The 135,665-nt window shown below is 44.3% G+C and overlaps 5 protein-coding genes and 1 long non-coding RNA gene across 9 annotated transcripts; 3 read left to right on the top strand and 3 right to left on the bottom strand.

The window, feature by feature from the left end:
* Positions 1-17,277: 17,277 nt before the first annotated feature.
* On the bottom strand, positions 17,278-21,333 carry LOC148685256 (uncharacterized). Its single transcript, XR_015950442.1, has 2 exons — positions 21,291-21,333; positions 17,278-19,072 (listed from the first exon to the last, which is right to left on the bottom strand). It is a non-coding gene; the product is annotated as an uncharacterized LOC148685256 (long non-coding RNA).
* Positions 21,334-21,344: 11 nt separating this feature from the next.
* LZIC (leucine zipper and CTNNBIP1 domain containing) lies at positions 21,345-32,082 on the bottom strand. 2 transcript variants are annotated; one of them, XM_035120572.3, is made up of 7 exons: positions 31,963-32,082; positions 29,626-29,752; positions 27,409-27,544; positions 26,832-26,930; positions 25,625-25,720; positions 25,226-25,307; positions 21,345-21,730 (listed from the first exon to the last, which is right to left on the bottom strand). In XM_035120572.3, the coding sequence occupies exons 2-7, from the start codon at positions 29,724-29,726 to the stop codon at positions 21,672-21,674; spliced, it is 573 nt and encodes a 190-aa protein (XP_034976463.3). In that variant the 5' UTR covers positions 29,727-29,752; positions 31,963-32,082; the 3' UTR covers positions 21,345-21,671. The 2 variants fall into 2 exon arrangements, with proteins under 2 accessions (XP_034976463.3, XP_088527682.1); XM_088671556.1 differs by lacking the exon at positions 21,345-21,730 and having other exon boundaries at positions 25,044-25,307.
* A 53-nt stretch (positions 32,083-32,135) lies between these two features.
* Positions 32,136-56,721, top strand: NMNAT1 (nicotinamide nucleotide adenylyltransferase 1). Of its 2 annotated transcripts, XM_088671555.1 has the most exons (6): positions 32,160-32,284; positions 44,736-44,909; positions 45,254-45,437; positions 46,523-46,662; positions 47,178-47,608; positions 56,589-56,721. In XM_088671555.1, the coding sequence occupies exons 2-5, from the start codon at positions 44,792-44,794 to the stop codon at positions 47,582-47,584; spliced, it is 849 nt and encodes a 282-aa protein (XP_088527681.1). In that variant the 5' UTR covers positions 32,160-32,284; positions 44,736-44,791; the 3' UTR covers positions 47,585-47,608; positions 56,589-56,721. The 2 variants fall into 2 exon arrangements, with proteins under 2 accessions (XP_034976111.1, XP_088527681.1); XM_035120220.3 differs by lacking the exon at positions 56,589-56,721 and having other exon boundaries at positions 32,136-32,284; positions 47,178-50,024.
* LOC148685255 (uncharacterized) lies at positions 36,169-42,759 on the bottom strand. The gene is made up of 7 exons (XM_088671557.1): positions 42,466-42,759; positions 41,528-41,619; positions 40,693-40,755; positions 39,635-39,714; positions 38,475-38,605; positions 37,524-37,590; positions 36,169-36,613 (listed from the first exon to the last, which is right to left on the bottom strand). The coding sequence occupies exons 2-7, from the start codon at positions 41,599-41,601 to the stop codon at positions 36,483-36,485; spliced, it is 546 nt and encodes a 181-aa protein (XP_088527683.1). The 5' UTR covers positions 41,602-41,619; positions 42,466-42,759; the 3' UTR covers positions 36,169-36,482.
* On the top strand, positions 53,312-58,812 carry RBP7 (retinol binding protein 7). Its single transcript, XM_035119048.3, has 4 exons — positions 53,312-53,573; positions 56,589-56,767; positions 57,808-57,909; positions 58,510-58,812. The coding sequence occupies exons 1-4, from the start codon at positions 53,501-53,503 to the stop codon at positions 58,558-58,560; spliced, it is 405 nt and encodes a 134-aa protein (XP_034974939.1). The 5' UTR covers positions 53,312-53,500; the 3' UTR covers positions 58,561-58,812.
* A 3,179-nt stretch (positions 58,813-61,991) lies between these two features.
* Positions 61,992-134,932, top strand: UBE4B (ubiquitination factor E4B). Of its 2 annotated transcripts, XM_035117447.3 has the most exons (29): positions 62,087-63,362; positions 83,806-83,992; positions 90,419-90,554; positions 93,650-93,737; positions 94,898-95,042; positions 96,942-97,170; positions 98,771-99,175; positions 102,225-102,338; positions 107,295-107,436; positions 108,416-108,516; positions 108,613-108,727; positions 110,884-110,967; positions 114,650-114,706; positions 114,872-114,988; positions 115,642-115,740; positions 117,877-117,990; positions 120,005-120,203; positions 121,242-121,380; positions 122,708-122,807; positions 123,815-123,942; positions 124,726-124,824; positions 125,349-125,584; positions 125,909-126,035; positions 126,680-126,824; positions 127,563-127,697; positions 129,014-129,205; positions 131,554-131,728; positions 132,176-132,322; positions 133,512-134,932. In XM_035117447.3, exons 1-29 carry the CDS (start codon positions 63,339-63,341, stop codon positions 133,571-133,573), a joined length of 4,041 nt encoding a protein of 1,346 aa, XP_034973338.2. In that variant the 5' UTR covers positions 62,087-63,338; the 3' UTR covers positions 133,574-134,932. The 2 variants fall into 2 exon arrangements, with proteins under 2 accessions (XP_034973339.1, XP_034973338.2); XM_035117448.3 differs by lacking the exons at positions 98,771-99,175; positions 102,225-102,338 and having other exon boundaries at positions 61,992-63,362.
* The last annotated feature ends 733 nt before the right edge of the window (positions 134,933-135,665 follow it).

Below are 135,665 nucleotides of genomic sequence, written 5' to 3'. Positions count from 1 at the left end.
CAGGAATCAGTGTGTTTTTACTTGAGTAGAATGTGTCCAATTCGTTCATTTTTTTCTTCAAAATATAGTCCGGCCCACCACATGGTCTGAGGGACGGTAGACCGGCCCACGGCTGAAAAAGGTTGCTGACCCCTGGGCTAGAACTACAGAAAACATCCATTCCAGCTGTATCCATTTTATTAATAGACAATACTTCGTTATTATTTCTCACTACTGCAGCAGGATGTTCTCAAACCATTGCTGTGAAAATGAGTATAGATCAGGCATCCCCAAACTTCGGCCCTCCAGATGTTTTGGACTACAGTTCCCATCTTCCCCGACCACTGGTCCTGTTAGCTAGGGATCATGGGAGTTGTAGCCTAAAACATCTGGAGGGCCGCAGTTTGGGGATGCCTGGTATAGATACACCAAAGCACCCTTCTCTAAGTTGAAGCCCTCCAGATATTTTGGACTACAACTCTCATCAGCTCCCAAAAGCACAACTGTCCTAGCTGGGGCTGATGGGAGTTGTAGCCCAAAACAATCCACAGACTGAAAAAAGCAAATATCTCCTTGATACCAGGAGATACCAGGAAAGGATCTCAGATACAAACCGCAAGCTGAGATCTAGCCTAAATGTATCACCACAACAATCCACCAATTAAAGCAACTTATACATAAACATTGAAAGTCAGGTTCCAACACTTCTGGCTAAGGACACCTATGAAAACAGTAAAATATGAGCAACCTCCCCTCTTCACTATACATAAGTTAACCCAGAGATTGTTATAATGCTGGACACAGTTTTCTGTTTCTTCATATACAGTGGGTTGGATCTGGGCTACATTAATCACACTTAAGTTTCATTGTTTTAAAAGTGACTAAAGGGTGATCCACTTAAGTCTGGATCTAACTCACTGCCTACATGTTCTTGCACTCAACATAAATATATACAGGCGGCAACCATTTCGCACATGTTCAATTGACGCACGACCACCGACATGTGGGTAATTTTGAACCCGGAAGGGGGCATAATGGGGCAGGCTTATGTGTGCTCTGCCAACACGTGCGAATTCCTGGAACGCAACCCCCACGCAAACAGGGAGTTGCCTGTATTACAAGTGAGCAACGTGAAGCCCAGAGTTCCAATGAATGCATTCAAAGGCTCAAAGAAAGTAAGTGACAGAGCTAAGTGCAGTATCTGATGACCTTGATTCCAAGGACTACACGGCCATGTATAAGGATTTTCATTTCAACTAAAAATCAACATGGACTTTCAAGAAATAGGATCCCCAAATACTCTGTAACAGGATATTTTGGGGGAGATGTGGGGTGTGTATGTGTGGAGATGACTAAGGTCCCAAAAGCAAGCAATGCTTAGCAAGACAGCTGTACGACAGCTGACCCATCACCACCAAGGCCTGCATAGTATTGCTCATTATGCAGTTTATGGAGAGCCACAGTGGTTTCAGGGGGCACGGCCAAATTCCACAGGTACCTCAGCCATAGATTTAATGCCAGCCCCAGTTACCCTTTTGTGGAACCTGCTATTACTTGCAGTCATGTATACAATTGAAAGTATGCTAGGGGACTAACATATCTACCATTAATATCATGAAGGAAGCCACAATAATCTTCTTCCAAAGCACCATTTTCAGCAGAGGAGCACCATATGCACACAACCAACTCTCACAACTTCTATACCAGGGCTACTGAGCTGACACTCATGGGAGCAAGTAAAGTGATTTAGATTCTTGACACAAGCCCTGACCAGAGGTTTTCCAACCTTTCTACCTTCAGAGAACCCTTTCTACTCCATGAAAGCCTGAGTTTAAGCTGTTCCCTTAAATCAGGCACCCCCAAACTGCGGCCCTCCAGATGTTTTGGCCTACAACTCCCGTGATCCCTAGCTAAGAGGACCAGTGGTCAGGGATGGTGGGAATTGTAGTCCAAAACATCTGGAGGGCTGAAGTTTGGGGATGCCTGCCTTAAATGGACACTGCTACCGTATTCTCCAGTTTAATCTCTGTCGCTACGCAGGACACTTTTAATGGTTACAATATGATCCCAACAGGCAAAAGGATGTGACATCTTCAAGACTTGTTCATTTATAGTGAGATCTTCCAACAAACACCAAATAATTGAAATCCAAAAACCCATTCCACACTTCTGATTATTTTGTACTCACTCAATCTGATTCATGGCCTTCAACCGCAGGCAGCTGGAGACTGCATTAATTCACTTCTCCAAAGGGATGTCAGCAACACAGAATTCATAACACTTATCCATTTATAATTGAACAGCAAGATGGAGAATACTTGATGTCTTGTCTTTTTTAGGTTTTTTTGGAACACACCAAGCTTCTAAGGGACACTCAGGCCCCTTGGTATACAATTTCAGCTACATTTGACTTCAAACTGAATTCTCCAATGGTAGTTTCCATCCAAATGGCTAATACTGTATAGCTTTTAGACAAAGCTTTTACAGTCCTTCCCATGAAAATAATAATAATAAAAAATAAGCTGCAGTCACCTATACATTAATTTCTAAACCCAAATTGGGGGGAAATGTTCCTTCCCTGGTCATGATCTTTGAATTTCTATAGCTTCTTTCATGAACAGATTTCAAAACACATTGAGAGCATTAATGAAGTCAAATTCAAGAACTCCCCTAGGTAATTTTGCCTGACCACATGGAGTCAAGTTAACTGTGAATTATTGTAGAACTTGTTACTCTCTTCTGTCCTTAAGCTGTAAGCAACTTATTGCATTTTTTGCAAATATCACTTTGTCAGCAGAGAAAGACAGCTTCTGTTGAACTTCAAGCCAGCCAGCCAGCCAGCCAACATATCTAGCCTTATTAAAGTCAGTGTTCATTCTAGAGAAAAGCTACAACTTCATTCTGCCTTCAGGCAACTGCAGTATTTGGATACATAAAACAGAAGTGTGTTTTAATCAACCTCTTCAACTTGATGCTGTCACAGATGTTTTTGGACTACAACTCTCACTGGGTGCAGCTGATGGGAGTTGTAATCCAAAACATCTGGAGGGCAACAGGTCGGGGAAAGTTGGCCTAGGCCTTGCTGCACCATACCCTAGAATGGCATGTCAAACAGTTGTGTAATATTTAGGTCTCTCCATGGCTGGATGAAAGCCAAACATTTTTGTTAACGTGGGAGGGGGTATCTTGTTACAAATTATGGACAACTACACCTCCTTAAAGAGAAGCCTGTTCCATCTTTCAGAAAAACTACAAAAATGGGACCGAATACAATACTGTATTTGTAAACCAAGTTATCCTTAGCCATGAGGCCCATCTTTATAGTTGTTAACACATTGCTATGCCTGCTATTTGAAGACCTGCAATCTCCCTAGAAGTCTCATATAATTGGTAACAAAAAACAAAACAAAAAAGAGAAATTGTTATGTTTTGTGGATAGTCAACTTTTCCTCTATTTTAAACCCCACTTCATTTTCAAAAGCAGCTTGCTATGTAGCATGGAGGGTTGATGTTAAAGATTCATAAACCCAAAATTGTGTCGGTTATGCAGAAAACTAGGGCTGACAGGCTTGCTTGTGATGATCCATTCCCAAGGAATGTAAATCTATGGGGAGAGTCAGACTAGAAAAGCGAATCAATAAAAAAATTCAAAAATGTAGAGAGCTATTTAGTCGGTCTTATAAACAAAAACAAACATTTACTAGCCCATAAGCTTACTCACATTTATCTGTGTCTCTCAATGCAGTTTGAGTAATCTCTGAAAGGAGCTGGATCCTCAGATATGAAGCAGAGTGCAATAATACTTTACAGATATATAGGTCAATTTTAGCAGAACTCAAAAAGAAGCATACTATAAGCTTTGTGACATGTCATAATAGGGTTTCCAGTGCTTTTTTCAGGGGGTACGCATACCCCTAAACATTTTGTGAATCTTTGTACTTAAAGCAAAAAGTACAACCAGGACCCCCTAAATATTTTTGAGCTTTTTTAAGACAAACCCCATTGTTGAGCTTCTTTTTACAAAAATGCCAAGAAAGAACATAAGATGTATGGCAGCCCTATGTTATAAACATCCAGAGAAGTTGTGTAACTCATTTTGATTTGATTTGTTTATAATATAGGTAAAGGCAATAAAGCATTTTCTAATGTAACACTTATTTTGTAATTATTTATCTTCATCATGTCTCACATGACATTTCATGCATTAATCATTATTTCTGGGCATGTCAAAAGTTTTCTCAAACACTATTTCATTATGACAGCTTGGAAAACATATGCCACAAATATGTCAAGTTTCTGTGTTGTCAGCAAGAAAATGAAACAACTGGGAAATGCTTTGGTTGCTAAGAACATATGGCAAATAATTAATCAGTGCAAAGTCACTAAAAAATAAATCAGTAGATAGCTCTTGAAATAGTGTTTCTGGTGACTAAGAAAGGCATAAAACCTGTGGCAGGTTATCATTTGGTGTAAATAAAACATGGCAACAGTGCATCTGATCATTTTTGTGAGTGATTTTGTATTTTCCTAATTATCAACATAAGTTGATAATTTTAATCTTTGTCAACTTATTCCTCTGTCTTTCTTAAAACTCTTGTTCAGACCACAGGTAGAAAATATATTTCTATTTTGTAGGCACCAAAGTTTTACGTACTTGGTAGCCTTCCAAACTAATCACTAAGTACCCCACAAAATCATTGACTGCATTATTGTGATACTATTGGGGGGGGAAATCAACAGGAAGCACAAGACACTTTTAATTTCACACTGGAGGGTTATTAAACCAATTAGCACAAGCTACACATTGTTGTTTCAGGAGTGGTCAGGAAGTCGATGTCACCTCGATCTCCTTAGCTCTCCACAAATTCAGAAGCTTCCACCTTAAACTGCAGACTAATATATCAAAATATTTCCCACCTGCAGTTGTCTGTGTTTAAGTTTTATGACACTAGGTCATTACACTAACAGCTAAAAGGAAAAAAAGCAGAGAAGGAAATGTCCTCAGCAGGGTGAAGTTTCCTTCCTTTCTAGACCAAGTTAAATATATAAATATGCTATGTAGCAGAACCAATATACCAAAGGTAACAGATAACTTGTTAGCATGGACATTAAATATATACTTCTTACATCTTCAAATAGAAAGACTTGATCAGTGTTAATCTACTGCATTAGTATTTTGCAAAAAGAGCAAGTGAAATTGATGTAAGGCTGAAGAATCATATGAGTTACTACTAAGCTCTATGGAGTAGCCTGCAATTAATCATTGTACTGTACAAACTTGAATTATGCAGGATTGACATTAATTATGTTAAATACTTATCACACTAGACTTATTCAGAAGTGTATGTTCTAGAGAACATTTATCTTGCACACTAACTGAACAGAAATTATACAATGTACCCCACGATTAACCCACATGAACAGCTTAGTTACCAAAACTTCATTGTTCATTGGTAATTATAGTTTGAGGATTTCTGGAGACTTATTGCATACAATTAAGACAGGACCTTTGTCAGTGTTCAACCAGAATTTTATACTTCATCTGCTCTTTAAGAATTTTACTGACAAAAAGAATATGGTTTAAGCATCCTATGCACTGAAGGAAAATGTTCTCTACGAAATGAAAGAGGTTTGTGTTTTAACTGTTGATCTCTCTACCATATGTTACAGCTAATGGCACAAGACAAGTTAAGACTGTACTCTGCTGAACAATGTCATCTCTATATAAACTCACTTATAAGTCTTCAATTGTTGACAGCACCAGTTATGCTTAAAAATGCAACAATCATGCTGTTCTGGACAAGGATGTCAGCCACAAGCTACCATGTATGATGTTTCTAACAGCACAACTGTACAGTATATAAAAACTCATGCTATTCTACAACTTGAGGTAGCTGAAATGCACACCTCAGTGGGCTTTTAATGTCCAGGCCTCCTGAGCCACAATTCCCAAACCCAGAAACTGCATTTTCCCCTTGCAGCTCTACCTGTCAGTTCCAAATTCAGAAGTCTCTTCTCCCAACCCAAATCATGTGTGTACTCTTCTTTTTACCTAATAAACTTGCATGTTAATTAAACTTAAGTTTCTGAGTGAAAGAAACAACCTTTTACAAAGTGAATAAAAACTACAGAAAAAAGAAAATACTATAATACCTGATGCACACATAACTGCAGGCAAATTCTGACTGTGCAAGTAGATCATGTTAGCTCATGCATTCCAATTCTTATTTTAAGGATGAATTTCTCAAGCAGCACCCTTGAGTTTACCTTCTCATATTAAAAAAGTTAATCAGCAGACAAAAGATAGATTAATCTTAGAGCCAAAATAGAGATGATGCACAGTGCATTTGTTTTAGACCACTGTCCAATAACCTAATTCGGAACACAAAACATTCTGAAACGCCAAAGGTTTAGGTTGTATCCAGTGTGTGCCAATCCTACTCAGAGTAGACTCCATTAAGTTAATGATTGTTACAAGTCTACTCTGAGTGGGAGTTAATTGGATACAACCCTGTGTATGCAGACAGATTCAATATTTCTCTCAGCTCTTGACATTAATGAACGGGTACGTTTAAAAATAATCCTGGGGGGAAATATCATTGATACAGAAATACAAGTTCTTGCTTACTTTTATGAAGTATGTTTGTGCAGAAAATGTCACTGTGAATGTAGCAAGGGCAGGGGCAGTATGAGGAGAAGGGGCTTCACATATTCACATTATATGCGAAACACTCCTTGAAGAACTTCTTGGTTCACTATTCAAGTTAACTAGGATTAGAACTCCTACTTTGCCCATAGACTCCAGCCCCATTCAGGCATGCTGCTCACATGCAAATGCTACATGTGAGCAGGCTGAACATGCTAAGCTTTAGCCTCCCCCGCTCCCACACCACGTCTCTATGCCCATTGCTGCCTTATGCCAAGTCACACCATTGGCCCACCTAGCTCAGAAGTTTTTGCTAACCGGGTGCAGCTCTCCAGGGTTTGAGGCAGGGAACACCTCCCACTTCCAACTTTTGGAGGGTGATGGGCATAGCAAATAGATAATATATACAGTATATGAAAAAATCCCATAGATCACCTACGCCGGTTTTTAAACTAATATTGATTAAAATTACAAAGGAAGGCTTTAAGGGCACTGAGTTTAAGTGACACTGAGAATGTGTCCTAAAGCGAGTTAAGAGATAGGGTTGTGCAATCTCAGACCTAACAAAATGGTTCTGAAGTGGGACAGGGGGCGCGGAGAGAAATCTTGAAGTGAAAGAAGATGTAGACAATATGAAGAGAGGTGTGGTCAGCAATTAAAGCAGGTATGGATAATATGTGGGCCTGCAGTTGTTGTTGGATTAAAACACCCGTGGCCTTTGGCCTTGCTAATTGTGGCTGATGGGAGACCGAGACAATAACATATGGAGAGTCACAGGCTCCCCATTTCTGAATTAAAAGCTGCTTCAAACAGTACAAAAGGGGAAGAAGTAGAACCTCTTGAATAAATGCCAACATATTAGACATCTGAAACATTAAACACAAGACAGTAGCATTCACAGGTTTAAAAAAAAGGAAAAGGTGGGCAACTTTGCAAATTAGGCAAAGGACTGTCTGGATTTAACATAAAGTGAACATACAGCAAGGATCTGCTGCTTGTCAAAGCCGGCTGTAAAGCAATGGTGTTAACATCTTTGTCAAGTTCTCACAAGTGTTTCAGCTGTTTTAAATGTACAGTACATCTGAAAATGCAACATACAAAGCGGCAACTGGTAGTCTAGAGCTAACTGCCGGAGGAAAGACTAGAAATGGGTGTGGCAGGAGGCTGCCAGATAGAAACAGTCTGACCTGATTTAAGGCAGATTCCTCTATCTGTCCACCTTGCTTGATGGGCAGTGTCTCAGGCATGGAAATTTATTTCACGTTCCCAGCTATTTTATTCTTTTAACTGGAGATGCAGGGAACTGAACCATGGACCTTTCCAAAACAGGTACTCTACCTGTGGGTCCTCCCCAAAAGGATTTTTTCACTGGGATGCAAGCTATTTCCTTGCCCCGACTTGAACCCTCGAACTAGCGAGACCTGCGCTTTGGCTGGCATCCTGTGGCTTGTGCCATAGGGTTTAGTTGTGAGAATCAGGGGTTCCAATTAAGCCAAGATACCATTTTTTCATTCTGGTGCGCAAATATACAGTACAAGAATTTCATATTGGTCTGGACACTCTTCGGCCCCACTGGACGTTGTTACTCAATCCATGCACAAATACACTTATTTTACATAGTTATTTGTCTTGTTTTTCGGTCGCTGTGTCTAGTATTTGGTTACAGTTATTTTTCTTTTTTTATACATTTCAAAATTAAATTAAAAACTTTATGAAAAAGAGGAGGAAGAAGGGCCTAGCAGGCCCTTCAAGCAGGTGTGGGACTGGGGCAATCTGCATGGGATTAGGAAATACTGCTATTCTGGCTCTAAACAGGGGTCATTTAGTTTACTAGTTATGAAGAATATGTGAGTTTTGCAAAAACAAAAAAATTTTTTTTACAAACCACCAGCTCCTTGAAAGCTTTGCCCACAGAAGGTCATGTAGAAATATGGCAGCCATATCCCTCCAAATGACTATTAGGTGAAGCTGCTTATGATGCCGCTGTAAGAGCAAGAAGAGTACAGTAAAGAGAACTACAGCTAGGTTTCCCCCCTGCATGCTAAAAAGAATGCAGCACACAAAAAATGGACAGGATTCGGAAAGCATAGGGTAATTTTCTGCATGTGTGTAAGACAAAGGTTTAGGAGATGGAGAGGAAACATTAAGTGTGACAGTCCTGAAGGAATCCCTACAGGAAGCATACAAGAAAAAAACACCCAAAGAGAAGGAAATAAAAAGAAGATTTTGAACAAATGATTTTTGGGTGGGTGAATTAAGATTATTACTTTTTTGCTTTAGCGTTTTTAAAGAATTAAACTAGTTGATTACAGTAAGTAGTGGCAGAGCTCATTGGAAACAACCGGCTGAACCAGTTGAGTAAGGTTCCCACACACACCCATTTCACCATCATCAACTCCCCTCCAAAATATTTCATTTTTTAAAAAAACATCTAAACCACTCTTTCTTTTCCTGATGTATTCCAGGATGGTTTACAATAATACAGTTGCCCCATCTGCACATAAGGCCAAGTCAAACCATGGGTAAACATGAAAAAGCAAGTGTGCAGGTACACTGAGCAAAAACTGGTGCTGCTTCACTCCTATCCAGGTCCTGCCGCTGCCGCCGCCACACTACCTAAGGCTAAACCACCGTTCACCTTAGCATTAAGCACAAACCAGGTCAGTATAATACAATATAAATATAACTACATACAGTGATAAAACTAAGAGGCAGCAAATTATAAAACTATAAAGCAGATATAACCATTGAAAAATGCTTCAGCAAATAAAAAGTTTATTGACCTGCCACTGAAAAGACTGTTGTTATCAAGCTGAACCACGTTAGGGAAGGCATTCAAAAGGGGTGCCACCACAGAAAAGCCCCTCTCCTTTAACATCGGAACATAAGAAGAGCCCTGCTGCATGAGACCAGTGGCCCATCTAGTCCAGCATTATGTTCTTACAGTGGCCAACCAGATGCTTCTAAGAAGCCCACAAGCAGCACATGAGAACAATAGCTTTCTCTGGCTCATGTTCCCCAGCAGCAGGTTTTTCAAGGCATGTTGCCTCTTATACCAGGGTAGATAGTCATCACAGGGAGTAATCACTGATGGCCTTATCCTCCATGAATTTGTCTAATCCCCTTTTCAATGCTGTCCAAGTTGGTGGTTATCACTACACCCTGTCAAAGCTAATTCCTTAGTTTAACTATGTGCTATGTGAAGAAGCACTTATTCTTGTCTTAATTTTCTTTTTGAAATGTACAAACTGTCCTTCATCCCCAAAAATGGATTGGTACACAAAGAAACACAAAACTTACTGACACACTACTACACAAACCAACAACACTAAGTCAAATAAAACCATTCAATTACCACAGAGAAGAACCCTCTCCTTTGCACATGTAACTGAAGTACTTCTCCTAAAGATGGAACAGGTAACATTCATTTATCACCAACCCACTCTGCAGAAATTTTGGAGAACACAATTTAGGAAGAGAAGAGAAGCAGGCTGTGAAGGTGGAAAATTGGTGTATCCTGTGCTGACCAGAGCCATTGTTAACAGGTGGCCCAGGGAGCCCAAACCCCCAGATCACTTACCCTTACCCTCCACCCGTTTTAAACTTAACATTTTAAAATTTTCTTTGCTTACAAAGTGGTTGAGCACAGTTCAATGCTCACTAATGACAAGGCCACAGCCATCCTTCATTGCTTTCTATTTGTTGCAAACATTGTGATCTGTGGTCACTGGACTGGGTATAGATGGCATTGACTGGTGGCAGGGACTTTAAGTACGTATATGAAATAGGTAGATGAAGATGGGAAGGAGAAGAGGTGCTAGAGATGAATGTGCTCATGTGTGAAAGTCACGTTATTGTCAAAGGTTAGTTTTAATTTGAATGTGTATATAACCAGAGGGCCCAATCAACACAATGCAGCCCCTAAACCCTGCTGGCATCCTATAGGAATGGAAAAGAAATTGATCCACATTTTGAAATGAACCAACCTAATTTGCTGGTCCCACAGTTATATGTGGATCAGCCTCTGTATGAATTTGGCAATGCAGTTTTTTGTTTTTTTTAAAGGCACAAGTACATTTCACAGAAAAAGGCATACTTAGGGGAAATGAAAGCATGCAAAACTGTATCTCTTAGGGGATGAATGTATACAATCTAAATGTGAATTTTTCATGTTTTGTTTTAATCTGCAAAAAAAATGAGATGGGGTGGACTTACAGAGGCTGAGCCATCCATCCCATTCCAGAGCTCAGAGTAAGCCCTGGCAACAAGAACCAAAAAACCTCAAGGGCAGATCCACAGTATACATTTAAGGCATGTTCAGTGCACATTTAAAGCACATTACTGTACTCACCCACCCCCAAATCCTGGGAACTGCAGTTTGTTATGGACGCTGAAAATGGTATCTAAGGGGCAGAAACCACAGTTAATAGGATTCTATGGAGGAAATGTGTGTGCTGAATATGCTCTCAATGTATACCATGGATCTGACCTGAGAAGAGGCTTGCTGCTGGATCAGACCCACCTAGCTCAGCATCCTGTCCACGCAGCAGTCAACCAGATGCCCAGAAGCAGGACCCCACCGCCTCTGAAACTAACCCCTAAATTTATACGTTGCACACAAATTACGATGATTTTGTTTCACGGGCCTGTGTGAGCCCCACCACACCTTTTAAAAGTACTTAGCGATGCTTCTAACGCTCGTGGGGGGGGGGGGGAGCCAGCGAACAAGAGTGACTCCATGATGGTGGGTGGTGCTGCTTAGAGGAAATGAGGGGTTTTTTGGGGGAGGGAAGGATGGTTGGATAAATGGGGGGGGGGGAAATGAGGCGGAGGGCGCGCGAGCAAGCAGTGGGGGAGGGTGGAGATGAAACGCTGAAGGGGAGTGACGTTTACGGGGGTAAACGTCGGGGGAGAGGCGCGGGCGCGCGAGCAACGGCCGGCTGGAGACGGACATTCGAACGAGCAACCAGGCGCGCGCAAACAGGCTGACGGACGAGCGCGCGTGCGCGAGCAGCCAAACGGACTGAGGGGGAGAGAGAGAGAGAGAGAGAAAGCAAGCAAGCAGTCGCCTACTCACCGCGCGGCGCCTTTTGTTGCCAGGCGAGGCGTAAAGCGCTTACCTGAAGTGGAGGCGGCGGCGGCAGTTATTAGCAGCACCAGTAATAATAAGAATAAGAATGTTGTTGTTGTTGTTACTGGGTCAGGGATGAGCCCTCGAGTGGCCCTCCCGCGTAGACAAGGAGGGAAGCTGAGGCAGGATCGTGCCCTCGTCCTCTCAGCACTTGGAGCGGCTGAGCCTCCTTCTGCGCCTGAGGGGAGAGAAGCCCCGAACGGTGTGTGTGTGTATAAGCGGCAGCCGCTGCTTCTGCTCTTCTTCCTCCTCCTCCTCCCTCCGTCGTCGTGACTCACAGCGGCGGCGACCGAGGGAGGGAGCGGAGGAGGCGCCTGGGCGACTCCGGGTGGGAGGGACCCGCCGCCGCCGCTGCTTGCCGCGTCCCAGCGCCCGAGGCCGCTGAGAGGCGGCAAGCCGCGTCGCCTCAGGCAGCCGCCTCCAACGGCAACCTGAGGTAAAAGGGGGCGTGACCAACGCGGAGCTTGCGGCTGGAGAAGGAAGCTATTGTTTCGGGGAGGGGCGTGGCCGAAGGGGAAGGGGGTCGGGGAAGGGAGGAGCTACAATGAGAGGGGGGCGTGAAAGTAGCATGGGGCGGGGTCGTCGTCGGGAGGCGGGGCTTACAACGTCTCGGGGTGGGAATAGGAGCAGTAAAGCTGCACTGAATGGAGTGCTGTTGTGCTCTGGTCCTGTTCATCGGCTTTGGACTGGCAGGGCTAGAGCCACTGGCCTGATACAGCAGCAAGGCTCTTTTTGTGTTTTATTCTGGTGCCCTCCAGATATTTTGGGCTATAGTGCACATCTGCCTCAGGTGCAGGGGGCTGCAGCTCAGCGCTGGAGCACATGCTTTGCATGCAGCTTTAATCCCTGCAGCTTCCGCTAGGGATGGAAAATATTCCCATTCTGAAATCCTGGAGAGCCACTGCCAGTCAGTGTTGACAGACGTACTGACTCTGTACTGTACTGGTGGCTGCTGTTGTTATTCCTACACCCTGCCCATCTAGCTGGGTTTCCCCAGCCACTCTGGGCAGCATAGTCTCCTATGTTTCCTTATAAAGATAAACAGTGACTTTTAATTACAGGTAGGTAGCCGTGTTGGTCTGAGTCGAAGCAAAATAAAAAAATTCCTTCCGTAGCACCTTAAAGACCAACTACGTTTTTATTTTGGTATGAGCTTTCGTGTGCATGCACACTTCTTCAGATACACTGAAACAGAAGAGCCAGACCCTTATGTATATTCAGAGGGTGGTGGGGGTGGGTGATGGGCTGATAGGAGTGGTAAACCTGTTGATGTGACTTTTAATTTAGCATAACAGTGAAAGTGTGCAAGCATTTTTTTGCATAAATCATGCAAATAAAACAAATAGCCATAAAACTATAATCTTAGCCACCTTTATCACCTCTGCCATCATTAAAATTGTTTTCAAACAGTTTGTCTGAATTTTACATGAAGGGGCATTATACCTTGTTTAAAAGGTAAAGGACCCCTGACAGTTAAGTCCAGTCGCAAACCGCTCTGGCGCTCATCTCGCTTTACTGGCCAAGGGAGCTGACGTTTGTCCGCAGACAGTTTTTCCGGGTCATGTGCCCAGCCTGACTAAGCCACTTCCGGCGAAACCAGAGCAGCGCATGGAAATGCCTTTTACCTTCCCGTGGAGCAGTACCTATTTATCTACTTGCACTTTGATGTGCTTTCGAACTGCTAGGTTGGCAGGAGCTGGGACCAAGCAATGGGAGCTCACCCCATTGCGGGGATTTGAACCGCTGACCTTCTGATCGGCAAGCCCTAGGCTCTGTGGTTTAGACCACAGTGGCACCCGCATCCCTATACCTTGTTTAGAGGTTTTTAAATGGATATTGTGTGGACGGTCACTGGAAGGACAGAGAACTGAGACAATCTTCCACCACCTTCAGAATACAGTGTACCAATGACATGTTTTTCCATGATCTGGCACTGGCACAATATCAGGGAGTAGGACAAATAGGCAAGTCATGTAGCAACCACTTCAGTGAGCTATGGAGAATATATAGGAGAAGAGTTCCACACTTTGAGGTCAAAGAGAGGAAATCAACAAGTAGGTCATAGCTGTATAATGAGAGGAGCTGGGAACTGGATTTCTCGCTTAAGGAATATAAGTAGCAGGACAGTGGTTACTTAGCTGGACAGTAGAAAATCCTCCTCCCCCATATTCTTTATGCCAGGCCAACCCCAGAGGACCTGGCTGCCCAGGTATGGTTACTGTTTCCTTTACTTCTCACTGTATATTGTATCTCTATCCAATAAGGTGCAGCAACAAATAGGCCTGTGCTTTCCAATCTGTGCTTCAGTACTTAAAGGACATCAAAGCATGATGGCACAGAAATCTACAACCTGTCAGTTAATGAAGACCTTAACATGAAAGGCCGTGAAAAGAGCAAAAGCAAGCTGCAGACAGGAACTGGGAGGGTGTAAATATGCTGGGATCTGAGATGATCACTAACACGTACCCAGCAAGCAGCAGGCAGTAATGATGATTAATTATTTAAGAAAAACTGAGTGCGTCAGCTCAGACTGAAGCAGGGGGGAGGGGGTGAGACGGAAACATCACTCTGGGATCCTTCTGTTAGAGTTACATTAATTAGCACGGTGTGTGAAGCGCAGAGAAATATCCAAAGACATTCTATCATGTGAGGTGGGAGACCTGCAATTAAGGCATCTGTTTACCCTTTGTATCTGACAGAGATGGCTTTTGAAGGAATTACTGACTTAATGCAATTTTAAAAACACACCATATGTTCTGCTTTGTCCTCATTTGGCTGCTTGATTGTATCAATGTCTCAGGGCAGGGTGGGGGATAATCTGTGGCCCTCAGATGTTCTAGGATGATAACTCCCATCAGTCCCAGCCAGTATGGCTGATGGTCAGGGATGATGGGAGTTGTAAATCCAACTAAAGCTGGAGGGCCACAGATTCCCCACCCTTGCTTTAGGACAGGGCAAAATCTCCTTCCCTGCAATTTCTAGTTCTTCCCTCTGCAGCAAGAGAAAGAAAAAAGTTCCACCTCAGTATACTTGAGGACCACTATTATATGTGTGCCCAACCCCCCCCTGGAAGATTTTATTTACTATTTATTGATTGCCTTTCTGCAAAGTCTGGTGGTACCCAGCTAATGCAAAGCAGGGACTTGTAGTTGATAGGTGATTGGGAGGGGCAACTCAAGCAAACATTATCTTTGCTGCAGAACTTGCACTGCCTTGATCCAAGGGACAGAATTTTAGGAGAGGACAAGGTGATGGATAGTAAGAAAAAAATGCAGGTACATTAAGGGTGAATCAAACGGGAAAGCATTTCAGCAAGAAAGGGAGGGGATGGGGGAGATTGAGCACAGGACAAGAAGCTATTTGCAAGCTGCTGTTGCTCCTGACCCAGTTCTTAGTCTGATATGGTCTGATCCTCTAGAGATGTACAGAAGGAACGGCAAGTGACATCATCTTTGTTTAAATGGCTGCGGTGCACAGCTCTCAAACCTGCTTGCTTTCCCATACACATCTTTTTAAAATGATAGTTTAATCTTAACCTATAACTCAAGTGATATTAGGAAGCTTAATGACTTTTACAGTGGTACCTCGGGTTACTGACGCTTCAGCTTACAGACTCCGCTAACCCAGAAATAGTACCTCGGGTTAAGAACTTTGCTTCAGGATGAGAACAGAAATTGTGCGGTCGCGGCGGCAGCGGGAGGCCCCATTAGCTAAAGTACCTCAAGTTAAGAACGGTTTCAGGTTAAGAACGGCCCTCCGGAACGAATTAAGTTATTAACCCGAGGAACCACTGTATTTGTAAATGATGTACTATTGGGTGACTGGTGTGTGTGTTTTATTATACAATGTAAGACCCTTTGGGGTAAGACCCCCCCCCCCAAAAAACCCGACTTTTTAAAGGCATTAAATGGCGTTATACATTTCTGTAGTTTCCTGCTGTTGGTTCAGAGCTTTGCATGACACCTCCAGTTCCCTTTGCTTTATGCATCTTTTTTCCTAGCCGTAGCTGAAAATCAGGTATCATAAGCCCTAGCTCCTCCATTTGCTGCTTTGCACAGCCAGCCTTAACACTGGACAAAGACGCTCTGCTTCAATCTCTTGCCGTTAGCCAACCATGATAATCTGCTTTGAAATTCATTTAGGATTCTTTCATAATCCAGCTGCCACCACACACCAAGACTTTCCATATGACCACAGGGGTAGATTAGTTCTGATGTTAAGATGGTGCTCCTGGTCAAATTGAAATCTTTGCCATGGCATAATTATTAGGATTTTACGCACCCTTAGGAGAGCGCCCACTGTAACTTTTCGCCAGAAACAATTTTATGGACAATCAATATAATAAACTACATCCCGCATTTTTGGAATCCAAAATGACCATTCTTTTTATGAGGACTATCCATATTATGAGGTATTGTTTTTACTTTTAATGAAGTATTCTTGCAGCAGGAAAAAAAGGCTGGGAAATTTTGTTCCCACTCCATAAGAGAAGAGATTAAGAGGCAAAAATAGTATATTTTGTATTTCATAATGTTGTATAACTTAGAAAAAGAGCATTGAGTGCAGAAAATGAATGACAAGTGACCTACCTCACAGGACTACTCTGAAAGCAAAGGATGGCTACAGCGCAGAGGTGGTGAACCCCTGGGCCAGTCTTCGCCTGCCAGGGGGTCCAAGTGAGCCTATGCATCCATTTCCCTCAAACCACGCCTTCTAGCTCATTAGCCGATGTCTCTCGCAACATCATCATGTGACTGAAGGCAGGACAGGGTTAAATCCTGCATTGGCTGTGTACCTGTTCCCATTAGAGAACAGATCAGAATTTAATCTCCCGCTTGTCCGCTGATGAGCAGGGGCAGGATACCATGTAAACCCCTTCTTGAATCAGAAAGAGGTAAACATCAGAATTCTCTGCTAGAACAGTTTCCTTCCCTTCATTTTAGTAGGGCTTTCAAAGCAAACCATCAAAAAGTCCTGTATAAAACAAAGAGGGCCAGCATCATTTTTAGCAGCACTTTGCACCTGATGTCCTTGTGCTGACAGGTGATTGACAGGTGGGTAGAGCCACCCACCTGATAAATTTGTTCAACATGGCCAATCCTGATGAGAATTTGGTCTGTGGAGCCAAAAAGGCTAACCACCCCTGCTATAGAGAATGTTGCTCACTAGAAAAGATGCACCTGTAAGATACGTATATGTTCTCATGCCGAGTAACTTTCCTTCTGCTTTCCACACCTGAAGAGGGACTTTCAGAGTTACTAATTTGCAGTCAAGTTTTTGAAAAGAGATTACAGTTTTACGCCAACAACACTAAGGCACCTTGAGCTTTCTTTATAATTGCTTTAAGCAAGTTCTGGATGCCTAACAAGAAAATACAACCCTCTCAAAGAACGTATTCAAAATTAAATGCCATATTTGAAACCATTGGCATTTTAAGGGGAAAGTTGTTGTTATAAAGCACTGCTTGTGTCCTTAAAAAGTAGATGGGTGGGGGAATATAAAATTGTCAATAAAGATAAAATGCATTTCTCAGTGATGGTTTATTAAAGTGAAATGAACAATATGCAAAGAGAGACAAGTAAATGCAAATCTCTGAGCTGAGTGAGGGAGAGAGATCAGAAGAAGAAGCCTGTTTAAAGCCGGTGTGACTGCTGGGTTTGGCTCAAGGCACGGATTTGCAATGGCACAGCAGCAAAGCTTCCCTTCTGCAGGCAAGGAACTAACCCTCTAATCATCACTAATGAGACAGCTACAGCATTTCAGGGAAAGGTCTGTAACCACTGTGACTTCACACAAGCTGTTATGTAGCCATCAGTTTTAAAAGGGAAGAAACATTTAAAATGATGTGATTCCCAACTGCCAAGGCCTAATCACAAGCCACAGAGGGCAGTGAAGACCACAAACAGGGCAGTCAACTCTAGGAAATGCTGCACAGAGGCTTTCAGAGTCACAAAGCTCAAACACATACACACTTCCCAGTAGACCTGCTCTCTCCTCTAACCAGGGTTTCCCCATATTTCTGTGGGACATAAGCCACCACACTTTGGAACTGGATGCTAGGTATGGTGGTATGGCTTCTCCCCATGTTTCCCATGGGCTTCTTGCTCTTTGAACAGACTACATAACAGGCAGAAATTCAGCTGATTGAGCTTTCCATTGTATTGACAGTAAAGGCTGCAACTCTTTACTGCTTACTTGTTGGGCAGCTTTTAAAGGCAAAAGAGCGCTGCCAGGGTGAAAAGGGAACCCTCAGTGGCGTAGCAAGGGGGGGCGATAGGGGCGGTCCACCCAGCGACTCCCAAGGCGAGCCCCTCCAGCCTCCCAGTAAAAAGCCCGCTCAGCTTTTTACCTGGAGGCTCGGGAGTCGGGGGGTGCCGACTGTCACCCCTGTCCAGCTCCAGGGTGGCACCCGCCCACCGCACCGAGCGAGGCTTTCTAGGCTGGGGGCTCTGTTTAGGCTCCATTTTGAAGTCGTGGGGGGGTCCCCTCTACGTAGCACGCATGTGCAGCGGGATGCTATCTACCTGGAGCCTGGACTCTCCGTTTAGGCTCCGTTTTGAACTCATGGGGGTCACGATCCCCCTCTACGTTGTACGCATGCGCAGCTTCATTACGTAGTGACGGCCCGCCCCCTGGGCACAGCAATTTGCCACCCCGGGGTGACAAAGCGGCTTCCTCCGCCACTGGAAACCCTAACATGTTCTCCACTGTAAAACCTCATATGTGACTTTTGTTTTTTATCTGTCAAATCTATGACTAAAGGAAGTTTTCAACAGCTCCAATTAGGGCTGCCATACATCCTGATTTTCCAGGACATTACTGGGATTTCAAAGGCAGAATTGACGTCCTGGGGGGGGGATTTCCAAATGGCAGCGCTTTGTCCTGGATGTTAGGCAAGTCAATCGAAAAATCGTGGGGTTTTTGGTGTTTTTGTAAAGAAAAGCTCAACAATTTCAGTGGTTTCCTAAAAAAAAAAAAGTCAACACTTTTCTAACTCCAATAAACTAGAGCTTTCAGTCCCAGATCCAAAAGTAAACATGACCTCAATCTTCTGTGTGTCTAACATTGGACAGTATGGTCTTGAGTTGAAGACAGTGAAAATTGAGGAGCACCAACCCACGGGGAGATTCACAACCTAATTTTGCTCACTGCAGATCAAGCTTTTTCTAGACTGAACCCACTTTAGGCTACAGGTGGAAATTGGATGTTTGACTTCACAATCCTGAATCCCTGCACACAGAAAGCTGTCATTTCCTAGGGTGGGAGGTGGGGGGTTTACAGCCTAGCCTTCTCTCTGACAAACAATTCCTCTGCAGCTGAAAGAGAAAGAAAGGGAAGAGCGTGCATTGGGAACAGGTATAAGAGGGACATTCAAACACACACATCTCACTAGCTCCTGCAATGTGAATCAGTGGAGTTCAGCAAAAGATTTACCTCTTAATTCTGGTGGTTTAACAGCCTTGGTATTGTAAAAGCACTGTTGTGGGTGGTGGGAGAGAGACTGCAGAGGGACATTTTCTACTTGCCCCTGTTTCATAACTCATAATCCTATTTGGAAATGTGCCGGCATAATTGATCGATAAAACATGGAAGGTAGTTGCCTGTTTTATGGCTGATTTACTGTGGCCATTGTTCACTAATAAGCCAGCTGTTCCTCCCAGCCTCATGTTCCTGCACTCCCAAAAACTGCTGAATAAGGGAGAGAGTCATGTTTTGGCAGCATTGCAGTATGCTACAGCCAGCACCCTTTTGGCAACCTACGCATGCCTGCTAGCCAGGAAAATAGAATATAGGCATTGTGCTTGTTCCTTTTTTAAACTGGGGAGGGGAGAGGGAGAGAGAGCAGCAGTTTCTCAAGTTACTATACAATGAGTTCAACTGGGAGCTGTGGCAAGGGCAAGAGAATTGATTGGCAGGGGTGATATTCAGTACTTTCTTTTAAAAAGAAATTAAAATCAGGCCCCAGGAAAGCTTACATATATGATCTGTAACAAGCAGAAGAGATAGAAACAAGGAAAAAGTTTCATATTCAGGATTAAATCAATACAGTTTTTCAAATCCACTCACTTTCTGGGGTTCTAAGTGAACAAGATCTGTAATGATTAGGAAAATGGCATTCTGCATGTAAATTCAACTGTTAAGACTGAAGAGGTGAGTCCTGCAGCAAACTAAGGTTAAAAATGAAGGGAAATGACAGAGAAAAAGAATGTGGATGGCTTTAAAATGCAAAAAAGGGGTGAAACAAGTGTAGAGGAGATAGTAGGGCAGAAAGATATGCTCTCCAACACCATGCCCCCACCCCCGCAAAAAAACCCCAGTTGGATAGTTACCAAGTTGTAGCTAACCAAGTCCTACTCCGAGTAGACCCATAAAAATTAACAATTTAACCATGTCTGCTAATTTGAGTAGGACTTGGTTAGAAGCATCACTAAAGACACTCTGCACATGCCAAGAGGCAATTATTTAGGGAAAAGCTACAAATATTGCAACCAGACTATGGGGTTTAGTCCTAACAAGCCCTCTACCGATGGAGTTTTCAGGGATGTCTCAACTCCTTAAATATGGGCCTAGCAAGAGGATGCCCTCCACAGACAAAAACTTTGCAAACTACCCACCATCCAGTGAGAAACCTAGTGTGACCTTGCTGTCTAGGGCTAAGGAGACCCAGATTCAAGACCGTACTTGGGCTGGCTAATTACTCTTTCTGAGCCTGACCTACCTCACAGGGTCATTGTTGCAAGGATAAAATGGGTGGCGGGGGGAGATATACAGAGAGGGAAGAATGGGAGAGGAAATAAAAAGTCTGCCACTCAATAGTGGAGCACCTAAGAGCACAGGTTTAATTGCCAGCATCTTCAGGTTGGGCTGCGAATGACCCCTCTGGAATCCTGGCGCACAGCTGCTGGTCAGTATAAACAACACTGAGCTTGATAGACTTGGGAAAAGGCAACTTCCTATACTCCTAAATGAAAATTGTTGAGAAGGAGCCCAAAGGGACGAGGGAACTTTTAAGCTCAAGCCTGTAAGTCAAAATCAACCAGCATCTTAAGTCAGGCCTGGAAGATGACAGGGCAGGGCTAACAAGGTCAACAGACAGCAAGCGCCACCTTCATTTGGCAACAGAACAGGCAGCATCTAAAAAAAGTAGGATTCTTCTGTTTGTTTCTACTTGGAAGGAAGCAGTTTCGTGCCTGCCTCCCAAAACACGAGGGAAGAATGGCAGATTGTAGCCAATAACACGCCTGGCTACAGTAGGAGGCCAGAAACAGGGCTTATTGACTGTGTTCCCTGTCATTCTGGTCCACAATGTTAAATTGGCCCAGAAAGCTCCCAACAGGGCTGCTATTGTTTGCCAATCAAGGCATGGAGGACACAATGCTGCCCATTCATCTCCCAAGAGAAACTGGGAGGGCATGAGGGCGCTCGGCTTGTTTTGAGACAAGCAAAACTGTGTCGCATTCCACACTAGAGCTACATTCTCTCCCCCACCCCACTTAAAAAAAAACACAATTCCAGCAAATCAACTGAACTCACACAGCCATCAAGTACCAAGAGCTGCTGAAGAGAGATGCTTTCTGCCATCACATGTAACAAAAACAATAGAGAAAACATTTTACTAGAGAAATGCACATTTTAAAGTGGGGAAAATACATACACAATGCATACATTCAGAAGGTTACACAATTAAGTTACTTGGTTTCATTTCCTTGATTTTAAAAAGTACCACTTCGTGTTTTTCGCCTCTGAACTTATGCAGCCCAGCTCGCAAAAGGGCACTTCAAAAACGGTCTACATTGTAGGTTAGCTTGCCGTTAAGATAAAGAGCGTTACAAAAAAGTTTGTAAGAAACACACAAATACAACATGGTAAAAAAACAAAAACCCAAGATCCAATGCAGCTGAACGTAGCCTGCTTTCACTGCTTTGATTTCTCTACCTCAAAACTTGCCAGCGCGAAGACCTTATCGCCTGATCCTGCAGTTAATGAAAAAGAGGGACTATTTTAAAATCCTGCCTTTTTTCCATCAGCAACATTCAGCCTCCAACAAACAATTATTGATTAACAATTAAAAGTATAAATTTATATAGCCATACTAATCACACACAGAGGTATTTGATAGTAAGATTTATTTATATTTTTAATACAGTGCTGCCTCGACTTACGAATTTAATACGTTCCGAAGGCACCTTCGTAGGTCGAAAAATTCGTAAGTCGAAAAGCACCATTGGAAACGCGATTTCCCATAGGAATGCATTGGAAACGGAAAAATTCATAAGTCGAAGCAACCCCATCTAAAAATTTGTAACTCAAAAAAACCCTATCTAAAACCGCCGCGGTTTCCGTTCGGATGTCGAGAAATTCGTAAGCATGCGGCCATTTGCCCCATCCGTAAGTCGAAAAATTTGGTTGTCGAGTCGTTCATAAGTCGAGGTACCACTGAATGTGAATAGAACTTTATGCACTTATAATTATATGAGTTTTTTATCCACTGTTTTAAGTCTTTCTTAACTTGGAATACAGTACTACCATATTGCCTCTCTTGTACAAGTTTCTTTTAATATTTTCCTTTTATATCTTTTATCTCCTTATCTTAAACCTGACCATGCTCAATTGTTCCCCTCCCTTGTTGAATTCTTAGAATACTCTGTGAGTTTGTTATACATTTAATAGACTAACAAAAATATAAACAACAAGAAACAATGGTGGACTGAACTGCATTAATTTAAATGACAGATTGCACTGATGTTAACCACTGATCTCAAAACCATGGATCTCAAAACTGCACTAAACTGCAGATTTGGGAGTTTCTTAGAATTCCCAAGCAATTATCAGTACAACACTGCCAGTAAGTCATATGAGGGTAAGATGGCAGGCAACTATTTACCATATTGGCCATAATATAAGCTGCACCCAAATATAAGCCACACCTTTAAAATTCAAGGGGGGGGGAGAGGGAAAAAAGACAATACCAAATAAAAGCCACTCCCTTAAAATTCCGCAGGCACTCACTGTTAGGATTTCATAGTAAATTCTGTTCCACCTTAAACAGGAACAGGCTTGGAAGAGGATGTTGAATGTGTCACATGATGTATACTTCCGTTTGTTGTGCTATTGTAATGTTAGTTCAGTTGCTTTTGCTTTGCTGATGAAGAAAGACACGTTTGGTCTATCTTCTGAGATGCTTTAGAATAAACACTTGTAAATATGCAAGTACTTCTTTCTGAGTTTCTTCTTGTTGCTGCTGCTGCCAAACCACACTAAAGCTGGATAAACTCTGCAGATAACGTGTCCCGGCTCCAAGAGCCTGGATCGTGTTCCAGTTGGCTACCGGAGGGAGAAGACACCCGGCAGATGCTTACCGGGCGGCTTGGAGCCCTGGTCTTCTGCGTGTATGCTGACACTCACACCCGTAAATGGCAAATGTAGAAGAATATCCTATGGGTACTAGAGAGGACCCGTAAGTGGGTTAAACACCTGTTCGTGGCACCGTAAATGCAAATAAAAAAATCAATACTGCACTGTAAAATACGGGGAAAGCGATGAATGACATCAGAATTAATTGCACAACAGTCTCATGCTCGCAAATCGGCAAGAAAACATTTTTGTTCCGTTTTACCGTATATCTGTTTCAGCAGCGAGATCATAAAAGCCAATTTTTGTAAGGTCGCAAATTTAAGCTGCACTTTTAACTTTTCACGGTCAGAATTTGGGGGGAAAGTGCAGCTTATATTTGGGCCAATATGGTATGTGGACTACTGTAAATGATTGACACGGTTTTGAAATATTTATTCCTACCTGGCTGGAAAAGAGTTAATCCACTTCCAGCCTGACTGGAGGTGGATTAACTCTTTTGGTGTTAATTCTGGTGGGGGCGGGACTGTTCCCAGTTTAAAAGGAGGGAGCATTGGTTTTGTCTGTTGAGGAGAGGGAGAGGGAGTGGGTAGGTGTGAAGAAGAAAGTTGAGAGGCCAGGATAGTGGGGATCTAGACGAGGTTCAGGAAGGCTCAATGTTAAATGTTTGACAGAGATTATCTACAACCGAAATGTAGCTTATAAATACATGAAAAGTTAAAGAAACAACAATGTTCTAAGGTTAATAAAATTCTTCTCTTTTGTGCCAAGAAGTATCGTCTTTATTTTTCCAGCAAGGTATCGGGACTCACAGAAGTGGTAACTCATTAGAGGACAAAACTTACCTCAGGAAAAGAGGCGAAAGTTTGTGTCTTAGAGTAACACTGAGGAGGCTTAGAAAGATAACCTGGGGTGTCAACAAGTTGCCAGCGGGGAAAGGGCAAACTTTTACAGTAGGGGGAATCAAGCCGAGAGAGAGAGACCCTTTACTGGTGGCAGGAGGTTATTCTATTAAACAGCCTAGAGTTTTTCTTTGATACCAGGCCATGTGAGCTGGAAGGAGAGTCTCTTTACTTATAAACCCACAAGAATAAAGGGGTTTATTTGGAGGCGGCGGGAGAAGAGTGTGGGTGGCTTCACCTCTGGATTCCTGTGTCGCATTCTAGTAATAGAGAGGGAGACATTCGTCGCAACTACTTATTTACATTGACTGATTTTGCCAGGCTGATCTACAGGATCAAGTTGTATGTTTTGACTGGGACTGATAAGCATCATTTGGATTAAAGTCAAACCAGCCTGTCATTGGATTGGAAAAAAATGCTATTTAAGTTACAGTACACTCATTTACTTGATCACTGCAGATGGTGACAGCAGTCACGAAATTAAAAGACGCCTGCTTCTTGGGAGAAAAGCAATGACAAACCTAGACAGCATCTTAAAAAGCAGAGACATCACTTTGCCGACAAAGGTCCGTATAGTTAAAGCTATGGTTTTCCCAGTAGTGATGTATGGAAGTGAGAGCTGGACCATAAAGAAGGCTGATCGTCGAAGAATTGATGCTTTTGAATTATGGTGCTGGAGGAGACTCTTGAGAGTCCCATGGACTGCTAGAAGATCAAACCTATCCATTCTTAAGGAAATCAGCCCTGAGTGCTCCCTGGAAGGACAGATCGTGAAGCTGAGGCTCCAATACTTTGGCCACCTCATGAGAAGAGAAGAATCCTTGGAAAAGACCCTGATGTTGGGAAAGATGGAGGGCACTAGGAGAAGGGGACGACAGAGGACGAGATGGTTGGACAGTGTTCTCGAAGCTACGAACATGAGTTTGACCAAACTGCGGGAGGCAGTGCAAGACAGGAGTGCCTGGCGTGCTATGGTCCATGGGGTCACGAAGAGTCGGACACGACTAAACGACTAAACAACAACAACAACAACACACTCATTTACATTCTATATGGCAGTGAATCCAACCTCCATGCCTGTTAATGAAGAGGAAGCAGATAAGCTGTAGTCATGAACTAAGGATGATGAGTGACCATTTCTTTTCTCCTGATTGTGAGAAGTTTGACACACATGATCAAGGAAAGAGACTTGGGGAGATTTTTTTTTTAACTTACCAAGGTCACTGGAAACTCTCACAAACTGGCTGAGAGCAGCTCCTGCATTTGTTGAAAGAAAAGTCTCATCATCAGGAGTCAGCTGTAAACCCAAAGAATGAAAGAAATAAGGATGAGTCAGCCACGAAACTTTTAATATCACTTAAACATTTAAAATGAAAGTGACATAATCAATACAAGAAAACATTTCCAAACAAGCTTTCATAGCTTCAACACTCCAGACAAAGCCTTAAATAGTGTTGAGGCGTAGCGAAAAAACAAACAATTTTGTAATATTCTGTGCAGTTTCTAAGGGATCCAAATTCTGCAGCAGGGTATAAGACTAGTACTACACAACATGTGTAATCCACACAGTTCCATTTATAGCCCCCTGAGGGACATGCCAAGCAAATTTAGTACCTTCTCCCCAAGCTTCCTGAGAGCAGTGAGAATTTCCACTTTTTGCTGAGTATAGACGTCCCGTCCCAACTTTCCAACAATCAGATCTCTGTCCATCTATAAAGGGGAAGAGAAAACCGGGAAGTGGAGGTGGATGACACTAATTATGCATCTGATGTATGAAGATTTACACAGCCCTTAGGAGTTAACACCCATTATTTGTGTACCATGAGAAAGAAATTTGTGGCATCTGCTAAGTGTCAGCCGCAGAAAAGATTGACCGCCGTCTCCCACCATCAGCCCCATCTGGCATGGCTCACAATCAGGGATGATGGGAGTTGTAGTAAAGCATCAACCTGTCCAGGTTACAGGTTCCCCATCCCTCCTTGGGCAGAGTTCTCCCATCACACATTTCCATTTGATTGTGTGAACCAGTTCACAGGCACCGCATGGGGCAAAGCTCCCAATCAAAGCAAAGCCTGTCTAAATCTTCTTCTTCTTCTTCTTCTTCTTCTTCTTCTTCTTCTTCTTCTTCTTCTTCTTCTTCTTCTTCTCCTTCTCCTTCTCCTTCTCCTTCTCCTTCTCCTCCTCCTCCTCCTCCTCCTCATTATCATTAACATTTGTATACTGACTGCCCTTACCTTCAGGTTTCAGGGCGGTTCACAAGATAAAATCACAACATGAAAGAACAAAATAAATAATAAAAATAAAAACAAGAACATGGGTAGGCAAACTAAGGCCCGGGGGCCGGATCCGGCCCAATCGCCTTCTAAATCCAGCCTGCGGATGGTCCAGGAATCAGCGTGTTTTTACGAGTAGAATGTGTGCTTTTATTTAAAATGCATCTCTGGGTTATTTGTGGGGCATATTAATTCGTTCACCCCCCCCCAAAAAAATAGTCCAGCCCCCAACAAGGTCTGAGGGACAGTGGACCTGCACCCTGCTGAAAAAGTTTGCTGACCCCTGAACAAGAACAACCAATAATCCCCCCTCCCCAAATTCGTTTTCATAATTTAGTCTGCCCAGCCTCGGACTAGGCAATGAACACTCCCAGCTTCTCATCTTTGCAAATCAATATAAAATATTGTTTAAGATTTGCAAGTTTTTAAAAATATGTAGATCACATTGGGATGCCTCATGGGAAGCGGTTTATAAATGAAATGAACTAATGATTCTAAACATACTGCACGTATGTACACTTTTTAAAAAGGTGATAAAACATAATTACCTCTGCCAATCTTGTCCGCAGCTGCCCTGGCTGTTTTTTGGCAAACATCCTGATGACTTCGGGGGTTTTAAAAGCCTGGCTGATGGCTGCTTGTATAGCCTGGAAGAGGAAGATTACAAGCTAAAACCCTCGCGAAAGATGCGAGTTACTTATATAGGAAGCTGCATTACACCATTGGTCCATCTAGTTCAGCACTGTGACTGGCAATGTCCCACCAGAGTTTTAGAGAGAAGGCATTCCCAGGCCCATCTAAAGATGATCAGATTTAACCTGGGGCATTCTAGATGCTAGGCAAATGCTCTACCACTGAGCTACGTCCTTTTGCTTAAGAAATAGGAAGCCGCCTTATACCGAGTCAGACCACTCAGTATAGCTCAGCATTGCCTAAACTGACTGGCAGTGGCTCCAACGAGTTTCAGGCAGGGGTCTCTTTCAGCCCTAGCTGGCTATGCCGGGGATTGAACCTGAGACCTTCTGCAGTCAAAGCAGATGCTCTCCCTTTGAGTGAGGGACCCAGTGTCATAATGCAGTGTTTTAGACGCACTTCGTCAAAAAAAGGCCCCCTCCAAACACTCACCAACTGCATCCCACTAAGTTCGTCTACCAATGTCATGTTTCCAGACATGATCTTCTTCAGGGAATCATTGAACTCATTCAGCTGCTCAAGGGTTTCTTTCTTGGTCTCTTCATACTCATCTGCATCCAGATCATCTCTGAATAAGAGCAAGCACTGCGACTCAGCCAACAGGTTAACCACAGTAGGGCTCTACATAGGAACATAGGAAGGTGCCTTGTACAGAATCAGACCATTAGTCAATCTAGCTCAGTTTTGTCTACACTGACTGGCAGCAGCTCTCCACTGTTTCAAGCAGGAAACCTTCCCATCCCTACCTGGAGATGCTGGGGATTGAACCTGAGACCGTCTACATGCAGATCACATGTTCTACTACTAAGCTTTGGCCTTTTTCTTTAACCAGTAGCTGCAGATAGCCTTATATTCTAACATTCATCCCACTTGTTAATAGTGGGCTGCTTTCCCCATCTCACAAAATTAATGATGCCAGTATTTTACTAGGCCACCTTGAAACAGTGTGGAGCTGCTGCTAGTCAGTGTAGGCAGTACTGAGCTACGTTACCTCTAGGTTCAGCAATAACAGGAGGCAGCTAATGTCCTCATGTCCTGCTTGTGGGCTTCCCAAAAGGCATCAGACTGGACACCAAGGGAAACAGGATCCTGGACTAGAAAAGTCTTTGGTCTGATCCAGCAGGGCTCTTCTTACATTCTTAACAACAGCAATACAACATATTGGCATGTAACATGAAGCGCTGCCCTCGGAAGATCCTTAAAGGATGTCTGAAAACAGGGTGGATTTGATTTAAATCAAACTGATTTAAATCACGATTTAAATCACTAGTCAGTAAGGCTTGATTTAAATCATAGTTTTCTACATAAAGACTAATTCTTGCTGGTATAACTTTAATATGCAAGTAGATGAAGATTTTTAGAATAACAACTTTTCATATTAGTTTTTTATCCCCAGTTTAATAGGTTAATCATTCATATTTGGACAACTTTACTGTTGTACTTAGGAAGGAGAAAAATAATCATTACCTTAATAATAACAATTTAAATAGATTTATTCAACTGAAACAATAACATTACAGCATATGTTATTTGTTTAAACAAACATCCATGTTTGTTAACTAATTTGGCTAAACAAAAACAATATATATATATATATATATATATATATATATATATATATATAAAAACTTAGACTGTCAGCCCAGCCTACACATGAAAAACTTAAATACTGTCCACTCCAAACAATCAGAAAAATATTGTTTCTATTCTATTCACTGAACTTCTTGAAACTTAGCACTGAAGGGGTTGTTTCTGTATTCATAGGTTTGTAGAACAATAGGATTAAGGTCTTTTTCTCAACTCTGTTCATGTTATAACATTTTTGCTGTGAAGAAGAGGCATGTGATCTCTGTTGAGTCAAATTCAGTTTTGAGAACTGCAAAAGTAAACCAAGCACCTGCGATAATATCTTGTAGGCAGAGAAACTGCCCAATAATCTTACAAAAACCTCTGGAAGAGCATGACATTGTGAATGGATTAATTGAATTTATTTAGCCCCAAAATTAAACATATACAACCTTATTCTACATAGTTAAAAAACTAATCTTTATTTCATGATGGAATAACCTTTGGGTGGTAATATATTTTCCTCAAAAAGCATTTTATTTAAAAAAATCCAATTTAAATCAAAAAAATCGATTTAAATCAAAAAAATCCGATTTAAATAAAAAAAATCCGATTTTTTTGATTTTTTTAAAAAAATCATTGATTTTTATCCACCCTGTCTGAAAAGGACAACATCCAAATGAGTGCATGCATCACCTGATGCCCATTGGTACTGGAAGGCCAGAAGGCAGGGAGCCTAACAGTAGGTGGAACCAAACTCAACTAATTCTAGCTTTGTCCACATCCTCCTCCCTGCTAAATTCTACAATGGCAATACTGAGATTATGAAGGAGGAATCTGGCAGGCAGTCCCACCCCTGGACTAGTATGTACTATGTAAGAAGGCAAGGTAGGGTCTGACTAAGAGCAGCTGACATTAGTGGGACTGTGCCCCATTCACCCTGATAGGCCAGTCTCCAATGACATCATCCCATCCACCTGAAAACAGCTAAAGACTGGAGAAAAAGATGCCTGCCCTGCGCTACATGTCATTAACACAAAGATTTTGTGACAGATTAGTCAATTTCAGGATGGCATTTATTACCTACACTCCTCCAGATCTTGCAATTGCTGCATTAGTCTATCCAGTTGCTCTTCCAAGTTCTGTTTCAACTTACTGGTCTCAATTGTTCCCCTTGAAGCCATTTCAAATTTTGTGCATAACAGACCACCTGAAAGAGACAAGAAACTTACATGTGGTGTGTGTTATTTAATCTGCCAATATCATAACAATGTTATACAAATTGATGGTGCAACTGCGTTTGGAATATTGTATGCAGTTGTGGATACCTCACTTCAAAAAGGATATTGTAGAGCTGCAGAAGGTTCAGAAGACAACAAAAATGATCAAGGGGATGGATTATCCTGCCCCCCCCATCCCGCATAAGGAAAGATTGCATCATTTGGGACTTTTTACTTTAGAGAAAAGGCAAACAAGAGGTGACATGATATACGTCATGATATTATTCATGGAATGGAGAAAGCACAGTGAAACATTTTTCTCCCTCTCTCATAACACTAGAACTCATGAGCATCCAATGAAGCTGAATGTTGGAAGATTCAGGATAGATAAAAGAAAGTACTTCTTCACACAGCACATCGTTAAATTGTAGAACCCACTCCCACAGCCACCAACCTGGATGGCTTTAAAAGAGGATTACACATATTCATGGAGGGCAAGGCTATCAATGGCCACATCACAATGGCTATAACAGGCACCCCCAACCTTTGGCCCTCCAGATGTTTTGGACTACAATTCCCATCATCCCTGACCACTGGTCCTGTTAGATATGGATCATGGGAGTTGTAGGCCAAAACATCTGGAGGGCTGCAGGTTGGGGATGCCTGGGCTATATTCTACCTCCACTATCAGAGGCATAATGCCTCTGAATATCAGTTGCTGGGAATCACAAGTGGGCAGAGTGCTATTGGGATTATGTCCAGCTTGCAGGCTTTTGACAGACATCTGATTGGACACTGTGAAAACAGGCTGCTGGACTAGATGAGCCATTGACTGATCCAGCAGACTTCTCTTATGTTCTTAAAAGGAAATAGCAGGCTAGTTATATAGCGAAAGTGACATAAAAGAGCTTTGCTCTAGTACAAAGGTAAATATCACCTTCTTTATTTAAACATGCCCATCCTATTCAAGAGGCTCAGATAAGATAATATTGTATTGGGGGATTATTGTAGCATGATTAACTCACCCTAGGAAGCAAAATTAATATAAAAAAAACCCAGGATGTTTGGTTTACTAGTTTCTAGTGCAAAAGTATTTCACGCCAAGGACCAATATGTTCAGGGATGCCATGTTCCCCCCCCCCCCCAGTTTATAAAATGTGTTTTAAAATTATAAATAGATTTCTTTTTAATCAAATAGGGGAGGGGACACTCATCTAACTCTAGAGAACAGCCAGTTTGGCTCTGAAAGCCAGGGTAGAGTAGTGGCTGGCTGGCCTTTGGAGACCAGGGTTGAAATCCCCATTTGGCCACGCAATCCCTTTTTAAAGAAACATTAGTCACAAATCAGTGTGCAATAACAAAAACAGAAAATCCAAATGACATTTAAGAAACATTACATACAAGCATACTTCATGATATTCTAAAAAAATAAGCAAAAACCAACTCCAGTCAGACAGCTCAGCATGTTATCAGCAATTTAGAACGTCATCTCTGTAGTCTAATTTACATGAGCTGCTGAAAGCTACAGAGAAAAAAAATAAAAATAAAAGCCTTTGAGGCCCACCTAAAAACATCAGTTCCCTGATCTGCAATTAATTTGAGGAGAAAAATGTTAGGAGGGGCCCAGCGACAATAAACTGGGAGCCAGTCCCCCTAACACAAAATACCATTTCTGACACGCCCCACTCTCTTTTGTAGCTGGGGATGAAGCCTCACCAAGGAAAATTTGCCGCAAGCACAACCACCTCTCCAGGGTGCTAAACCTTACCCTAAATGAGGAGGGGAAGCCTCTGGCCCCTAGGATGCTCCCCAGCCGCACCCCCCCCCACACACACACACTGGCATCACACCCTCCTTGAGCCTTTTTGCATGGCCGGATTATTCCCCTCCCGCCTCCAGTAATCCTCCTTGCATGCCCGAATGGAGAAGGGTGTGTGCACAAACTACCAACCTACTGTACAAAGGTGAAATTTGCACATCTTGTCCCGCCCACAGCTGGCATGTTCCAATCCCCCACCCCTACCCCAGAAGAGAATGGGCTGAAAATGGCTCCCCGCCCCAGCCCAAACCATTCAAAGCCCCCTCCCAGATCCTTACACCCTTCATACACCCACCCACCCAGCCCACCATCCCTATTATCCTTCTTCCACTAATAGCTTCTCTTCTTACATACCCCAGATTATCCCCGCATGCCCCTTACCCCCAGATAATCCACACTCCTTCAGCCTTCTAGAAAACCGACATTCCCAACTCCCCCAATCGCATCCTTTCTTCAGGCAACGGGGTCCTCTATTGCAAAAGCCCAAACCCTTCCCACTTCCGGTTTCAAGATTGTGTGCCGGGGGGACCGTTCCTAGCGACGGACACGACGCCTCTTTCGGCTCCCGCGACCAATAAGAAGCTTCCCTGTAGGTACTCGTGCAATACTGTTCCCCCGCAGGTGGCCAAACCCGCAGAGTTCGGTTCCGTCCCTAAAGCGTTGTCGCCCGGAATCTGTCGGGGAAGAGTCGCCCTCCAAACTGGTAAGAGCCCATCTAGGGGACCTTATGGGGTCGCGATATGGGTGAGTTGTTTTGGATTAGTGCGGGGGTTCTTAATGGCGACTGATGAACCGGTGAGGCGACGGGGCTGTAGTGAAGTCAGGAGACCCTTGAATGACCCCGGAGGAAGAAAGTAGTGCGGTGGTAATATAAGTTGATACTGTTCATATTTAGCGAGATTGTGAGTGATGGCGAATGCCAATTTTAACCTGCCTTCACGGGGGGGAGGGTGTATCCAGTGGAGATATACACGTGCATGCAGCTGTAAAAGTGTGGCACCTTTTTCCAGAAAGGGCTAAAATTAAGAATGGGCAACTGAGGATTCATTTCTTAAAATTATATGTGTGATCTTCAGCCATAGCACCCAGGATAGCTCATGGAATAAAACCGTAAGTTATAAATACAAGGGCAAAGGGCTGGAGATATGAATAATAATAATAATAATAATAATAATAATAATAATAAATTTATTTATACCCGACCCTTCCCGGTTTAAAAGCTGGGCTCAGGGCGGCTAACAGCAAATATAAAACATTGATTAAAATGTGACTTTAAAAACAGCATAGAATGCAACATAAATGTAGCATCAATGTCAATAAAATTCAAAAATTCAGGGTCGGGGTGGGCGGAACCCAGTTCAGTAAACATCAAGTGATAGCCAGGGCTAACTTGCCAAGTTGGTCCTGATAGGAGGCTGAATAGCTGTCACATGGAGGATGGAGCAAGCTTGTTTTCTCCTGCTCCAAAGAGTAGGACCTGAATCAATGGCTTCAAGTTACAAGAAAGAGGATTCTGACTAACCATCAGGAAGAACTTGGCAAGAGCTGTTCGACACTGGCCATGAGAAGTGGTGGACTCTCCTTTATTGGAGGCTTTTAAACAGAAGTTGAATGGCCATCTGTCATGTACGGTATAATCTAGCTGAAATTCCTGCATTGTAGAGGGTTAATGACCTTCGAGGTTCCTTCCAACTCTGCAGTTCTGTGATTCTATGCTGTTACTGTACCTGGTAGCCCTTCCAAATGTAGGAACATAGCAAGCTACCTTATATTGGGTCAGGCTATTGGCCCATCTAGCTTGGTATTGTCTGCACTGACTGGCAGTAGCACTCCAGGGTTTGGGGCTGGAGTATCTCCCAGTCCTAGCTGGGAATTGACTCTAGGTCCTTCTTCGTGCAAAACAGACACTCTACCACTGAGCTATAGCCCTTCCCTATAATCAAGGCCATGGTGAAATATGGGTAATGAGGGGGTGTTGTGGGTGGGAGGTGAGAGATGTCTTCATGTTGTAAGACATAGATAGAGGAAGTCTGTGCTTCAAGATTTTGTATGAACCTTTAAAATAATAATAGTGCATCTAATCTGCTACTCCTGTACGTGGCTCAGCAGGCTGCAGGAAGTCACTCTAAAGTGCAGAGGGGAGCACAAAAGTACTTTAGTGCCATCCAGCTTGAAACTGCCTTGTGGTACATTTGGCAGAAAATCCATCACAGTGGAAATAGTGTCTATGTGGGGTCATTCTGTTGATCTGCAGCCCACTTCTTCATGGGGCCCAATGAGGCTGCATTTTCTCTGTAGGTGAATAATTGCTATCAACTTCTCTGAAAGGCTGAGTATAGGAGAGGGGCTTTTTTGGGTTTCTTAAAGCCAGTCACATTCCTGTACCTCTTACAGCAGTGTGACATGTAGACATTTAGCAGGTGAAAGCTCTTCCTGGAAAAATTGATAACCAACTAAGTCCCACTCAGAGTAGATCCACTGAAATTAGTGGAACTACATTACTCACTTTTTAAAACTTAAATGGCTCTACTCTGTGTACAGTCTATTCTGAGTAAGACTTTTATTTTTTATTATTACCATTAGTATTATAGCAGTTATATTCCACCCTTTCTCCAATGAATTCAAAGTGGGGTACATACTCCCCCCCCCTTAATTTAAGCCCCACAACAACACTGTGAGGTGGGTTAGCGCTGAGAGGCAGTGACTGGCCCAAAGTCATCCAGTGAGCTTAATGGCTGAGTGGGGGTTTGGTCTCCTTGGTCCTAGTCCATCACGCTAACCACTACACCAAACGGTTTGCCAAACTTACCCTGTATTCATATCCCACCTTTCCTCCATGGAACTCAATGGTGGCATACACAGTTCTCTCCCTCTTACCCATTTTTTTCATTGCAACAATCCTTTGAGGTAGGTTAGGCTGAGAGATTGTGACTGGCGAAAGGCTTCATGGCTGAGTGGGGATTTGAACCCAGGTCCTCATCTGACATTCTAACCACTGCACTACACTGGCTGTGGACTAGCACTGAATACAATGCACAGAGAAAATCTGTATGTTTGGGTTGCTGTTGCGGGTTGCTGTGCATGGGGGTATGTGTCAGCTACATGGCCAGTCCTGCCCCCACTGATGGAAGTTGTAGTTCAGCAACCTCTAGAAAATAATACAGCCTATCCACCCCTAATATACAGGATCAGGATGTGTGATTATAAAGAAACCCAAAGTCAGAAACAGCCAGATGTTTTGCTTCTATTTTGTCTAACAGTCACTGGGCTGAGATGAATAGTTTAAGTGAAATCTTAATTTCCACCTTTTTAAGGCCGCTTGTGCTTAATGAGGGTGATTTCTGTATAAGCATGCTCAGGATTTGTTTAATTCCATTTATTAATCACTTCCAATAAAATATTTCAAAGCCATTTCACAGTAAAAAGATTGCACTGCATGTTCCCTAATCAAAAATCTTGCCTAGGAACTCTGACCTGGTCTAACTCTGAATTGTTTAATACTACTAGATCAGAATTGTAACTTTGCTTAAACTCATCCATTCCTGAAGACAAATAGCTTTGAAACTTTTTTAAGGCTTCCTAAATACTTTCAAATTCATTGTGAAACAAATGTGAGGTTTAATCATACCGGGGAGACAGAGTTCTATAGGAGTTAGCTCCTCATTCATTGCTGATCACTAGATTAGCTGCTTTTTAAAAAGCAGAGTAAGATCTATTTCCAATCCAAACTTATTACATATTACTAATTTCAATAGCACCTTCTTAATTTATATGTAACTCTGGTTTCCTCTTCACAACAACTCACCCCTGCTGTATAAAGGTAACAGCCCCATCCATTGCTCCATCCAGTTTTTTGCCCGTGCCTGTACACATATTTTGCCCCAGACCATGCCCTTCAGTGGCACATGGCCCCCAAAGCTTGCCCAGGGGAGAATGTGGCCCTTTCATTGGAAAAGTTTGACCACTGCTGCAACAGGTGGAGAAACCCAGCCTGATGGGTGGGGTAATATTATTATTATTATTATTATTATTATTATTATTATTAGGTGGTGCCAACTTTGTACTGTGGAGTCTGATCACATGATGAAGAGATCTGCTTAGAAGCCATTTTGGCATATAATTTAATAATCCCTTTGTGCAGCAAGCTAAACTCCACACACACAAGCACACACCCTAAAGCCAGGCCGTTATCTGGAGTCAGAGCCTCCCTTCCCAGGAATATACAATCTGACTATTTTAACAAAAGGCAATTTTTAGATTGCCTCTAAACAGCTGCCTGTCCCTCGAGCCTGAAAAAAAAAGCTACCTGAAATATTTCTGCTGGAGAAGAAAGCACCCTCTTAAAAACGTCCCCTTAAAGATAAAAGCAGCTGACTTGAGAACAGGCTACTCCCCTCACTTTGAAACTGGAGCTCTGGAGCATCGCCTTCTTCTGTCTCTTGTTCCATACACGTTCCCATAGCAACCGTCTCCCAGTTAATCTGCTGCGAGGAGCTTCTCCATTAAGTCAGGAGTACACATACAAAAGGAGGAAAAGGCTTTGAGGGCTTACTGTTTTGCTCCCTTCCCACAAAAGAAAATATCTGTGGATTTTAAAAAATATATTCTTTTAAAAAATAGTAGAATTTTCTACAAAAAGATTTTGAAAGCCAACAGCCTCCCAGAGCTATCCTTTAAAAAGAATCCCGAAAGCCACGACTCCCCCACCTACTGCACCTCAAAAGGCTGCTTAATGAATAGTTAAAATCTTTGGCTATGAATATCCCCAGATCTGAAGGTCTTCCCACTGTGTCTGCTGCAGAGATCAGTCCGTTTCGAAAAGAGGGAAAGAACTGAAGGCAGTTTAGCAAGGCGCTCATCGTGGTAGGGGCAGACGAATCCAGTCCCTGGCAGATTGCAGGTCAGATGTGCCACAGGCAGCCGCACTCGGAGACTGGCTCATAACAGATCCCCATCTTAGTCTCTTTGTTCAGTATCAAGCCAGGAAAAACCACGTTCGCAAGCCAAAACAGTCCCAGGACAGAGAAAAATGCTATAAAGTGGGGTGGGGGTGGGGGTGTGTGGATGCAATTAGAAGAAAAGATAGCACAATTTTGAATTTGCTTTGCAAGTGCAAAATATTAGGACAGACCAAAACATTTCAGCTTTCTTTTCATGTGTTAAAGCTACTAGTCCTCATGATAGTGAAAAAACAAAAACAAAAAACCGTGTGTGTGTGTGCGCGCGCATGTGAAAACCCAATCTTGTGTGTGCATGCGTAAGGGTAAATGCAACTTCCTTCTTCTCTTTTGCCTAAATATTTGCTAAAACTCCCAAAACAGAACACATCAGCATCTAAGCTTTTGGATAGGCTTGTTTAAATAAGCATGTTTTAAGCAGGCACTGAAAAGAGTACAGTGAAGGTGCCTGCCTGGTGTCAATAGGCAAGGAGTTCCAAAGTATAGGTGCCCCCACACTAAAAAAAATATGATTTTTTTTACAACTGCGTAACAAGTATTATCTGGAACCTGTAGCAGTGCCAGTACCACAGACTGAAGCAGTCAGCTCCGTGCATATGCGGTAAGATGCTTCTGCAAGTAAACTAAGCTGTTAAGGGCTTTATATGCCAATAGTAACACCTTGAATGTGGCCCAGTAACAAACAGACCACCATTGCAGATCTCTTAAATCTCTGCTTCGTGCCTGCTGCAGTCGGAATAGTTTTGACCCACAAAGTGGATGCTACTCATGTTTAAACCAAAAACCTGCCATGTAAAATGAAAATTATGCATTTAATGTCACAGCCTAATTTGACCTTAGCATGTGGCCCTCCAGATATTATAGGACTCCAGCTTCCACCATCCCTGACTTATTGGCCATGCTGATGAGAGTTGTCATCCAAAATGAGGGCACTGAGTTGAAGAGGAAGGCTATTTTAGCGCAAAGAGGAAGCATGATACCTACCGGTTGATACTAGACTGCTCACCGAGAGAGTCACTGATAAGTAATAAAGCTCAGGGGTGGTTTTAGCCTATGGAAGACACAACAGTCCATTCGTTAGAAAAGGAGCTTTTAAAAAAATAATAATGAGAAGGTCCCATCTGCAGACTTGCAATCTAGTGAGATCCCATAAGGGTCAGAATAAAAACCCCATGCATTGGGAGCGTGTCGGACTGTCTTCAAGACAACCTACTCCCAAGTCACATTGCGATCAAGTAATAAATATATGAAAATACAGTCAAACCTCGGTTGTCGAATGTAATCCATTCTGGAAGACCGTTCGACTTTCGAAACGTTCGACAACCAAGGATCAACGGGTGGTTGGCAAAGTGGAGAGAGAAAAAAAGAAAACTCCCTAGAAGCCGTTCGGCTTCCGAAAATCGTTTGAAAACCAGAGCAGTTTCTTCTGGGTTTTTGGCATTTGGGAGCCGAAATGTACAATAACGGAGGCGTTCGAGAACTGCGGTTTGACTGTACTAAAGAGTTATTAAGTTACAGCCCTTCCCTTATGACGTAGGAAGCATCCTTATTCTGAGTCAGACCATGGGTCCATCCAGCTCAACATGTCTACACTGACTGGCAGCAGCTTTTCTGGGGTTTTCAGACAGGGGACACTCTCAGCCCTGCCTGGAGATTTTGAGGATTGATCCCTGAGCCTTCTGCATGCAAACAAGTGCCCTACCACTAAGCTATGATATAAGCAGCTCTTGAGCTCCAAAAACTGTGTAAACAACTCAAGAGCTGCTTATATGAGGGAACAAAACTTGGAATTCCTCCAGCCCAGAATTTCATTTTAAAACAAATTGTGTAGGACCTCTGGTTTGGGCCACCCAAAAGCTTCCCCTTATTCCGCTAGCTTGAGGGGTGGGGCAAGCTTTTGTTTTTAGGCATATAACAGAATCGGCAATTACTCACACATTGTGTGGCCAAGGCAGTAAATATGATGGTGCAAACTCCTTTTGCAAAAGAGGCGCCCCCAAAGATGAAGAAAGTGGTCTTCAGCTCCCATGGAACCGGTTCCAACATGACCAGAAGCAAAGCCAGCCCTGAAAAGATGGGAGGGGGAGCATTAAGAGTGCTAAAAATGCACTTGCACAGAAACAGGCAGGATGCAGGGCTGTTGACTGGTCATGTAGCAAGTTAGGAAGCTGCCTTAGTTGGAGGCAGGCCACTAGCCCATCTAGGTCAGTATTGTCTACACTGACTGGCAGCCACTCTCCAGGGTTTCAGGCTGGGTTATCTCCCATCCCTCCTGGAGATGTCAAGGATCAAACATGGGACTGTCTGCATGCAAAGCAGATGATCTGCCACAGAGCTATGGTCATTCCCCTAAACACAAAATAAATTCCTAGTCCTCATGGTTCTAAATAAAAGGCTGATTTAAACACAGAAAGCTGCAGAGTCAGGCCACTAGTCCATGTAGCTCAGTATTGTCTACAATGACTGGCAGTGGCTCTCCAGGATTTTAGACAGGGGACCCCCCCCAGCCCAACCTGGAAATGCCGGGGATTGAACCTGGTACTTTCTGGATGCAGAGTTCAGCAACTGGCTTATGTTTGATGTTTCAAGAAATTGTAGGATATTTCAACTACGCATACACATCACGGAACTACAAAACCTCCAAGTCCCAGCTGCCTTGGCTATCAGCCACAGATTTGCCTAGAAGCTTTAAAAATAAGAAAACGTTGACTGCCATTCCACATTTCTTGTGGCAATGAATATCGCAGCTTAATGCAGCATTCTGCAGTGGTGCACACCTAAATTCCCAAGATTTGCCCCCAGTACTTCCTCAATGACGGTGGGCAGCTTCAAGGAAAGGCCCCCAAATGGAGTGTGCAAATGAGCGACAACTCCAGGGTGGTGCCCTCTGCCTGTGCAAATCCTCCATTTGGCACATGTGCTGTGCACCGAGAGACCCTCGACTGCCTTCAGTATACAACCCCTTAAATTGGACCCTTGCTAGCCTTGTCATATTAAAAAAACACGCAACTTCTGGATGAACAAAATACTTTTGGGCACATAATTCAGCCCACCAGGCAATGGCAAGAGACCCAGACAAACCACGGTTTACCCACCAATGGTGAAGAATGTAAAGATGATGCTTCCAACCAGATTGTAGAGGAGGGGCAAACCACAGTAATGAGATGATCTAGGTCTGGAAAAAAAGGGTTGAGGAACCACTGTGGATCTTGAACCAAAGGTTTTGGGTCAATATGTGCTTCTTCAGATATAGTCTGGCGTGTATACACACCCAAAAGTTTGCACCAGAGTAATTCCAGTACTTTGCCAATAAAAGCTTGCTTCATCGACCTGTATAAATTATGCACATTTCCATATATTTGTCCATTATTTGCATAAATTCATGCTAGTTCAGGGCAACAAAGTTCTTCCCTTGGCAAGTCCTGGTTTCCCTTTTGGCTTCATCCTTGCACTTTTACACCTTCCTCGGCCACCTTAAGATCTAGAAACTTGATTCTTGTACAGTGGTCCCTCGACTTACGAATGACTCAACATCCGTAGGTTTCGACTTATGAACGGGACAAATGGCCGCACGCTTACGAATTTTTCTACATCCGAACAGAAACCGTTGGTGGTTTTTAATGCGGTTTCCTCGACTTACGGATATTTTAATGCGGTTTCCTCGACTCTCATCATTCCCAGCCAGCATGACCAATAGTTTGGGATGATGGGAGTTGTAGTCCAGCAACACCTGGAAGGTGGGCTCCTTCTGTTTTTGATGCACCTTCCTCCCTATCATTATGGCACCTTACACAGGGCCTGGTGACCACAGCCTCTGAAACTGTTAACGTAACCCCAAAACAGTCCCACAGCAGCTTCCCGTTGAATTTTCAGCCCTTCAGGTTCGGAGTTTGAACCCTCAGCCCGCCAAGGGGTGAAAGACCCGATAGCCTTATTGCCAACAGAGATTTATACCAATAAAGACACCCAAAACCAATTCCAAAATCTTCATGGGTCAGGCTGCGAGCTCTCTCTTCTCAACGTCACCACCTCGGGATATTCCAGCCAGCTCCCCCCACGTTCTGGAAGGTACGCAAAGGTGTTGAGAGTTGTCGCAAGCAAGACAGGTGGATTTTAAAAACAAAACACAATAGCAATGCCCCTTGCTTTGTACCTTAGCAAGACGTAGAGCTGGAAAATGAAAGCAGCAATTCCAAGGGCAAATATAGCAAACTGCCTAAGGGGGGTAAGAGAAAAAAAACCCAATGGTGTTTGTTTGTATGTTAGGGCATCTATATCCCACCTTTCCTCCAAGGAGATCTAGGTGTGGCATGCTTGGTTTTCATCCTCCCCATTTTTATCCTCACAACAGCCCTGTGGGGTAGGTTAGGTGGAGACACACACCCAGAGTCACACCCAGTGAGCTTCGTGGCTGAACAGGGATTTGAAAACTGGCCTTGCCCAGCTCCTAGCTCAACACTCATAACACTGCACAATGCATTAGCCATCACACTGTTATCTGTGGAGGCTGATCCAATAGGGTGAATGGGGTGCTGTCCCACCAACCTCAGCTTCTCAGGAGGATGGGGAGGAAACTAGAATTCACTGGCTCTGCTTGTCATTGGCTCTGGCCCCACCTATTGTTCAGCTCCCTGCTCCCCACCCCCCGCTGGTCCCAGTGCACACTAGTCACCTGCCAACCCTTGGGGAAAATCTCCCGCAGTTCCATAGTTCTGGCGGTCACTTGCAAGCAGCGTGTTAAGTGGCAGGTTCTTTTTCTTGCAACCAAACCACCGAAGTCATCAAGGAGCAGCTTGGCGCTGCAGTCGGGTAACATTTGACCAACCTTCTCTCCCCAACCTGGGGCTTATCCAGATGCACCGGACTACACGTTTCATTGCAGGGGGTTGGACTAGATGACCGTTGGGGATCCCTTCTATGATACACCTCCCAACAGCCCCAGCCAGCCCAGCCCAAGATGCTGGTACGCCCAAGATAAGGGTTCTTACAGTCTGAGTCGGTGACGCTTTGGGAGCCGTCGGCTGAAGTGGTAGGCTGTGTGAGCTAGGCAGAAATGGATCATAGCGGATCTCCCGAGAACCTGGGGAGGAAGAGCAGAGTCTCCCCTTAGGATCAGTGGGTTGATTCTCCTGGAATTTTAACACGAGACCAGAAGCCCACCCGAATACCAGTTCTTTGCCCAACTTGGGGCCTTCCAGATTTTTGGGGTCTGTCTCCAGGCGCCTCACGCTTACAGCTCCCATCGGTGTGCTTGGCTGGAGCTGATGGGAGTTGTAGTCCAAAACATCCAGAGGGCACCAGGTTTAAAAGAGGATCAAAACAAATTCATGGAGGAGAGGGCATAAGTGGCTACTAGCCGGGACGGTTATGCTCTACAACTGGATATTATTACCTATAATGGCTATGCTCTCCCTCCATGTAGGAAGCAGGATGCTGGTTCCTGTGCTGTTGCGCTGGGGTCATGCTTTGGGTCTCCCCAGAGGCATCTAGCTGGCCACTGCCTCCTCAGGGAGCACATAATGGCAAATAACTATAACATTTAATTAAAACAGGGCTTCTCAGAAACGAGTTCTTGAGCGTGTGCAGAACGCCTCTACCTCACAATGCAGATTATGTGTGTGCTTATGGTTAGAGACATCTGATGGGGGGGGAGGAATGGTATGCAATATTTAATATTAGAGTGGAGGTGGGGTGGTAATTGCATACATTGGATATTTAGAAACCCACAACATCCAAGGGAGGCAGTGTTCCTGAGTATGTGAGGAGTTCATATGAGAAGGACTGTCTTCCTCCTCATCTACTGTACAGAAATCTACAAGGAGGAGGGAGAGAGGGGGGAAAGTGACAGCTTCCCAGGGGAGAACTCCGGCACAGTTCCGTTAGGGAACTCGGCCCCTTCACTATTTCCTCCCCGTTTTAACCTTACCAGTAGCACCGGATGCCTCGATGAGGTTCGGTACCGCCTGGCCAAGCCGCCGCTTGCAGCCTCTCTGCAGCCGCTGTCTTCCTCCGGCCTCTGGATCGCCCTCTGCGCGGCCCGCGCAACCCCCCCCCCCTTATCCCGCCCCTCGCAGATTGCCGGTCGCTGCTCCTTCCCCTAAAGGCAGGCGACGCGGTGCAGGCGACGGCAGGCAGCACCGCCTGCTGCCCGGGTGATTTCAGCTGATCCGAGCGATCAGGTTACAGGATCGCTTTCATTCAATTCCCCACGTTTCTAGCCCGGGGTGGAGCTCCGAAGACTACAACTCCCATCATCCCTGCCTGTTGCCCTTGCTGGATGGGGCTGATAGGAGTTGGAGTCCAACAAAAAGCTCCAGCGCAAGGGTTGCCAAACTTCTCACTTGACAATTGCTGAGGGTTTTGATGGAACCCTTACATTATTATTCTCCCCGCCCCCGCCCCCCGCCGTTAGGAACCGCAATGCACTGCTTTAACTTTGGTTGGTTTGCTTGTTTTGCAATGTAGCAGCATGTGAATTTTATGAAGTGAAATAAAAAACCAGTCGACAAATAGTGGAACTTTATGTTTGCAGATTAAAGGGCAGTTCTGAAAGTGGGAGTCCAGGGCTTGAGGCCTGTGGGATAGGGCCCAATCCAAAACAGATTACCTCCTTCTCGTGTTCAGAAGTACCGGTAGCATAACCAAAATGTGTTTTCTTTAAGGCCCTGCTGGAATTCTCAGTGATTTATTTACTTCCTGCGTAGCAATGGAGAAAGTTGGGCTCTGCAGCTGGTTTTGAATAAAACAAGTGTATTTTCTCATATGTGTTGCGTATGTCTGAAATTATTCGTATATTGCTTAATTTACTCTGATTTTGCAAAAAGCTGCAAGGCAACATTGGAAAGCTGCCAGCTACAAATTGGTAAGAGTCTGCATAATGTTTGCATATTTAACTGTGGCAACACAGTGCAGTAGAGCTATAGTTCCCTGTGCAAGGTTCGATCCAAGCTAGATTTTTTGCAAGTGGTGACATGAGAAAAGGATGAAAAGAAGAGCAGAAAAGTAAATAGGAGGTTGAAAGTGAGGAGAAGTAAAGGAAACAATATTCGAAGGGATGAAAGGAGAGAGATTAATTTTTCTCCTACATTGAAGTTGCAACAGCTTCACATCACTCATCTGCGTCACAAGCTCAGATGCAACTCTTGGTTGCAACTAATTGTCTTGCCCCTTTTGAAAGGGAGAATGAACATCTTGTTTATTCTCCAGCTGACAACTGCCTACCATAGTTATTTCATGAGGAAAGGGTTTTTATTGTATATTTATTTATTTATTTAGTGCTTATATGTTGTAAACTACCCTGTGATCTTCAGACAAAAGGTGGCATGTAAATAAATAAATAGCCTGGGATCTCCTTAATGCAAAAGCAGATTTCCCAACTAATGAGCTACAGTGGTACCTTGGTTCTCAAATGCCTTGGTACTCAAACAACTTGGAACCCAAACACTGCAGACCCAGAAGTAAGTGTTCCAGTTTGCGAACTTTTTTTGGAAGCCGAATGTGTTCCATTTTGAGTGCCACACTTCCATTTTGAGTGTTACGCTGAGGTCTGTCTGTCTTTGCTATTTGTTTTGCGTTTTTGTTTTTGAGGCTTGTTTTGTTTTGTTTTTGTGACTGTGTGGAACCCAGTTCAGCTACTGATTGATTGATTGATTGATTGTGTGCCTGCAGTACATTGTTTATTGCTTTCATTTTATGGATCGGTGGTCTCGTTAGATAGTAAAATTTATGTTAAATTTCTGTTTTAGGGGTTGTTTTTAAACAGGCATAGGCAACCTGCCAGATGTTTGGGACTACAATTCCTATCATCCCTAGCTAACCGGTGAGGTGGTCAGGGATGATGGGAATTGTAGTCCCAAACATCTGGAGGGCCGGAGTTTGCCTATGCCTGTTTTTAAAAGTCTGGAACAGATCAATCCATTTTGCATTACTTTCTATGGGAAAGCGTGCCTTGGTTTTGGAACACTTTGGTTTTGGAACAGACTTCCAGAACGGATTAAGTCTGAAAACCAAGGTACCACTGTACAGTCTTTTGCTCAACCCACAATAGCACAGGAAGCTGCCCGGTACTGAGACAGATTGTTGGTGCTGCCTTTTGTGTGTCTGCATGACGGTAACCTCTGCTTAGCCTCTTGTATTTCAGATATATGCATATATAATTGCTTCCTTTGAAACTGAACCTAAGCTCCTTGCTTGCAGCGTGCGGTGGCATTGAGTCAGCCTTCCCTCTGCATTTGTGGCTCCAGCCAAGTCAGATGGAGAATTCGGACGACAGGACCGAGGTGGTGCTCCTGGCCTGCGGGTCCTTCAACCCCATCACCAACCAGCACCTCCGACTCTTTGAACTGGCAAGAGACCACCTGCATGAAACAGGTAACCCCAGCTGCTCCTTTGAGGACCAGCTCGGAATCCTACTTTATCAGTAAAATACAGAAATAGCTGAAGTAGTTTGCTGGTTTGTGTCATCATTTATTTTTTATTTCTTATTGGTTAGGAGGGAGGAGGGAGAAGGCAAAGAAAGCTGGTGACAAATAATCTATAAAATATTGTTCAACTGAGCTACCCCTTGGGAAGCTGTTAAGTCTCCACCTTTTGAGTTGCCTTCTTGAAGCACTTATTTCAATACCGGTATTTAACAATATGGCGATTTATTGCACAGCCCTAGTCCTTCGTTCCAACAACCCAACCTCCTGGCTCTTGGCTTTTGTTGCATGCAGGGAGATACAAAGTGGTGAAAGGGATCGTTTCACCTGTGGGTGATGCGTACAAGAAGAAAGGCCTCATCAGCGCTAAGCACCGGGTGACTATGGCGAGGCTCGCAACGGAGAGCTCCGACTGGGTGGAAGTGGATGACTGGGAGAGCAACCAAAAAGAGTGGCAAGAGACCATCAAAGTCCTCAGGTATTGCCAGGGCTGGGTGTGTGCCACTATAGCTCAGCGGTAGCGCACCTGCTTTCCATTCAGAGGGTCCCAGGTTCAATCCCAGGCATCTCCAGGTAGAGCTGGGAATGTCCCCCTGCCTGAATCCCTGCAGAGCCGCTGCCAGTCAGTGTAGACAACACTCATCTAGATGGAGCAAGGATCTGATTCAGTATACGGCCAACCTTCCAACAAGCTTTTTAAGTGGGGATGTTTCACAGCCTGCATCTGTATTTGAATTACTTTTAGACAATGTTTTTAGATGTTTTCATTGTTTTAAAACCATACCAGACCCTGTTTAGCTTTGCAATGTGCTAGCAGTTTTTGTTTTTTTGCTGCAACACTAGGTTTTTTATCGTTTGTGTGTTTGCCACGCTGGTCTCCTTAGGGAGGAAGGATGGGATATAAATGCTTAATAATCCTCTCCTCCCCCTCCCTTTTTCTTTCTTTTCCCCCTCTCTATTTTCTCCTCTCTCCTCCCCGCACTTCTCTGCCCCCCCCTTCAATCCCACATTGCCTCAAACTGACTGGAAATATCTCAAAAATGTCTCAAACTGACTGTAATTGACCTGTATGAAGGATTCCACACTGAACGTACTCTTGTTAGTTATGGAACATTTTTTAAAATAGAAATAAAAGCAAATGTTCAATAATGGAGATATTATTGTTATTGTTACTTTGCTGCTTCCCCTCTCTCTGATTCTAGATTGTAAGTCCCCCTGCAAGCGTCTATTCTCCTCTTGTGTGTTCTAAATCTGGGGTAGAGAGCTGTCTATGGTGCGCTATGTTAGCCTTTGGCAGCCTGCTGCTCTCTAGATAGTTTTGGACTACAGCTCCCATCAGCCCCATGGTCATGGGGGCAAGGTCATGGTATGTGGGAGCTGATGGGAGCTGGAGTCCAAAACATCTGGAGGACAGCCAGGCTGGTGAAGGCTGTGCTGTGTGTTCATGTGGTGCTTTATTTGCAATAGATAAGAATGGGGAGATTTTTTTTCAAGGGATCCGAAAGAGAAAAACATATTACCACTCCCACTTTCGCTTTTTAAAGTCATCCTTTTGTGTCACAGGTATCACCAGCAGAAACTGAAACGTTCATGTCTTGCTAACAGCTTTGATGAAGTAGCTCCTTTGAGCAAAACGGGGCGGAAGAGAAAACGGGAATCGGGCAGGCAAGTCCCCGCCAGCCGGAATCAACCCATAACAAAAGGTTCATTTAATATCAAAATTGTAGTGAGCCAGCCATCTCGTATCCAGCGTTGCTCGGAAATTCTAAGGGGGAAAAACCCAGTGTGGTGTTGAAATCAGTAGTCAAAATCAGTGCAGTTTTGAAAGGCTCAGTCTGCCAAAGAATTGTGGGAAGTGGAATTTGTTGAAGGTACTGAGAGTTGTTAGAAGACCTTTTCCCAGAGCCACAGTTCTAAAGGATTGAACTATCAATCCCTCTTCCCAGGGAACTCTGGGAATTGTAGCTCTGTGAGGGGAATAGGGGTCTTACTAACAGCTCTCAGCACTCTTAACAAACAAACTACAACTCCCATGGTTCCTTCGAGGTAACCCGTGACTCTTTAAAATGGCATGACACTGCTTTGAATGTGTAGTGCAGATGGGGGCCACTGTTTTTGCACCAGGGACACACAGCTCTCTGGCTTTAGGTCCTAGACCGGGGGAAATGCTGCTGAGCTGCTAAACCAATAATTACTCCTGTCCCTCCCATTTTGCTAGGTGTCCCCCCTCGGCTGAAGTTGCTCTGTGGGACAGACATCTTGGAGTCCTTTGCAGTCCCCAACCTCTGGAAAGCAGAAGACATCGCAGAAATCGTGGCCAACCACGGCATGGTGTGCATTAGCAGGGTGGGGAACGACGCCCAGAAATTCATCTATGAATCCGAGGTGCTATGGAAGCACAAGGAGAGCATCCACATAGTGCAGGAGTGGATTGTCAATGACATCTCTGCCACCAAGATCCGGAGAGCCTTGCGGAGGGGCCAGAGCATCCGATACCTGGTGCCAGACGCAGTTCGAGCTTACATCAAGCAGCACGACCTGTACACTGCAGAGAGCGAAGATCAGAATTCAGGAGTCATCCTCGCTCCGTTTCAGAGATACACGAGGGAGGCCAAAAATAATTGAAGGTGGCCGGGCTGGTCCATATGGGTAGGTGGGGCGCTGCCTGCCAGCTTCAGTCTTGATTCCTCCAAGCTCCTCTTTGCTGTACACTCTTAGAGAGAGTTCCTGGCTATCACATTCCTCCTCTTTAGTCTCAGTGGTGCCCCTTGTAGAAGACAACAGCAAGGAGGGTGAAGGCAACATTGGGGTGAGTTGACTCTGTCTGTCATTGGCTCTGGCTCAGCCTATCATTGGCTCTGGCTCCACTCACCGCTGGGCTCCCTACCTTACGCCCCACCAGTCCCAATTGGCAACCAGCTCCCACTGAATTTGAACAGTCCATCTTTAGATGGGAAAGGGAGGGAGGGAGGGCTGGGGCAACCTTTGAGAGTTTTATCAGCTTAGAGTTTTATTAGTGTGTTTATCAGCATTGTCACAGTCCCCAAAGCCATCCCCTTGCATGCCAGGGACTGGGGTCTTATGTAGAGTTGCCAGCTGACGTGTCAAAATCACACACACACACTTTCTCAGCTTTTCTCAGCATCTTCGTCGGTGGAAACCAGCAAGTGATTTTTTTCATAGCACAATTGCCTGAGAGTGCCTGTGGGTTGAGCTGATGTTGAGGGCACAGGATCTGGCTGCTGGTCGAGAAGTTGCAATTATGTGAACCTGAATCCGAAGCATTGCAGAGTCTTCTACTTATACACACAAACAACAGGCCTGATTGTAATGCACCAGCGCTTCTCTTCTTTAGGACAGGCCTGCAGAACTTTGTGCACTGAGGTTGGACAGAACCCTTCTGTTCTTTGCTGTCCCAGGCAGGCAGCAAGACTGGGAGGTTTCTTCAGCCCACCGTGAGCCAGTATATATGACACACTGTGTATCACCTTCAGCTGGGTGGACCAGGAGTTATTCAGGCCTGTCCTGCTGTCCCCTTGAGCTGCTAAGCACCATTATGCAGCCTTTGGCCTCCCCCAGAGGTAAAGTCTGCAGAACAACTGTGACTAAAGGGTGGAATGGACACACCCACTTCTGGTTGAAATCTGGCATCTTGGCAACAAGAGTTGAATGCTTGCTTTATTACTTTGAATTTCATTGATTCTAAGAATATGTGATTGACTACTCTTCCAGTGTGCAAACTGGTCATATAGCCCTTGTCCACTCTAATGCTACCTAGAATTTGAAGTGCCTTGCAGGTTCACCAGCTCCTACATTCACAGAGTGGCCTTCTCCTCCTCTTGTTCGTTTTACCCCTGCACCTCCTTTCCCAACTGTGTTTTGCAGGTAACAATGATGACTATGAACTGAATGTATCACACTGAACCTGGTGGTCAGAATTACATTTCCAGCAGTTTTAATCCTAACCATGGTTAGCTCAAACCAGAGTTTGAACACCCAGTTCCAACCTAGCTGCAGTCTCTGAATTGCAGGTGGCTATGGTAAGCTTTAAGATCAATGCACAGGTAACTATGGCCAGCTCCCAAAGGAAACAGATAAGGGAATATGCGCCCAACAGAGGAGGAAGAGCAGGAACCAATAGGAGGTTTTCAGTCTCCTCTCCAGTTTTCCTCTACATGAATGCATATTGGAGAATGCTTTTCACAGAAAGACTGCATGCCTTTGAATCTTTTAGCTCTGTTGGTTCAGAACCGCCAACAGAAAAGAAAAGAAAAATCAACAAAGCTTTGGTCCTCTTAAACTTCCAAAAGAGATTGCACCAGATGCTGCAGCATATATCACCGCCACCCTGAGGTGATGTTATTAAATGATACTGGGATTTGCATGAAGAAAGAATATAGAATATTAGTGAGTAATTTAATTTAGCAGGAGCAAGAATGTTCCGTGTAAAAACAAGAGAAGAAGAAGAACAGGAAAAGGAAAAACTGTGACAACGTGTTAGCAACCTGCAATTATTGCAGTTCAGCAAAGCAATCACAAGGCGATAATGCATTTATTGTATGTTATATTTTGTAAGATTGGGGAGAATTATCGCATACTAGAGAAAGAACAACGCCCAAGAAAACCTACAAAGGTTACCAGTGTTGTTATGTTTCACATAATGGGTGTAACAGATGAGGATTTGTCTTTATTCAGTTACTGAATGTTCTTGTATATAACATACATGCACACACAAATACCCTTTTCAATTTTTGGTGACTTTCTTGTTTACAATTATTATTTTTTTAAATGAATAATTAACAGGAACAGAACAGGGTCAAGAGTTTTTTGTTTACAGTCAACTTTCATTGCGAAATCGCACTTTGCCCTCCCCACAGCTGCACAACCAACCCTTTAAAATCATAATGCTGTAGTTTGAGAGCGTTTGTGTGTGTGCCCCTGCACTTAACCTCTGCAACGCTAGAGAGGCGCTGTGCATGAGCCAGGAGATCAACATGTGATACTTTGATAACTTCCTTACTCGACAAGTTTAGAATATTACAATAAAATCAGTATGACAAAATCAGTTCACAAGCTGAGCGTGTTCCTTTTGCACTGGGATGGAGGACATTTCTCTGCAGAGCCTTCTGGGCAATTTTTCGGGGGCCGCATGCCAGTGGTGGACAAAGTAACAAATATAAATTTTACCTTTGTACAGGGGGCTAGTTTCTACGCCCACCCACACCATGGCTTCTCCATGCTCCCATCAAGGCAAGGCAGGAGCATGATCAGAGCTGAAGGACATAGTCCAGCCAGGCAGAAATGCACGAGGAGGGGGCGAGGGAAGAACAATGAGAGGCGTGGCCTGGGGGAAGGTGTGGCCTGTCAATAATCCCAAGGGGCAGATAGGACTGGAGGGCTGCATTTGACACCTGGATCTAAGAAAAAAGCTTTTTCCCTTGTCAGAGAAACTCACCAAATCAGCTCAGCCAAGCAAGACTATGGGTTATGTTTGGCTAATGGATATTGCCACTTGAATTTTCAACAAATCCGAAGTATATATTAGAGGGACGAAGAACCATTTTTCAGCACAACCTCCCATGGCCACGTTCCGGTGGTGCATTGGGACAAAGGCAAAAGTGGGTGAATCATAGACTCAAGGGTCATTTACTCCAATCCCCTGCAATGCAGGAATCTCAACACTCAGTTCCCCTGTCCAATTTGAAGCCACGCCAGACCATGCTTAGCTCTGCAAATGTGCTAGCAGTTTTATTGCTACACTACTAGGAGAACTGAATAGTGTTACCTTTGTACCGGAAGCTAGTTCCCATATGCACTGACATCCCACACTCTACACACACACATCTAGGCATGCAAGAGGCACCACAGCCCATAACGGGTGTATGTGTAAGCGAGTGCACGGACTATTTTGATTAAAAATCAAGTCTGTTCCCTTTTTATTATCCCATGAGGTAGAGAACAATGGTGCACGAAGGACAGGAAGGTGACTCTGGTATTGCAATCCCAGATGGCCTCGTAACTTGGAGAGACTTGCGAGGACCAGAAATGTGGTCAGAGTTCGAGGTCTTTGTTATGACCGCAACCTACTTCTGCAGAGGTTGCTAAATTGTTAAGGGCACCAGGGTGTTTGCCCACTCAAAATAGTCTGATTAACTTGAGTTTTATGCGCCCCCATTTATATATAAAAAACTTTGGCTGAAGCGTTTTGCAGAGCAAAGGTAGCACATGAGAGTTTCTTCATCCTGTTATCTGCTTCATCTTATCTAAACCTAAGAACAGCCAAGTTGCTGGATCAGGCCAAAGGCATGCTCTTTTCACAGTGGCCAGCCATGTGCCTCTGGGAATCCTGCAAGCAGCACTTGAGCGCAACAGTACTCTCTCCACATGTGGGGCATCTGCTTATGTTCACATTTATAGTACACAAACTGTGCAATGCACAGACTGAAGGGCCTCTGTCACTACCACTGGGTAGTTGCAGCTGTTCTTCCCAATTAAATGGGTCTTAGATCCAGGTGAGACATAAGTAAGTTACTTCTGCATATGGGGCACAATCAGCTTGTGGAACTCACTGCCACAAGGTGTGGCGGCAGACCCTAACACTGCTCAGAAGTAGACCCACTGAAATTGATGACCATGGCTAACATAGGCCCATTCATTTCCATTGGTAGGACCTGATTGGATACAACCTTATTAGTCTTTATGTGGAGCTTCCATCTTGTGAGGCAGTCTACCTTTAATTGTTATTACTCTGTTATTAATCAGTACATGGATAGCTCCATTGGTTAGATCATGGTGCCGATAATGCCAAAGTTGCAGGTTCAGTCCTTGTAAGGGACAGCTGCATATTTCTGCACTGCAGGAGGGGTTGGACTAGATCAGGCATCCCCAGACTTCAGGTCTCCAGATGTTTTGGACTACAATTCCCATCATCCCTGACCACTGGTCCTGTTAGCTAGGGATCATGGGAGTTGTAGGCCAAAACATCTGGAGGGCTGCAGTTTGGGGATGCCTGGACTAGATGATCCTCAGAATCCCTTCCATCTCTTACTGGAGGTTTTTTAAAAAGTTGGAAGGGATTCTGAGGATCATCTAGTCCAGATTTTTTTTTAAGTTGCTTTGCATACAGTTCTGTAGCAGAGAAGGGAAACAGCAAAGGCCTCTTTTCTGGCCTCCCATAAGCATCTGACTGGCAACTGCTGGAAAGGAAATCTTGGTTTAGACTAAGGCCTTCCAGATTTTACTTTCTTGGGCTCCTTGATCACTGCAGGTGGTGACAGCAGTCACGAAATTAAAAGACGCCTGCTTCTTGGGAGAAAAGCAATGACAAACCTAGACAGCATCTTAAAAAGCAGAGACATCACCTTGCCGACAAAAGTTAAAGCTATGGTTTTCCCAGTAGTGATGTATGGAAGTGAGAGCCGGACCATAAAGAAGGCTGATCGCCGAAGAATTGATGCTTTTGAATTATGGTGCTGGAGGAGACTCTTGAGAGTCCCATGGACTGCAAGAAGATCAAACCTATCCATTCTTCAGGAAATCAGCCCTGAGTGCTCACTGGAAGGACAGATCGTGAAGCTGAGGCTCCAATACTTTGGCCACCTCATGAGAATAGAAGACTCCCTGGAAAAGACCCTGATGTTGGGAAAGATGGAGGGCACTAGGAGAAGGGGACGACAGAGGACGAGATGGTTGGACAGTGTTCTCAAAGCTACGAACATGAGTTTGACCAAACTGCGGGAGCCAGTGGAACACAGGAGTGCCTGGCGTGCTCTGGTCCATGGGGTCACAAAGAGTCGGACACGACTAAACGACTAAACAACAAGGCTGGAGAGCCTGTGGCCTTCCAGATGTTGGGATTCCTATTCCCATCAGCCCCTGCCAGTAAGGCCCATGGTCAGGGGTGATGGAAAATGTAGTCCCAAAAACACTGAGAAGGCCAAGGTGTCCCCATCCCTGGAAAGAGTTTTGAGCTGAGTCTTGGGCACCTTCTTGTACCCATATTAGTTCTGGGTAATTTGGGATAGAACCTGCCTTTGCAGAAGTAGTATACCTCCAAATGCCAAATGCTGGGAAGTGACCGTGGGGAAGCTCTGCGGGCTTCCCAGAGGCACCCTTTGCTGCCCACTGTCGGAAGCAAGAGACTGGGGCTTGGAGATACCTTTAGCCTAATCTCTGGCAGGGCTGCTCAGAAGTTCTCCCACGCCCCAGTTTTGAGAGAGACCCAGATTTGACCCACATTAAGACCAAGAAGAGGTTAAAACTCTCCTCTTGCCTCCTCCCCACCCCGTGACTCATGGAACAGACACTTTTAGTTCTGAACAAAAGATTTCAAATAGCTTGAACTTTCCCCTCCAAAGTCCCAGCTGCAGCTGATTCTGGGCCCACCCCTCCAGTAGATTGGATCACACTCCCATCACCTTCAGCTGTGAGACCTCTCCTATTCTCCTCCATATATATATCTAGAGAGCAAGAGAAAGAGGAGGGTCAGCAGAGGTCCAGCTAGCTTTGGTGTTATACATATTAGACTTGTCTACTTCAGCCATGCCTGTTGATTTCAGTGGCACCTGGAACCTTGTCAGCAGTGAGAACTTTGAAGGCTACATGGTGGCCTTAGGTAAGCTGAAATATAGTTTGGTTTTTCTCTTTGGTTATTTGCTTTATGTTGGGAACTGTTCCTCTGTGTGCAGAAAGTCGTCGTCCCCCCACCCCCTCAGCCAGAATCTGTATACAGTATGTAGTTGTTTGAACTCTGCAATTTATTATGGGTGTTTTGGTTTTTGGTTTTATTATAAAAAAAAGTTCGTATCTAATCATCTCTGAGTTCCTTGAGTTATTTACTCAGAAGTAAGGTCTGTTGAATTTGGGGCTTGGCTCCTGAATAAGTACCGTGTGTACAGGATTTCTGGTTTCCCTTATGTTGAATTGAGGAATCCAAGCATTCTGTATCTTGGAGGATTAACTACATGTATTTCTGAATGGAAGTCGCTTTTCAGGCAACAAGCTGGAGTTTGTTCTCCCTCCCCTGCTTTGCCATTGTAACAACCCTGTGAGATAGACCAACATCAGTGAGTATAGGAGTTTATTTTAAAGGAAGAGCTGGGCAAGTTCGAAGTCTCCTTCTGTTGCTGTGCAAGGATGTAATTTGCTGGAAACACTTGGTGTTTCAAATAAAGTAAGCGCATTTTATAGGGGAGAGGCCAACACCTTGGTGATCATCTGAGCTTATGTGGGAGTTAATATTATCCAAATTGCTTCTTGGTGTAGCTCTGGGCACACCTGGTCTTCTCAGCCTTCAGTCTCTAGCTAAAATGGGGATTACAGACTCCTTAGTGAGTTGTCTCAACAACTGTGTGTTTGGCAACACAAGTGGGTCAGGTCTAGAATATTTGCAGCCCTGTGCTTATGACGTACAGCTCAGGATAGCCACATGGCTTATTTTCTTCACTCAACAACCTTGTAAGGTACAGTTTGGTCAGGTCGTGAGAAAATATTGCCTAATGAGACCTCCTCAAAGTGAAGAGTTGAACTAGGGCTCTATCACTTCAAATCAAACACAGCAATTGCTATACCACACTGGTCCCGCAGCAGCTACTACAGTAGTTCACCTACATTGACAAAGAACCAGTTCCAAGTGACTAGACCAGTGGTTTTCATCCTGGGGTTTTCAACCCTGGCCTCTGTTCCTCTTTCCTTCCCTCCCTCTCTGCCTCCCAAAGTCTTGCACAACTGTTTGTTGCGGCAGCCCTGGCTACAAGCAACACAGGCAAATGGTGCCTTTGGGGCTGGCCAGGGGGTGCTGGTTGCCAGGAGCTGAGGCAGCTTAGAGACTTGGGGAGGGGGCTGCTGCGGCTGCCTGGAGGACTCCCAAGAAGAGGGGAGAGGAGGCTGAGGCAGCACTCCACAAGGGAGGGTGTTTGAAAAAGGATGAGCAGGCAAGGGGTGACATAACTGGGCTCCTGAGGTGCCGCTAGAAAAGCTAACCAATAAACTGAAACTGACACGAGATAAAATAGAAGAGGACGCCTTCGCCTCCAATATGGCTCAGCCCAACAAGACAACAAGAACCCACCAACAGCATCCGTATCAATCTGGCTGACTTGACCCAACATGCCCTCCGCCCACCCCCCTCACAAATGCAAGCAAACTCCATTGCAGCCAACCACGGGAAAACCAACCATACCCTGGACTCCCAACCTCTCTCACTAGTCACTACCATGGAAATGTAACAAGTCAATAGAAAGAGAACCTATCTAGCTGTCACTGACACAAAATCCCACATGTATACTGTAAAGAATATAAATTTCACCACCACCGCTCCTCTCCCCCCCTTCTTCCTGACCTTATAATGTCTCATAACAAATGTAACTTATTTGTAGAAAAGATTGTACAGCTTTAAAAAAAGAGACAAACCATGTACTTTTGTAAACCAAGAAAATACTTAAGAAAATAAAAATAAAAAACCTCTGGGCTAGACATATGTTCCTAAAACTAGTATATGGGTCCATGTTACAGTACTGTACTTGGCAGCTTCCTGGTTCAGACTTTCCTGGTGGCAGTCTTCTGTGCCAACCTAAAAGTTTGCAATAATGTTTCCCAAGAATTCAGACAACGTCTGACCCATTTATTTTGGCTCAAATGAGTAACCTTATTTCAACACTGGGCTGAGGAAGTTGAGGAATTGATTTCACACTTGCCACACTTTCATGGATGAGTTGTTCCAGGAACATGTAATTCTCTCTCCCACTGCCCCCTAAACACTTTTTAACAAAGCTAATTGCTCTTCATCAATCCTAAGGAATTGGGACCTCTTATCAGTCTGCCAACTTCCGATCTTCAAAGGCAAAAGCACTGGGGCAATGGTCTGACCAGGACTCATATTATCTAGGTTTGGGCAGGTGAGGGGTAGAGTGGGAATGTACTGTACTGTAGTGGCAAATCTGGAAGTTCAAGATCCCTTCGTGATAGTCACAGTCACACCCTTTTTATGACTAGAGAGCCTTATAAGATATATTAGTGATGCCTTGCAACCAGCAATGCAGATGTCACTGTGTTGCCTTTCAGATAGAGCTAGCATTTTCTGTGCATGTACATGGAGAAAGGATTCGGACTGCCCCATTATATTGTTTTGCAATGACTTTAAGTTGTGCTTTCTTTGAAGTTCCATTGCACATAACAGAATATCCACACCATTCTCTTGAAATGAAAGCACCTTGCGTTTTCAGTGTTTATAAGTGCCTGGCTTCTGCAACATGAAGTGGCATCCATTTCATGCTGATAGGGCAGCTCTGGAAGGCTGCAGGCACGGACCCTGCGACATAAACAGTAATGGGTCTTTGACCCCATCCCCCATGACCCTGGACCACTATACCACTGGGTGGGAAGTAGCAATTGTGACATAGCTGAGTGGTAGCATGTCTGCTTTGCATGCTGATGGTCTTGGGTTAGGTCCCTGGCATCTCCTGGTATGGCATGGAATTTCCTCTGGCTGATGCCTTGTTGCCAGTCAGCATAAATAGTGCTGAGATAGATGGACCAGTGGTCTGACTCGATATAAGGCAGCTTCCTGTGATTGCAAAAATCAAATGTGTTCTGTCTAAATAACATGGATGCAACTTCTCTCTGTGCAAAGGTATCGATTTTGCCACTCGCAAGATAGCCAAAATGCTGAAGCCTCAGAAGGTCTTCAAACAAGATGGGGACTCGTTTTCCATCAGCACAACCAGCACTTTCCGCAGCTATTTAGTCGAGTTCAGGATTGGAGAGGAGTTTGAAGAAGACAACAAAGGCTTGGACAATAGAAAATGCAAGGTATTGAGGACTGGAGAAAGCCTCTCTCTAAGTAGGCAGCTTAAACTAAAAAGAAACTTGCCATCCTTCCCCCGGCCAGGAAGGGGTGTGGATGCACGCACGCAGGATTTCCGGGGGGGGGGGAGGTGGATCCAATAATGTGTGGTACCCAATTCCTGTTTATGTATGAGTGCATTGTGATATTACACAAGTATGGGTCAGGACACTGCATAGCCTGACTTTCGAGCCAATATACTGATAAGCTCAGGCTGGTGGACAGCATTGTTTTTTTAAAAAACCCCAAACAAGAGCACCCTAGGTGGTACAGTGGGACAGTGCATCTGGCTCTTAACCAGAAGGTTAGTGGTTCGAGCCCACCCAGGGGCAGGATTCCTGCCTTGCAGGGGGGTTGGACTAAATAACCCTCAGGGTCCCTTCCAACTCTATGATTCTATGATAACAAATGTATTTTCCAGCACTATCCTCTTATTTTTCAATACTTTGGCTATGTACACACTGCACCTGTGAAGCCTTTCTTCCTCGCTCCACAGAAGTACACTGTAGTTTAAGGGTTGCTGGGAATTGTGCCCAGAATTCTTTGAGGGAATGAATGTGTTTCATAAAGGTGTACATGACAAAACCTTTTTTGTTCTTCTGTTCATATGGATGCTACTTTCAAGATCCCTTAGCTTGCATTAATTGTCATGGGCTTATTGTAAGCTGCCCTGTTAGAAGGTGGGGCATAAATCTAAACTTTATAACAGGGCCAAGCTAGCCATTGCGGGTGGGGAGCAAAATGTGTGGGCCCATGGAACGTGTTTGACATGATGACAGTGGAGTTGGGTTCGTTGAAGTGGATAAGGCACTGCCCCACCAACCTTGGACTGCCTTCAGACAGCCCACCCCTATGTGCCTCACAGACAGTATGGAGGGTGGCCCTGCCTGTTATCTTCCTTCTCCTTAGTCTCTGTGTTGCCCTTCTATAATTTGTTGACCCTTGGAGCAGAACCTGAGAGATCAATTGTGCCTTGAATATTTTTTACCCCTCTCCTCCCCTGCAGAGTGTGGTTAACTGGGATGGCGACAAGATTGTTTGTGTCCAGACTGGAGAGAAGAAGAACAGAGGCTGGACCCACTGGATTGAAGGAGATGACCTGTACCTGGTAAGCTGTTACATGGGTGTATAGCTAGGCTTGCTTTGGAGGTAAGCCACCTAGATAGATACTCTGGAGCCAGGGGATGTTGACTCCGTATGCTTTGCATGTGGGTGTTCCTGTTTGAAGGGCTCCCCTACCAGCACACCTCAGCCATGTTTCATGCTTGAGATAGCCAGTGAGTCCTCTGGCCTACTCTGCTCTCCCCTGTCCCCCTGCCCAATGTGAGCAGCAAGGGGCTTTTAACAGCTGTTGCATCAATAGCTTGTGTGTTCTTCACTTGGGATGGGAGTTGGCAGCCAAGGTCTCTGCTATTTATATGCACTGGGGAGAGAGCTAATGAGCCTTTTGCCTCGGTGGGATTGAGTTGGCCAATGGGTAAGCCTAGGCTACTGCTACATGTAGGTAAAAAATCTGCTTTGCATGCAGAAGACCCCAGGTTCATTTCCCAGCATCTCGAGGTAGGGCTGGGACAGACTTCCTGTTTAAAACCCTGGAAAGCTGCTGCCAGACAGTGTAAGCAATACTGAACTAGATGCACCCGTGGGTTCGATTTGGTGTACAGCAGCTTCATGTTTTATTGTTCCTAATGGATGTCTCCTTGTGCAGGAACTCCGATGTGAAGACAAAGTAAGCAGGCAGGTTTTCAAGCGAGCGTGAAGCTGATTCCTGCAATACCCCCCAAATGACAACAGCGCAGAGAACCACGTACAGGAGTGTTCGTGCATAGCGGCACTTCAGACATGGAGTGCTAACTAAAAAGGCAGCTTTACAGGTCAAACCTTCTTCCTCCACCCCTGGTGCTCTTTTTGTAAAAGCATTCCAACCTGATCCTTTTGAACAAATGTTGTAACTGTTAACCTGCACTTACCACGTAACTTCATTAAAAATATATGATTATTTGCAATACAACTTAGGAGTCTACAGCTTTTTGTTAAGAGTACTGTACTATTTCTCTAAAAATGCCCTTTGTGGAATTCTCGGTTGCAGGTGTGTTTATCTGTGCCAGCTGCACATAATACATTCAAAGCACCACTTTAAATATCCATGGCCTTCCCCCAAGTATTTTTGGGAGCTGCAGCTTAAGTGTCTGGGACTGGCAGGGCTCTGACCAGTGTGTGACAGGGGCACGGGGTTGGAGGGGGCCAGCGATTTATGGGGTTTTGTGCCACCCACAAAGTAGGAGCCAGGGCAGGAGGAAGGGGAAGAGTCTGAGCAATCAGAAGCAGGTGTATGTTTGGAGTGGGTGGGGTGCAGCACATGGTCAAAGCAGATTAAGAAGCTGTTCAGGTGAGTGGGGGCCCAGTTGAAAGCCCTCTGTCCCCTGCACTGCTGTCTCCTAGGGACAGGACGGGCTTGAAAAAGCAAGCACAGCAGCAACTTCCATGTAGAAGTGTTTGCATGCACTGTATCAGATGAAGCTATTTAAGCCTGGGAGAGGGGGGCCTGGTCCCGCTGTGGCTTCAACTGTTCAGCCAGAGCACAAGCCTGAGAAAGTTAATGCCAGCTACGTAGCTATGGGTAGTATGTGCATGTGTTTATTTTCTGAGTACCTTAGGAACTGCTTTGGTCAAGAAAGAATTAAACCACTGGCCATTTTTCCTCCTTTGCTGGGCGTTCTCAGGACATTGAGAGTGCTGAGCATTGTCAGGAGGCCCTTATTTCCACAGAGCAGCAATTCCCAGAGTAATTTCACAACCAATCCATCTTCCAGTGAACTGAGAACTCTTTCTTTCTATCTCTACACCAGCGTGGTGTAGTGGTTAACAGCCGTAGTCTCATAATCTGGGGAACTGGGTTCGTGTCTCCGCTCCTCCACATGCAGCTGCTGGGTGACCTTGGGCTAGTCGCACTTCGCTGGAGTCTCTAAGCCCCACTCACCTCACAGAGTGTTTGTTGTGGAGGAGGAAGGGAAAGGAGAATGTTAGCCGCTTTGAGACTCCTTCGGGTAGTGATAAAGCGAGATATCAAATCCAAACTCTTCTCTCTTCTTCCTTCTTCCCTCTTCTCTCTCTCTCTCTCTCTCTCTCTCTCTCTCTCTCTCTCTCTCTCTCTCTCTCTCTCTCTCTCTCTCTGTGTGTGTGTGTGTGTGTTTGCCTGCCTGCCTGCCTGCCTGCCTGCCTGCCTGCCTCTGGTGGCCCTGTCTTCCATTAGGTATGTGGCCTTTCCCTCATGTGCTACCTAGGCCGACGTGGCCCTCAAGCTGGAAAATACTCTGCACCCCTGCTTTAAGGCAAATCAAGCATTACATGATGAAAAACTCAATAAGCTAGTTGCTGGTGTATTAACTTTTCTACAGAAATTTCTGATTACCAGACAAGGCCCCACAGCTCATTATTTATTAATTCAAGTTGGTAGAAGCTTGAGATGAATCCAAGCTGTTACCCACAATTTGGCAATACCTTTAATAGGACTAACCAAAATATCTTAACTGTGGCAAACTTTTGAGGACCTTGGGGCTCTTCAGCACAAGTCACACCCACATTGCAAATTTAAAGCACATGTCCTGCCCCTTGCCCGAACACAAAAGAATCCCGTAATTTCCTAAGAGTGTTGGGAAGATCTATCAGGGGGAAGCTACAGCTCCCAAGATTTTTTAGGGGAAGCGATGTGCTTTAAATGTATACAGTACTGTAGTGTGAATGTGACCACAGCCTCTCTTAGAGGAAGGAAAAACCCAACAGTTCAGTGTCCTCGCCATTAGGTGGCACCTCTGCTACGTTATGGAAAGACACTCGGCTAGAGATTTTTGGAAGTCTTGTGAGCAGATGACTCAGTTGTGCAGACTATCTTGAACCTTCCTTAAACCAACAAGCAGCTTAAGTCCCTGCATTTTTATAGCAGAAGAGCAGGTCTTTGACTTCATTTCCCCCCTATTGTGCTTTGAGAGAAAGAAGGAACGTTTAGTTTGTTTAAAAAAATACAGGTATTTAAAAAACGTTCTTCCTTATATGCAAGGGTAGGGTTTTCTTTGACGTGTACATAAGCACTGACCCAGCACACAAGGCTGCAGCAACTCAGAAAGATGTTTGTTTTCCAGTTAACATCAGAGGGCACCGTTGGCCTAATTCGCACTGAGTGATAGTGCGGTGGCATGGAGGTGAAGATTTTCTGTGGCACCCTACCCCATTGTTTTTTCCTGTGGGTCAATGGCCTTTTATAGAACAAAGGTACCACCACCCCATATTAACAGATGAGATGATAAAATCGGTTTTGGACTATATTAGTTTGGGTTGCAAGTGGAGAATGACCTGACTGAATTCGCCTCTATGTAAAAACCGCCCAATTAATTTTCCTCCAGATAAATTATGGCACTATACAGACTTACCTAGCTGCAGAGTAATTGACAGAGTTGAACTGACGTACATAAGCACTCCAATAATTGGGGTTGTATTTAGTGCTGGTGTTGCTCACAGTAAAACCATTGACAATAATGAACACGAGTAATTTAGGTCCATTAGTTTCAATGGGTGTACTTTAACTATAAGTTAGTGTTCAAGGTGCCTCTCAGACCTTTTGGCTTTTTACTCCCTTTGCACAGAGCAAATTACTGTTTTTAAAGTACTGTATACATGTCCTGTATACATGTCCTATCGCTCTCCCTTTGCATAAGACAGCCCCTCCCTCAGCTTTCTTTCCCGCCTCAGCAAAAGCTTTCCCCCACGCCATTCATCGCAGCATCTCGCGCCTGCCCCGCCCCTGTTGCTATGGCGCAACCAAACAGGCCCCACCTCCCACTTTTAGACCCTCCCACCCCGAGCTCAGCTTCTTGTAGTGTAGGTGACAGTGATTGGGGGCGGGCAAGCGGCGGAGGCCTCCCCTCCCTCTTCTCATTGGTCAGTACCAGGGCACACGCGGGGAAGCTTCGGCCTGTGACCGAGAGACGATGAAGGGTGGAGCGGCGACTGCGCGGGTGCGAGGAGGAGGAGGCGTGCCATCCTCAGCGCGTGGACTGCTGGGCGGGAGAAGGCGGAGCCTTTTTCTCATTGCACCGCCCTCTCTGCTCCGCGATTGGGCACCTTCCCTGCGCTCGTTGGGCTGGTTGGTGGGAGGAGCCTTCTCTCTGTTTGGCCTCCCGCACTTAGATCGCGCGAGCGCACGGATCCACGCACGCGTACGCTCTGGTTGGGTGGCTATCTTGCAGCCGTACGCAAAGAGGCGTGCGGAGAACCGCCTGGAGGAAAGAGAGAGCGCGCGCGAGGGAGAGGAGGGGAGAGGTCACGTGATCCGACGCCAAGATGGCCGCCGCTGCCTCCTTGTTTTGATGAATAATCTCTGTGTGGGGAGGCAGAAGCAGCGTCTGCAGCAGCTGAGGGAAAAGAGTGTGAGGGGGCAGCTCTGAGAGGAGTGTGTTGGTGGCTTGCCGAGAGGTGTAAGGCCAGTCATTGGCGCGAGCTTTCCCCACCACCACCCTCCTTCCACACTGTCTTCTTTTCTCTGCAGCCCCAGCCAAGCCAGGCACCTGGAGAATTCAAGGGGCTGAGGTGGAAGAGAAGGTGGCTTAAGCTGGGGCCGAGTGCGAGGCGAAAGGGAGGCAGCTGGCTAAACTGGGGCTTCAGGTTAGGCAGCCGACTAAGGGGAGACTGTTGTAATATATAGCTGGTGGCAGGGCGCTGTATTCATATATCTATCTATATATTGAATATACTGTATAAGAGCCAGCAAGCAGCTTGGGGTTCTAGCAGACGGAGAAAGAGCGGGACCTATCTTATGTGTATATATGGGACTAATAGGGTTTCCTGGGTATACGGAAGGCAGCCTGCGATTGGGAACTGGGGGTAGTCAGCAAGCGGAAGGCTCTCTACCGTGTTTGGTGGACGGTGAGCAATAGGAGCCTCTTGTGATACGAGGCGGTATCTTGCTGACCTTGCTGAGCTTTCAGGGTTTGTAGGAAGGTTCATAACAGGCGGCATAGTGCCACTGAGGCTTTAGGACACCTGGGGGACGGTGAGAAGCGAGTTTTCTGGGATCGGCCGGAGGATTCTTGGTAGGCCACCTGGGGCGCCTGGAGTGTGGAGAAAAAAGGTCAGTGGGACCCAAGGCGGGAAGCAGGAGCTAGGATCCTAGGGGGTTATCGGCAGCTTGGGGTGCCTGTGGAGGGAGTCTTTTAAAGCTGGGGCTACAGCGAACATAGCTTCAGGTATAGGAAGGGGTAAGGCCTGGAGGTTTAGTCGTGAGATAGGAGTGGCTTATGCGTGTGTTCATAATCATTTAGTTGACTAGCAAACCAGAGAGAAACAGCCTCTGCCCAAGAGCAGGCGAAGTCTATTCTGTGGTGGTGGTCTTTACCTCTGACTATGCAATTCTGAAACGTCCCGAGGGAAAGAGGCAGCACGACAGGATTTCCCTTAAAGACTCTCTCTCCCACAAGCACGCCCCTCAAGGGAAGTACAGAGCTCCCCTTCCCCCAAACTCCTTTCACCATTAAGAGGAAAACAATGGAGGAGCTGAGCGCTGATGAGGTGAGTTTGGGGATTGTTGACTGAACAGCGGATGTTGTGGGAAGGGAGGCTGGGCGCCAGGATGTATCCTACAGGTAAATGGATCTACTGAAGGGGGTTTGCCATGGGGATTTGTGGAGGCCCACTATTTCTGCAAAGTGAATAAATTTGTATGTGCTATGGTGGCATATCCCAAGTTGTTAAGGTGTTGGACTTGGACCTTAGAGACCAGAGTTCAAGTCATCACTTGGCTATGAAACTTGCTGGGTGATCTTGGGCCATTCACTTGCCTGTTTGCCTAACCTACCTTGCAGTGTTGTTGTTGAGATAAAATGGGGGGAGGGGAACTATATGTTTGGGCAGGAGTTTTGATTCCATAGCTAGAGTGCTAGAATGTCTCTGGATATAATCTTTGTAAATGATAACAGATTAGTTTTGCTATTTTGGATAAGTGCATTAGTAATATAATGTTCTTGTGTTGTATTTTCTCCCCGCCACTTTTTGGACACACCTCACCCTACTTAAGTCTGCAATTATATAGGGGGTGGGGTTGTTTTTAATCCCTTCTCTTCTTTATAGTTGAGTATTCACCTATGTTGAGTAACACATGTCAAATTTTTCTTACTTGGAGAGAGAAACTTTTTAAAAGTGTGTTTTGGTTTATTGAATGTCTAAAGCTTGACAGTACTTTGTGCTTAAAGGGAACTTTTCAATTTACATTATTTGATACTAAGGGATAGATAGCTATTTTCCCATTGGGGTGTCATACTACCAGGACCACTTTTAGATCTTTGTTCATATAACGTTTTGGACTTCTCCTTTGTCCAATTTGTCTATTAAAGAAAGGTGTATGTGGGGGACACACAACAGGTCCCCTCAACAGAAGTATGTAGATGTTAGGCTTCCAATTAAAGCTTTGGTTTCAGATTCAGAGTTGTAAGTTTTTTCAGGTGGGAACCCACAGTGTGAGAGGTGCTAGTATGATTGCTTATGGAATGATTCCAGGGTTGTTGGGTACTGTCCTGGTGAGGTGTTTCTTGAGAGTACTTCCTGTTTTACGGTACTAAGAGGATGTCCTGTGTTTTATTCAGACTAAATTGTGAAGTTTAAACAAAAACAATTTAAACTTCAAAAAATGATCACAATGAGGGAATCTTTTCTATCTACACATTGATATTTCCATCTTGTTTAATTGCAGTCTTTCCTGATCTCTCCCTCCCTCCCTCCCTCCTTTCCCCTTCTGCCAGGGTAGTATTTTATTGCTTTTTTAAACAAAAAAAATGTTTTTTTGGATCTTATTCATTGCAAAAGCACTCACAGCTACTTAATCAGTTGCTTTATACCAGCAAGCTCTTCCTGCACACTTTGACACATTGATTGTACATTGGCCCAAGGTAAGGCCATGTGAGCTTTTTTATATTGTAGTTTTGATGTAGGTGAAAATACTTAGAGAAACTAGCTTGGGTGCTTTCATAACTTGCCACGAGGCAGGCTTTCCCCATGTGAGTAATCTGTCTTTTTATTTTAAAACAGCTTTTAAGCTGCCCTTCATGCACAGAAATACTGGATCAAAATAGTGAATACAAAATAAAATCGTCAAATCATTTAAAAGAAGGAAGAAGGTGCAGTAGAAACACCTTCAGACAAAGAAAGTACCTGAAAACAACTGAGTAGTTTAAGACAAGCATGTCCAAAGTCCGTTTGGGGGGCATAATCCAGCCCGCTGGTTGGTTTAATCCGGCCCCTGTGGCAGTTTATTTCTTGGGGTAAAATCGTAAAAAACCCTCAACAATTTCAATCCTTAAAAATCAACAACTTCAATTCTAAAAAAAAAAGATCAACAACTTTGGTTGGCCCTCATGGCTCTTCACTTCATCAAATCTGGCCCTCTCTGAAAAAAGTTTGGACACCACTGGTTTAAGCAGTTATTACAGTTATTTGTTAGATTTCTTCCCTGTACCACACTTTGGGGTTCCAGGGCAAGTTGTGACAATTTAAAAATACACTAATAAAATAAGTTAAAATAATTTTATGTATTCATTTGTTGTTTTATACATTTCTATACTGCCCTTCATTCGAGGATCCCTGAACCTCCCTAGGGAAAGCATTCCACAAATGGGGAACCACTGCAAAAAAGGCCTGTTACTGTGATCTCTCAAGAAGAAGAGTCTCAGATTATGATTTCAGAGTCTGGGTCGCTTCATAGGGGGAGAGGTGGTCCTTGAGGTATTGTGGTCCTGAGCCATGTAAGGCATTATAAGTAAAAACCAACACTTTGAATTGGGCTCAGAAACTAATTGGCTTGGAAATTTGGTCAAGAGAATATGGTGGGAAACTGAAAATGCCAGAGCACACAAATAAGTCTCAAACTAGCACTGGACAGATAACTTTAGTGCCAGTCATGCATATCAGAGAACAGCATTCCACAGATGCTGCCTCACCATGGAGAAGGAGTTATTCCATATCATTACATAGTGAGCTTCTAATGGTGAAATATGGGAATGTGCTTCCACCAAAAGTCTCAAGACATGGGCAGGCTGGTTATAAGGAGAGGTACTCCTTCAAGTGTTTGAGTTCTGAGCTCTTCATGGCTTTAAAGGTGAGCATATCATTTACTATATGTAGTTCCTGCTTTTTACCATTTTTCTCAAAGTAGTTCACAATAAAACTAAAACAAAAAGCAGTTTATTTAAAACTGGAGTTATTAATAATAAGGGAAACATAAAATAGTGGCACTGTCAAAACTCTAGAAGTGTCAGGTATAATTAAAACAGAAAAGGCACAGTGAAATAAGGTCTTTACTCCTTTCTGAATGAGAGAGATTCTGTGTGTTCCTGACTGTAAGTAGGAGTGAATTCCATAATTTTGGAACCACCATGAAAAAGCACTGCTTTTACCGCACCCCAAACAGGTTCCTGCCTCTTTTCATAGGCTTGAATTTGGTAGCTGGTGCGTACAGTAAAACTCTCCACCGCAACCCGTGGACAGGCTATTCCCATGCTGTCTGCGTTACAATAAAGGAGAGACAGGGTAAAAAAAAAAGCACACTGTTTTTCATGAATAAAGTTCCTAACTGCTGGAACATCATGGGACATGGCCTGAATTGTTCAGACTGCAAATTCTCACCAGCTGTGTCCAACAGAACATATTTCCAAGTACACAGACATGGGCTTGCACTAATAAAATTCAAGTAACAAAGAATGGGCTGCTAATCTGGAGTAGCAGCACACTGACCACATAGGCTTAATTCTAGTGTTATCTTAGTTAGCCTTGATGTTAGAATTGAGCGGACTTGGTTTGAAGGCAATCTGGGTTAGAGGGGAGGAAGATGTATGTGAGAGCATGCCACATTTTCAGTCTTCTGAACTTTGGTTTGGAGAATGCTAACATGACATCTAAATTCAGCCCTTTATTGGTTACTTGAATATTCATAGTGGGCAGCAGTTTTTAAGCTTGAAACTGTGTTACAGTATCTACTTACAGGTTTGCCAATGGCAACGAGAAATACACAACTCCCACCCCACTTTTCCAATAAAACCTTGCTGGGGAATGAGTACAAATGGGGCCAAAGGGCCTAGGCAATGGTAAAATGTGTGGTTTGAACACAGAAAGCCCCAGGTTCAATCCCCGGCATCTCCGGTTAGGGCTGGAGGAGACTTCCTCTGTGAAACCTTGAAGAGCTGTTGCCAAACAGTATAGATAGACAGTGCTGAATTCAATGGATCAATAGTCTGACTTCAGGCACCCCCAAACTTCGGCCCTCCCGATGTTTTGGACTATAATTCCCATCTTCCCCGACCACTGGTCCTGTTAGCTAGGGATCATGGGATTTGTAGGCCAAAACATCTGGAGGGCCGCAGTTTGGGGATGCCTGGTCTGACTTGGTATAAGGTAGCTTCCTGTGTTCATATGACATGCACTGGAGAAGTAGTTGGAAAGTTAAACTTCATTGGCTAGTAGAAACAATGATTGGCTACTAAACCAAACCAAAATGTCTGGACGCTTGGGTTTGCTTTGTGCAGGTATATGTGGGGGTGCAGTAAGTCAGCCCCTTGATGGCCTGCAATAGCATATGAGCAAATTAGTGGCAAGTCTGCTTTTACATGCCAAATATGGATATTGATTTGGGTTCCCTGTAGTACTTAGAATTTGAACATTTCCCTATAGGTTGCATTGAAAGATAATTGTCTGGGCAGTAGAGTCAATTTCCCTGTCGAGCTTTGGCATTCATTTTTCTGAAGTGTATCTATGATGAGCATCTGTTAGGCATGGTTTTAGGTCCAGACTGTTTGCTACGGTATTTCGATCACACCATGTATCATGTTTTGAGGTGATGTAGAATCATGGGAATCAAGTTTTCTCCCCAGTTTAAAAAAAACGAGTTTCTTGTCTTCATTGTTGTAGAAATCCATTTGCATACTTTCTGGGTTCAATTCTGGATCTAGTTCAAGGTTTTCACATTGGATTTTTAAGCCCTAAATGACTCAGGCCCCCAATAACTGAAAGACCACCTTCTTCCCTACAAATCTTCTCAGGTGCCAAGTTTGTGGGGGATGGGGCTTTTTTTGGTGGTTCTGCTGCCTTCAGAAGCAGTGGTGGCAGCAGCCTGGGAGAAGCCTTCTTTGTGGCAGCCCCTAAGTTGTGGAACTACCTCTTCACAAAGATGCAGTTGGCAACTTCATTATACAGTTTTTGATGAATGATGAAGATGCAAATTGTTGTAACCCTTCCTGGGACCTTAGGGTGAAGAGCAGGATAATAATAACTACAGTATGTAAAACTGGTGTCACCAAATGGGATCCTTGTTTGGTGGATGGATGTCTTGTATGGCTTCCTGGAACTATGGTCTATACCCCCATTTCTCATGTGGGAAAGGGTATATGATCATCTGTTGCCCAAGGATCTGTATTAGGACTGGCAAATTTTAACGTCTTCAATAATGTACATGTTGGTGGAGGTTGTATCCACTCTGAGTAGTCCCACTGAAATGAATAGACATGACTAATTTAAAGTCCAGTAATTTCAACAGGTCTACTTTGAGTAGAATTTAGCTGGATGCCACCACCATTGAGGTATCCCAGGTTTCCATATAACACCAAATTGTTTTAGGTGGTAAATAAAATGGAAAAGTGATTGTGAAGTGCTCCAAAGGGCTCTTCCCAAGCTGGGTAAAAGGAGAATAAATTGGCAAATGTGGTTCAGAATTCATCATGCGAAAGGCTGGACTAGATGAATCCCAAACTGGAATTAAGATTGCCGGAAGAAATATCAACAACCTCAAATATGCAGATGACACAACCTTGATGGCAGAAAGTGAGGAGGAATTAAAGAACCTTTTAATGAGGGTGAAAGAGGAGAGTGCAAAATATGGTCTGAAGCTCAACATCAAAAAAACCAAGATCATGGCCACTGGTCCCATCACCTCCTGGCAAATAGAAGGGGAAGAAATGGAGGCAGTGAGAGATTTTACTTTCTTGGGCTCCTTGATCACTGCAGATGGTGACAGCAGTCACGAAATTAAAAGACGCCTGCTTCTTGGGAGAAAAGCAATGACAAACCTAGACAGCATCTTAAAAAGCAGAGACATCACCTTGCCAACAAAGGTCCGTATAGTTAAAGCTCTGGTTTTCCAGTAGTGATGTATGGAAGTGAGAGCTGGACCATAAAGAAGGCTGACCGCCGAAGAATTGATGCTTTTGAATTATGGTGCTGGAGGAGACTCTTGAGAGTCCCATGGACTGCAAGAAGATCAAACCTATCCATTCTGAAGGAAATCAGCCCTGAGTGCTCACTGGAAGGACAGATTGTGAAGCTGAGGCTCCAATACTTTGGCCACCTCATGAGAAGAGAAGACTCCCTGGAAAAGACCCTAATGTTGGGAAAGATGGAGGGCACTAGGAGAAGGGGATGACAGAGGATGAGATGGTTGGACAGTGTTCTCGAAGCTACGAACATGGGTTTGACCAAACTGCGGGAGGCAGTGGAGGACAGGAGTGCCTGGTGTGCTGTGGTCCATGGGGTCACGAAGAGTCGGACACGACTAAACGACTAAACAACAACAGGTGTGAAGGTATGCATAATTGGGGCAAGGTACAGCATCATCTATATAAGATGATGAGGTCTGATCATGAAAGGGATCTTGGGGTCATGGTGGACAGCTCACTAGAAACAGCCACTCAGACTGCGGTAAAATGTATATTTCTTGTTGGGGATCATTAGGAAGGGGGATTGAAAACTGCCATTATATACAAACCAGTAGTGCAACCGTTCTTGGAATACTGAATACTGTTTATAGTTCTAGTTGCTGCATTTCAAAAATATATTGTAGAGCTACACTAAGGGAGCCAGAATGATCGAGGGGCTGGAGCCAACAGGATAAAAGCCTAGGAAAAGTCGAGTAAAAGGGGACGTGATAGAGGTATATAGAATTTTGCATCATGAAGAGAAAGTGGGTTGAGAGAAATCCTTAATTCATAATACTTGAAAATTGGGGGGGGGGTGAGTTATCCAGTGAAACTAAAAAGGAACTTAAGAAGAGTCCTGCTTCATCTGACCAAAGGGCTGCCTGATCCAATATTCTGGTTCCCACCATGGCCAACAGAAAGCCCATACACAGGACATGAGGGCAGTCATGTACCCCAGCACAGGTATCCAGAAGCACAACGCCTCTGCTCCTAGAGGTAGCATATCACCATCAGGATGAGAAGCAACAGAGAGCCTGACCCTCCATAAAGACGTCTCATCCATTACAAAGCTGTCGTAAGTTGATGTCCATCACTACCTCTTTGTAGTAGAGAATTCAACAGTTTAACTACCTGGCACTGCGTGACCAAGTCCTTCCTTTTGTTTGTTGTGAATCTCCCATTCCCATACTCTTGCAGTCTCCTGTTCCTTTAAAGGAATTCCTGTATTTTACAAAATCTGTAATACCTTTAATAATGAGGTGGTGACAAATCAAGAACTCATTTGTAAAACAAGCCTACTAGCATATACCTCAGCTCCGTAATATCTGTGGAAATGTTTTTTTTAAACAACAACAACAATTATCAGTTTATGGAATTCTACTATTGCAATGAGCTGCAACATTTATGATCCTTTTTCTCTGTTGGTGTGTGTGTCGCTTACATGCTCTGTGTCATCTGTGGAGATCATACTGCAACAACTGACATCTTTATGCAAAGTCATTCAGTATATTCCAAAACATCACAATGTTGTTTTGCATGTTGAAGGTAATGATTTAGCAATCGTTTGATGTTGCAATAGGAATTTGGGGATGTGTGTAGTGCCAGTGGCTAGGGTGTACTTCTTGTGAGCTGGGAATGACTAAGGAAAGACTACAGTTCTCAGCAGACACTGGCGGTAATGCTAAAGAGGCAGGAGGCTTAGTTTGGAAGTATGTTAATTGTCACTGGAATAATAGGCCAATTGCATTCAAGTGATGAGGACTTTTGACATATTTTAGCTTAAGCCACTTGGTTTAAGCCTGATTATATCACTGTTAATGTAAGCCACTGGCACCAGAAATGCTGTATAATCAAGCCAGGTTATACAATATATAGAATTTGATTTATGGCAAGGAATTGACCTTTTAAAGCATTAATAAAATTTCTGTGAAGTCCCCATCCCCCTTTTCTCTCAGTGCAACTTTGCTTTTAAAAGAATCCAGATACGGTAGTTTGCACGCTTACTTTGCTGTTGCTTGAGTCAGGATTCATTCTGTCTCCTAATCTGGTGTGGGATCTTGTTTTGAATCCCACCCATGCACAGGACACCAGGCATGGAAACTGACCCTTACATGTGGCAAATAATAATTGCCTTCAGGCTGTTGGGTAGGATTGTTTGTAAACTTGTAGTTATTCTACATGCTATGGAGATGAAAGCCTTGTTACACACAGGAAGGTGGGCTATATATCACATGCAATAGACCTGATTTCAGAGCCACGACATATTTCTCCGTAGGGAGGGCGCTGCCATATACTGAGTCAGAGCAATGGCCCATCTTGGTCAATTTTGTCTACACTGATTGGTAATGCACTCCATGGTTTCAATCAAAATGCCCTCCTGAGCCCTACCTGGAGATGCCAGGGATTTTACCTGTGACCTTCTGCATGCATGCAAAGCAGATATTCTGCCACTGAGCTAGGGCTCCTTCCCTCAATGACAATTAGGTACGCAGTGTAAAACAAAATTACCTCTTTCAGACGACTGTGGTACCCTCCAGATAATGTGGATTATGACTTGAGGGCACCACACTGGTTGTACCAGGTCTAAAGGTTTCGCAAACAGTGGTTTATGAAGTGTTGGCCAAGCATTGGCATTTAGCTTAAATCTTGGCTTATTTTCATGATTAACTGGTATTAATCTGAGTTCAGCCCATTCACACATAATGGGGAATTCTGGTTTAATATAAGCTAGGACATTAAAGGGACGCGGGTGGCGCTGTGGTCTAAACCACTGAGCCTAGGGCTTGCCGATCGGAACGTCGGCAGTTCGAAGCCTCATGATGGGGTGAGCTCCTGTTGCTCGATCCCAGCTTCTGCCAACCTAGCAGTTCAAAAGCACGTCAAAGTGCAAGTAGATAAATAGGTGCCGCTCCGGCGGAAAGGTAAATGAGATTTCCTTTTAAAAAAAAAGTGATTGAATTTTACATACAGAGAAAAAAGAAAAAAGAGGGGGGGAGAAAAATTTATAAAGAAAATACAAAAAACAAAAAATGACAATGCTATCACATCTTATTTCTTCGAACTTCTTCACTTCCCCTTCTTACAGTCCTTATTAATAATTAACTCTTACCACTTCCAAATCTTAACTAGACACCATAGACTTACATCTTATCTCCCATTTCATAACCTTATTCTTAAATAATTCTTATTCATTTTATATAGAAGAGTGAAGGAAAAATAGAGAGAGAACAAAACCCAAAATAAAAATAAAAAGACATAATACATAATCATATTTTCTAATTTGTAATCTAAACATTTCGGACTTCCTCATTTCCCCTTCTTGAGTTCCTTATGAGTCACTAATTATTGCAGTTTCCAAATCTAAGATTACCATCTTCCTTCCAATTTACAACTTCTTTTTAATCATTTACCCTTCATACTTTTCTTTACCTTTATTACCCAATATTCTCTACCCTTTTACCCAAAAATATTCATAATTATTTTTCAAAATCTTTTCCCCCCTTTTTTATTCCCGCCCTCAAAACTAAATCTACCCCCTTTCCTTGGAATCGATGTCTCCAGAGATTTCAGCCAGCTCCTTGATGCATTCTGAGTTCAAACCGTGTTTTATCCACCTATAAAAATCTTCTCAGTTCCTCCTCACCCCACTCCTGCTTTGTCCCAATCTAAATTTTGCTCAACCCTTTCCCTCCCCTGCTGTATTCCCAACATTTTATCTTCAATCTCATTCTCTTTCTGCCCCCCACCTGCTTCCTTCTCCCTCTCTCTCACTGGGGTAACAACCTTTTTGTTTTTCCCCTTTTTGGGGGGCTTTTGGATCGAGTCCCTTCCCTGTTCCACCCCTCCCACCGATGAAACAGTGATTTCTTCTTCATCCTCTTCTGTCTCAAAAATCAGTTCTGTTGAATCAGCTGTCTTCTCTCCCGTGGTTATTGCATTTCCTTCAGGATTGCGGTTCTCCTCTGTCGTTTCCAGAATTTTCCCTAAAGTCAAAGCACAGCATGCGTCTTCTTCTAGTCCTTCCCATAGTCCTTCTTCCTCTTCTCCCTCTTCTTCATTTCTGTTGGATCATCAGTCCTCTCATCCATACTTGTTGCAACACCTTTAGGATTACGAATCTCCTCAGTCATTTCCAGAATTGTTATCAAAATCAAGTCCCACTGTGTGCCATTCCTCTCACAGTCCAGAACCTTCTCTTCCTTCCTGTTGATGCTTTCCGCCTCCATAATTGTGGCAGAGCAGGAAGTGGTATTGTTGTTGTCCTTATTTTATATTTTCCAAATATAAAAAGAATAAAGTCCCATCTGAACTGGATCCAACCTCTATTTCTTTACTTTTTCTTTTGTTATTCAGTCTCAAATTCGACACTGAGTAGCCTTAAAGTCTATTTTTAAAACTTCCTCTTTTACTTGTCTGCGGCTCTCAGTCTCATTCAAGCAGTTGCATTCCTTTCTATTGTGACGTCATAAAGGCGGCTAGCCGATCCTTCCTTTGACCCGACTCCAAGTTCACGGGGGTTTCCCCCTTGTCAAATCACAGTCTTTTGCAGAGATTTATAGACACTTTATCTTTTTCCCTTACTCTGCATCAGGAAAAAGTTCTTAAAAACAAATTTCTGGGCTTTCCCCAGCTTTACTGCATCGTCCATTACTCAATTGGGGGGGCTGACTTTCCTTTTAAGCCTCCTCCCATCGCCAATTGTCCAGTCCAAATCACAAATATTTAACTTACTTGATCCAATTCTCTTCTTTTTAAGGGAAGAATCCACCGCTTGCAGGCTGTAGGCTTGGAGCTTTGCTTCTTGGAGGTAACGTTGCTGCTCAAAATGGCTCTCGGGGCTCTTGCGAGCTTACCGGGCAGCGGAGGAGTCGCTCCCGGAGCTCCGCCGAACTTTTTTGCCCCCGGGACGCTCTACCCGGGGTTCTACAGGGGTCCGCGTCACCCCCGTGGAATTCCCCCCCCTCCGCAAGCCAGAAACCTCGGAGCTCGAGGTTTCTGTGCCTCAGCCAGCGCGGCAGACCAGAAGTGCCGGTAAGTGAGATTTCCGTGGGCTGCTCTGGTTTCTCCAGAAGCGGCTTAGTCATACTGGCCACATGACCCGGAAAAACTGCCTCCAGACAAACATCGGCTCCCTCGGCCAGTAAAGCGAGATGAGCGCCGCAACCCCAGAGTCATTCGCGACTGGACTTAACTGTCAGAGGTCCCTTTACCTTTACCTTTAGGATATTTGTGCTGAAGCCAGGGTGTGACAGGAGGAGGACCAAGGCTTAGGAAGTTTTGGAAGTTCTAGTGCAGGGGTCCGCAAACTTAGGGGGCTGGTCCACTGTCCCTCAGACCTTGTGTGGGGCCGGACTATATTTTGGGAAAGAAAGAAAGAAAAAGAATGAATTCCTATGCTCCACCAATAACCCAGAGATGCATTTTAAATAAAAAACACATTCTACTCATGTAAAAACACGCTGATTCTCAGATCGTCCATGGGCTGGATTTAGAAGGTGATTGGGCCGGATCTGGCCTCCAGGGCTTAGTTTGCCTACCCATGATCTATTGCCACCATCACACTCAAGGCGATGTCAATAGCATTCTTGGGCGATTTCCTATTCAGGTACTAATTAAGCTTCAACAGAATTGCTGCATCATGTACCGTCAGGCCGTGCCCTGGGATACCCTCTGCAGGCAAGATATCCTGCTGTACAGACACCACTTCAAAGCAGCCTTAGAGAGGGACATCTGTAATGGGAAGTTGATTTCTTACTTCAGAAAGTGTGGGTATATCTGCATCTCAGGCATCTGCAGTGGAATAAGGAAACAACTCCACTGGACCTTTTTGCAGCCTGAGTGGAATGGTCAAATAAACCTGTTCATCAACGCAGCCGAATCTCTGCATTTCGTACCTGTGCCTGAGAAGCATACTTCAAATTTGCCGAATGAAGGGACTGAAGAAACGATTGGAAAAGCAAACTCAGTACTTTACTGAATGTGCATGGGAGAAAGCTTATGGATCTGAATGTGTGCTGTATAATAGTAGCTTTCAATCTCATTCCTGGAGAGCACCGGGGGGGGGGGGCAGGCTTCCTTAGAAGTAAATGTGTGTCTGTGTGAGAAGATGAAGCTTAAAAAGTAGCTTGCTCACTCATAACCAAAAAATTGGCAGTTGCATGTGAGCGTTTAATGTGCTTTAGGATGTACACGCCTACATGGCAAAAGGTCTTTGTTAATTTAGTATTTTCCTAATAATGCTCCCTGAAATCCTGCAACACATAGGGATTTCTTCTGCAGATATTGCTGTAGAAAGCTATGCCCCAATTATTAGGGAAACAGGGGGGGGACTCTGAAATCCACCGAACACAAGCCCAACCCCTGCCCATTTTCAGCCAAATCATGACCTCTTTGTAGCATTATGAAAACAGATGCTGAGGGGGCCATCAGTGGCAACTAGCCACATTGACTATGCTTTACTTCCACTGTCAGAGGCCGAATGTCTCTGAATACCCTGTTGTTGTGGCACTGGTTTGTTATACAGTACTGTATTGTAAACTGGTGTAACCTCCCCTTGGGCCGTTTGGTGGAAGGTGATAATAAATTGAATTTTTAATAATATCATTTGCTGGGAATCACAAGTGAAAGAGTGCTGTTGAGCTCACGTCCTGCCTGCCGGTTTCCCATTGGGATATCTGGTTGTTCACTGTGAGAACAGAATGCTGGACCAGATGGGCCCTTGGTATTATCCAGCAGGACTCTTTTTACGTAAGGGGCTGGGTCTGCAGTACTGTTACTTGATTGCTGGAAAGGAAAGGATTCCCTAAAGTGAAAAGTTTGAAAATGGCTGAGGAGTGTACTTGGATAACTTTCTCTATTATACTGCATTCAGGTGTAACATAAAAGTGGCCTTATATGAGTAGACCATTGGTCCATCTAGCTCAGTATTCTCTACACTAACTAGCAGCAGCTTTCCAGGATTTCAGGCAGGAATCTCTCCCAGCCCAGAATGGAGCTGTTGAGGATTGGACCTGGGACCTTCTACATGCAAAACAGATGCTCTTACTACTGAGCTATGGCCCTTTTTGCTGAAAAAGTGCTGCTTTAGGAACATAATTTTCTTTGTTCAGTTTCCTTAAATGCTTTCACCCTACACTTTTTTGTATGTATGTGCTGCGGCACCATTTATGTATGCAAAATATCTGAGTAGTGGTGTTGGGGGGGGGGAACAGTCTCTTGTCCCGAGAAGCTTACAGTCTCCCAGCTGCAGCATCAGTGGAAAAGGGGAGATGGAGGAAATGAAAAGCAAGAGGACAAATAGCATAGAGAAGGGGGGGAAACTAATCATGTGAAGAGAAACTGTGGTGAAATGTTCATTGTCATGCCAGCACTCCTGGGACGGATGGAGAGAAAGAGATGGCCTATTGCATCTCAGTGATTTGTTTCTGTAACGCCTCAGCTGTGCAGGAAGCTTTTTCTCCTTAATTTCATATACCACCCATATGTTAGATATTAAATGTTTACTAGTTTTTGAAAGGTGGGGAAGCGGGGGGGCCATGTGTAGCTTTCGTAATGTGTTGTGAAGCCTAGAACCAAAGACGGGGACTCACTTTGGCAGACTGTCAAAACACTAGTGTGCAAATCATGCTTTGCATGTGAGCATGCATGTGCTTCATGAATGGCTTATAATACAAGGTATTTATGTATAGCACTCTTCCTGCCCCTTGTTGCATGTGGGACAATGGAAGTTGAAAGTAGCTTGCCTAAGGACACCTATTGGGTTCATGGGGGAAGGTAAAATTCCAACCAGGATTTTCCCATTTGTAGTTCAGTCCCCCTCACTGTTACACAACACCTACTTTTAGGTGAGATGATGGAAACCTTTGGAACACTTGATTGCCTTCCATTTGGCTCTGATGCAGAGCCAAGGTTCCGAGTGTCTGGGAAGTTCATGGTGCTAGGGCCTCCTTACTTGTGCAGAATGTTCCAGGTTCAGTTCCTAGAATTTCCAGTTAGAGGTGTTGTTGGCTTATATCCAAATTCGTCCATCTGCCACAGGTCCTGAAAGCTCTGCACTGGCTACTTACTGAGTGACCCACCGAGCCCAATTCAAGGTGTTGGTTGCTAGTGTACAAAGCCCTAAGTGGCTTGAGACCCAAGTACCTAAAGGAGTGACTCCCCTGATATCAACCATCTCAGGCCCCACAATTGGTAGGGGAGGCTCTGTTGGTGGTGCAGCCACTGACCCTCTTCAATGCTGGCTTGCTGCTTGTGGAATGCTCTCCCTGGTGAGGTGTGTCCGTCTCCTTCATTATAGACTTTCAGGGGGGAAATGGACATCAGTTTATCCCGACATTTGATGGCTGATAGATACTGGCCACGACAACCTTGAAATTAGTGGCTATACAATTGCTTTTAAATGTTTTAAGGTGCTATTAATGTATTTTTTAAAATTTTAAGTATTTATTTAAAAACATTTTTATGTTTGCAGTCTTGGGCTTCTTTCAGGGAAAGGGAGGGGTTCAAATTTAATTAATCATCTCTGACAATTCACCTTGATCCTTTTGTCTGATGGGGGTTGGAGTCCAATAGCTCCTGAGAGGGCCGCAGGTTCCCCTGAATTAAAACAATATGTAGTGAGAGGGTCCTTCACCTCGATCCTTTTGTCTGATGGGGGTTGGAGTCCAATAGCTCCTGAGAGGGCCGCAGGTTCCCCTGAATTAAAACAATATGTAGTGAGAGGGTCCTTGTTCTTAACCCTGAGCCTCTGGAGAGTCATCCTAGTTGACAGTATTCAGTTGAATGGACCAATGATCTCCCTCGCTACATGCAGCTGAACTTAGATTATCATAGCATGTGTTAACTTGAAACCTGCCCTGAGCCTTGGTGACAGCTACTGTACATTGGTTGCCAGTTGTTCTCTGGCCCAATTAAACACATTAGTGTTTAAAGTCCTAAATAACTTAGGTCCTAAGACAGTCTCCCTCCCCGCAGACCCTACCGCATGTTGAGAGGGCGCCCTCTTCGTAGTTGCACCCTAAGTTGTGGAATTCCCTCCCCATAGAAGTGTGTCTGGCTTCTTCACTATATAAGGTAAAGGGACCCCTGACCGTTAGGTCCAGTCACGGACGACTCGGGGTTGCGACGCTCATCTCGCTTTACTGGCTGAGGGAGCCGGCGTTTGTCCGCAGACAGCTTCCGGGTCATGTGGCTAGCATGACTAAGCCGCTTCAGGCAAACCAGAGCAGCGCATGGAAACGTTGTTTACCTTCCTGCTAGAGCGGTACCTATTTACCCTGTTTCTCCGAAAATAAGACGTAGCCATAAAATAAGCCATAGCAGGATTTTTAAGCTTTCAAGGAATATAAGCCATACCCCCCAAATAAGCCATAGTGATAGGCAGTTTAACCTTGTAGGTTAAACTGTACCATACTTAATAATAATAATAAAAAGACATCCCCTGAAAATAAGCCATAGTGGTTTTTTTTTAAAAGGAAAAATAAATATAAGATGGTGTCTTATTTTCGGAGAAACACGGTATCTACTTGCAATTTGACGTGCTTTCGAACTGCTGGGTGGGCAGGAGCAGGGACTGAGCAATGGGAGCTCACTCCATCGTGGGATTTGAACCGCCGACCTTCTGATCAGCAAGCCCTAGGCTCAGTGGTTTAACCCAAAGCGCCACCCGCATCTTCACTATACAGTATAGCTTTTGGCATATGCTGGAACCACAGCCCTTTGACATCTGAGGTGTTTGTTTTCAGGACCCATCCTATTCCTGTGACACTAATATGTTTTAAATGTTCTTAATTGTGAATTTTAAGTTGTCACCTACCCAGGGACCTACTGGTGAAAGACGGGGAATAAATTCAGTAGTAATAATAATGAGGAGGGGGAGGCTACAGATAATACAATGGGAATCGCTAAATAAAAAGCTGGTGTTCTAATAAAGAAGCGCAAATCTTTTGGCTGGCTTTGCTGGACTCTTGATTGAGCCACTGAGCAATTTGCAGCATGTGTGAGATGGTCTACGTTGCTGAGGACTGGATCAACCATCTGCTGCCGCAGCTCATCTATTATACAGCTCAGTGTACACTTCTGGCATTGTACAGAAAAGGCCACGGTGGCAATATCCCTGCTGTGCATGCATGTGGGGAAGTGTGAGCAAAAGAAATTTGGAAGTGGAAGGAGGACAAGATGTGGGCAACGAGTGGGACAGGGCAGGTGAGGAATGGGGAATTACTGTGCCAAATGAGAAAGTGGAGAGCCTTCTGAATGCACAAGGAAAGACTGAAGCTTGCCATATAATGCCCAGATAGCCACAGCATTTAAAGGGGCTGGAATAGTCCACAGACGACTTACTCTTGTCTCTTACTTGGTGTTGTCTCCTAGGATTTTTACATGGCATAAATCAGTCTTACTCAACCTCGGCCCTAAAAATGTTGAGACTACAATTCCCATCATCCCTGACCACTGGTCCTGCTAGCTAGGGATCATGGGAGTTGTATGCCAAAAACATCTGGAGGGCCAAGGTTGAGGAAGCCTGGCATAAATACTCTGCAGAGGGCTAGTTCCAAGGAGTTTCAGGTTCTTCTCTTTCTCCATCCAATCCTGTTCTCCACTCCTCAAACCTAAACGCTATATGGAAAGATGTGGAGAGCCATCCCCAGTTAATTTCCTTTTTCATTGGGGAGGGGATACAAAGCCAGGGAAAGTAAAGTCTTGAAAGAAGATGCTTAAAGGCCTTGGTAAATGGGGGTGGTGATGTCTTTTTTAAGCGGACTTTCCTTCTCTTTGTACTTGCAACCTCCCAATTCTCAATTTGCACTTGCAAGTACCTCCCTACTTGGGAGAAGTGAGATGCTTTCTTAGCTTACGTTGGGGACCGTTTGTATATAGAGAGCAATTTCAGGGTTATTTTGTTGTTTAGTCGTTCAGTCGTGTCCGACTCTTCGTAACCCCATGGATATTTCAGGGTAGGTGGCAAAATATGACCCGTGGGACTTTTAGGATGCTGCCTTATACTGAGTCAGACCATTGGTCCATCTATCTCAGTAATGCCTACATAGACTGGCAGTAGCTGGCCATGGTTTCAGGCTGGGTTTTTCTGCCCCAGTCATGAAGATGCCGAGGGTTGAACCTGGGACCTTCTGTGTGTGTTTTTTTACCATTGAGCTATGGCCCTTCCCCCAAATTATAGCCGTTACCCTACTGTCATGCATGTCTGAGTGGGGGTTTGAACTCTGGTCTCTCAAGTCCTAGTTGAATGCTCTAACCATTACACTACATGTTTGATCACCCCAATTACTCTCCTCCCATTACAACATGTCATGTCACAAATAGCTTGTAAGGCTCCCTGCAGTTTGAAAATAGGGGTGGCATAGGGAGGCTAGTATTGGAGCAACCTAATTTCAAGCCTCCCTTGAGTTTGCAGAGTTAATTTGGATCCAGGTCAGTGAAAACAGGCACTGGATGTTCAGTAGGTTTCTCAGAAGAACATGTCCTTTGATAATGCAGCAGCCTTTTATCAGGTTGAAATTCCTTTTGGATCTCTAGCTGAGAGCATATCCTGCCCTGGTTTGTGTGTTGGTCTGGAAGTGTTAATTCAAGTTCTGAAGATATTTTGCAGGAAGACAACCAGTAGACATATTAAGCTTTTTTTGATAGGATTTAGTTATCACAATGGTCTGGCAAAACAAAACTAGGTTGCCTCAAACTATGAGCGTAGTGTATAATAGGGCTTTCTTTCAATTTAGCTGCTGAAGTTAATTGCTTTTGAGTTTTCATTACAGTCAAGTGGTATATATCTTGTGAAATAAAATGAATGTATTTCGCTGTGTATCTTTTGAAATTCTTCTTGTTGGTTACTTGATGTGGTGTAAACAGAACACACATCTCCTCCAGAAAGCAGTGCAAAAAGGAAAGTAAAAAGCTATCAACCATTAACTTCACATCATGCAGAACCAGTGTTAGAAACTGAGATATGAAAGCTTGGAGCTAAATGGCACCTTAAACCTAGGTTATGGGCGCAACAAAGGAATCTTTAGGCGCGCTTTTTTATAACAAGAACACAAAACTGAAAATGAATGAACTACAGCTAAAATCTCAAGTTCATTTTCACATGCTCTAGTCCTTCCCCTGCTCACTCCCCCTAATATTCTTAAGAGGGCCTCTTCTCTAGTCTTCAAAGATTAGCTGGAAGTGGGGAGGCAGCAAAAAGTCCTCCTTTCCTTCCACTCTACAATTTTAATATGAAATTTTAGACGCAGTACTGTGGCCAGAGCTCAGAAACTGCTCGCCCTAATGAAATTCCCTGTCGCAAAATGCGCCTAGAACAATGGGAGTTTTGAACACTGTGCAGAACCAAATATAACAAACGTGTTATCAGTCTGGAAATAACCAGATGTGTACAATGAAAATTTAGCAACAAACATTTATTGAGTGTCTAGTTGGAGTTAGCATGTTTGAACAGTCTGCCACTAGTCATATGCTGGGTGTCCCCCCCTGATGTTGGCCTTTTGCATGAACGATGAATTTGGACTAGCAATCCTGTACAGATTTTGTAATTGAAACATTTTAAAAATTATTTTGCTTGCTTTGAGGTATAGTGTGACATTGAGTGAATTAATGATCTACATAAATTATGCTCGCAAAATGCAACTTGTTATGGATCTGAAAGATGGAGAGCAGCTTTACTGGAAGATAAAGAGGAGAAGAGATGATGGTATCGACCTCATTGCTTAAGGCTTATGGAGGGAACATTGCACTGCTTCTAATTATAGTGTCCCATCTGAGCAGGGGAATGGAACACCGCATGGTGTTTTCCACATGTTGTTCTGTATCAGTTTCCGGGAAAATGCTCTTTGGAAATCTCTCGGGGAAAGGATAGAAGTCCAGGTGGTAAATCGCTAGAATGTTCAGAAACTTTCTGACTTAATGGAATGGAAGCATGTTGCCCTTGAAGGAGAACCTTCTATTTATTTCTAGTAATTCCCAAACAACTGGGGGCGAGGGTGGGAATATATTTTAAAATGTCTAGTCAGTCTTGAAAACAGAGCTGGTTTTGTGAAGAAGATGGTGGGCTGCGAATTGGGAAGTTTCCAGCCTGCATCTCATTCTAGCTATGAACTTAACTGGGAGGCCTTAAACAAATCCTCTCTGCCTCAGCACTGTTGTCTGTAATACCGTATCAGCCCGAATATAAGCTGCTCCCTTAAAATTCCACAGGCACTCACACCCATTGTGTTTTATCATATGTCTGTTTCAGCAGTGCTACCATAAAAGCCAATTTTTCTAAGGTCGTGAATTTAAGCCGTACTTTTAATTTCTCACAGTCAGAATTTGGAAAAAAAGTGATGCTTATATTCAGGCCAATACGGTATGTAAAATTTACAGTGATAATGGTTGTACCATATTCAGTTGTATTCAGCTAAACTTACCATTTGGTGAAATGTGAATGTGTCTGCCCTCCTCCCAACATAATGTGCACCCCTCTCCCCTCTTTCCAGCTGGGAGGATGAGTTTGAAAGCTTCTGCTTTTTGGTTAACCACAGTTTGTTGTGACCAGGTTCTGTGCTTAATATTATTATTATTTATTAAATTTGTATACCTCTCTTCAGTTCACAACATAAAAGTACAAAATGAAAACACAGAAGACATAATAAAGCAAGCTCCATGTATTCTGTGTCTGGATTGACTCGCTTCTCATATTTGAGAAGGTTATATGTAATTCTTTTATATGGTTATATGTAATTCTTTTCTTTTGAAACTGTTACTGTGGATTATAGTTAATATTAACATTTCTAGTAGCTTGCTCGCTTATTTGAGAGCTGTACACGAGCCATGGTTTGAAGTTTCCTTGTTTTAAACTAACAACAGTTAATGGTAACCATGGTTTGTTGGTCCAGATAACACAACAAATGCTGGTTAACTGAAAGAAAAAGAAAAAGCTTCTGAACTTTTCTTCCCAGCTGCATGGGAGAAGGAGTGGTGGATGTCCATGCTCCTCCATGTGGAGAAGGCCATGCTCATTCATATTTTGCTAAACCAGCTGGCTAGCTGATGCTGATGGAGTTGTAGTGGAAAATATCTGGAGGGCATCAGGTAATGAAAGTCTGCCCTCACCAACAAACAGCTTCCCTCACCAACAAATTGCTGCATGCAGGCCTTGGAGTAATACTGCAGTCAGTAGAACAGGAATGACTTCACTGGATTCTAAGAACCAAGGAGAGTCATAATTTAGTTGTAGGATGCTTGTGTTGTATGCAGAAAGTCACAGCCTCAGTCCCTAGCACAGCCTTTCTCAATCTTGGGCTGCGAGATGTTGTTGACTACAACTCTCATAATTCTTAGGCAGCATGGCCAGTCGTCAGGGATTATGGGAGTTGTGGTTCAAGAACATTTAGTAGTTCACAAAAAGCTGCCCTGCCCTAGCATCTCAAGTTAAAGGGACCCCAGGTAGGAGGTGATGGGAAAATACTCTATGCTTGAGACCCAGGAGACCTGCTGTCAGTAGGGACAGACTAGACTAGATGGACAAACTCTTTGACCTGGTGTATGGCAGTTCCCTATCTTCCTATTATTCTGGCCTTAACATACCTTGCTTGCAGTTCCTTCCTTCAGCTAGCATCTCCAGGTGGCATATGCCTGACCTGGCTTGGGTGTATCTTGAAATACATCCCAGTTCTATTCTTAGCTCTTTTTTTATTGCCTTGTCAGAACCCCAGAGGATTTATACACCAGCATTTTACTAAGCTCTGGTTTTGTTTTGTTTTTAATGTTTACCTCTTGTTTCGTTGTAGATCCGTCGGAGGCGCCTTGCCCGGCTTGCCGGCGGGCCATCTTCTCAGCCCACCACACCACTTACGTCTCCGCAGAGGGAAAACCCTCCGGGGCCTCCTGCAGCAGCACCGCCTTCCGGAGCGCCCCATAACCTTGGGCTAAACATTCATAGCATGACCCCAGCTACCTCTCCCATTGGCGCATCAGGTAAGCCACAACTTAATAATCCTTTTCCTTAAAGTAGCCCACAATTTAATAATCCTTTTCCTTGAAGTAGCTGTTACTGGTTTCTATGTATATTACAACATTTCCCCCACCGCCAAAATGGCTATCAGGTTGTACATTAGCATAAATCATCCTTATTAAGCCATACAAATTATTCAAATGTCGAGCATATAACAGTCTCAGGGACAAAAGTTGTTTTCCCTGTTACAGACAGTTGTTCCCAAGGAAGAGTATAGTTCAAGCTGTGCTGTTCAGGATAGCCATACTGTATCTGCAAAGATGCTTTAGAGAGTTTCTTTTAGGGCCTGTTTTCATTTGTATATTGAATAAAACATTACCATCTTGCCATGAAAACTGTCCATTCCCAGTATCACTGAGGTATTTTCTTGGTGACAGCAAATTATACTGTTTGATTTATACTGTTAAGTCCAGGGATAGTCCTTCTAAGGCTTTCTATGTTTGTGTTGCAGATAGCCGATATAAAAAATAGTGAATAAATCCTTATTCTATATATTGGCATTTAGGCCTCCAAAGAGGGATGATAAACACAATTGGCAATGAAAAATCCAGTTTAATAATTCTGATTTCCTTCCTGTTAGCAGCTGTGTTAGAAAAATACCTGGTCTTTTTTTTTCTACATCAGATGGAATTCCTAGGAATTCAGATTTCTTTCTACAACTCCAGTATGGAGTAGCTTTTTGTGCATTGCTATGTTAATTAAAAAGGGACACGGGTGGTGTTGCGGTCTAAACCACAGAGCCTAGGGCTTGCCGATTGGAAGGCTGGCAGTTCGAATCGCCGTGATGGGGTGAGCGCCCGTTGTTCAGTCCCAGCTCCTGCCCACCTAACAGTTCAAAAGCACGTCACGTGCAAGTAGATAAAGGTACCGTTCTGGCGGGAAAGTAAATGGCATTTCCGTGCGCTGCTCTGGTTCGCCAGAAGTGGCTTAGTCATGCTGGCCACATGACTCCGAAGCTGTCTGCGGATAAACTCTGGCTCCCTTGGCCTATAGATCGAGATGAGCGCGCAACCCCAGATTCGTCTGTGACTGGACCTAACAATCAGGGGTACCTTTACCTTTATGTTAATCAAATGTTAATTTAAAACAGCAGAATGATAGATCAGTAAGGAAACATGACACTTTCCTAATTTTTCCTCTTAAATATTTTGTGGAAATACACATTCATTTGTTTTAATACCATGTTCTCTTCCATGAGAGCACTTTCGGCTGAAGGGAGCATCTCATACAACCTTATTAGGTCCTGTCTTTTTGTTTGTGTTGGTTCCTCTCCTTGGAAGCAGTGGGGTGTGATTGTTTCAACTGCTGGTTATGGCTTAAAACAGTCCATATTGGGAATTGGGATCCTTTGCAAAATTATCTGCAGCAATTTGTGGTGCTGGTCATGAGCAATGAGATCCGTTCATGGACAAATCAGCAGAGTTTTGTGGCACCTTCAAGACAAATTTATTATGGCATAAGATGAGCCCTGCCATATTAAGCCAAAGGCTTAGCTAGTCCAGCATCCTATTCTCACAATAGCTGACAAGTTGCCCATGTGATTCTCTGCAACTGGCATTCAGGCATACTGTCTCTGACAGTAGAGCGAGAGGACATAGTCATTACAGTTAGTAGTCTTTGATAGCCTTATCCTCCATAAATTTGTCTACTTCTTTAAAAACAGGGGTGGGGAACCCTTTTTAGTCTGAGAGTCCCATATCCTTCTGGACAGCCTTCCAGGAGCTGCTTATCAGTGGGGGACAAGATCAGGTTCACACATTCCTCTATCCTTACAAGCAAGAAACATTTCCAGAGTTCAAGAACACATTTCCAAGCAGGGAAAAACACTCAAGGAGTGTGTAAAGCAGGGCTAGTGCGGTGTGTGAGCTGGAGAGAGTTCCGAGGCCCAGATAGAGGAGGCCTGGGGGCCAATTTGGCCCCCACCCCTGAAGTTCCCTACCCCTGTTTCAAAGCTACCTAAGTCAATGCCGTAGTTGCATCTTGTGTGTTACTCAGAAGGTTTTGTGACGTATACGCCACTTCATCAGATTAGAATACCTGAGTTACAGGTAAAGGTAAAGGGACCCCTGACCATTAGGTCCAGTCATGGACGACTCTGGGATTGCGGTGCTCATCGCTTTATTGGCCGAGGGAGCCGGTGTACATCTTCCGGGTCATGTGGCCAGCATGACTAAGCCGCTTCTGGTGAACCAGAGCAGCGCATGGAAATGCCATTTACTTTAGGAGCTGTACCTATTTATCTACTTGCACTTTGACATGCTTTCGAACTGCAAGGTGGGCAGGAGCAGGGACCGAGCAACAGGAGCTCACCCGGTCACGGGGATTTGAACCGCCATCCTTCTAATCAGCAAGCCCTAGGCTCTGTAGTGCCACCCACGTCCCTGAGTTACAGGTAACCTGTAACATTTCATGCATCTAAAGAAGTGGATGGTAGTCCACAACAGCTTATTACAGTAAGCCCACAGCTGACACAGGGGTTACATTTTGGGGATCATTCCTAAAGCCAAAATCATGTCACACACAATGGGAGCTATGGTTGGTGGAATTGCCAAAGTTCTTTCCCCCGGATGCCAAACCCTTTTTGATTTTTTTATTATTATTTGTCAAGCGTGTAAAGCTGAATGTGCACAAGTTAATATGTGTAACTTGTGGGCTTACGGTATACAATTGTAAATTGTTTGGTCTTTTAAGGTGCCTGTTTTGATTTTGTTGCAGCAGATTAATATGGCATTGGCTACCCCTCTGGATGTTATTGTTGGATGGGCCCCTAAGTTGCCACTGGCTACAACAGCTAGATAGAGGCTCCTTTTTCTGGGGCTCTATGCTTCTGAATACCAAGTTCTCGGCCCAGGCTGAAAACGCTGTTCGGCACATAACCTATAATCTGTCTTAGAGGGTTTTGTGGAGATAAAATGTGGTGTTTGGGGGGGGGTGTTTAGGAGCATGTGCCCTTGGAGTTAAAATGCAGTAAATAGCCTATTGAAATGTGTGGCATAGACAACAACATTGATTTTAAATAAAGGATTAGTCATGTTCCTGCTATCATACAGGCCTTTCCCCTGCAGAGATCCCAGTCAGTCAGGGCAGATGCCACTGGGTGTCAGGGCTGTGTTTGCCCTCACTGCAACAGTCCTCAAGTGCAGCTGTTTACTTTTCCCTTATCTAGATGAATGGCAACCATTCACTTAATGCTGAAGAAGGGCCATTGTTCATGCTTTGCATGTAAAAGGACCCAGGTTCAATCCCTGGCATCATCCTAGTAGGGTTGATAAATATCCCTACATGAAGCCCTATAAATCCACAGCCACATAGGGGCAAACTCTTGTGTAATAGCCACTGAGCATCAAGCTGCCTCTTAATCTGCATAGCCCTATCCAAGGCCCTGTTCCTTCATTATGTATGATGGTAGTTGTGAACTAAGTCTCATATATATCTTGCTTTGTTCTTGTTGCTCTCCTTCCTTCCTCCTTAACCCTGACCCTGCAGTTTAGGTGAGAGACTAGTATGCTACTGTGATGCAATATTGCACATTGACCTCATGCTGAAGATGCAGTATAGCAATAAATATTTTTCCTGTTTGAAGTGGCTCAAGTAACACATGTATAGTTTCTCTTAGCTGTTTACTTCGAGAAATCATTCTGGCCAGCTAGCTCCACTATTGGATTCAGTATTGTTTGTGCCTACTAAAGATAGGGGACAATTTTCATTTAAATTTGCTATTGGTGTGCTGGAATAGATTATGGAGCGTATATTCTGTCCAGAGCAAATGACTATCAACACTTTATTTCTTGGCAGGCAGTGCACAAAGTGTGAAAGGTAGTAATGGTGGCTGCTTCATTTTCTTTGCTTTTTTATTATTCATGGATATCTTAAATTGTACTAGTGGCTATCTTTTCTCATCAGTTTGTTCTTACTAGGTTTTAAAATATGTTTGGTTTTCTTTTACTTGATGGAATGGTTCAGACAGAATGCTAAACCATGGTTTAGTGTTACATTTGTGAGTCTTAGTAAACTCTGGGCTTTCACTCTGTCCCTTTCTTTCTTTTGTATGCCAGGGGAGGCAATTGAAAACTTTCTGAGATAACTGGTGTTCCCCACTTAGGAGTATGAACTCTTCCTAGTTAGCTCAAACAAATCAAGACCATCAACTATGGTTCGCTTCCTTACTTGAGTTCCTTAAAAGCAGGGGCTAAATGTAATAAATAAAAACTAAGTCTGTTAGATTAATTTGAATTACAAGATGTTTTTGCAATAATAAAACAGGATCACTCTACTTATGCTGCTTGCAGCTCTTTGGAGGAAGGGCATGGATGCAAATGGAATATTGTCACTGGCTTTGAGTGACAGTTCCTGTTCTATCCCTTGTTGATCACTGCTAGTAAGTTCAAGCCAGCAGCAGTCTGCACAGGTAATGTTTGGCTGGTGGATTGAGCTATGCTGTACTCCTATTGCCAGCAAATTCGGATGTCTGAAAGTAGTTTTGACTGTGTATGGCAGTGGTTTTCAACCAGTGTGCCATGGCACCCTGGGGTGCCTTGAATGATGGCCAGGGGTGCCACAGGCAACACTGGACTCCATCCCTCTTTCTGGTGCCCTCTCAAGATGGTGGCCTCAAGTTCACCTTCGGCCAGTCACCATTGGGCTGCTGAGGCTGAGGGCATCCTCTTCCCAGGCCCCTGTGGGGCAACGTGAGGAGGCACCTTCCTCTGGTTTAGGGGGTGGGTTGGCTCAGAGACTAGGGGCTGTGGCTGCTAGAGGACTCTCCCAAGGAGAGGGGAAAGTAGAGGAGGCTGAGGAAACACTCCACAAGGGAGGGGTGTTTGAAAAGGGGTGAGGGGTTGCTGGCTCTAGAGTTGACATAATTGGGCTTTTGAGGCTTTGAGCGCATTTCCCCACAGGGGAGCAGCAGAAAGAACGTAGTTGGTCAAGGGAGCATATGACTCAAAAAGGTTGAAAACCTCAGGTGCATGGGATTACATTTCATGAGGAAAGTTTTTGTCTGGTACCTGAGTATGCAGTAATAATGTTCTACCCTCGCAGAAGCCCACTCTGCAGTGACTTGATGCGAGACAGAGGTTTTTGTCATGGCTGGGCCCACTCAGAGCAGTGACTCTACAGAGTTGCAATGGGCAACCTTTGAACTCATTGGAATGTTTAAGTATTTAATGAATTAATTTCCTACAACACATAACTCTGAAGTCTTTGGGGATTGCTGGTGTTAGTGCATTGCTGGTGCTTTATGTTGCAGACATCTAACATCTTTTAATTGACACTTTAGGATCTTCATTGTATATAAGGAGCACTCTTACTAGCAAACTCAGTCACCCTGTGCCAACAGAGTTGAAAAGCAGGGCCACTAGGAACTAGAAGTTGGTATTGGTGTGCTTGGTTCAATTCCAGGCCGCTCAGAAATACAAAAGCAACCAAACGAGGCAGTCCCCCCCTCCCTCAAAAAAGCCAGTACCTCAGCCCCAGTGAGAATTTGTGCATACTCTGTTGTTCCCAGCAAGCAGATAATGTTGAGTGTCAGTTGGAAAAGAGAAACAAACAACTGGGAGAAAGAAAGAAAGAAAGAAAGAAAGAAAGAAAGAAAGAAAGAAAGAGAGCCTGAATTGGCTTGTCTGAGCTTCTAACAGCTTAATAGTGCCCTGTAGGGAAGGCACGGCTGGCTGGAATAGGATTTCTCCTGGTATTGGGAGGGGGGAAATGTGCTGCAGCATTTTTTTTTGCTGTGTGTATAAGATACCCCCTATTTTGGGGGACTCCTTTTTTTAAAAAAAACAACAGCCCTCAGCACTACCCGTGTATAAGACGAGCCCCAATTTTAATTTTTTTGGGTCAAAAAACCCAGTCTTGTACACGGAAAAATATGTGATGTAATGTGTGTGTTCAGTGTTAGAAACTGAGATAGGAAAGCTAGGAACTAAATGGCACCTTAAACCTAGGTTATGGGCGCAACAACGGAATGTCTAGGCAGACTTTTTTTCTAACAAGAATACAAAGCTAAAAATGAATGAACTACAGCTAAAATCTTACGTTCAATTTCACATGGCCTAATCCTCATCTGAAGACTGCAAAAAAACAAAGCCATGCTTCCCCTGCCGCCCCCCTAATATTCTTAAGAGGGACTCTTCTCCAGTCTTCAGAGAGTGGCTGGAAGTGGGGAGGCAGAAAAAGATGATCCTTTCCTTCCACTCTGCAGTTTTAATCTGAAATCTTAGGTACAGTACTGCGCCCAGAGCTCAGAAACTGCTCACGCTAATGAAATTCCCTGTCGCAAAACCTAGATCAATGGGAGTTTCGAACACTGTGTGTGTTTAGTTCAAGAATGTGTTGTAGGAACAAAATGACATATAGTTGTTGTTTTTCCTGGTTTCCTTTCCCTGCAGGTGTAGCCCACCGCAGCCAGAGCAGCGAAGGTGTGAGTTCGCTCAGTAGCTCCCCATCAAACAGCCTCGAAACACAATCTCAGTCCCTCTCCCGGTCGCAGAGCATGGATATCGATAGCGTCTCCTGTGAGAAAAGGTAAAAAAGGTTCCATCTGCCCTCTTCATTGAGGAATGCTTGTTGCCTGTGCTCATAGAGATGCTATTTTTTTATGCCCTGCTCAGCAGTTTCTAACATGAGCTTGTAAATAGCTGCTCGCCTGGTTCCTGGTGGTGAGATAGATTTGTCTCTGGGGAACTAGGCAGGGTTTCTTTTATCAAAGTAAGTGGATCTTTTTAATTGATAGTTCTTGTTGAAATTCCCACAAAGAAGCAAAAATTACTGTCGAACAATACAAAATAAACCACAATGAATCAAAATAATATGAAATATGTGTATATTTAAGGGGCAGGAGAGATGAAATGGGTGGGGTGGGGTGGAGGGGGCAGCTGGTGGCCCAGGTCAGCCCAGCACTCAGTGCTTCCTGTCTATGTTGTGTTTGTGGAATATCATTTGCTTATAAATCTCCAGTTGAGTCATATCTTCTGCTCAAAGAGGTGATGGTTCTTTAACTTTATTCCAGAAAAAGTGGCATATATGTAGTCCAGCTGGAAAACCTTATTTATTGCATGCATATACTACCCCCCTCTAAACACACACACACATTCATGTGGGAAGCTAGTCTGAGTTATCTTCTGCTTAAGTCTTTGCTGGCAACTAGTTTTTTTTCTATGGGCATCTTAAACAGTTGGGGGGTTGATGGGCTAAGGCTACCTCTCTAACCCAAAATGTCCTGCTGGCAAATACAGGGGTTGGAACTGCCTCTTTTAAGCTCCCACCCAGAGGGATAGGATGCTATTTTGGTAATGGGGGTCAAATTTACCATTTAAAAAAACCCAACACAACCACATATTAGGGAATCGATTGTGGGAACTGAAATTCAAAAGGAAAGGGTAAAAAATAGAAACTGAGAATGTAATAAAAGCTCTCAATATTAACAACCCAATCAGAGTAGCTGATAAGATATCTGAATAATTAATAACGCAATTGCATGCAACATTGACTGCTCAAAACGTGTTTGGGAGGGCGGTGTGTAAAGCAGTTGCAATTGCCTTGATGTTTTAGTTCAGAAAAAAGGAGAGATGAAAGGCAGTGAAAAGAGATGCAAAAAGGAGGAGGGGAGCTTTTGATTGGGGTCATGCTCTTTGCCCCTGTGGTCTGAGGATGACAGAGTCCTGGGATAAGAGGCAAGCGTTTTCATGACTGCAGCTCCTTCCTTGCTAGGTTAGTTGAAGGGACTGGGTAGAATCCCCTCAATCAGGTGAACATTTGTTGGGTGCAAAGGGCAGCAAGCTATAACTGTTAAGTACATTCTGTGGTTGGAGATGCATGCAGAAGGACCCAGGTTCAATCCCTGGCGTCTCCAGGTAGGGCCAGGAATGTCCCCTGTCTTAAATCCTGGAGAGCTGCTGCTGGTCAGTGTAGTCAATAGTGAGCTAGATGGACCAAATAATGAACTAGATGGTGTATGTTCAGATGTTGTTTGGGGCTTTTCCTTTTTAGTTTTAGAAGTTTTAGAAGCTTGTTTAAACGTATTATTTAGTGTGTAGCATACACACTAAAGCTTAATACAAAAAAGTACATGAGAAAAATTAATAGAATTAATTTTAAAATTAATTTAAAAACCAAACAACAATTTCCAGTGGCAAGAATTATGCCAGGTACAGACTGAGACTTCATGAGTTGGCAAGGTATTTAATCCATGAAAGCTTCTTCTGTATTAAATATTTAATTAGCCTTCGAAGCACCAGGGGTCTTTTTGCGGTTTCCCCGGGATCTTACAGTTAAATTTCAGCCATTAAAATACTTAATTCTTCTTCTGCCTTATTTTTTTTAAAGAATTTATCCATTCTGAAATTATTTAATTAACAACCAAATATAACATCGAAAATGAAACACACACACACATGAAATGGGAAACTAACTGGATTTTTCATCCCTTCGCAGAAATTAAAAACCCTTCAAAGGGTTGTCCCTCTCTTGGTTTCTAGATTCTAATCCTCCTCTAGCGACCATGTTTTAAATTTGGCACATGCTTCTCAGAAGATTATAGTGAACCAGAAGCTGCTATTCTCCTTTTCCAGAACTCACTATATTGTTTAATTGGGAATATGTTTTTAGTTCATTTATGATAGTTAATATATTAAATTCATGCACGTATTTCTGCTCCTCAAGACTTATCCCCAATTTAAACAAAGAGTCAGTAACACAGAGATTTCAGTATTCACCAAATATGGCCAGTTTCACCAGGCACCCTTGCTGTTAACTTTCAGGGGTCTCTTGAAGACATGCCAACAGGCCTATGCCATTTAAATCTCCCTACCAGTCTTTTTAATGCTCACTGTGTATTGTTTTTATGTTCTCTTTTATTTGTATATCCACAGGATATGGTGGTATATAAAATACTTATATAAATAAAAGTATAAAGAAAGAGATCTGGAGGGTGGCAGTGTGAGAACGGACCTTTTTAGTGGTGGCATTTCCTGGGAGACACTTGCCTGGTGCGATCATTGCTTACCTTTAGGTACCAGGCAAAAGCATCCTTTTGCTGCAGGCCTTTGACTTTTGGTTATCTGTAGCCTCCTTCACTGGGTAGGATGTTATAGTTCTGTCTTCTAAAGATATGAATGAGTTTTGGCTTTGAATCTGTTTTAATTTTGGGCTGGTTTAATGTATGTGTCTTTGTTTTTGCTGTAAGATGCTTTGAGTTGCTTTCGTAAAAAAAAGTGGCGAATAAGTTGCATTAATAATAATGCTAATAATAAAAAATAAGCCTGCAGAAACTGCATGCAGCACCACCACCATCCGTGTGCCCTGATTTTTGTTCTGTGCAGGCACCAACTTAAGAACAGAGGGGGTTTCTTCCCCCACTCCTTTTAGTTCCTAATGGGCTGCTCTGTAGGACTCTTTTCAGGTTGAGTCACAAGTTTTTCGCCTGTCTTTGGAGAGCAAAACACAGTATGAAAAATAGGTTGTGGGCCAGGGCTGTTGACTAGTGGCTGTTAATTACAACATTTGTTAATGGATCCAGTTATTCTTGTGTATGTCAGTCTTTTCCCCATCCTGTTTTTCGGTCAGCAACTTTCATTGAAAGTGCCTGGAAGAATTAATGGGTTCTTTGTTCTACTTGACAGTATGTCCCAGGTGGATGTAGATTCAGGAATTGAAAACATGGAAGTTGATGAGAATGACCGAAGAGAGAAAAGGAGCCTTACCGATAAGGTGGGTAAGCTGGTACGGGATGGTGTTGGGAAGCTCAGAGACACTTGACTGTTGCCCTTTGTGGGGCAATGTGCACAAGGGTTTAAAAATGAATGTTCATTCATTTATTTTTATTCATTTGGGTTTCTTGCTCACTCTTATTTCCAAGGCCTCTAGGCAGTTAAAAGTTAGGAGTGTGCTATCAAAAAGCTATGAGCTCAGTTTCAGACAACAAAACACCTATGCTTGTTATCAGTCTTGTTTCATGTGCCGTCACTAGTGGAGGAGTTGCAGCTGGGTGGGATATGGGGTTTGGCCTTCTTGGTTGTGGCGATGCTGTTGTGAAACTCTCTCCCAAGAGTTGGCTCCTTCACTGACTGTAGGTGGGCACCTGAAGCTTAACTTATTTCACTTGCTTGCTTCAGTGGATTTGGGTTTTTTTTGCTTGCTTCAGTGGATTTGGGGTTTTTTGCCCGTTTGTTATCAACCCCTTTATTTCCGAAGTTCAGAGGTGAGTGCCGATCCTTGTGTAGTCTAACAGCACCACCCATGTTCAAGAGGCTAGGAAGAACCCCCAGGTTTGCAGAAATTAAAAGTAAAATAAAATTGGAGGGGGGGGGAGAGAAATTGTGAGGGGATCCCAAAAGCAGCCCAATGCGGGCTTAGCATCCTCACTTTGCCTGGAATGCAAAATTACTGTTGGGGGAAAAAGAATAGAAAAATAGGTGGGAGGGGATGGTGTATCTTGAAAAAGACATTGGTGATTTGGTTTGCATTCTGAACAGGGGCCCTACATGTTCCCACATTTTGTTGCACATTCCTCTTGTTTTTAGCCTTCCTTCATTGCATAATTTCAATATTGTAAGCAGCCTTGTGGGAAACCCTTTGCGGCCTGGAAGGTGGGATGCAAATACAAATGGAACCATCTTTGAGAGATTGGGAATGTGCTGCAGGGCACAACCCTCTCTCACACCTACAAATTCCACCCTTCCATGACTTGCTGTCACTGTTAGTGAGCATTATGTCTGCATCAGGGTGGAATGTAGCACGGCAGACCAGAATGAGGTTGCTAACCCTTAGCTTACACGATCACAAATACCTGCCCTTTCGTGGCTTTTCAAAATGAATACTCAAATCTTTTCCTCTTTTCCCCCCTCCCCCTCCCCCTCCCCATGATAAAGGAGCCCCCATCAGGATCAGAGATATCGGAAGAGCAAGCCTTACAGCTGGTCTGCAAGATTTTCCGGGTCTCCTGGAAGGACCGAGACAGAGACGTCATCTTCCTAACTTCGCTTTCTGAGCAGTTTAAACAGAACCCAAAGGAAGGTAAGGAACCTGAGGTTTAATCTCAAGTGCTTGTTGATGATGCTGAATTCAGAAGCCGAGCTGCTTACCATCCATCTAATTGAATGCTGTATTCTATCTTGGCCAGCAGCAGCATTTCAAGGGTTCAGGTAGCAGCATTTCTCAAACTGCTACAGAGATTTTTCAGTTTTATTTTAATTAAAATGCACAATCTTTCTAGGCAAAATGCATACTCAAAATTTTATCTTGTTTATTCTTAGATATCTTGAGTCAAAATACACGTATGAACCAAAAACAGTGGAAGTAGAAGAGGGGGGAAGGTTTTTTGGGGGGTGGGCGGTTGGAATTGTCAAATAAATGCAAACTGAAGCAGATTTATATTGACCCTTCCTCTCCAAGGAGCTCAGGATGGCAAACAAATATACAATTTTAAAAACATAAAGCAAGCAAAAACATTCTAAAACAGATTAAAATGTTCTAAAAACAAATGTTAACTATAGCATCTAAAATCAGTTTAAAATATATTAAAAGCAGTTACAGTTGAAAGCATCCGATGACGTTAAGATTGCCAGGAACAGTATTCTTCAACCACCAAATGCCTGGGCAAATAGGAATGTTTTCACATTCCTCCTGAAAGTTAATAATGATAGAGACATTGTACATCACTAGAGAGGACATTCCACAAGCAGGGAACCACCACTGAAAATGCCTTGTTACAGGTTAGCGCCAACTGGGCAGAAGCTGGGGATCTTTTGCATACCACTAAACTACGGATCCACCCCAAATGAAAGTGGTCCTACACACACACACACACACACACACACACACTCCTCCTCTCTGCCTCTTTGTTGTGGACACAGCGTAAGACAGCCCTCTCCAACCTGATGTTGTTGTACTACAACTCCTGTCAGCCCAAGCCTGCATGGCTGGATGTCAAGGGTGATTGGGCCTGTAGTTCCACACATTACGACTCGAGAAGTCTGGTATAAGGTCAGTAGATCACTGCTCAGGCCATTGGGCCTTCCCGCCTGGTGTTCCATTCTCTTATGGACTCATGTTGTCAGGCAAAGGTCTTTGCAACCTACCTAAGATCGTTGCGCAGAAGGTTCTGGGGCTGAGTTTCTGCTTACAAAGCTTTGTGGTCTGCTGCTGAGCTAGAGCCCCCTTTCCACGTGTCCCATCATGCTTAAACAAATGTTAGTGATTAATAAAGTTGCTTGTTCATGGGAGATGGCTGGTGCCATGGGCTAGCGAGTTCCCATCTAGCTGCTGTGTTGGATTTCCTTCACTGGGTACAGAGCTCCAAATTGCATTTGTCATCACCAGATGGTGTCTGAGCTGGCACCAAAGTGTGTGTGTGTAGGGAGGGGAAGGTCTCTTATTTGGTGGGTGGCTCAGCTCCCACTATGTTCACGACTTGAAGATGGAAAGCATTCAGTCTGTTTTGTTGGCAAGCAAGGACGTTAGACTTGCCAATACTTTCAGATTCCTTTGCAGCTCCTGTCTTTGAAACAGAAGCGGGTGATACGATGGCTGATATGGAAGGTGTGGCTGATATTGGCAGTCATAATGCCGAGAAGCTTTTGTTGTTATCAAGGATGCTGGGTTGACAGGCCATTGGCCTGATTCAGCAGGCTCATCTTAGTTCCTTGCTTTCCTTCAAGCTGTATGGGGTGTTTGTCAAAAGGCAGATGCTCAGAGTACATCTCTAGAAATTAATATGCATGCATTTCAATTGATCTGCTCTGAGCAGGACTTGGTGGGATACAGCCCCTGCTGCGACCATGTGCTATATTTTCTCAAGACTATCCGGCGTTGTCAACCTCATAATCTCCAGATCTTTCCCTTAAACTCTGTTTTGCTTCTGAGGTGCTTACAGCGGAGAACGTTCATGTCATTCTCTCTGTCTCTCCTCAAAAGTGTTCTCGGACTTCAAAGATTTGATTGGCCAGATCCTGATGGAAGTTCTGATGATGTCAACCCAGTCGAGGGAGGAAAACCCCTTTGCCAGTTTGACAGCCACCTCGCAGCCCATTGCAGCAGCTGCTCGGTCGCCCGATAGAAATCTGGTTCTGAACACTGGTTCCAATCCAGGAACGAGCCCCATTTTCTGTAACGTGGGCTCGTTTGGCTCCAGCTCCTTGTCGAGGTAAGTTATAGCTGCATAACCAGCTGGGTTCCATGTTAGTGAGTTTGCGAGGGCAGAGCAGAGGGGTTAGGTGTGCAAAATGGTTCTTTCCAAGTTCTGCAGTGCAAGGCAAGGTGTGATGGATGCCCGGAGGGTGGGGGGAAAGTACAGGTGAAACTCGGAAAATTACAGTATCGTCGAAAAGTGCATTCATTTCAGTAATGCAACTTATTATTTTGTATTTTTCTTTTAATTTTTACAAATGCTTTCTTTTGGAAATTCCACAGTAATAAAACAAAGAGTTACAATAATACAAAAATAAACATCGCTATTACATTTCATTAATTACATTCCATTTATAACTGACCCTCCTAACGACAAATAATTACTATTACAACAAATAAAGGCTAGACATATTTTGCTTTGCATGTCATGCATCTATCTCATATATTGGTTTCACCTTTTAAGTTGCATTACTGAAATAAATGCACTTTTCGACGATATTCTAATTTTCCGAGTTGCACCTGTATTTGTTTGAAGCGTGGCCATTGGAAACCTGGCCAGTTCTTCTATGATACCTGACCCCTGAGCAGAACCTCTCTGTCATTTCTCTTCTCCCCCTGTCATTCAACTTTTTTGAGCACTAATGAGAGCTAGAAACTTGTGGGAGCTCTTCCTATTAAACAAAGGCAGAGATTACTGGGATACCAGAATGTGTGTGCTTCATGGGGAAATGCACCTGCAAATGACAGCTATCCCTTCACTTTAACATGCATTTAAATTTTCAGATTTATTTATACATGGATGACTCTTCATAGCAGAGTTGCAGAAGCTTTGTCCTTCCAGATGCTGCTGGACTACAACTCCCATCATTCTTGGCTGTTGGGAGTTGGAGCGCCAACAGAATCGGGGTTAGACACCCCTGCTCTATAAGCCAAAGTAAGGCATGAGTCCCTGTGGTGAGAAAAGTACAGTATGGTCACTTACGCATTCCTAAACCCTTGGAACCACCCCACAGTTAGCAGGGGGGGGGGAGCACATGTCTAGCACTCCCAAAGCTGGCATGCCAAACGGGCCTTGGCCGCGCCCCCCTCCCCAAAAAAAAAGTATGGCAGAGAGCTTAAAAGCTCTTTTTGCATCAGGCAACCCATGGATCCAGTGCGAACAGAGCTTTTAAGTTCTCTATCATGCTTAGTAGGGCCTGCTTAACATGTTGGCTCTGGAAGCCTAGGGATGCTTGCATGAGATCTTGTGGGAACTCGGACCAGACTGAGATTTCACGAGGATATCCCAGAGCTGGTGATCTGGGCGGGCCTTGCCCCCTAAGCAAAGCAGAGTGCTGAAAAGCTCTTTCTGTGCCAGGAAACCCTAAGGTTTAAATTCTCTGCCTTGCTGGTATTTAACTTTTGCAATTTCAGCAAGTGTGCCTTCAACTCATATAGTTGAAATCACACAAGTTAAATGGGTATAAAATGGGATTGTACTGGAAGGGGAAATGTTGAGCTGCCTTGCCTGTTTCTGTATTTTATTACCTTCCCCTTTCGCTGTGTTCTAAGCTCCCAATTTATCTCTCTTTTCTTTCTTTCCTTCCTTCCTTCCTTCCCCTTTTCGTTGACTTTAGTCTCTATGGAACCAGCCCAGCTCCTCTTTTCAGCCTCTCAAGCCGTGCACCTTTAGCCGGTTCCTTCCTTGCCTCTTCTGCTAGCCCAGTTGCCCCCACCCCTCCCATTTCTGCTAGCCCTCATGTCATGCCAGCAGGCCCACTGGGAGTCGAGCCCCCATCCCCGAGGTACCGCCCGTACATGGTGGCTCATCCCTGGGCCTTCCCAGCTCCTCCCACTATGCCTTCGGCAAGCACCTCCATCCTCTCCCGCTCTCCAACTCCTCCAGTTATAAGCGCTAGTCCTCCAGCTACGAGGGCTGGTTTGCCCAGGCTTAGGCCCGTAGCTATGGCTCTGCCTCTGTTCCCTGCTTCACCCGGACCCTTTGGCAGACGTTCTTCTTTCCTGAGCAGGACACCGTCTAGGTATTGAGTTTGCAATTTAATGTGTGCTGTGCAGAGTTGGTGTGACTTGATGCACTTCAGAAGAACTCAGCTAACAACATAATAAGCTTTTTTGGTTCCTAATTGTGCTTGAGGCAAGCTAATACACTGACTGTAAGTGGCTTTGGGTGTAGGATGTGTGACGTTCACAACTTCTTACAGAGGAGAGGAGGTGAGCAAATAGTGACATGCTTGATTCCCCCGAAATTTGCCCACCCTTGCTTGATAACTTGTTTTGAGAAAAAAGTGCTTTCCTTACCTTGATCTCCTTGTCTAGTTGGATCTTTCCTGTTGACTTCTACTTGCTTGCTTTCAGAATGTATAAGCCGCGTAATGTAAAAATAATCAGGCAGCAAACAAGAGTACATACAAGGTAAAGACCAGCAACGAAACGAAATTAAAAAGCATAAAACAAATTATTCAGTGTAGATCGTTTCAGCAGCAGACTGAAACTGCCAATTCAACCTGAGTAATAGGAAGAAAGTTTTTCCACAGGTTAGATACAGATGAAAGTGTTTAAAGCAGAGGAAAGTAGGTGCCTGCCCTAACTGCCTGAGTTCTGTAACGTTAGTGCAACCACGCTGAAGGCCCTGTTATCGACAGATCCTCTCCCATCTGACCTGCAGGAACTCTTCAACTGAGCTCAGTTGGCACAAGACAAGGCAGAAAATCACCAGGTCCTGCGTTGCTTAGAGCATTATAAACTAAAAATTATACCTTAAACTTGGTCCAGTACCATATAGACAGGCAATGCAATAATTTAAGCAGTATGGCACATTGCCCCATAGACCTTTTAGGTCTGCCATTCTTTGTATCTATGGCAGTTATCTTTATTTCTCTTACCTTGATGGTTTAGGTCTGTTGAAACCAATCTTGTGTCAGTTTTTTGTGTGCTCAATGAAGAGCTTTAAAAATAAAAGTCAAATTGGGCGCAGGAGGGACCTGGCTGGGATGGGCTTAAGGGATGGGCTTAAGACCAGGCACCCCCAAACTTCGGCCCTCCAGATGTTTTGGACTACAATTCCCATCTTCCCCGGCCACTGGTCCTGTTAGCTAGGGATCATGGGAGTTGTAGGCCAAAACATCTGGAGGGCCACAGTTTGGGGGTGCCTGCTTAAGACTGTGATTAGCAAATTAGCTATTAGCAAAACTAATAGCCATGGTGACTATGCTCTGCCCCCACAGTTTGAGGCAGCAATGCTTCTTAATACTAGTTCCTGGAAACTGCAGGGGAGAGTGTTGTTGTGCTTACTTGCTGATTTCCCACTGAGGCATCTGCTTGGCCACTGTGAGAACAGGATGCTGGACTGGATGGGCCTTTGGCCTGATCCAGAAGGGTCTTATTAGGTTCTTATCTGTCTGAGGCAGTTGGCAGTGCTTAAGTGGTGTGAACAGTTTAGAGATGGAGAGGGATCTGGGTGCCATCAATGTAAAGATGGTGCTAAAAGGCATAGGGTTGCGTCCAGTGTTAAAGTTTGGGTAAAAAATGGAATACAACTCATGGGATTTCATAAGGGGACCCCAGGACACTATGTGTGTGTATGCATGAAAAATAAAGGGTGGTTGCTTGAACTGTGTTCTGGTGCAAGGCAGAATATCATCTAGATGCCACCATGCCATAAAATTCTTCTCTACCTGCTTACTTTGATGAAGAGATCCTCTGTGTTGAAATTAGTTCATGCATTGCTGGTGCTTTTTGAAAAAAGAATATAGTGTTTACCAGCTTAAACTGAACTCTGTAGCAAGTAGACTTACTGTGTTGCGAGTTTTCTGACCTGTTCTCATTGACAGCTATGATTGTTCTAACGCCTGCTGCATTACTCACCAGGTTTGCTTTCACACTCCCTTAATAGCAGCTTTGGGGAACCTCTGTGCCACTCACTGAACTGTAACTCCCATCATAGCCCAGCCAGCATGTAGTTCAGTAGCACCTGGAGGACCAGAAGTTCTGCACACCTGCTTCAATGGCTCCATCTGAAAGGGATCTGCTCAATGACCAGCAGATACTAGGAGGCCATTGATTTTGTATGTGGGTTGTGTTGCCCAGTTAGAACCGGTGTGTTTAGGGGAGAGACCATAACTGGGCTGATGATAGCTGCTGCAGTCCAATGCATCTGGAAGTCCCCACATTGGTTGAGGCCAAGCTAAATGGACTGGGGAGCTGACTTGGTGTAAGGCATTGTCATAGGTGGTCATAAGGAAGACCCAAAGCACCCTAGTCCACAGTGCATGATTTGCATAAGGAGAGGGTCCCTTTGCATATAAGAACCTCTGCCTCAGATGCTGGAGTGCCTATTCCAGTTGGAATAAGTGCCAGTGGGGACCTGTGGCCTAGTTGTACGGCCACATACAAAAGTCAGCCAGAGAATTGAAGGGCTTCCATTTGTGATTTGCTACCTTAATTCTTCTCAAAAGACTCTTCTTTATAAAACCCAGTCCTTCTCTCACTTGGAGAGATAGCAGGCACTGCTTTGCTTTCATTGACCTGAATACTTTTTGGGGTTGTACCCTGTTTCTCATATTTTAAGACATACCCATAAAATAAGCCATAGCAGGATTTTTAAGCATTCAAGGAATATAAGCCATACCCCGAAAATAAGACATAGTGATAGGCACAGCAGCAATGCCGGCCGCGGCAGGAGGAGGAGGAAAAAAATAAGACATCCCTTGAAAATAAGCCACAGTGTGTTTTTTTGAGGAAAAAATAAATATAAGACATGTCTTATAATATGAGAAACACGGTATCTGTAGCTAGCTCTTACTCTAGAGTAGACCCAGTAAATTTCATAGGCACAACTAACTTAGGTCTGTTAATTTCAGTGGGTCTACTATGAGTAGGACTTAGTTGCATCCAGCACCTCCAAGCCTCTGATGCCATGGCTTCTGCATGCTTGCATGTTTGCGGTGAATGTTATATTGGTAGAACAAGTTACTCTTTATATTTCCCCCCTTTCTTTTTTGGCCTTCCTTTCACCCTTCTCTCTCCTCTCTTTCATATTCACTGGTCCATATTTGCTTTTGTTATGAATAGTATGTACGACAACCCTTTCTCCCTCCTCCTTGCCGTTTCTGATGTTTCTGGGGACAGTTCTGATGAAGAAAATGAGGACGAGGATGATTTTTCTTGTGTCCAGTTTGGGTCCAGGTATTCCAGAAAGTGTGCAACCTACCTATGCTTGGGTGCTTAAAACTAACATGCGCTTACATTCATTTTTCTGCCTACCATATCGTAACACCCTATACCCAGAAAAATACAACTGCATCTAATTCCATTCCCATAATAACACTTCTTGTGAATGGTTTTGCTCACATTTTAACAATCCCCATTAAACCTGTTTTCTCCCCTCCAAGCCTCTGAAGCCAGGAGGAAGGGCTATCCAAGATTCCCTTGTAGTGAGGAGGGTGGGGAGAGCGATGTTTGAAACAGACTCCTTAACCTCTACTTTCCAGCCAGATGTGTTAAGAGATTATAATTTCTATTCTTGGAACCTTTTCGTTCCAGGGTGCTTGAATCTCCCAACAGTAACTACTGAAATGTTCAGTAGAGCCAAGGCAGGAGAGTGAGATGTTCCTGTAAGGCAGTTGTGGGACTCCTCCAACCTCTGGACTTAATCTTTCCTATCTCCATATGGGCCAAGCCATGCCCATTCTGTCCATCACGTGATATCACAGGGCAGGGCAGGTTGAACAGGTTCCTAGCTTGAGAAGATGCCCAATTCAAGCCACAGCTGCAAAGGGGTGCCTTGAATTCTGTGTTGTGTGGGTTTGGCACCTTACCTTGTCACGCTGCTTTTGACAGGAATCCGATACACTTGGGAGGTCCCAACTGCTCTCAAGTGTGTCCAGCCACTTCTGAAATCAGTGCAACAGTGGAAAGCACCAAATTCAAAAGGGATAGCTACACAGCTGTTGGCTCCTTAGGTACAGGAATATATTATTTCCTCCCGCTGCCCCATATAGAAGATGCTGTTCATTTGCATGCTGTGTTTCCTGCATTGCAAGGGGCTAGACTCGATGGCCCTTGGGGTCTTCAGATAAGAGACTGCGCTGCTCTTGGCAAACTAAGGAGTTGTGACCAGCCAAAACCTATTCACAGCAGACCCTCTGAAAATAATTTCATTGAGTCTGCTCTGAGTTGGAATAGCATTGGATACAGTGCCAGGAGTTCACTTCCCTCCGGCAAGACTGTGAAACCGGCATGTTGTAGTGCTGGGCTAAGACCTGGGAATTCAGGGTTTGAATCCCCACTCAGCCATGAAACCCACTGGGTGACCTTGGGCCAATCACTATCTCAGCCTAATCTACCCCGCAGGGTTGTTGTGATGATAAATTGGAGAGCGGGGAGAGGTGTGTACTCCACCTCAATCTCCTTTGAGAAAAGGTGGGAAGTAAATGCAACAATCCTCCTCCCCACCTTACACACACCAAAACCATTTGTGCAGGAGGGCTGCTACTGCTCCACTGTACTTCAAGGGCTCTTAGGTCCCTGCTAGTGGAAGCATGTGCAGTGGTATCTGCTAGCGTTGTGGGGATTTATCCCTGGTTCCCCCCTCCCAGTTGGTTGGGGTGGGGAAACAGGGAAGCCCTCAGAACAGTGTGCAGGGAGAGCAGATTGTTTCATTGGGCAAGCAGAAACAGAACATTGGTGGCAGTGCAATGCTGGATTCCTTCCAGTTCTCAGTACCCATTTGATCTAGTCTTGGTGGCTATATAGGAACCCTAAAGCATTTCAAGGGGGTCAGTTGAACTAGAGTCGCTGGGTATGGACATGGAAGTAAATCCTGTGCTGATGAGGCGCTTCCAGCAACAAATGTGGATCAGAGTATGGAGCATCATGCTGTTTCTTTTTTTAATTTGGAATAATTCTTACTAGGTTTTCAAGGATAAATAATACATAAGCAGAGGAAGTTGAATAAAGCAATTGCATTACACCAAGCATACACAGAACCATTATAATAAATGAACTGACCAATTGAACAAAACCAAATCTCTTCTTAACAAAAAAACAAAACAAAAACCCCAAAACAAAACCCAACAGACCCTTTGGTTCCAGTGTCATGTGAATGCCCCTTAGCAGGCAAGCATGGCAAAGAAACAACAATTTAAATGTGAATCGTAACACATACCAGAATATGTTAAATCTACCAAAAGAGCAGTTCACTTCAAGAGGTCCAAACCATCATGCAATGGGGAGGAGGTTATTAATCATTAGTTTTATCATTAACAAAGGTGATAAAAATCTTACCACTCTCCTGCAAAGTAGTCATTCTTTGCTTGTCCCCTGACTACTTTTGCATGTTGTCGTATTTGACTAAGAGTCAGCACTGATCTTCCTTCCTTCATTTTAACATATGCACCCTCCCAGGGCTGTTTCACACACATGAGAAACCAGGAATTTGCTGTATTGTGTGTTGCTGTGATAATGCAGGCGCCTGTCATTGCACCTGCAGTATAACCAGGTGTGCAGGGGGTATACTATTCCAGTGATAAACGCACCCCCCTCCTAGGAAGCAAGGTGACCTTGCAGGCTATTAATGACTCAAAAGCATAAACAGACAGAATGAGTCCTACCTAGCTGGCATACATATATATATATATCTGGGAGGTGTTGTCTTCAAGGTAAAGGAAATGCTAATCATAAGTGACCGTGCAGGTTTAATGATGGAAGGTGTGAAAGAGTTCCTCGGCTGGAGCTGCTAATTAATTGGTATGAGGATGGGAGGAGCCTGTGAATCAGAAGTGGATGTTCTGTCTGTTGCTTTGCAGATGATTGACTGCAAAATGTTAATGCTGGCCAGTTTTATTTATGTGCATTCTTAAAAGGGCTATTCCACTTCCCTTCTACCAGGGAAACTTGGCTAACAGCATTATTATTATTTTTTTAAGAATAGCCATATAAAAGTGTTAATAAAGGATGCAGACAGAACAGAAAATCTATCAGCAATTAAAATGTGTGTGTGACTGTGTGTACACGTACACACCACACATGCATAGATCCTTGGTGTGCTGTGATGGTAATTCTGCCTGAATTTTAAACAGCTCTTGTGGCTGATTTCAAAGTGTACAGCGATAAGTCTTTCTTAATCTGTAAAGCAAATGTTATATGATAAGCTGCCTTCTGGAGACTGTAGGTGGTGTGTTTGGCATCTGGTATATGATTGCTTAAGAGAGAGAGTTGCTTTTATCTCCACTATATATGTGTGTGTGTGTGTGTGTGTGTGTGTGTGTTGCTCCTGTTACTGAGGACTGAGGCTTCCTTGTTTGCTCAGCAAGTGAGTTAAATGTAGCTCTAGGGCAAGCATCCCCAAACTTCGGCCCTCCAGATGTTTTGGACTACAATTCCCATCATCCCTGACCACTGGTCCTCTTAGCTAGGGATCATGGGAGTTGTAGGCCAAAACTTCTGGAAGGTCACAGTTTGGGGATGCTTGCTCTAGGGTCTTTCAGATTAAGGATGCCTTTCCTTTAAGGCGGATGTCAGGACAGATAAAAAGGAAGTCCTTCTTCATGCGGTGCATAGTTATAAACTATGGAACTCACTGCCAAAGGAGGCAGTGATGCCTACCAAGCTTCGATGGCTTTAAAAGAGGATCAGACAAATATGTGGAGGAGAGGGCTATCAGTGGCTACTTGCCAGGATGGCTGTTCTCTGCCTCCACAGGTGAAGGCAGCAATGCTTCTGAATACCAGTTGATGGAGACCACAGGAGGAAAGAGAGCTTTTGCGCTCAAGTCCTGCTTGAAGGCATCTGATTGGATACTGTGAGAACAGGGTGCTGGAGTAGAAGGTTGCCCAGAAGGGGATGTGACCCTTGAATTGAAAAAGGGTTCCTCACCCCTAGTCTACACTAACTAGCAGCATTTCAGTCTTACCTGGAGACTTTATGTGTGCAATGCATGTGCTTTGTCACTGAATGATGACACTGAGTCATATGCCAGCTTTTCACAGAGCAGGCTGGCTGGCTATCCTGTGTGCCTGACATAGGTGCAAGTAGGTACTGAGGATCTGCCTCGTTTCTGTGGGGCCGACCAGGAAGGCTGTCTCCTTGGTATCTAAAGCCTGAGTAAAGGTAAAGGTAAAGGGACACCTGACCATTAGGTCCAGTCATGACCGACTCTGGGGTTGCGGCGCTCATCTCGCATTATTGACCGAGGGAGCCGGCGTACAGCTTCCGGGTCATGTGGCCAGCATGACAAAGCCACTTCTGGCGAACCAGAGCAGCGCACGAAAACGCCGTTTACCTTCCCGCTGTAGCGGTACCTATTTATCTACTTGCACTTTGACATGCTTTCGAACTGCTAGGTTGGCAGGAGCTGGAATTGAGCAACGGGAGCTCACCCCATCGCGGGGATTCGAACCGCCGACCTTCTGATCAGCAAGCCCTAGGGTCTGTGGTTTAACCCACAGCGCCACCCGCGTCCCTAAAGCCTGAGTACATTTGCCCAAAAGGGAATGTGGCTGTCTGGCTGATAAGGGGGTCCCCCATCCCTGCCATATTATAATAGGGCCTACACCGATTGCATGATTCATGTGGATTGAATCAGTTGTTGCCACTGCCACTGCAACAAGGAGCGGTGCCTTCTGATATGACTTCTAATACATGGTCATCAATGGATATTAGAAAGGAGATTCCAGCTGAACATCAGGAAGATCTTACTGACAACAAGAGCTGTTGGACAGTGGAACAGACTCCCACAAGAGTTGGTGGACTCTGGTTCCTTGAAGGTTTTTAAGCAGAGATTGGATGGCTATCTGGTATGGGTGCTTTAGTTGAGATTCCTGCATTGCAGGGGGTTTGTCTAGATGACACTTGTGGTCCCATCTCTACAATTCTATGTTTCTGTGAATGGAGTCAAAGCCAGGTTGTTTGCGGACCAGCAAACCTTTTTAAAAAATTAAGTAGTACTGCCACCAGAGCGGAAAATTAACAGATGTAAACAACTTGTGCTGTGGGTCTATGCTTCTCTGTGGAGAGTTCCCTGTGCAAATGGTGCAAATCCACAGCTTTCCCTCCATGGACTGCCAACTTTCACTGACTGCTGTGGGAAGAAGTGGCTTTACAGCCACTTAGGTTATGATTCTTTCCTTTATTCCCTTAAAGTGGTGGAGGCTCTGGAGGAGCCAGCATTTCTGACTCATGCAGCGACCACTTCACCATCGAGACATGCAAGGAAACTGAGATGCTGAACTACCTCATTGAGTGTTTTGACCGAGTGGGGATAGAGGAGAGAAAAGCACCAAAGGTATGTTGAGAAGAAGGATCCTCTTCTACAATCAGTTTTTGCTTTTCATTTGGAGAGGGAAAGAATTTTAAGGTGCAATATCCACTCCAGATCCCTCCAACCCAGAGGTTTGAGCATTTTTTGCTTAAAGAGCAGGGCCTTCTCTGCAGTGGCTCCCTGTCTGTGGAACGCTCCCCCAGGGAAGTTCTCATGGCACATTCATTATACACCTTTAGGTGCCATGCACCTGGCTCCTTTTTAACCAGGCCTTTGGTTGATTTGATTGATATCCTATACCCTTTTAAAATGTGGTGGGTTTTTTTGGGGGGGGGTTGTGTTGTTTTTATTTTGATTATATATTTTGTGGTTTTATATTTTGATTTTGTTCTGTGAACTGCCCTGAGACTTCCGGGTATAGGGTGGTATATAAATTCAATAAATAATAATCTAATAATAACAATACATTACAAATAAATAAATACTGTTGTGAGCTGTAGCAAACTTTTGATGCCTGAAAAAAGACTGTACCAAAATCTACCTTCAATTGCCAAAAATACATTACTAATGTAACACTACTGACGTTTTTAAATCACCTTTATGTTGCCCTGGTCAGGATGACCAGTGGTTTGGGATGGTTGCAGTCTGGCAATAGCTGGAGGGCCGCAGCTGTTCCGCACCCCTGAGGTAAAAGGTTTTAGGAAGAAATGTGCCACTTTGTTTTTAGGGTTTGCAGTGGCTGGGCCCCAGCATTGCTGGCAGTCATTACAATGGTACCTTGGGTTTCAAACACTTTGGGTTACGTGTTTTCAGGTTGCAGACCGTGGGAAACCCGGAAGTTCCGGAAAGGGTTACTTCTGGGTTTCGCCACGTGCGCAGAAGCACCAAATCGCATCACGCGCATGTGCAGACGCAGCGCTGCAGGTTACAAACGCTGCGGGTTGCGGACGTGCCTCTGTCACGGATTACGCCCGCAACCACTGTACTCAATTTATTCCCTTAGATGTGTAGCCAGCCGGTGGTGAGCCAGTTACTGAGCAACATCCGATCTCAGTGCATTTCCCATGCTGCTTTGGTGCTCCAAGGATCCTTAACGCAACCGAGGTGAGTTGGGCCTACTTGTTGCCATCTGTTGGGTGGTATTTTCGTGAGCCCCTCTCCTCCCAATCTTCACCCCATGTCCTCCTTCTCGTGCATAAGGTCATTACAGCAGCAGTCGTTGCTAGTCCCGTACATGCTCTGTAGGAATCTCCCTTTTGGCTTCATCCAAGAGCTGGTGAGAACGACCCATCAGGATGAAGAGGTGTTCAAGCAGGTATGTGACTGGTCATTTTTAGTGACTTGCAACAATACCAAATACCAGAACGCAAACTCTGTGCAGAGGCCTTGTTCACCTTGGGCCCCTTAGAATGCTTTGGGCATTCTACACATAACCTACAGCGATTCACAGGTGTGTGCGTGCATATAGATAAGATTGCAAGTATATCCCACCTTTCCTCCAGTGAGCCCAAGGTGGCATGCATAGTTCTCCCCATTTTATCATCACAACAACCCTGTGAGGTAGGTTAGGCTGAGAATGAGGAACTGGCCCAAGATCACTCAGTCTGAGGATTTGAACCCTGGCCTCCCAGGTCTAGCCACACCACCACACTGGATCCACTGGTGTTGGGGTTAGTGTGTTGCAGTTTCAGCCCAGGAGAGTGTAATGCAAATTCCAGTTCAGGCACAAAGCTGGCTGGGTGTTCCTGGGCCAATCACAATCTTTGAGCCGAAACTTCCTTGCCAAGCTGTTGTGGTAATAAATGCAGAAGGGTGATTCTGTTCACATCTCTTTATGCCATACTGCTGCACCATCATTGTACATGGCACATTACAAAAGAACGAGTTTGATGTGTCCCTCCCTGCCCTGCCTCAAAAATGGTGCAATCTAAAAATAGATACAAGGAAATACAGAAGAGGAGGTGGGATGAATGCAAGGCCATGCAAGGAAGGAGGAGCGCAATTATTTAAATTGCATGTATGTTGACTTAGTTACAACGGGGTGTTAGGACTAGGGATTGTTCCAAAGTATTCCTGGCTCCGGTCAAGTGAATTTTGGGGGAGGGGCTTGATGGGTATAAGAGCAGAAGGACCTCAAGGTTCAAGAGAGTGGCAGTTCCCCACCCCCCTGCAGTCTGATGCTGCATACTAAGTGGTGTAACGATTAGCATGCCCTTAAAGGACGCGGGTGGCGCTGTGGTTTAAACCACAGAGCCTAGCACTTGCTGATCAGAAGATCGGTGGTTCGAATCCCCGCAACAGGGTGAGCTCCCGTTGCTCCTGCCAACCTAGCAGTTCGAAAGCATGTCCAAGTGCAAGTAGATAAATAGGTACTGCTCCGGTGGGAGGGTAAACGGCGTTTCCGTGTGCTGCTCTGATTTCGCCAGAAGCGGCTTAGTCATGCTGGCCACATAACCCGGAAGCTGTACGCCAGTTCCCTCGGCCAGTAAAGCAAGATGAGCGCCGCAACCCCAGAGTCGTTCGTGACTAGACCTAATGGTCAGGGGTCCCTTTACCTTTAGAGGCATATGAACTTCACTAAAATAAAATAATATTGGTGCATGAGACTGTCATAGATAGGGCCTAGTTGGTGATGGCTCTCCCATTCTGTAATTCCAACTCATTGGAGATACACTCAACCCCTCATTTACATCTTTTTGTCACCTGCTGAAACACAGCTGTTAAATTTGGCTTAGAGGGGTTAATAAGATGATTTTGCTGCTGATTGTTTTGTGACTATATTCTGCTGTTTACTGTTCTTGAGATATTGTGGTTTTATAGTTTTATTGCTGCTGTTTTCTTTTTTAGTTAAGTGTTCACTGCCCTGAAAACTTGTGTTGAAATGGTGGTCTGCTATTTAGTTGACAGAATGTATAGACTGCTTGACTACAGTAAAACATCTAAGTTGGTTTGCAGTATAATACCGGTAATGTTATCAATAAATCTGCAAATACAATGATAATTATAATGGTGGTGGTAATAATAATAATAATAATAATAATAATAATAATAATAATAATAATAATAATAATGCTGTAAGCCTGGTTCTAGCTAGCTGATATATACCCAGGGGCTGCATGGAAACCGGGCTTGATTATTCATTTTTATTTTGTTGAAATTTATATGCAGCCCTTTGTCAAAAGACCACAGGACTGGTTACAGCATAGAACGTAATAAGCATACATAGCCTAACATAATATACATACAATACATAACTTAAATAGTTATCCATATAAAGTTAATGATAATAAGCAATGCAATGTTGTGAACTGCCCTGAGATCTACGGATGAAGGGTGGTATATAAATTTAAATAATCATCATCATAATTGAGAATGTCATAATACACAATAATACAGATTAGCCTTGCCTGCTAAAGTGGAAAGTACAAGAGTCATGATTCTCTTTCTCCCTTTTCCTTCTTCTCTGAACAGATATTTATCCCCATTTTACAAGGCCTGGCTGTTGCTTCGAAAGAGTGTTCCCTTGATAGTGACAATTTTAAATACCCCCTAATGGTGAGTAGCCTTCCTCAGTTTTCTCCCTGTACATAATCTTCCCATCTGCTGGTAGTCTGCACCAGGTAGATAGACAATTTCTCCTGGCAATGAACAATGTTGTTGTTGATGATGATGTTGATTTTCCTGTCCAGAGTTGCATTCTGTAGGGGGTTATTTTTTGTGGGTGGGGCTATTTTTGGCCACTCTCCTTTTCCTCTCTTTTTGCTACCCATGTGAAATTTGGTCAAGGACTGTATCTTGCCCACCTATCTCTCATGGAGGTGGTCAGCCTGTGACTGGGCCACATCACTTCATACTGCAGTGTGGGAGGAATATCACATGATAGACTGTTCCTCTGTAAGTACAGCAAATGGAGAACTAGCATGCAAAGAATAAAAATCTAGCATAGCCCTTCACTTGTATTCCTGCCCCCATCCTGGTAGGAGCACTGAATCATTTCAACCTCCGCCTGCAGTCTGAAGCAGTGCATCTCTGCCACAGGTGTACCAGCTCAGTGAGAACCTGGGAGTTTAGTAGGGTGTGATTAGCATAGGAATCAGGCCGTCTGCTTTATGGGAGAGAGGCTTTGTTTGGAGTAGAACTGAAATGTCCCTGCAGAGAGCAGCAGGGACTCTTTCAAGCCGAGCAGACTCTTGATTAAAAAAGAGAAAAGATCCCTCTTTGATTGCTGTGTCTGTTTGCTCCACTCTTGTGCAACATGGCTTGATTCGGACAATGTGTCTCACATAGATGCATTTAGGCAGGCAGATATTTCGATTTAATTCAGACATTTTTGAATTCAATTTTATCCAGACTTTCCCAAGGTTTTGATTTTATGTCTCTGCTACTAGTGTTGAAATTGCTCCTATTTCTATTGTGGATCTTGTCATGTTTGATTTTTAAGCCAGTATTTTATTTAAATTAGTGTTTCTGTTTTGAATAAGCCAACTCAAACAACATTGCATTTGTATATATGCAAGAGGTTGTGTAGCATAGCAGCTAAGACTATGGATTTTATTATTTGCTTATTAAATAACCAGACTCTAGGTCATATCCAGGGATAGTCTCACCCAAGAGTAGACTCATTGAAATTAATGGACAGAGCTAACATGTCCATTAATCTCAATGCGTTTATTCTGAGTTTGGCTTAGTTTGTACCCTTAGTAGTGTACTAAGTAGTGTATGTGAGGTACTCTGAATACTAAAAAGCAGTACAGACAGCCCTCCCCTTACGCGTGTTCAATATGTGTGTGACTTGCATATACATGCATCGCACCAAACCCGGAAACGTTATAAAGATGTCACTGTTGTTGTTGTTGTTTAGTCGTTTAGTCGTGTCCGACTCTTCGTGACCCCACTGATGTCACCGAAATGTCACTAAAAGGGTGGAATGGGGTGTTTGCAGGCTTTTTCAGTGGATTTCAATTCTACATTATCTTTCTGACGTCAGCGGTGCCTTGGAACATAACCCCCGCGTAAGGGGGGGGGCTTTCTGTATCCACAAGTAGTGACAGTGGTAGCAGTTATAATATTCCCTAACCTCATGTCTTTGGAATGATAGTGCTGGAGATAGTTAACCAAAAGGAGTATATATGTTGTGCTATAACACATCCAGGATGTGTGACACATTGTCCTTCTGAATTTCCTTCAATTTCATTCTGTCCTGCCTGCCAGACCCATTGGGAGGATGTAGATGAAAGTTCTTTTTGTCCTGGGTTCTCTACATCATCCAACGACTTTCTGCACTCAAATTGCAAGACAAAAGGGGCCCTTGGTGCCTGGAGGACAATAGATCTATTTTCCCCAGTGCTGCTTAACCCTTGCCTGGTTGTTTTGGAGTTTGCCCAACCACTTGGCTAGGCAGCAGAGATGGGAAGAACTTGACCTGCTGGCTTGAGAAATGCAATGTGTCCTCTCCCTGCGGTGCCCATTTTAACTTCTTATGAACAAAAGGGAGATGAACTGTAAGTTGAATTTGGTAGAGAGATTGCCCTGGATGGGAGAGATGTGGACAAATGGAATGCATTTTTGTCCCTTATGCCAAAGTGTAAGTGTGTGTGTGTTGCGTCCATTGCATTAGGAGTGGCGAGGGGCAGACAGCGCCTTGCTGGTGGTGTCCCCTCTGCCTGTGCAAGGCTCTCTCCCTGAGAGACAGGCCTGAGAGCATTAAACTTCTTCTCTGCCAGGTTATCATCCCAAACCTTTTAAATAACAATTAGCCCTGAATTGATCTGGATGGCTTGGTGCACTGGCTTTTCTTCTCCTTGCTACAGTACTTGTGTTTTCATTGAGCAATGTTGTGTAAGTTGACCAGAGGGAGGATTTTTGTTTTCAAGGGCAGACTAAAAAGCTATTAAATAAAGGCAAGGCCTGTGCCCCTCTAGAGGTTCCTGGACTTCAACTCGTATCATCTCTGACTGTAGGCTGTGCTACCTGAAACACTTGGGAGTTGGTGGGGGCAGGCTGTCCTCTCATCCCTTGTAAGAACTTGCTTCCAACTTAAATTGGGGAGGGGAAAACTTGTGGCCTGGCTCAGAAATCTAGACCTGGAGCTTGTATGCTCCAGCAGTTGTTTGAGTTGGAAAATCTGGAGTTCTCAGGATGTCCTGCTATGAAGGCTCGGCTCTGCCTTCATGGCCAAGAGGCAGTAATGTGTCTGACTACTGTTAAAAGCAAAAATCTGCCCTTATTCCCTTATGGGGTACACAAGAGCCCTTTATTGGGTTCTCCATCGGTCGGAGATATAACAGAGGCCAACCAGAGAAGTTTGAGAAGCAAAGCCTTTATTTTTGCTGTTGCAACAGGGTCCTTCCCCTCACGCAGGAGAACAAGGAAGGAACCCCAAACAAAGGTGTCATGCCCTTAAATAGAAATTTGAAATTGGTTTCAGCCCACCCCCCAGAAGCATCACCCATACATCACAGAAGGGGTGTAGCCCAAGACCGCCCTCCCTAGATTCATCATAGGTACATCATGAAAGGGGAGGTCTGGTGGCAGTAATCTGAGCATCCTGGACCCTGCCCCCTGCCCCCAAAACCTAATCAACAAAAAAGAGAGATATTTACATTTCCCTGTTTCCCAGCCAAGTTACGGGGAAGTGCTCTTTTGCTTGGGCCCTGCTTGTAGATTTCCTACAGACATCTGGGTGGCCACTGTGAGAACAGCACACTGGGCTAGATGGGCCATTGGCCTGATCCAGCAGGCTCTTCTTACAATCTTATGCTGAGTGGGAGGTCAGGTCCCTAGCATAAATATATTAGGACTAGCCAATCCAGAGTCTTCATACTCCTTAACAGTCATAGGAGCTGTTGATTTACCTCTGATTACTTCTGAGACATGACTGCACATATTCCCAAGCAACTCTCCAGGTTAAGCTCTCAAGCCATCCAGACCAGCATCCTATTTCCCTCTCTGGCTAGCCAGGTGCCTCTCGGAAAGCCCACTCGCAGGGGCATGAAAACTAGAGCCCCTCTCCCAAGGTTGTGGCAGCTGGTATTTTGAACCAAGAAGTCGCACGTAGCTGTCATAACAAGCTAGCCACTGGGAGAGTCCAGACAAAGACAGCTTCTTAAGATGCAACTCTTTTAAGAGCCCTCCGTCCAACATATGGTTCTTTTTTCCATTAGTTAGCCAAAGAACCTGTGTAGAAATGTCCTTGAATCATTTTGTTTCTCTCATTTATTTTTGTTTCTGTTTTTAGGCTTTAGGTGAACTATGTGAAATCAAGTTTGGGAAATCTCATCCCGTGTGCAGTTTGGTAAGTGCAAACCCTGTTCTTACAAATCCTTTTGAATTAATGCTGGTTTCCAATGCTCAGCATCCATCAGATTCTAGCAAGGGGTGATCAGTCAGGCAGCAGAGCAATTTAGAAGCTTCCAACCCACGTGCCATTCATTTCACTGTCACCCTCTTGTACCCACAGGTTGTGTCTTTGCCTTTGTGGCTGCCGAAGTCTCTGAGCCCCGGGACAGGTCGCGAACTGCAAAGACTCTCTTACCTCGGGGCTTTCTTCAGTCTCTCTGTCTTTGCTGAAGATGATGTAAGTGATGAGTGAATGAGACCAAAGCAAAAAGATCTTCTGCTACAGCAAATCAGTTTTGTCTAGTCTGATGTTGTCTACCTCAAGCCTCTCCCTCCTTTTGCACCTTCTTATGCACCCACTGCAGAGGGCTGTTAGGTCGGCAGGCATTCAGGACAAGGCCTTTTTTTGTACTGGCCCCACACCTCTGGAATATGTTGCCATTGGGAGTTCATCACTACAAGCATTCAGGAGAGGCCTTAAAACTTGTTGGTTCTCACTGGCCATTGCTCCAGTTTGTGTTTTTTGGCTTTATGGCAAGATTGATAGAGTTGTATCCAACTAAGTCCTATATAGAGTAAACTCATTGAAATTAATGGACCTAAGCTAGTTATGTTCATTCTTTTCAGAAGATCTGCTCAGAGTAGGACTAGCATTAGATGCAAACCATGGTTTTTAGTTTACTTAATTCCGGGCTTTTTGGGTGTTAGTCTAATTTTACCGGCTATTAAGTATGCTGTATATCATTAATGATATTCCAATTTAAGTTGGAAGCATTTCTATATCATAAGCTGCCTTGAAATTGATTCTGCCCATAAACATGGTCTTTACAAGTACTTTAAATAAAACATACCTGTGTTGTTCATGGACTTTTTTTTCTTTCCTCCTTGCAGCCTAGAGTGGTCGAAAAATATTTCTCTGGACCTGCCATTACCCTGGAAAACACCAGGGTGGTTAGCCAGTCTTTGCAGCATTACCTGGAATCCGCAAGGGTAGGTGTGCTGAAGAGGAATTGGCTGGTTTTTATCTTGTTTGAGAAAATGTTTTTGCTAAGCCTGTCAGTCAGCATCAACCATACTCAGAGCAGACTCACTGAAATGAATGGACATGACCAGGCCTCCCCAAACTTCGGCCCTCCAGATGTTTTGGACTACAATTCCCATCTTCCCCGACCACTGGTCCTGTTAGCTAAGGATCATGGGAGTTGTAGGCCAAAACATCTGGAGGGCCGCAGTTTGGGGATGCCTGGACATGACTAACCTAGGTTCTATTCATCCCAGTGAGTCTACCCTTGACATCAAGCAGGTGTCTTTACTGTACTCTTTTGGCGCCTGCTTAAAAGCAAGCCTACTTTGCTACAGTCTTACCTTGAATCCCGAACACCTTGCGAGTTGAACATTTTGGCTCCCGAATGCCGCAAACCCGGAAGTGAGTGTTCCGGTTGGCAAACGTTCTTTGGAACCCGAATGTCTGGCACGGCTTCGGATTGGCTGCAGGAGCTTCCTGCATCCAATCGGAAACCGTGTCTTGGTTTCTGAATGCTTTTTAAAAAACACATACAACCTAAATCAAGAGGTGCGTGTATAAATTTATGAAACAAATCAGTAGAATAATAAAAAGCTGGGCACAATCCTTGGAGTGGTATCCAGCTACATTTGACTCAGAGCAGACCCAAAGAAATGAATGAGCATGACCCAGTAAAACTTTGCTGAATACTGCTTTTGGTGCTTAGATGGTTCCTGCTGCAACAGGTGTTATTTCATGTGCCTGAGAACAAAGTTCATCTTCTCAGATGACTGCTGCTGTCTACATATTTATTTATTTAAAAAAAACTTCGTATTTTTAAATGTGTTGCCTGATTAATTAGGAGCCTAAGTGTAGTCACTTAAAATATTTTTAATTACTTATAACTGATTAGTTAAAAGTTGTAGCTTTAGGGTTGAATCCAGTTCTTTTGATGAATACCATGTTTCCCCTTTTTTAAGACATAGTCATAAAGTAAGCCATGGCTTACTTTACCTAACCCTAACCATTTGCAAAATATAAGACATACCCCGAAAATAAGACATACCTTCATGCCGTGTGGAGCAAGACCGGTGAGCGCCCCAGCCAGCCAGCAGGACCCAGTATGCCGGCTGCGGCAGCAGCAGCAGGAGGAGGCCTGCCAGCTCAGGGCCTAGAACTGGCTGCTGCAGCGAGCGCGCGAGTCAGCGGCCTTGCCTCTGCCTGGCCCAGCTGAGGAGGCCTGCCACCCTGCCGCCTGAAACCGGCTGCTGCAGCGTGGAGCGTGTGGCAGCGCCGAATGCTTGGAGCGCCCAGCAGCACTGGGCTGAGCACCCGAGCCAGCAGCCTCACCTCTTCCTGGCCCGGCCGAGGAGGCCTGCCTGGAACCGGCCGGTGGCCCGGCCGAGGAGGCTGTAAGGTAATTAAAAACCTAATAAAAATAAGACATCCCCTGAAAATAAGACACTGTGTAGTTTTTTTGTGTGGAAAAAAGTTATAAGACGGTGTCTTAAAAAGGGGGAAACACTGTATTTGCTAGGTCATCTTAAAATCTAGAAGCATTAGGGGAATAAAGACTACAACCGCTGTGTAACCGAAGTTTCCAACTATGTGACCCTGGCCACATTAACACCATACTTTTAAAGCACCATGATACCACTTGGCCTCCCCCTAAAGAATTCTGGGAGCAGTAGTTTGTTAAGGGTTCTGAGAGTTGTTAGGAGACGCCTATTGCCCTGACAGAGCTACAGTTCACAGAATTTGCTGTGAAGAGGGATTGACTGTTAAACCACTGTAGGAATTGTAGCTCTTTAGCACCCTTAACAGACTACAGCTCCCAAAATTCTTTTGGAGGAAGCCACAGCTGTTTAAAGTGGTATCATATAACTTTAAATGTATGGTTGTGAATGTGACCTTTCTCTGCACCAGTCTTGTGCCCACCTGGTGTTTTGGGGACTACAAATGCCATCATCCCTGACCGCTAGCCATGCTGGCTGGGGCTAATGGGAGCCCAAGACACCCAGCCAAGGCTGTGTTACATAGCTGTTTCTCAATGAAACCTGACATTGTAAGCTGCAGTTGCTCAGTTAACTTCTTTCTGACTTTCCTTTTGTAAAAATCTTCAGCAAGAGCTGTTTAAGATCCTGCATAGTGTGTTACTCAACGGAGAAACCCGAGAGGCAGCTCTCAGCTACATGGCAGCCATGGTCAATGCCAACATGAAGAAGGCCCAGATGCAGGTGAAGTTGTGCCCGCAGTCCAGATTGGTTGTGAAAGCCTGTTGTGTCCCTCTCCCCTCTTTGATCAACTTGAAATCGTAAACTCAGCTGTCTCTTCTGTTGCCATGAACACCCTCACCCGCCATCTGCATTGACCTTCCTGTGACCAAGCCTCTAGTCCTCAGTTTTATATTGTCAGCCCTTGCATCGCTATGCTTGTCCATCTGCTCTGCATAAGGATATCAGCCAGCAGTCTTTGATTTCCTCCTCTCATGTTTCTGTTGCTTATGCCCTGCCCCTCCTGACATCCCAGGATGTCCTCTGCTACCTGTTAGTGAGCCACTTTTGTTTCCCTTTGGGGAGGTGGGAGTGTTACTTGCTTTGACAGTCAATGTTTTAGCCTTGACTTATCAGTAACCAGCAAGTCATGACATTTTAATTGTAATTTTGCTTACACCCCGCCCCATGCCCATTAATCTTGCACAAAGAAGTTTGCAGCTTTTAAATACTCCAGACAAATCAGAGTAGAAGCTATTGCAACTGAAGCAGCAGTTTTTAAACATACCACCCCCCTTTTTTTGCTGGCTGTTCCTTGAGTTTTGTTTTACTTCTGTTGTTTTGTTTTAAAAAAGTAATGTATGTTTGCATCTAACTGGCTAAATTGTATTTTGTAGTGTTAGACTTGAGGGCCATGGTTTTTTGGGGTGGGATGGGTGGGTGGCACAAACAGGGCTGAAAAACTGGCTTAAGAATATTTACATAAATAAAAGCTGGGGCTGGGAAGAGAATAATATTTTTGTCTTGGGCTTTTAAGTGTTGTAAGCACTTCATGTGCATTGTCTAGTTATAATCCTTTCAACAGGTAAATCAGTATAATCCCTGCACATTATATAACTGCCCGATCTTTATGTTCAGCCAAAGAGGCACTGTTAAGTGTGCCACGTGACATTTGTCTTCTGCAAGGAATAAGGGCTTTAGTGTTCTATTAATATTTGTTTAATCATTTTTTAATGGTTGCCCCCCCCCCCAAATGTTTTTAGCTGTTTCTATTTTAGCTGTAAGCCACCTTGAGTCCCTGTCAGGCAGGATGATGATAAAATGATGATGATTTTGATGATAAAACATTGTATTCCAGCCTAGATTGTTTAATTCCTTGCCTATTAATTGTAAACAATCCCCATTTCTACATGCATTTTTCAAATGCTTACACAGGACTTTTCTGATGTGTAGCTCAGTCCATGGGTTATTGTGTATCGCTGTCCAGGTGTCAAGACCTTTTCTTCTGCTTTACGGATGTGTTAATACTCTCTGCCTAGATACTTAGTTTATTGTGCGGTGTATATATATACCTATAAAATAAACAAGTGGGGGAAATGAAGCTGGGAGAGATGGTGGCTTTTTTCAGGCCAGCTAGGAGGCACCTGGTCAAGGTAAAATCTGTGGCTTAGCAGCTGAGAGCTCTGCAGGTGCTGGGCAAACAATTCTGGGGAGGGTAATTCCGAAGGCACACTGCCAGCTGTACTCGGAGCAAACCCTCTGGCGATGCTCTAAATTAGAGGTGGGAGAACCTTGTGCCCTGGGGCCACATGTGGCCTTCCAGGCCTCTCTTGTTTGGCCTTTAGAACTCTCCCTTTTGCCACCCTTTCTTCACACCTTCCTTGAGTGCTTGTGCCTGTCTGGAATGCATCCTTGAGCTCTGATAATGCATCTTGCTTGCCTGTGTGGAGGATAAAGACAGATGTGTGAGTGTGTATAGAAGCTTGCCTACTGCACAAAGGTAATAGTTGCATTAATTGCCCCACCCACTTTTGTCTCTGGCCTTGTGCACCAGTAGCATGTGGCCCCTAAAAAGGTTGCCCAGAAATGTGGCCCTTGGACTTAAAAGGGTTCCACCATCCCCCGATCTACGTAGACAGGTTCACAAGTGCGAAGGCTGTCCTTAAGATACACTTGAGCCCAGCTTCAGATACGGTGCTGTCTCTCTGAAGTTCCTGTTCTTAGATAGCACTCTGTTCCCTTTCTCCTGGATTTGCAGACAGATGACAGGTTGGTCTCTACAGACGGCTTTATGCTCAACTTCCTGTGGGTGCTTCAGCAGCTGAGCACGAAGATCAAGCTTGAGACGGTTGACCCCTCCTACATCTTCCATCCTCGGTGTCGCATTGTACTCCCAGCAGATGAGACGCGAGTGAAAGCTACCATGGAGGATGTTGGCAGCTGGATGGTTGAGCTGTGTGAGTTACGGATGGCTGCTGTTGTCTCCACCTTTTTGTTCCTTGGCAGATGTGCAAAAACAAATCTGTGGGTTGTTTTTTGGGGGGCTGTGTGTTTAGAGGTTCTGCTCCAAGGTAACCTAGCTTATGCTTTAAGGAAAATAGAGTTGTGGGGCCTTTGAAATTAAGTATTGTTTTTAATGTATTAGCCATTTGAATTTCCAGTAGTCTGTGGAACACAGGAAATCTTGCTTGACCCCTGGCATTGAGTTTTTACTCTGTGTTGGTCCTATGCACACTTTTCACATCCAGCTTTGCAGCCTTAAGGTCTAGAAACTTGTTTAAGAAGAAAGATGGTTTTTCCCACCCACAGTTAACAGTTGCATCCAGGACATGAGCCACCACCGGAGGCTAAAACGTAACAATGCAAGTGAGAGACAGCCATTTGTGATGGCAGGTAGCAGTTACTTCATTTATAATATTCTTTACTGCAAGAATGTGGAACCTTCAGCCTTCCAGATGTTGCCAGACTCCAATTCTCATCCCCCCTAGCCAGCATTGCCAAGAGTCAGAGATGCTGGGTGTCATGGCCCGATGACATCTGAAGGGCTGCAGGTTCCCCAGCATGGCTTTGGGCAATTTATGTATGCTGCTACATGGGGAGAATATTCCATGCTGCATGGTGGTTCCCCTGTTCTCCCATTCACTACTTTCTGCACCGGTATCATCTGTATCTGTCTGCTGTTCAGGCAGTGTCAGCATCAACACAGTCAATACATAGGTGCTGTATAACTTAAGGGCATGGGAGATACTAGCCTTAAAAGCATAACCTTTTAGCAACGTTGCCCAGCAACATTTGTTGTTGTGCCACACCATGCCCACTGATGTGAATAGAATTTAGTCCAGCATGCCAGTGTATCGGTCCAAAACGTAACAGGTAACAGGCATGAAAGGAACATTGGAAAATGGGCAGAAGCTCCAGTACTATAACTTAATATTTCCCATGTCTGAATGCACCCTAACTTCTCAATTCTATCCTGTTCCTTCTCCTTTCCCCAGCTAGGGATCAGTCCCTCTTTTCTGAGCCGAAATTTCCAACTGAGTGCTTCTTCCTGACCCTCCATGCCCATCACCTGTCTATCTTGCCAAGCTGCCGTCGATACATCCGTCGACTGAGGGCCATCCGGGAGCTCAACAGGTGAGGAAGACGTGTAGAATGTTGACATTTTCTAAATCTGGTTTTTAGCCTGTTGTTGATTTAAATTACTTTCTGAATGCTTTAGTTTGTTTTTGCCAATAATCTCATTACTTAAATTTTGATGTAAACTGCTTTGAGGGTTTTTGTTCTTGTTTTACAATCAAGCAGTGAAAAGATTTTATTAAATAAACAAAAATAAAATAAAAAAGGCATCTCCATACTCCCAACAACTTTTGAATGACGGTCTGCCAGTTTCTCCTGCCTTATTTGAGTCCCTTCAGTTTTTTGTTACCCACAGAGCTCTGAGCTGGCTGATGTGTGGCAGAAAGGTTGTAAATGCAGATGGGGGCTCATCATGCGGCTGACTTGGTAGATCCAGATGGCTGTGGGAAGCGGGGAGCCTGTCTTCTGCCGATGATCTCAAGCTCTGCAGGCATTGTCTGCTTGGAGAGCTGTGCCAGTTCCCAGAAAGCTCTGCAGGCCACCAATGGCCTCATTGTTCATTGAGGTCTAAAGGTGGCTTTGAGTAATCGCTAGCATAACTTGGCAAGAGGATGCTTACTGTAGTGTGCATGCACAGTATCAGGAGGGAGCTAGGACTGGGTGCGCCAGCAATTCAATCAGCTAAGGGGAGGTTGTGGGGGCTGAGTAGGGGAAGAAGTGGATGTCTGCCTGGTTCTAATGCAACTCTAAGCCATGGTTTGTCCCATGGATGATCAAACAAACCATGGCTTGTTTTGCCAAAGGTTTGGCTTGTTGTACAACTGCTCTTGCCTCATGCCTCTATAGTTTCATGAGCTTCTGGGGTGAAGTGGTCAAACAAACCATAGTTAAGGAAGAGTGCTTGGTTCACACATAATACCAGCTATAGTTCAAGCAAATGAAGATTCACCAGCCAACTACGAACCAGCATCTCTAAGTAGTTATGGGCAAAGACTCCTTCCCTGAAACCTTGCTACCAGTTAATGTTGACAGTATTGAGCTATATGGACCAATGGTCTGACTCAGTATAAGTCAGGTTCTTATTTTCATATGTTCTTAGCTTAGTGGTGAATCATCTGTTTCATATGCAGAATGTCCCAGGTTGTATCCCCAGTGGAATCTCCAGGGAGGGCTGGGAATGTTCCCTGCCTGAAACCCTGGAGTGCCACTGCTGGTTGGCATAGAGTGACAATACTGACCTAGATGGCCTAACGTGATATAAGGCAGCTTCCTATGTCCTGTTTCATTTACCTCTTCCTCTCTGGTGCTTTGCGCTCTCTGCCTTTGCCACAATAGCTCAATTTTTATTTTTATTTTTCCTCTCTCGTTTGGTTTACTTTTACAGGACCGTGGAGGATTTGAAAAATAATGAAACTCAGTGGAAGGATTCTCCTCTGGCCACACGGCATCGAGAAATGCTAAAGCGCTGCAAAACACAGCTCAAGGTTTGTAAGCTGCGGTCGGGCAAAAGCCAGCTGGTCCCTTGCTCCAGCTTCGCCTTGAGGGTTTTAGGGAGCCAACCTTGACTACAAATGATTACAGAGGTTTGAATGTGTGTGTTGGGTGCTGATTGCCTACGTGAAGGTTTGATGAGCTGGTAAACTTGGATAGGATTGCAGGCGTAAGAGGGAGACACAGTAGAGGCGTAGAAAACATACGCATCACATGGAGAAAGCGGTGTTTGGGGAAAGAGTTTTCTCCTGTCATACTACTAGATCTTGGGGTCATCCCATGATGTTGCTAGGCAGGAGATTTCAGGACCAATGAGAATCCTTCACAGAACACATAAATATTATTATTTAAGGTTACAGGTAGGTAGCCGTGTTGGTCTGGATCGAAGTAAAATAAAAAAATTCCTTCAGTAGCACCTTAAAGACCAACTAAGTTTTTATTTTGGTATGAGCTTTCGTGTGCATGCACACTTCTTCTGAAGAAGTGTGCATGCACACGAAAGCTCATACCAAAATAAAAACTTAGTTGGTCTTTAAGGTGCTACTGAAGGAATTTTTTTATTTTATTATTATTTAATTCATTGCTGCAACCCTAGCAGGGATGATGAAGCAGAACCTGTGTGTTCAGAAGTGCCATATCTCTGCATACCAGTTGCTCGGGTGGGGATGGGGGCAAGAGCAGGAGAGAGGCTTGCCCTTCTGCCTTGCTTGTGGGCTCCCATCTTTGTTGTCCACTGTGAAGACCAGGGTGCTGGACTAGATGGGCCTTTGCTCTGATCCAGCCACCAGGCTCTTGCGTTCTTGTGCCCTGTATAATCATTCCATCCTGCCCAAACAAACATTTATTGAACTGCTTCTTCTTTCAGAGTATGCTCCTCCCAACTTGAATGCTTTGCTGTTCTGAGTGCAATATTTTGTTTGTGTATGGGCGGGTGGGACATCTTGATTTCTAGTGTGGTGCTTTTGCTTAACTTTTGGGTCCTGGCAACTTCTCTGTGCAGAAATTGGTGCGGTGCAAAGCCTGTGCAGATGCCGGCCTCCTAGACGAGAATTTCCTTAGAAGGTGCCTGAATTTTTACAGCATGGTCATCCAGCTCTTGCTCCGGATCCTAGACCCTGCCTACCCCAAGTGAGTCGCATTTCGAGATCTCCTCATCTCACCCAGTGTGCTTTTTTGTGCTGGCCAAGTCGCTAGCTACTTCCTGCCAATTAACAGTAGGTGTCTGCCCCCAAAATGACTCCTATAGGTGAGGCCATTTTTCAGTTACCGGCTTTGAAAAGCCTAGATAATGCTTTATGGGGAAGTTTTTTAAAAAAATCTCACTTCCCAAGCAGCCTGAAGTCAGTGAGGAGGAAGTCTTCATCCTGACACTCTGATGTGTATCCAATGTTAGTCCAACTTGCAGTAGGCCCAGTCAAATGAATAAACATGATCAATTTGTCTGTTAATTTCAGTGTGACTAGAGGTTAGTTGAATGTGACCTTTTCTTGTCACCCTTCCTCATCCTGATACCCTCCAGATGTCTCTGAACTACAACTCCCATCATCCCTGATCGCAAGCCATTTTTGCTGGGTCTGATGGAAATTGTATTCCAACAACAGCTGGAGGGCAGCAGGTTGGGAAAGTTTTATTTGTTCCCTTACTCTTAAAATGAAACCTCTACAGGAAATCACATACAAATTGCATACATATACTTTTGTTATAAAACAGTGTAGGGTATAACTTTTTTTTTTTGCATGACCCTTAAAATGTATTTATATGGCTGTGAATTTGCTTTCCATGTATGTGGCTTTTGGTTCACGGTGGCATCCTTATCCAGTTATCTACCTTTTGCAGAGTTTTGAAAGCTATTTATGAGAGATTCCTGCCCCAAGGTGCTCAATGGTCTTTCTCTCCTCCCTGTGTTCACAGCATAAAACTGCCTTTAAACCTTGATGTCCCGAAAGTGTTTGCAGCATTGCCTGAGTTTTATGTGGAAGATGTCGCGGAATTTTTATTTTTTATTGTACAGTAAGTAATATTGCCACCTTGTTCTTGTTGGCTTCCAAGAAGCATCTGGCCACTGTATGGAAATAGCAGGAAGGGCCTTTGCTCAGCTTTGGAGCATCTGCTTAGCATGTAGCAGGTCCCAGGTTTGATCCCCATTGGCATCTGCTGGTAGCCTCTAGAGAGCCACTGCCAGTCAGTGTAGAAAATACTAAGCTAGGTGGACCCATTGGTCTGAACCTGTATAACGCAGCTTCCTAAGTTCCTGTGTCTTAAGGGCTGTGTTAAAGCACTTCCTGGCATCTGCAAGAAGCGCCCAGGAAGACATCTTGCCTGAAACCCTGGAGAGCTGGTGCCAGTATTGAGCTGAGTGGACCAAAGATCTGACTCATTACAAGGCAGCCTTCCATGTTCTTAGGCAACAAGATTAGATAGGCCTTTGGGCTGAACCAGCAGCTTTCTTCTTACCACCTTGCTGTTCTGCTTCTCCATTCAGGACCGTTTTCTCATTTGCCCGTTTTTCATCCCACCCCACCCCCTGTTGCCAGATATTCTCCTCAGGTACTTTATGAGCCTTGCACCCAAGACGTTGTGACGTTCCTCGTTGTGATGCTGTGCAACCAGAACTACATCCGGAACCCCTACCTGGTGGCGAAGCTGGTGGAGGTGATGTTTATGACGAACCCAGCTGTCCAGCCACGGACACAGAAATTCTTTGAGATGATTGAGAACCATCCTCTCTCCACCAAGTTGCTTGTCCCATCGCTGATGAAGTTTTATACAGGTTAGCTGCTGGCTGACTCACAGTTTGTGTTCAACTTTAAACCCAGAGCCATGCCCTGGGATGTGGAGTGGTGTTGATCGCCCTTGCTGATTATAGAGTTGGGATCTCTATGTCTATACATACAGTTCAGTATCCCTTGGACCTCTGGCTAATGACTTGGGCCATTTCTGCTGGATTTGATGTTCTTTTTGGATACTGGCAAGGTGTTGCGCTTGATCTTCTGGCCAGTCTGGAGGCGAGAGGGCACACCCCTTCCGTTCTAACTTCAAAGTGGTGGATTTATTGTCTGACTTACAGTTTCCCTCTGTCCCCCCCCCCCCCCAGATGTCGAACACACCGGAGCCACCAGCGAGTTCTATGACAAATTTACAATCCGCTACCACATCAGCACCATCTTCAAAAGCCTCTGGCAGAATATAGCTCACCATGGCACCTTCATGGAAGAGTTCAAGTGAGTTAGAAGGCTTTCAGCATGGCGGGGGCTGGGTCTTAAGGGTTTCTGAACTGGCCCCCATCTTTTGTGGTAAGACCATAGCTCAGTGGGTTAGAGAGCACCTGCTTTGCATGGGGAAGGTCCCAGGTTCAATCCCCACCATCTCCAGCTAAAAAAGATCAGGTACCTAGTGATATAGAAGGCCTTTGCCTGAGATGTTGGGAGAGGTGCTGCCAGTCAATCTGTGCCTCCCTTCTCTCTCATTTCAGTCTGGTATTTGCACCTCCCCCTGGGTAGAGCATTTTTAAAGAGCTGTGCAGGAAGGCAGTTCCCAAAGGGGAATTAATCTAGCTTTGATGCACTGGATAAGAGCAGGGTAGCAGTTCAGGATTACAGATAAATAATTGTATTAAAGGCATTTAGTCTTAATCTTGTGTGTTCCTTAAAACAATCTTATGCGGTAGGTTCCATTTCCATTTTGTGGGCAGGGAAACTGGTGCACAGCAGTAACAGATGGCTCAGCAGGGATTTGAACCTCTGCCAGATCCAAATAACAGCACTGGGGTTGCAGCTCTGTCGTTCTGCCATATTTGGAACCAAGGAATCCCATCTCCATTAGAACTCTCTGCTTCTGTCTCTCTCCATCTTTCTCTCTCTCCTAGCTCTGGGAAGCAGTTTGTTCGCTACATCAATATGCTAATCAATGACACAACATTCTTGCTGGACGAGAGTTTGGAATCCCTAAAACGCATCCATGAAGTTCAGGAGGAGATGAAAAACAAAGAGCATTGGGACTTGCTGCCCAGGGTGAGCAAATGTCTCCTTTTGGAGGCTCCTCTGCCATTTTCTGAGTTAGAATACCCCACCTTCTATGCAGTAAGTGCACCAGTGTATCACAAGAAGGGTTGGCACCTGCCTTCAACAACCTGGGCACTAAGCCAGTTTTAAGGCCTGGCTGCTTAAAAATATATCCCTGCATAACTTTGGACTAGGTTATCTGAAAAAGCATCTTCCCCTCCACTATCTCGCAAGGGCATCAGATATCAACAAATGGAACCCTGTTAATTTTTGCCATAGCCTGATTATTATTGACTTATGGAGGTGAGCTTTTTCATTGGTGTTTTCATATTGTGGAATGCCCTCCCTACTGAAATAACCCCCATCAGTATTGGCGTTGCCCCTGAACTTAATGTTTGGTTTTTTTAAAAAAACTTAAACTTTTAATGGTTCTGTTTTTAACTGACTTGTTCCATTGGATTTTAAAGTTGTGGATGTTTTTAACACTTCAATTTGTTTATTTGTGCCTTGTTTGGATTTTGCTATTGATTTTATATTTGTAAACTGCTTAGAACCCATTCTTGGCAAGTAAGCAGTATATAAAATAATTAATAGCAACTTTATGTTGGTTCCATCTGGTGCTTTGTGATATTGGGGGTGGGAGCAGTGAGATCAGGTGGGGTGGTATTGGCAGAGAAGAAGCAAGGGGGCTTGTTTTATTTTATGCTGAGGCAGAGACAGTTTGATTTGCAGTGCCTTTTCTTCTAGGACCAGCAACAAGCACGGCAGTCTCAGCTGGCACAGGATGAGAGGGTGTCACGCTCTTACCTGGCCCTGGCGACAGAAACAGTTGATATGTTCCACATCCTCACCAAACAAGTTCAGAAGCCTTTCCTCAGACCTGTGAGTATAAACTTGGGGTTTGTGTTGAGGCACTTTAAATTATAAAATACGGTAGGTGGCAACTTGATTTGCAGGTTTTACTTACATTACTGGTTCCGCGGTTCATTCATAGCCTGGCCAGCTTGAGTTCTTCAAAGTCGGTGTTATTGTGGATGAAGCCATAAGCCTCACCTGTGATCTAAAAGTTATCATCACTGAGACTCTCAGCTTTTGGGAATCTCAGCCACTGCAGGTTATGGATAGGGCCAGAGAGTGTAAGGCCGGAAACAGATGTAACATTTTAAGATCTCTTCACTGTGGCTAAGATATGGGATTGTATGCAGTGCTAGTCCTGTGCAGAGTAGACCCATTGAACCAAATGGGCATGACTTAGGCCCATGAGTTTCAGTTGGCTACAACTCCAGAGGTCCAGCTCAACTAAACCAGGCATCCCCAAACTCTGCCCTCCAGCTGTTTTGGGACTACAACTCCCATCAGCTGGAGGGCAGAGTTTGGGGATGCCTGACCTAAACTATCTGGACTCCTTTTGTTCCTCTCTACCAGCACACAGAGGAAGTAAACCTCGATCCCGGCTCAATGTTGCCTCCAAACCAGGAATCATGGTTTGTTTCACTTCAGGCAAACCACAATAATAAGGCTTGCTCTTCACAGTTTCTTGGAGCAAAAGAAAGCAACACGAGGGGTTTTGTACTACAATTCCTATCATCCCTGGCTATTGGTCAATGGCAACTGGGGCTGATGGGAGTTGTAGTCCAAAAATTCTGGAGGGCACCACATTGGCTACCCTTGGGTTAGTGGCCTCTGGGGTGTCCACATGGTGCTAGAAGCCTTTGCCATCAAGCCTGGGGTAGCCTGAAAAGTACTAGGTAGGTGCCTGCAAGGGAGCAAGCAGCCATGGGGACAGGAGTGGCCACCTGGTATACAATCCAAAAGTGCCTCTTGTACAAGGAGCGGCGGTTGAGTAGATGAGATGAGGATCCAGATTCCTATCTGCTGAAGGCAGTTGGCAACCTTCTGCCACACTACAAGGGTGTGGCCAATAAAAACAGAATCCAGGAAGCAGGCTTGGTTCCCATTGGGACAAAGTAAACAGGAAATGGTGGGGATGGACAAAGCTACATTGGGGAAATGAACACAGTTGCAGAACATGGGACAAACCTGTTGGATCAGGCTACTGGCCCATCTAGTCCAGCATCCTGTTCTCACAGTGGCCAACAAAATGCCTGTAGATGCATTATTATTATTAAGCATCCGGCATTTATGGGGATTCAAGAATTCCTCTCCAGTGATAATACTTTCTGTGGTGGCATTTGCAGGAGCTTGGGCCGCGATTGGCTGCAATGCTGAACTTCAACCTTCAGCAGCTGTGTGGCCCCAAGTGCCGCGACCTGAAAGTCGAGAACCCCGAGAAGTATGGCTTTGAACCAAAGAAGCTTTTGGACCAACTGACGGACATCTACCTGCAGCTAGACTGCGCTCGCTTTGCAAAAGCAATAGCTGATGACCAGGTGAGTGGGGGAGTCCAGGAAAGAAAGGCGTTCAGAAGGTTAGAGTTAGGGTTAGGGAAGAAATGGGTAGTTAGGGATGGGGAAGCTGTGGCCCTCCAGATGTTCTTGGATGACAACTCTCATCATCCCTGACTATTCGCTAGCTGGAGCTGATAGGACATGGACTCTCAACAAAAGCTGGAAGGGCCACAGGTTCCCCAGGGCTTGCGTAGTTCCCTTTGCCATCTCCATAGCAGTTGGATATTGGCCCATTTTGTTTTGTTGTTTTTTCCAATTTGGGATGGCCGTTGCTTAACTTCTCATATGTGCATGCATATTTGAGTAAGGATACATGAATACCTTGGCAAAGATTTTTAGACGTTTTCCTAACAGGCTTGCCTTTTGGGGGAAACTTTGGTCATTTAAGCAGCTGTATAGCATATTCAAAGGGCGAGAATCTTGGGCAAAAAAGTGAATGCTTTGCTAGTCCTCAGTTATTTTGTGACAGTTGGATTCCGCCCCCCCCCCCAATGTGATTTGAGGGAAATTACTCCATTCTGAAGTTGAGATTCTCCCAAAGCATTTGCTGAATTCTTTCGATTTGAAAAATTCCATGCAATTTATGAAGCCCAGAAGAGTGTGCTGGGCACTGTGCCATATAGGCATAGAGGTTTTCCCCCCTGCTGGGTTGGTGTCGAGGAAGGAGTGGGCACATCGTGTGTGGATCACTGCACTGCAGATAAATCTGTATCAGATGTTTGAAGCAGCTTGATGTGGTGGAGCTGATTTGAAAGAAAGTCCCCAAGAAAGAACAACCTGATGTTGCAAAGTCATGCCACCACAGGTGGACTTCTTTAATGCTCTGCTTGTTCAGAGCAAACTGTACAACCCTGGTGGGGAAAATCTGATTTCCATCCCTAGTAACTGGTGTGTGTGTGTGTGTGTGTGTGTGTGTGTGTGTGTGTGTGTACACGTACCCTTTCTCTCTCCAGAACTGAGTTTCCTTGCACGTGGCTTTTTTGCTTGATATTTTGGCTACAACAGTCTCTCAGCTGCTCTCCCCTCCCCCCTCCCAGTAGCTGATTTTATATTTATCTGGCAACCATACTGCCTTGGAATCAGAGCACTGCCCATCCTGCAGTGATACTGCATCGCACTGGCAAGCTCCCAGCAGGTGCCGGCTCTTGCTTGCTGTGACTCCTTACTGCAGGCTTTTTGGAGTAGACATGGCAAGGGAGGGAGAAGATTTTCTGATTACATGCCAGCAGCATCTGCCACTTGATCGCTGCACATGGAAGTGCACACAACCTATCTATTTCAGGAGCAGATAGCCTTTCTCACACTGCGGACCGTGTGTTAATTTTAGGAATGTTGGGATTGCCATCTGGTGTCAAACCAAACAGTCTGTTTAGCTGCACATCCCGTCTACCCACATTGTGTAAACAGGTGCCTCAAGAAAGCTTCATAGCAGAGATTTCCATTTCCATTAATTACCTGGTATCTAGTACTAAGAGTATGTCGAGAGAGGGGCGGACTGAGAGGAGAACAGACAGCATTGTGTGTTCTGTGATTCCGCTGAAGTGCAAAGCAAGCAAAGAACTTGTTTCTGAGTATGGAATGCAGATTCCTCAGGATCTCAACTTTCATTTAAAAAGAGATACCACATTTCTAGTCCTTATCCCTGTGAATATATATTTGAAAGAGTGGGTGGTGGCTGAATTAAAATTTTTCCAGGGGTTGAAGGAAGCGGCTTCAGTGCACTTTGCCTTTCCCATAATACAGTAAACCAGAATGAACAGCCCAGAATGGCAGAATAAGCTGTGCAAAGTGGTTTTATTCCATTTTGCACAGTTTCCCCGTGTCACTAACACTCAGCTGGGAAGTGGTGAAAAACTGCAGGGAAAGGACTTAACTCTTGACTATCTCCCCCTGACTTTCTGTGCCCTGTTCCTGCAGCAGTGCTTTAAACACAGAACAGCCAACTGCTTAGAAACATACATGAGCTGCCTTATACTGAACCAGACCATTGGTTCTTTAAGTTCAGTATTTGCTCCCTTGAATCCTGGGGTCTTTTGCATACAAGTAGATGCTCAACCCTGAGCTATGGTCCTTCCCTTAAAACAAAAGGAAGGTGTTAGTCCTCAAGCTGCTATATACAGAGTCAGCCCATTTGGTCCATCTAGCTCAGCCTTGCATCTACACGGACTGGCAGCAGCTCTCTAAGGTTTCCAGCTAAGGGCCTATCTGAGGGTCCTGGGGATTGAGCCTGGGACCTTCTGCTTGCTCAGCAAGCACTCTGCTGCTGAGCTTATGGCTTTGTCAGGTGTTGGCAGCTCATGTGATCATTGTGGTGCTTTCTGTCTTTGCAGAGGTCCTACAGCAAGGAGCTATTTGAGGAGGTGATTTCAAAGATGAGGAAAGCTGGAATCAAATCAACAATAGCAATAGAAAAATTCAAGCTGTTAGCCGAAAAGGTGGAAGAAATTGTTGCCAAGAATGCCCGAGCTGAAATTGACTACAGTGACGCTCCTGACGAGTTTAGAGGCAAGTAGATTTTTGTGGAGATACTGCAGCTTCACCCAGGAATTATCAGTGGGACTAAAATTGAAAGAGGGGATAACACTTTAGGATTGTATCCAATGCTACTTCTACTTAGAATAGACCCATTGAAGGTAGTGGCCATGACTAATTTTGGTTAATTTCATTGAGTCTACTCTGAATGTGACTTACAGTAATTGGATGCAACCCTTAAGAAATAAATAAATTTTATGCTGAACTTGTGTAGAAAAGCAAGCCGGTTTAGCTTTTTCCAGATGCCTTTTTCTTCCTTTTTAGAAAATTGTATAGATGCACTCAAGCTGCACCAATGATACCTCTGTCAGTGTGAGGTTGTTCTTAAGAAAAACACCTCTCTAGCCTTCAGTTCTCTGGGAATGTTTGGAAGTGAGTCTGAAGTTTAAAGTTTTGATGATCTTAAACCTTTCCTTCCAGATCCACTCATGGATACATTGATGAGTGACCCTGTCAGGTTGCCGTCTGGGACCATCATGGATAGATCTATCATCCTCCGGCACCTTTTGAATTCCTCCACAGATCCATTCAATCGGCAAACACTAACGGAAAACATGCTGGAACCAGGTAGAAAGAAACTTGCATTGTGACCTTAGCAAAATAGAGTAAGGGAGCTGACAGCTGGTGATTTTTTTTTTAGACTAATACTTTTATTCTAGAAATAAGCTTTCGAGTTGTAAAAACAAACAAACTTCTCTTGCGACATTGGCCTGTAGTAGAGCAATCTGACACCCCAAAAGATTTTGTCAAGATGTTCACTCATATTTATTTATAAGCTTTAAACAATAAAAATCCACAGTTACAAAAACAAAACCATCACACATGGCCCCAAATGGAACAAATTCAGCAAAATGTTGTCTGCTTTTTAAGCAGGGAGGGATCCCTCTGCAAAACTCTGCTGTCTCTACAGATGGAAGCTCTCGTAGCTGAAAGATACTGTCCATGGCAACCATGAAATTGTAGTCTGGCAACATCTGAAGGATAACCCTTGCTCTATGTTTCTGCTGTTGTATTGCGGGACTGAATTTCCTCATCTGCTGATCTGTCACCTGCATAGGAATGTTGCTTGGACCATATAGTGCAGTATGGCCAACTCAGCCTATTACGGCTGGTAGTCATTGATGCACCTCTGCCCTTCCATTAATCTGTCCAGCCCTCCCCTTAAAGTCTGCACTGGCTTCTATCTGCTATCAGGCCAGATTCAAGTTTCTTGTGCTACTGTATAAAGACCCCAAATTACTTAGGCCCAGGGTACTTTAAGGACCTTCTCGCCCTGTACATCCCAAGTCAACCACTGAGTTCATCTTTGGGGGAGAGCACTATTTGTGGTCCTCCATGGACCATAAGCACAACTCGCACCAGCAAGAAATCATGCCTTCAGTGTTGAGGAGCCATTTTTTTGTGGAACTCCCTCCCACTAGAAGTCAGACAGGCACTGTCTCGTTTCATTTTAGGAGGACTTTGCACATGAATGCTTCTCTGATGTTTTAAAATGTTTGTGATGTTCGTTGTTCCGTGTGCTCTGAGTGGACATAAGGAGCTGCCTTATACTGAGTCAGACCATTAAGCTCAGTATTGTTTCTGCACTGACTGTCAGTGGCTTTCCAGGGTTTGGGGCAGGGAATGTTCCCAGCCCAACATGGAGATTGGACACGGGACCTTCTGCACACAAAGCAGATGCTCAACCACTGAGCTTTGTTACGGTGAGGTAGTTTGTGTTTAACTTTCCTTCCCCCTCTTTACTCCCCCTACTCAGTGCCAGAGCTCAAAGAGCAAATCCAAGCCTGGATGAGAGACAAACAGAACACTGACCATTGAGGACCCTCCTCCTGCCTGGCAGCACACATGCCAAGGTCAACTGTGAAGAGCAGGATGAAGGGGATTGAGGCGTTGGGGATGTGCTGATGCTTTGGGAAGTGGAAGCTGGCTGGGCTGGAGCTCACACAGTGCCTGTTGTTGCTGCTGTTGCTGCTGCTGCTGCTGCCGCAAAACGACATAAAAGCATGTGGATGAAGAGAAGGAACAACAAAAAAATTTAAAAGCAGCTTAATTCTTGTACATATATTTAAGTGATCAAACACGCCGGTCGATAACGTTGTGGGGGATAAGTTTAGGAAGCTGGCTCTTGTTATGAGGCAAAAATCCTCTGACATCTCATAATTGGGGTTTATACAGCTTGAATTCCTTTTTAAAAAAATGTAAAAAAAAAAACGGAAGACATGTGGATCAGGGAAGCAAAACCCTCAACATGTTGTGTTGTTTTTGTTTTAAAAATATTGCCAGGTCTCCGTTAATTTGATTGTGGTTGAAACCTTGAACATTTTGCTGCTAAAGTGACCCCCATCACACATACACACTTTCTTTTCTTCCCTGTTAACTTTTCCTGCACTACCCTCTCCGTTTTTTTCTGTAATGTGAAGCAAATGTTCCCTGTATATTAAAAAAAAAAAGTCCTTCTCTAGCCCCAAGAGAACATAATCTTGAAAAGATAAGTGTGCCTGCAACAAGTGTTAATCTTGGGGAGGGAATCATATTTTTCTATTACACATATTCATTTATTTTTATTTGGTCAGCCATACATGAGAAGAGTAATCCACAATGGCAGATTTCCTTTTCTCTCCCCTGCTGCCCCTGCCTTTTTCTTTTCTTTTTTGCACATTGGATTTTTGTCTTTGGGGAGACGCTTAAACGCTTTAGGGGTTCTTTGTTGTTTTTAAAGCCAGAGATCTAATAAGCTAAATGATGATGATTCTGAGTCTTTTGAAAGCTTGTCTCCCAAGCGGGGCAGATTATTTTAAGTCTCAGCACCTACCAGTGAAGGCAGGAATATCCATTTTTACGTTGCGTACCGGTTTTGTATCCATGGCTTGGCCTTACCAAAGCAAAAAAAGAGAAAAAAAGGGTGCAGAAAAAAATGTAGACTTGGTTTTTTTTTAAGAAAAACACAGAAACTATATAAAAAAGACGAAACATTTTTGTATGACTGCCCCCTGCTTAAAGATACTTGAATTTCCTTTTTGAAAAGGATTTGAAACCACAGTGTTTAAAAAAAGCCTGAAAATAAAATGTTTTCTTTTCTTTTCTTTTTCTTTCTTTCTTTTTCTTTTTGCTGACAGTGTCCTCTGTTCAGTTCCTGATTCTTGAACTACAATAAATGGTGATACACATTCACAATAACCCTTCAGTGTGTATGTCTCCTTCACATACGTTGTGTGCATGCTGCAGGTGGGTGATTGTGTGGGCTGCTGAATCAGAGTTGGAAATGTGCTTGTTTGACTTTAGTACAGTCGTACCTTGGAAGTCGAACGGAATCCATTCGGGAAGTCCATTCGACTTCCAAAACATTCGGAAACAAAGGCACGGCTTCTGATTGTCTGCAGGAAGCTCCTGTAGCCAATTGGAAGCCGCGGAAGCCCAGTTGGACATTCACCTTCCAAAAATAGTTCACAAACCAGAACAGTCACTTCTGGTTTTGCAGCGTTCGGGAGCCAAAACATTCAAGAACTAAGCTGTCCAAAAACCAAGGTACGACTGTATAATATTTATTATTTATTTATTACTTGCCCTTCACTGTAAGGGTGGATCCTGACACTAAAACACAGTATTTCAAACAGCTTATTATTTACAGTTACAGAAATAAGGTGGGTCCTAAGAAATAGGCTGCTCACATATCATAAGCCAGGGTAGAGAGGAGGTGTGTGTTCAGCATTTTCTGGAAGCTGTGTAATGAAGGTGCCAGGCGCACCTCTGTGTGGATACAGCCCTGTTTTGATTTGCAAAAATCTTCCATAGTATATTACTTTGATATTTTAAAAAATGAAGCAGTTCGTAAGTTCTTCTAATAATAAACCTGGGACTTGGAGGTCTGACATCATCCGCTCCCTATTTATAAATTGAAAAATCAAATACC

The sequence above is a fragment of the Zootoca vivipara genome, chromosome 6 (genome assembly GCF_965207765.1).
Source record: "Zootoca vivipara chromosome 6, rZooViv2.hap1.1, whole genome shotgun sequence".
Taxonomy (NCBI): Eukaryota; Metazoa; Chordata; class Lepidosauria; order Squamata; family Lacertidae; genus Zootoca; species Zootoca vivipara.
The sequence above is the reverse complement of the archived record's forward strand: the minus strand, read 5'-3'. Positions and strand labels throughout refer to the sequence as shown.

What these genes read in the sequence shown, in the direction of transcription:
- LOC148685255 (XM_088671557.1), bottom strand. Translation starts at nt 41,601, where the DNA reads ATGATCCATTTCTGCCTAGCTCACACAGCCTACCACTTCAGCCGACGG. An exon ending in CTTTACATTCTTCACCATTG is followed by an intron (nt 38,606 to 39,634) that starts GTGGGTAAACCG and finishes CCATCTTTTCAG; the next exon opens with GGCTGGCTTTGCTTCTGGTC. An exon ending in GAGCAGTCTAGTATCAACCG is followed by an intron (nt 36,614 to 37,523) that starts GTAGGTATCATG and finishes CCCACTTTATAG; the next exon opens with CATTTTTCTCTGTCCTGGGA.
- UBE4B (XM_035117447.3), top strand. Translation starts at nt 63,339, where the DNA reads ATGGAGGAGCTGAGCGCTGATGAG. An exon ending in AAAGGAGCCTTACCGATAAG is followed by an intron (nt 93,738 to 94,897) that starts GTGGGTAAGCTG and finishes CCCATGATAAAG; the next exon opens with GAGCCCCCATCAGGATCAGA. An exon ending in TGAAGAAGGCCCAGATGCAG is followed by an intron (nt 117,991 to 120,004) that starts GTGAAGTTGTGC and finishes CTGGATTTGCAG; the next exon opens with ACAGATGACAGGTTGGTCTC.
- RBP7 (XM_035119048.3), top strand. Translation starts at nt 53,501, where the DNA reads ATGCCTGTTGATTTCAGTGGCACCTGGAACCTTGTCAGCAGTGAGAAC. An exon ending in TGGACAATAGAAAATGCAAG is followed by an intron (nt 56,768 to 57,807) that starts GTATTGAGGACT and finishes CCTCCCCTGCAG; the next exon opens with AGTGTGGTTAACTGGGATGG. An exon ending in AAGGAGATGACCTGTACCTG is followed by an intron (nt 57,910 to 58,509) that starts GTAAGCTGTTAC and finishes CTCCTTGTGCAG; the next exon opens with GAACTCCGATGTGAAGACAA.
- LZIC (XM_088671556.1), bottom strand. Translation starts at nt 29,726, where the DNA reads ATGGCTTCAAGGGGAACAATTGAGACCAGTAAGTTGAAACAGAACTTG. An exon ending in CAAGATCTGGAGGAGTGTAG is followed by an intron (nt 27,545 to 29,625) that starts GTAATAAATGCC and finishes GCTCTTATTCAG; the next exon opens with AGATGATCTGGATGCAGATG. An exon ending in TCAGGAAGCTTGGGGAGAAG is followed by an intron (nt 25,308 to 25,624) that starts GTACTAAATTTG and finishes TTGGGTTTACAG; the next exon opens with CTGACTCCTGATGATGAGAC.
- NMNAT1 (XM_088671555.1), top strand. Translation starts at nt 44,792, where the DNA reads ATGGAGAATTCGGACGACAGGACCGAGGTGGTGCTCCTGGCCTGCGGG. An exon ending in AGACCACCTGCATGAAACAG is followed by an intron (nt 44,910 to 45,253) that starts GTAACCCCAGCT and finishes TGTTGCATGCAG; the next exon opens with GGAGATACAAAGTGGTGAAA. An exon ending in GAGACCATCAAAGTCCTCAG is followed by an intron (nt 45,438 to 46,522) that starts GTATTGCCAGGG and finishes TTTGTGTCACAG; the next exon opens with GTATCACCAGCAGAAACTGA.